The sequence below is a fragment of the Necator americanus genome, chromosome II (assembly GCF_031761385.1).
Source record: "Necator americanus strain Aroian chromosome II, whole genome shotgun sequence".
In the NCBI taxonomy this organism is placed as follows: domain Eukaryota; kingdom Metazoa; phylum Nematoda; class Chromadorea; order Rhabditida; family Ancylostomatidae; genus Necator; species Necator americanus.
Genome location: NC_087372.1, coordinates 8,459,357 through 8,590,814, shown reverse-complemented (window position 1 = coordinate 8,590,814; position 131,458 = coordinate 8,459,357). Strand labels below are relative to the sequence as shown.

The 131,458-nt window shown below is 39.6% G+C and overlaps 15 protein-coding genes across 24 annotated transcripts in view; 7 read left to right on the top strand and 8 right to left on the bottom strand.

The window, feature by feature from the left end:
• Positions 1–5,677, bottom strand: part of RB195_017183 (uncharacterized protein) — a gene marked incomplete at both ends in the record, with an annotated part of 7,482 nt that extends 1,805 nt beyond the window's left edge. Inside the window, 10 exons of one of the 2 annotated variants that reach the window (XM_013440746.2) lie at positions 27–179; positions 275–371; positions 420–523; positions 705–828; positions 2,772–2,925; positions 3,409–3,534; positions 3,607–3,722; positions 4,988–5,177; positions 5,235–5,346; positions 5,408–5,677. In XM_013440746.2, the coding sequence (XP_013296200.2) occupies positions 27–179; positions 275–371; positions 420–523; positions 705–828; positions 2,772–2,925; positions 3,409–3,534; positions 3,607–3,722; positions 4,988–5,177; positions 5,235–5,346; positions 5,408–5,677 (1,446 nt within the window). The remainder of the gene's footprint in view (positions 1–26; positions 180–274; positions 372–419; positions 524–704; positions 829–2,771; positions 2,926–3,408; positions 3,535–3,606; positions 3,723–4,987; positions 5,178–5,234; positions 5,347–5,407) is intronic. The other variant, XM_064184070.1, reaches the window with a different exon arrangement.
• Positions 5,678–6,145: 468 nt separating this feature from the next.
• RB195_017182 (uncharacterized protein) lies at positions 6,146–7,774 on the top strand (the record flags this gene model as incomplete). Its single annotated transcript, XM_064184069.1, has 4 exons — positions 6,146–6,463; positions 6,529–7,080; positions 7,194–7,502; positions 7,550–7,774. 4 exons carry the CDS (start codon positions 6,146–6,148, stop codon positions 7,772–7,774), a joined length of 1,404 nt encoding a protein of 467 aa, XP_064039950.1.
• A 264-nt stretch (positions 7,775–8,038) lies between these two features.
• On the top strand, positions 8,039–8,359 carry RB195_017181 (uncharacterized protein; the record flags this gene model as incomplete). The annotated part of the gene is made up of 1 exon (XM_064184068.1): positions 8,039–8,359. One exon carries the CDS (start codon positions 8,039–8,041, stop codon positions 8,357–8,359), a length of 321 nt encoding a protein of 106 aa, XP_064039949.1.
• Positions 8,360–12,477: 4,118 nt separating this feature from the next.
• On the bottom strand, positions 12,478–22,770 carry RB195_017180 (uncharacterized protein; the record flags this gene model as incomplete). Of its 2 annotated transcripts, none has more annotated exons than XM_064184066.1 (13): positions 12,478–12,542; positions 12,631–12,723; positions 16,220–16,304; positions 16,743–16,895; positions 16,993–17,089; positions 17,142–17,245; positions 17,942–18,065; positions 19,096–19,249; positions 19,903–20,028; positions 20,112–20,227; positions 22,081–22,270; positions 22,328–22,439; positions 22,501–22,770. In XM_064184066.1, 13 exons carry the CDS (start codon positions 22,768–22,770, stop codon positions 12,478–12,480), a joined length of 1,689 nt encoding a protein of 562 aa, XP_064039947.1. The 2 variants fall into 2 exon arrangements, with proteins under 2 accessions (XP_064039947.1, XP_064039948.1); XM_064184067.1 differs by having other exon boundaries at positions 22,501–22,743.
• A 1,813-nt stretch (positions 22,771–24,583) lies between these two features.
• RB195_017179 (uncharacterized protein) lies at positions 24,584–31,628 on the bottom strand (the record flags this gene model as incomplete). Of its 2 annotated transcripts, none has more annotated exons than XM_064184064.1 (13): positions 24,584–24,645; positions 24,735–24,827; positions 27,056–27,140; positions 27,747–27,899; positions 28,020–28,116; positions 28,178–28,281; positions 28,976–29,099; positions 29,196–29,349; positions 29,433–29,558; positions 29,885–30,000; positions 30,533–30,722; positions 31,260–31,371; positions 31,482–31,628. In XM_064184064.1, the coding sequence occupies 13 exons, from the start codon at positions 31,626–31,628 to the stop codon at positions 24,584–24,586; spliced, it is 1,563 nt and encodes a 520-aa protein (XP_064039945.1). The 2 variants fall into 2 exon arrangements, with proteins under 2 accessions (XP_064039945.1, XP_064039946.1); XM_064184065.1 differs by having other exon boundaries at positions 31,482–31,601.
• Positions 31,629–56,312: 24,684 nt separating this feature from the next.
• Positions 56,313–58,625, bottom strand: RB195_017178 (uncharacterized protein; the record flags this gene model as incomplete). The annotated part of the gene is made up of 10 exons (XM_013440742.2): positions 56,313–56,417; positions 56,516–56,601; positions 56,656–56,815; positions 56,872–57,009; positions 57,400–57,489; positions 57,559–57,697; positions 57,763–57,845; positions 58,178–58,281; positions 58,366–58,525; positions 58,617–58,625. 10 exons carry the CDS (start codon positions 58,623–58,625, stop codon positions 56,313–56,315), a joined length of 1,074 nt encoding a protein of 357 aa, XP_013296196.2.
• Positions 58,626–58,708: 83 nt separating this feature from the next.
• RB195_017177 (uncharacterized protein) lies at positions 58,709–65,723 on the top strand (the record flags this gene model as incomplete). 2 transcript variants are annotated; one of them, XM_064184063.1, is made up of 19 exons in its annotated part: positions 58,709–58,715; positions 58,835–58,924; positions 59,005–59,147; positions 59,682–59,832; positions 59,901–60,018; positions 61,061–61,287; positions 61,949–62,089; positions 62,669–62,764; positions 62,835–62,925; positions 62,999–63,155; positions 63,211–63,321; positions 63,586–63,655; positions 63,793–63,901; positions 64,422–64,485; positions 64,617–64,753; positions 64,812–64,904; positions 65,008–65,128; positions 65,300–65,423; positions 65,644–65,723. In XM_064184063.1, 19 exons carry the CDS (start codon positions 58,709–58,711, stop codon positions 65,721–65,723), a joined length of 2,130 nt encoding a protein of 709 aa, XP_064039943.1. The 2 variants fall into 2 exon arrangements, with proteins under 2 accessions (XP_064039943.1, XP_064039944.1); XM_064184062.1 differs by lacking the exons at positions 58,709–58,715; positions 58,835–58,924 and having other exon boundaries at positions 59,007–59,147.
• Positions 65,724–68,353: 2,630 nt separating this feature from the next.
• On the bottom strand, positions 68,354–75,701 carry RB195_017176 (uncharacterized protein; the record flags this gene model as incomplete). Of its 2 annotated transcripts, XM_064184061.1 has the most annotated exons (15): positions 68,354–68,422; positions 68,488–68,620; positions 68,727–68,836; positions 69,409–69,474; positions 69,556–69,699; positions 69,766–69,878; positions 70,224–70,338; positions 70,411–70,553; positions 70,662–70,785; positions 70,891–71,025; positions 71,223–71,339; positions 74,346–74,380; positions 74,432–74,497; positions 75,231–75,280; positions 75,658–75,701. In XM_064184061.1, the coding sequence occupies 15 exons, from the start codon at positions 75,699–75,701 to the stop codon at positions 68,354–68,356; spliced, it is 1,464 nt and encodes a 487-aa protein (XP_064039941.1). The 2 variants fall into 2 exon arrangements, with proteins under 2 accessions (XP_064039941.1, XP_064039942.1); XM_064184060.1 differs by lacking the exons at positions 74,346–74,380; positions 74,432–74,497; positions 75,231–75,280; positions 75,658–75,701 and having other exon boundaries at positions 71,223–71,336.
• Positions 75,702–76,543: 842 nt separating this feature from the next.
• Positions 76,544–85,025, top strand: RB195_017175 (uncharacterized protein; the record flags this gene model as incomplete). Of its 3 annotated transcripts, XM_064184059.1 has the most annotated exons (15): positions 76,544–76,693; positions 77,692–77,781; positions 78,230–78,316; positions 78,712–78,858; positions 78,926–79,076; positions 79,168–79,267; positions 79,428–79,561; positions 79,629–79,759; positions 79,909–80,022; positions 80,106–80,264; positions 80,385–80,582; positions 80,639–80,821; positions 83,735–83,829; positions 84,183–84,354; positions 84,999–85,025. In XM_064184059.1, the coding sequence occupies 15 exons, from the start codon at positions 76,544–76,546 to the stop codon at positions 85,023–85,025; spliced, it is 1,938 nt and encodes a 645-aa protein (XP_064039939.1). The 3 variants fall into 3 exon arrangements, with proteins under 3 accessions (XP_064039939.1, XP_013296192.2, XP_064039940.1); XM_013440738.2 differs by lacking the exons at positions 83,735–83,829; positions 84,183–84,354; positions 84,999–85,025 and adding an exon at positions 82,239–82,334; XM_064184058.1 differs by lacking the exons at positions 76,544–76,693; positions 77,692–77,781; positions 78,230–78,316; ... (7 more) ...; positions 80,385–80,582; positions 80,639–80,821 and adding an exon at positions 83,496–83,516.
• Positions 85,026–86,998: 1,973 nt separating this feature from the next.
• Positions 86,999–94,664, bottom strand: RB195_017174 (uncharacterized protein; the record flags this gene model as incomplete). Its single annotated transcript, XM_064184057.1, has 12 exons — positions 86,999–87,103; positions 87,650–87,806; positions 87,898–88,008; positions 88,953–89,086; positions 89,729–89,807; positions 90,063–90,173; positions 90,473–90,601; positions 90,665–90,818; positions 92,827–92,920; positions 93,066–93,086; positions 94,473–94,508; positions 94,620–94,664. 12 exons carry the CDS (start codon positions 94,662–94,664, stop codon positions 86,999–87,001), a joined length of 1,176 nt encoding a protein of 391 aa, XP_064039938.1.
• Positions 94,665–96,160: 1,496 nt separating this feature from the next.
• RB195_017173 (uncharacterized protein) lies at positions 96,161–98,071 on the top strand (the record flags this gene model as incomplete). Its single annotated transcript, XM_064184056.1, has 1 exon — positions 96,161–98,071. The coding sequence occupies one exon, from the start codon at positions 96,161–96,163 to the stop codon at positions 98,069–98,071; it is 1,911 nt and encodes a 636-aa protein (XP_064039937.1).
• A 67-nt stretch (positions 98,072–98,138) lies between these two features.
• RB195_017172 (uncharacterized protein) lies at positions 98,139–99,002 on the top strand (the record flags this gene model as incomplete). The annotated part of the gene is made up of 1 exon (XM_064184055.1): positions 98,139–99,002. One exon carries the CDS (start codon positions 98,139–98,141, stop codon positions 99,000–99,002), a length of 864 nt encoding a protein of 287 aa, XP_064039936.1.
• Positions 99,003–99,540: 538 nt separating this feature from the next.
• On the bottom strand, positions 99,541–110,272 carry RB195_017171 (uncharacterized protein; the record flags this gene model as incomplete). Of its 3 annotated transcripts, XM_064184053.1 has the most annotated exons (13): positions 99,541–99,721; positions 100,560–100,618; positions 100,756–100,912; positions 102,526–102,701; positions 102,769–102,864; positions 102,942–103,034; positions 104,999–105,112; positions 105,714–105,854; positions 105,932–105,995; positions 106,162–106,206; positions 109,969–110,073; positions 110,153–110,171; positions 110,251–110,272. In XM_064184053.1, 13 exons carry the CDS (start codon positions 110,270–110,272, stop codon positions 99,541–99,543), a joined length of 1,272 nt encoding a protein of 423 aa, XP_064039933.1. The 3 variants fall into 3 exon arrangements, with proteins under 3 accessions (XP_064039933.1, XP_064039934.1, XP_064039935.1); XM_064184054.1 differs by lacking the exon at positions 106,162–106,206; XM_064184052.1 differs by lacking the exon at positions 99,541–99,721 and having other exon boundaries at positions 100,484–100,618.
• A 2,057-nt stretch (positions 110,273–112,329) lies between these two features.
• RB195_017170 (uncharacterized protein) lies at positions 112,330–118,448 on the bottom strand (the record flags this gene model as incomplete). Its single annotated transcript, XM_064184051.1, has 9 exons — positions 112,330–112,475; positions 112,681–112,780; positions 112,857–112,973; positions 113,588–113,721; positions 114,863–114,964; positions 115,121–115,190; positions 116,016–116,094; positions 118,195–118,310; positions 118,377–118,448. The coding sequence occupies 9 exons, from the start codon at positions 118,446–118,448 to the stop codon at positions 112,330–112,332; spliced, it is 936 nt and encodes a 311-aa protein (XP_064039932.1).
• A 9,433-nt stretch (positions 118,449–127,881) lies between these two features.
• Positions 127,882–131,458, top strand: part of RB195_017169 (uncharacterized protein) — a gene marked incomplete at both ends in the record, with an annotated part of 10,033 nt that continues 6,456 nt past the window's right edge. Inside the window, 2 exons of the mRNA XM_064184050.1 lie at positions 127,882–127,927; positions 128,329–128,353. Of these exons, the coding sequence (XP_064039930.1) occupies positions 127,882–127,927; positions 128,329–128,353 (71 nt within the window). The remainder of the gene's footprint in view (positions 127,928–128,328; positions 128,354–131,458) is intronic.

Genomic DNA, 131,458 nt, shown 5'->3' with positions numbered 1-131,458 from the left:
ATGACTAAAAGGCTGCTTTAACTGACCTTAACCGGTCTCGGTGCATCCGGATATTTGCACCGCAATCTCAGCAACGCTATCGCCACCACAGTGATTGCTAACCAAGCTGTTATTTGGCTAGCATTAATTAGTACGTAAAGATTGCTGGACAAGAAAAGATAACCGATAGATACAACACACTAAAACATGAAATATACCAAAATATCTTTTTGTACATTTTTCCTGTCTAAACATCATATATTTTCTAAGATGTTGTCTTAATGAATGTGCCCACCGTAAAAGTCACTGCAGGTATGGGTGTACGCAATCTCCTATTTATCATGGTCAGCAACACCGGCATCTGACCTTCGCGTGCACCACAATAAAACAATCTGGAAAGGAGTTACATTGTGACAGCTGGATGTATTGGATTCGAATACCTTGAGCTTGTCATAATTCCACCGTTTGCTGAACCAACAGTCGAGATTGCCACACATAACGGCATCACGAAGGCAAATTTACCGTACACTTTTTCAGCAAACAACTGGAAGTATTAAGGAAGAATCATTATCTGGTAAAGCTAGATTACTGGAAATTGAAAACAGTAAGCAACGTCAAAGATATAGCGCAAACAAAAACTGTAAATGTGGTTTGCGTTCATTTGCCTAACCAAAACATTGTAGATGGCAGGGGATGGATCCTTTAAGGTTGAATGGATAACTTACTACGGCAACAGCAGGGCTGGCAACCATTTCATCAGGTGAGACGACTACATATAAGGCGACGTTAAACAGTGCATAAATTATAGTAACAATAATACATGAATACATAACCGCAAGAGGTAGATTTCTGAACAAATATACTACTTTTTGCACTCTACATTTTATATGCAGAAGGGTGGCGGTTGTACTTTTTAGCTGAGCACAGTAGTAGCTGCTGCTAACTGATATGTGCATTAGTTTGGCACTGGTTTTTGAAAGAAAGTTACTTGTTCTGTCATTTAAAGGCATCACCCACGAATTTGGGTTGGTACGGGCCTCAGGCGGGTAATTCCTAGAACAGATAGATAGTAGATTGCGAGAAAGAGGGTGATTCCGTTCATCTCTCCCTCTATCAGTGTAAACGGACTCTGAAACGCTGTTTCTTACGACGGTTTCTGTTACGATTCGCAACTACTGCGCCCTCCGCGCCTGCGATTCGTTCGAATAGGTTTTCGACGAACCGCAGGCGGGGACAGGCGCAAGGGTGGCGCGTTGCAATAGAGGACGTAGTAAGGAACGGCATTCCGAGCCCGTCTGTTTACAGTGATGCAGTGAGAGATGAGCAGATTCACCCTCTTTCCCGCAATCTACGACCCCGTATAGGCATTACCCGCCTGAAACCTGTGCTACCCCAGATTCGTGAGGTACCACCAATCTGACGTAGTGAGGGCATCCGCAGAAAAACTTACAGAGTTCACTCAGGTATCGAGAATTTCCGCTAGTTCTGGAGAGAAGTGAAGTCTCGCGAGATACGGATCAGCTATAATACTATTCGAGCTGTTGGCGTAGATCGAGAAGTTTGAACAGAGGCATGTTGAAGGACTCGGTTAAAGGCATCACCCCACGAATCTGAGGTGGTGCAGATTTCAGGTGGAGTATTCGTATACAGGATGGGAGACTACGGAGAGGGAGGTGGTTCCGTCCATTTCTTCCTAATTGCCGTAAAAAACGGCCCGGAAGATACGGCTTCATTCGTTTTGGCGCACCATTTTGCACAAGAGGTTCGATTGGAGCGCGCCAGTCTCGTGCTGCGCTGCATCTTCCGGGCCGTTTTTTTACGGCAATTAGCAAGAAATGAATGGAATCACCTCCCTCTCCGTAGTCTCCCATCCCGTACACGAATACTCCACCTGAAATCTGCACCATCTCAGATTCGTGGGGTGATGCCTTTAAGTAGCGCGCAGCCGAGTCAGGCAACAATATCAGACTGCCAATCAAGTTACGTATAGTTGGGTCAAAACGACATGAAGCACGGACCGTTGCGCAAGCGGCCGCGCTCGGAAGCGGTGCGGTGGAGATAGCGGTTGGAATCGAGATGGGACCATGGCGAACTGCAGAGGTGTGTGGCGGTAGCGTGGATCCGTACACGATCTCAACCGCTACGCTCCACCGCTCCGCTTTGAGCCCAGCCGCTTGCGCAAATGTTCGTGTGTCATGTCGTTTTGACAACACTATAATTCAAAATTGCAAACAGCTCCGCCGTACAGCTCTGTTCGGATCCAGCGTCAGGGCCAAATAAGCCTACTTGCTCTCAGATGTGACAATGCTGTGGTCTCTGTTGATCACCCTCATACCTGTAACCTACAATCCGAACTCTGCATTTTCCCATATAGACACCAACATTTTATTAAATTATAAATTTGAAGCAATTCTGCCACTCATGTGCGCATGCCACAACCTGTCACTGATTATAGAGTACTTGTGTATAGCTCACGTGTCCAGGGTATATATGAAGGACTTATAATTAGTGTTCCTCCGTCTAAGGGGATGTCGTTTAAATAAAATAACGTGACCTAGAACGTTTAAGTGCCACCTTTGACATCGCGAAATTTCGGTTTGGATTTTTCTTAAGCAAATCTTCAAACACGTTCATGATCGCTCTATGATCGTCAAGGGTTTTTTTTAAATCTATTTTCTTTCTTCTCCCTCTATCTATGTCTTCTTTACTTTGAATGTTGCTTACGTAAATGTTTTCTTCTGAGATTTTAAACCTGGCTTTTATATAGTTACCATCATTAGAAATAGGCGAACTTCTTAGGATTAATAAGTTCTTCGGTAATGAAGTTTAAGTAGGTCCATCCCTGATAGGCAAATAGTCCGGAGTAGAATCCAACCGATGCTTGATAGAAATTCCGGAAATTTCCTTCAAAAATATCTTCAAATGAATCTCTGTACTGTGGTCCACCTGAAGTATCACATATTTTCCTTGATGATCCTCATCAGAAATTTTATTTTCTAGGAAGTAATATCTATAATGTTTTTATCTGTATGGAGGATATTTATCTACTGTAAGGGAGCCAGAGCAAGGCAGAAAAATGATGGGCGCGTACCCGTACGATTTTTTCTGTGATTTTCGTTCCGTTTCTTACCGCATCACGGTTATCTGCTTCATTTCATAGAATATCTGATGTATTCGTAGTTTGGTCAAAAAAGTTCATGCCGTTGTTAAGCGATCGGTTGATTCTTGAGGGACAAAAGCGCTACAGTAAGATAATATATAAGTATTCGTTGCAAAAACTCCTCTGACCCCACTGTAGGTTAGATCATGTAGTATCCGCACTCGGTGGTCGTAGAACCGGACGTAGTACTAACGGAGCGAAATCCACATAGGTAAAATATCTCTTACACTTTGGAAGTTAGTTAAAAAGCTCAAAAAAAAGAATGATACCAAAGACTAGGAGATAAGCTCCAGTGATTATAACCATCAGAAGAGCAACTACTTTGGCGTATGTGAACCAGTCCTGTACCAATGTTGCAAGCTTTACAGACCAGCAATTGATAACACCCAAAATAGCTGGAAACGTACTTCTTACTCATAATTAAAAATCATTAAAAATGAATAAATCATAACGCTGCAGTAACAAACTTATTAGTAAGCCTGCAATAATCTCTGTACTCCATTTTGGTGGATCGCATGTGGGATAAATAGGACGAAGAAGGTAAAGAGCGAATGTAAGAGAGATTATGGTAATAGCACAGGGCCTGGAATAATAATAACAATAGTAAATAATAATAATAATAATATGAAATACTAATATGAGAAGGAAACCCTGTAGGTAATTCAATAAAACTGAAAATTGGGACCGTTCAATACTCGTCCAATGTAGTGAAAACGTGAACCATATACATTGAAACTAGTCTATGCAGTGTTCCACCGGAGATGCGGCAGCTGCTAGAACGCATTTTTTGCTGGCCAGTGTACCAACGAATGTGTACTCCTGTATAGGATCACCAGCAACGAAATAAATTTTGATCTACACACGCAGTACCAGACAGTTATGTGTAAAGACCACAGACCAGAGTGGAAAAAGTGGCAAGAACTCATCTGTTATCGACAAGCGTTATTTTACTCCTATTCAAGAATTCAGATCACCTCCAACGTTTTCCTTGCCGATATTTCTGTTTCGTGACCCAGTATAACGGATTTCACATCATAATTTTTCAGAAACTCTTACGGTTACATTACTAATATACCTTTAAGGTCAGGTTTTATTGCACAGCGAGATTATGCCACAGTGGATTACTCTAAAAAGATCAATTTCTGCTTACATTTCATAACCGACGAATGATTTGGCCTTTTTTTTTTGGTTTCGGTTTTGGATGTAGTATCTTATGGAATAATGACTTGTTCTGTATGAGTTTGATAATCGGCAAATAATTGCTTCCGTTGTGGGTCTCATATCTGTGCCTTCCAAGTGCTGTCCAGTTTCACTCCATTTTCTTGCCGTGCGGGGGCCGTATAATGAGTTCCTTCCCAGCAATTCTCGTCAAGCCAGCAACGAGCATTTATATTTGCCTTTTTGGCGATGTGTGGGATTGGCGTCATTTTCTATCTCCACACTTTTCCTAGAATGCAGAATTCATGCGCAGTGAGCTAAACTGACTCGTTAGGTTTTCGACGTCACAAAACGATCTTGTCGAGCAGAACACGTAACAAGTACTCTCTTTTCATAATTATATTCCTTCAATTTCAATTTTGCAAAACTGGAAAAGAGACTTTACGACTTCGGAGATACTGTGCTTCGCAGTGCACAGTGTCGTAAGGAAGCAATGAAAATTCGGTAGAGATCTATCTTCAATCTTGAGGTAATTGAGTATTATCACCAACTCATTCGTTATCATCTTTTAACATATTATGTGTGTAAATCCAAAGGGATGGAAATGGGTGCTCTTCTGCCGGCATCATGGTTGCGACAAGGCATGTTTCTAAGAAAAATAGTCGTTACGATTCTCAAAAAAACCCGTACCTCACTACTATACTCTCGATCCAAAGCCTCAAAAAAGCTAAGAATGGACCGAATGCTGCCATCATATATGCATAATCTCCACCAGACTTTGTAATCATAGTTCCAAGTTCAGCGTAAATATAAGCACCCATTCCACACCACATCCCACATAAGATCCACATAGCCAGCGAAGCACCGACAGAACCAGCAGCTAGAACAGATGTAGTTGTTCCTCAGAGTTCTTCGAGTCGACGAAACCGCAGGGAACCTTCTTGGATTCCTGTTGGACTGACAAATATTCCCGATCCGATAATGCAACCAACGATCATCGTAACGCAGTTGGTCAACGTGAGTGTTCGTTTGAGGCCTTTTCCAGTATCCTAAATGTTTTCGCTTTCTCAACGTACTTAACGACTGAAGAAACGACTTGGAATCATTCACCTTTTCATCGACGTCCCCAAATGGTAGATCTTTCTTCTTCTCCGATGGGACGAGCGGTTTATCTTCGTCGCTTTTTCCCCTGCTTTTATCACTTTTTCCCCTGTCTACGGCATCTTCGCCGCTCCTGTCGCTACTATCTTCTAGCGAAGGGCTACGCTTTTTAACATCTTCCCTGGAGTCTTTGTCCTCATCGTCACTCAGCAGAGACTTAAGCGTTATATGTTCTCCTCCTTTTCGTAACATGTCTCTCTCTTCCCTTGATTCATCCATCTGAAAAGACGATTTCTTACAATTGGCCTACTGGATTTCCAAAGAGTACCCTGGGTTAGTCTAGTTGTGGTTCTGGCTGAGTGCGCTTGAACTGCTTCAGAGGTATGATATTGAAGAAATAAAAATCGCTTCAAGGGAATTTCAAGATAACAAGAAGAGCAACACGTGTCCACACAAGGTATACATGCGTTTATGTGTTGCTAAAGTAACTTATGACACGATATCGCAAAGACCTAAATACCATCAGACCAGTGGTATTTAGGAGCAAATCTCGCTTAATATCTTTTTAAAGAAAAGAACAAGAGCTGTCAAATAGTACAATTCTATAAAGAATATATATGTATAAATGGGGCCGCGTATGCGAGTCTGATTGCTACCTGCACTTGGTGGACCTGTTTTAACTAAACGAAATCAGGCGTTCGAGTATACGCATTGGGAACGTACGAGCTATATAACCCGCACTGTAATATGGCGAAAGATTTACATACATTGCAAAAAGGTGCTGTCGTCGAGCACATTGCCAAAGCCCATAACCTGAAAGGTCAACCGCCTGAAGCGAGCATAGAATCTTTGGCAACAACCATTCGTTTCGTCACGCTGAACTGCCGAACACTATCGAGTGAATTCCAACAAGCCGCTCTAACCAGACTTCTGCGATACTTCTGTGTTTCTTTTGCCGCACTGCAGGAAACACGCATGAAAGATCAGTCCGTCGTCAGCATCGAAAATTACACCACATACTGCGTCGATGCTGATGAGAACAAAATAGGTGGCTGCGCGATAGCTGTGAGGAACGATTACAAGAACCTGGTGGAGAAATTTGGCTCAACGTCGTCTTTCTACGATTGCAGGGTCGCAGAGGACGTAAACTCCTGATCGTAAGTGCTCACGCACCTACGGAAACCGCTGAGGACACCAGTAAGGATGCCTTCTATGATGAACTCAATGCGTTGATGTCCAAAATGTCAAGCCAGCAGGTGGTCATTGTCGGAATCGACGCAAATGCGAAGATGGGACTAGAACAGCAATCCGATGTGCTAGAAAAATGGTATTATCCAGCGGAGCGCACGTCGGACAATGGTGACCGTCTGGTCGACTTTTGCGAACAGACGGGCCTCATCATCGCTTCCACGTTTAAGAGGAATCATCGACGCCATCAGCTCACGTGGCAGGGGTCAACCCTTTTAACGCCTGAAGAGCAGCGCAAGCGGAAGATGAGGACTCTTAAGCTTCAGCTCGACTACGTTCTGACGAGGAACATTTCTCAGTCAGATATCCGAAAATCTAGAGCTGTTTGGGACGTCGCGTTCGACTCTGACCCCCGTCCAGTTCTTCTCAGCTTCAAGATACGGTTCCACAAGAGAAACCGAGGAGTTCCTCTTCAACCAAAAATCGACTGGCAGGTCTGAGAGACGATGAATGCAGAACAAAATTCCGCTAATGTGTGTCTATTCATGTTGGAGTACGGACCAGGAAGAAGTTTAGCGATGCGGATTCCTTCACAAAGTGCATCCAGGACGCTGCAATTGAAACGCTCGCGGTTCTATTGTCGCGGAAGAAGTTTGCCTTTGCATTTGCGGAAACAAAATCCATATACAATTCTGTATTTGTCAAGCACAGCGCTGGTGACTTCAACCAGGAAAAGCGTCTTAGAATTAAGCTGCGTCGTCAACTGCAACAAGACCACGATAACGAGTGGACGTCAAGAGCGATGGAGTTTGAAAAGGCGTGGGAGGACAGGAACCCGCGGAACGCCTATGCTCTACTAAAACAGTATAGCGGCAGAATGAAAAGATGTTCCCCTGTCCTCAACACTGCCAATGAGGTAGCTGTCCTTGAAGCAACGCTTCCAATTTGTAGGATCACTTCAAGACTTTGCTGAATCGGCTAGCACCGTCAGCTCCTGAACTCGAACACGTTCATAGACCGACATATGCGGTTAACGAGGAGCCACCGACCGAGTCGGAATTCGTGGTCTGTATTCAAAAAATGAAAAGTAGAAAATCTGGTGGAGACGACGGGATTAGCGCAGAAATGCTAAAATATCTTCCTCCGTCTGGGATTCGTGAGATGACAAAGATGATCCGTTCAATATGAACAGACAAAAGGATACCTGATTCGTGGAGACACGCTATCATAATTCCCCTCCACAAGAAGTTATCCGTCACGGACCCCAGGAATTATCGAGGAATCTCTTTGCTGCGTGTTATGTACAAGGTATTGGAGCGCATTATCCTGGACCGACTCATCAAACATCGCGAAGAAACAACACGCAACAACCAAGCTGGCATTCGTCTTGACTATCTTCGATTTACCACATGTTCATCGTCAGGAGCGATCGAAATCTGACAACGGAGACAGATGCAACTAGCCTTTCTGGGCTTTGAAGCTGTACCCGACTTTACCCACCGAGGCCGTCTTCTCAGCGCTGTAGGCGTCGATGGAGTACAAGGAAAGTTCGTTCGCATTCGTGATGACATGAATCAACCAACAACTGCTCACGGTGATTCAAACACCATCCGAATGCAGAACACCTTTGATCTCGTAACTGGAGTAGGACAAAGGCAAGGAACTGGAGTGGAGCGATCCTTCCTGTTCAACTTCGCCATCGATAACATTATGAACAGAACAGTATATCAGTGTCCGGCCGATATCATTCTAGCACCAGCAGACGCCTCTTGACCGATCTCAAGAACGCTGACAATGTTGTTATATTCTTGAAAAGCAGTACGAAACTTCAACACGTTGTCAACCTTGTATCTAAGCTGGCTGCTGCCTGTGGACTACTTCTACGCCTTCATAAATGCAAGCAGATGTGGATCTCTTCGAGACCTCGAACGGGAATCAGGGTGAGCGGACAACCGATAGATCTCGTCGATAAGTTCTGTTACCCGGGCTGCACGCTGAAGAACAACGGCAGCTACGAGAAAGACATTCAGCAAAGATGCGCTAAGGTCACTTCTGCATTTAACTCCTTAACGAAATGCCTGTGGTCGACCCCCATCACCAACGAAGTCAACGTCCCATCATGATGTACGGATCGGAGACTTGGGCAGCACCACCTACGGTGATAGAGAGGCTTGATTCCACGAACGAAAGCTGCTTAGACGGCTACTTGGCTACTTTTGGCCTAGGGTTTGCCACAAGGAAGATCTTTACGCAGACATTGGTGTGGTATACTAGCGGATGACACGTGGAAGATATAACAGTATCTTGCACCGCCATCAAAAGTGGCTGAAATAAATCGTCTTCGCTTTTTTGGTCATATATTAAGGGGACCGGCAGATCGCCCTGTTCAACGAGTTCTGAGGAGTTTGTCGGGTTCGAGCTGGAAGAACCCACGTGGCCGAAAATCGAAGTTCTGGACTGAGGTGGTGAAGAGGACCTGAGGACGCTCGGCGTAGGTAGCCAGTTCAGGCGAGACGTAAGGTTTTGCAGAAAAAATGGAATAGCGGCGAATGGATTGATTTTGTGCAAGCTCTCGCAGAAGATCGAGAAAGTTAGGCAGAGCTGTGTTCAAGGATGGCACACCTCGGCGAAAATGCGGGTAATCGCATCAGGCGATGACATCAGCTCGGCGATTAAGTCAAAGTAAGTCATATATATATATATACATATATATATATATATATATATATATATATATATATACATATACATATATATATAATATGTATATATATGTATATATATACATATATATACACATATATACATATATATATATAATATATATATATATATCCTTTCTTGTTATCTGCCACAAATCTAAGGGTCGCTGGCGGTCTGGACACCCCAACATAGACATCTTCTCATGCTATCTTCATTTGCACTCTTTTCCAAGGTAATCATACTTTCTCACCGAATAGTTCCTTAAGTTCTCTATTGGCCTTCCCGGAACAATAATTTATCAGAAAGAATTTTTCAAACTTACTCTCTGTTCTTCGTTAGTAGTTGTCTCAACGGCTATTTTTTTGTCATGGTCATGCTTATAACATGAATGGTCCTGAAATATTCATGCCTGTAATATTAGCTTCTTGGTTCGTCCTTCTTATTCTAAAATACCATCAGTATGAGTATGAGCCTACAACAGAATTCTCAATGGAATTCTTTGATGGAGTAATGTTAGTAACTCTTTTGTCCCACAAATCTAGCTCTGGGCACAGCATTAACACATGCCACAATTGATATTAGGCCATTAAACATGAGACATCTGATATTAAACTGAAAGTTCCGTTCTTTCTCCAGGAAAGAGCGATATATTCAATCAAAATATGCTCCTGAACTAAGCCTTCGTAACGGTAACATGTTAATGCTAGGAGTGGAGAAGTCTCGATAGCAAGTGGCGGTAACATCGCGAAAGGCGTTTTCAACCGCCCGTTGGGAATTGAATATTTTTCTAGCCAAGAAATAGCCCAATAAAGGACGAAGGATAAAGTTTCTGGCGTTAATCAATCCACTTGGGATGCGCCCCCACGTTCACTTCAATTCAGAATCGTTTGAGGTTTTACTAACGTGTATCTGGCCTATACAATGACTTGCTGTAGCTAGCCGATGTGTCAAGTCAGTGTTTTTATTCTCCCAGACAAGTCTGGTACCAATTTATCCACACCGGAAGGATGAAAGGTTTGGTGAGCATTAGGGCGGATTCGAACCTCCGATCGATCGTGACGGAAGCGGAACTTTTAACAGCTACACTACACCCGCCCTAAATAGTCCAACACCTAAAAGAAATGAAAATCACTTGTTACAAGATGTGGAAATGCGGCGGATAACGGAACGTTCTAAGTCCAGATCCTGTAGTTCGGCAAAAGTTATTCGTGCGTCTTGTATCTCTGTTGGTGTTAGTTAAACTTGTGCGAAATCCGAAAAAAATTCATTTACCAAAATTCAATCCAAATAATTCGATACTTTTGGAACAGTAGCCTCAATCTGCTTATCCACGCAGAGATGTAGATGTATCTGCATTCATATCATCAATATTCACCTGAGTCTCAGGTGCTCCACGTTGTTCAATTAAGTCGTCAGTTCGAAATTTCTCAAATTGGCCGTCGTGCTATACTTTAACCACATTCTTGCCAAACACATGAGTGATATTCTGAGTCCTCTTCTCTGCACTATTTTTGCGAAATTCAAAGAAAAAACCAATTCGTGATTTATCCATTGACCTTTCAAAATCTAATATACTTAAAAAACCTTTAAAAAACTTTCCAAAACATGCGTTTGCCATCCTGATTCTAACCAATTTCACTTACTTTCACAGCAACAAGAAACAAGCCAAAAAAACTGTCTTAGTGAAATATTACATAATTAAAAATTAAGATTAATTAATTAAATAATTAATTAAAGAATTAAAAATTATTAAGAAATTAATACAATTACAATTATTACAATTATTAATTATTACATATAAATTAAAACTTGGTACTTGGAGCGATCGGGCATTCCATACCCAATGACCTAATGTTATCCATCCTCGTAGGACGAAAAGCCTCGATATAACTACTCCTATTCCTTCGTGCCGTCCAAGTTTTTTTTTGCATCTAGAGTGAGAGAATGAAGGGGTAGGGAAACGTCTGTAAACAAGCCAGGATAAAGAAAAATGCAAGAACTGTTAAGAGACTTTAAATTGAAGAGTTCAAATATTCTGAAGAGGAAAAAGTGCCTTCTTAGTTATATGGTTTTTTTTTATTTTGAAGGTTAAGGGGTACGTTTGAAATGAGGTGGACTTGAAAGACGTAAGTTAACAAAAGTCTGAATAGATAGATGTTCTGCTTTGCTTTGTTTTTTTTTTTCTGTTCTGGTTGTTTTAGGTAGTTTTGCTAAGAGGATGAAGTCTTTTAAGCGAGTGTGAGAGAAAGGCTAAGAATCAAGATCCTCCTGTTTCGTCTGTCGAGCACACTACTCGTTTTATCTCTTATAGACGATAGCATCTGAGTTGAAATCCACTGAGCGCTGATCATACAAGCTACAGCAGGGGGGAAACGACATGAAGCACCGACAGCAACGACATGCGTAAGCGACGGCGCTCGATTCGGTGCGGTGGAGGAAGCGACTTGAATCGAGATGGCATCTTCACGAACTTCAGCGGAGATAGTCCTAGCAAGGGTCCTACCACGATCCAAAGCGCTTCGGTAACTGCACCGCTTCGAGAGCATCCGCGTACGCAATTGTAACTGATTTCCGTTATTTTGACCCTTTTACTCATATGCTTTTCGCAATAATAAAAAACAAGAGAGGAATTTGAAAACGACACAGAAAATCTTCCGTGCGCTTGACTGTAAGTTTTCTATTTTTTTAATGGCACCTACCATGTGTGTCATATGGAGCCCGCTGATCTGGATCCATGCAGAAAAGAAAATGTTAGTTTTAGGAACGTTTCTACGTTTACACACTCAAATTCAGTTTTGATATGGCAGCATTTTGGGAAGCGTACATTTTTGCTCTACATAGTGACACCAAAGCCAATGAAAATCGGCATCAACAACAAAAAAACACTCAGGAGGAATGAGTACTACCTGAAAAGTGTATTATATATTCAGGAAAATAGAGGCCATAATGAGGTCGTGACGCTATCTCAGAAATAACCCTCGCATTCCCTCTTTACGCTTATTGAATGACAAAAAAAAACATTGAAATTTAACAAAGGATTTATTGGAAACATTGACTGAGAACACGTAACGAAAAAAGGACATTTACAAAATCTAAACAAAAATCGTCCTTAACAACAGCGATTAGCAGTTGAAATGCTTGTTCTCATAAATTTTGATGAATATTTCTTAGAAGAGAAAGAAGAAGAATCATTTGTGGTACTCATTATCGTCCACCACAACAAAAAACTTTTGCCAGAACGCAGTGAATTCAACTGAAAATAGTACTACATCAGTTCGTACGGATGTGGTCTCAGCAGCAGTGAATGCATAGAACTGCAGCATCAAAGGATAAGAACTCACACATCGCCTTCCTGATAACACGAGGCAGCTTACCAATCCCAATAAATATAACATAAATAGGGACAGCCGAGAAGAGAATAGCAAGTCCAATAGCTGAAAATTGTCAATCAGAAATTTCTTTGCTTTGGCAGTGTCTTGGAAGGAAATGGGTGAAGGAACCACGTTAAAATCAGTTCTCTAGAGCTCAGAGCTAGCTTTAAAGAATTGGTTTTAACGTACTTCCTTCACCAAGCTTTATAGCGTTGGAAGTTACACACGTGATCCATTCGCTGCCCTGAGCTCCGTACGTGTGTCCCCTACAGTGCCTGCACCTCACATGAGTTAATTCAAGCGGTGATAGTGAGGAAAACTTTGGTTGTGCTTCAAGGTCCCAGAGAGAACAACTCATTTGGGTTCTCAATCAATTTACCACGTAGTTTCATCATTCATTGAAATCTATTTCTGTCTTTCACAAAAGTTTACGGGACCTATTTAGACTGCTAGAACGAAAAATAACTAGAATTACTCGAATGACAATGTTTACGTGCGACGCTTACATGGAAAAGAATGTTGAAGATCTGATGATCAATCCAAAAAGATCAAGTGTCACATCACATTACTCAACGTTTACGGATAAGAAAGTATGTGTCAACATTGCCTTTAAATATATTATTCACTTACGCTCTAACACCTAGCTATGAAGAAGAAGCCGAAGCTTTCTATACGAATTTAGAAAGCTTTTACAGAGAGTTCACTTCTTCTACAATGCCGCTGACTTTGATTTAAGCGCTGAAATTGGTATGCAGAACCTGCCGTAACGAAATGACGACGTCATCGTCAGTGAAATGTTTTGTCTGAGATACGTTGTTGTTGTACCAAACTTCTTGACGGAGCTTCAGAAGAAACATCTCTTCCAAGGGAGATTCTTCTCCTCATGGAAAGGAGAGAAAGCCGCGAAGTTCATATAACGATGTCTCAGCAACATCATTAACCAAGAATACTTAGCTTTGTGAGCCGACTTATCAGGATATACAAGAATAGACAACATTGATGATAGATAGGATCGGTTGCAAGAACACTTGTATGCAGAAAGCTGAGAGTTCTAAAGCCACCACAAAGCCACCTGTCTCCAGAAATTCTTGAGAGTCAAGGTGCAGCCAGGTGCAGCCACAGCTCACCGTCAGAGTTGGTGAAGATTTACAGAGTGGCGATGCAAGGCTTCTAAGGCGACCTTGATGTCGAAAATGGCAAGGTTATTCACGACTTCTGCTCGAATTTATTCTACAGGGAGGTCTATTTGCCTCTTCACCATGTGAAGGAGCTAGATATGTTATTCCAACAGTCACTTTACAACTCTCAAAGTTCGTGAGCGAAAAATGACTGTATGACTTATAAAATGACTTTACGACTAGAGTTTATAAGAGCAATATAAAAGTACCGAGCATGTTACGAACAAGATCAGCAATACCCAGCTCCGTCTTCACCTTAGTCATGTTATCGCTTTTCCTGATTTGACTTATGCTCCAGGACTCCAATTCACGCAAAAGAGAGAGAAAAAATCCGAAGTTCATGGAATCCTACATAAACGATCAATGACTGTAAACGTCGCTGTGTTTGCTAAGGAAAGTAAAGCGAAATTGGCCGAACATATGTGTTTCAACCGGTACAGAGCGATATGATATCACTTTACATGAAAAACATTGCAGGAAGACAGCCGGCCAGCTGCTCAGACATTATTTCACGAAGTCATACGAAGAAAAATTTGATGTTCTTTAAATTTTTCTTGCGAATTAGAAGGGGTTGAGCAGCTCCATTATGGCAACGAATAGAAATTTTATTGTGACCTACAATTCGAGCGATTCAGAAGAAAACAGGAGCACAGGTGATGTCTCCCCGCACTTCTCATCTTAAGAAAACATCATCATCTTACCTTGCAGCTCCTTACAGAAGAACATGTTTATGAACAGTTCTCATCAAACGTGTTTTGTTTGCCAACGCATTGCTTATTCGGTGGGGCCCAACATTTTAGTCCATTGAACGGTAATTGATATAATGATAGCGCCGTCAATGTGCTTAGATAATTTTTCAAAAGGCGTCATCTCATGAACGTCTCATGTCTCTCTGGTATGGTATGGATTTTCGTTGGAGTATAACTATATCGGGTGGTAGATTATGTATATAACCAGTCTGAATGTCCGGCTAAAGCCAGACTTCAGACTTTCTGCGATTTTAGCTTTGCTCCCCTTCACTGATCAATGGAAGTTCATAGTAGTGACATTTTCTGTAAAATCAGAATTCTCTTTTTCTAGCAACGTTTTCTTCTTTCTTTTTTTACTATAAATAAAGGCAAAAGGCATAGTCTTCTTTCTGACGCGTCAGCTCTACATTCTGAGATATTCGAACTTTAGCTTCAAACACTCCTTTGGTTTCTATATAATATAGACGCAATTCTAAAGCATTACTCGAAGTATCGGTGTACTTCCTGTTTTCCCAAACAGCTATCAAAGAATGATGTTTTAACATAAAATGACGTAAACAGCATCATCGTACTGATAAAGATAAGTTCCACATCAGATCATGTAAACCGTTGGGTACTATTTAAGCAGCCGTTTGTGTGGGTGTTTCCACTTTTTGAAGAAGGCATGGCACCAAGTTGAGGAAAACGTGCAAGGAAATAGATAAGTGGAGGAATCATAGAGGTGCACTGCAACACGTGCAGTGGCCATGAATATGGAACGGTTTCTGGCAGGTATTTGGCGTTAGGTATCTGGCGCCTGTGGACCAATCTGACACCCGTGGACCCGTCACACCCCCTTCTATAGGTATCTGGCACCGGCGCACCAATCTGACGCCGGTGGACCAGTCGCACCCCCTTCTATAGGTATCTGGCGCTTGTGGACCAATCTGACGCCGGTGGACAAGTCGCACCCCCTTCTATAAGTATCTGGCGCCGGTGGACCCGTCTCACCTAATTCTATAGATATCTGGCGCCGGTAGACCCACCCGTCACACCCCATATTATAGCTTTCTGGCTTCGAGGCAACAATTCGACGCCGGTGGACCCGTCGCACCCGCCCCTCCCCCTCCCCATACACACACACGTGACACAATAATTATTATATCATGATAGTGGTTCCGCTCATCTCTCCCTCCATCAAAGTGGACAAAGCGCTAGGGAACGCTGTTATATATGACGTTTTCTGTTGTAACACGACACCCTCGCGCCCCGCCCACGCCTGCGATTCGTCGAAAATCCATTCGGACGCCCTGATGGATAATTCATCCTATTCGACAATTCGCAGGCGGCGCACAAGGGTGGCGCGCTGCAATAGAGGACGTCGTAGCAAACAACGTTTTGGAGCCGTCTGTTTACAGTGATGGAGGGGGAGATGAGCGAGATCCCACCCGTTTTTGCGACCTACCTTCTTCTCGAAATCAAACCAACGAACAACCAAAGCTAATCGTATCGACAACGACATCGCGAAACCCTAACCGAATTATGGAAGGTGCATCTCATGTGGTTTATCCACCATAGGTGCGACGCTTAGTTTATTGCATCGCTTCGGTGAGGATGACGTCGAGATACGCAAGACTCGAGATCGATTATTACCTGTGTCCATAGGTGAGCCGAATATGGGGAGAATAACGATGCAAGATGAACCCATCACAAATACAATTGGGATAATCAGATTTACCTGTAAACAACATTAATAGAGGATTTGAATAAAAATGCTGAATAACTAATGTTTTTAGATGTCAGTTTTTGATGGTATCACCCCACGAATCTGAGGTGGTACGGATTTCAGCTGTATTCGTATACGGGATAGTAGATTATGGAGAGGGTGGTGACTCCGTCCATTTCTTCTTAATTGCCGTAAAAAACGCCCCGGAAGATGCGGCCCATGCACAAGGCTGCCGCGCTCCAATCGAACTTCTTGTAGAAAACAGCGCACCGGAACGCCCGAAGCCGTATCTTCCGGGCCGTTTTTGCGGCAATTAGGAAGAAGTGGACCGAATCACTCCCTCTTCATAATCTACTATTCGGAATACGAATACTCTACCTGAAATCAGTACCACTTCAGATTCGTGGGGTGATGCTTTTAATGATACACTAAAGGGCTGCTTCAACTGACCTTAACCGGTCTTGGTGCGTCAGGATATTTGCACCGAAGTCTTAGCATCGCTATTGCCACCGTAGTGATTGCTAGCCAGGCTGTTATTTGGCTAGCATTAATAAGTACGTAAAGATTGCTGGACATAAAAAGATAACCGATAGATACAACACACTAAAAAAAAGAAATATAGCAAAATATCCTTTGTACATTCCAGTTGCTTAGGTGTCATATATTTTTTCGTGTGCGTTGCCTTTAAGAATGCACCCACCGTGAAAACCACTGCAGGTATGGGTGTTCGTAGTCTCTTGTTTATCATGGTCAGCAACACCGGCATCTGACCTTCGCGAGCACCGCAGTAGAATAGTCTGAGAGAGAAATGAGAACATTGCTGCCACTGCAGATTGCTTGCTCGCAAACCTTGAGCCTGTCATAAGGGTACCATTTGCTGAGCCAATGGTTGAGACTGCCACACATAACGGAATTATAAATGCAAGTCTACCGTACACTCTTTCAGCGAATAACTGTAAGAGGAAATTTTTGCATTACATGGTGTAGCTAGATAGAAATGTACAATGATAAAAGCACAAGTGGAGGGGATTGAGGGGTTTAAGGGGAGGGGGAACTGTCCCATCTTTATTTAGAAAGTGTAAAGAACAGAATAAGCGTTGTTGTCGACGATGTAGTGCAGCTTTTAATTTTAATATTGGTTTGCGTTAATAATGTAATAATGCGTTTTTTTTTTTTCCTAGAGTTATCAGCCAACGAATCTGAGGTGGTACGGATTTCAAGTGGAGTATCCGTATACGGGATTGTAGATTATGGAGGTGGGTGATTCCGTTCATTTCTCCCTGTATCAGTGGAAACAGACAACCCCGGAACGCTGTTTCTTACGACGTCCTCGATTGCAGCGCGTCACCCTTGTGCCGCCCGCCATCTGCGATTCGCTCGAATGGGTTTCCGACGAATCGCAGGCGGGGCGGGGTTGGGCGGAGCGCAAACGTTGCGCATTGCAACATAAGCCGTCATAGGAAATAGTCGTCCGGTTCCACTGGTGCAGGGAGAAACGGACGGAATCACCCCCTATCCATAATTTACGATGTGAAGTATACGAATACTTCACATCAGATTCGTGGGGTGATGCCTTTAACTTTATCCCAACGTTGTAGGTGACGTGTTATGGATTGAAGTTGGAAGTTTACATTCGGTAGATGACTTACCACAGCAACAGCAGGGCTGATAAGCATTTCATCAGGTGACACTACCACATATAAAGCGACGTTGAACAGTGTATAGATTACAGTAACAAGAATACATGAATACATAACCGCAAGTGGCAAATTTCTAAATAAATGCACTATTTTTCATACTACGCTACAAATATGTAGCTTGTAATTTATGGTCGTAATTTTTGACAGAACTGAGCAGATTATTGTAAGCTCGTAAATAGTCTTGGATCAATCTCGTACGTATTTTCGATTTCTATTTTCTTATACTGGATATCTTTACCATCTCTTAAAGCAGAAAAACTTTGAGTATTGTAGGTTCTTTGATTTCGTATTCCCTGGCTCCAAAGCAGTTTTCTGTTATGTTTATTTGGTGAGGCATCTACATTTATCCATATGTCGCAAACATTTTCTGATCATCAACAATGTCCAAGCCTCTACATCACTGCTAGGCGCTTATCTGATAGCAGCCGACCGCTGTATTGTAACATTTCTAGTGATTCCATCAAAAGCCGGCTAACCAGCAAAGACCAAACTTGTTCTGTTTTTATTTTTCGCATTGTAAATTATTGCTTGTGTTATTAGATAAAATTTAAAGGCATCACCCCACGAATCTGGGATGGTTCGTGTTTCAGGTGGGTTATGCCCATACGGAGTCGTAAATTATGGAGATAAAGATGATTCCGTCCATTTCTTCCCAGTTGCCGTAAAAAACAACGCGGAAGATGCGGCTTCGAGCGTTCCGGCGCGCTCTTTTCTACGAGTTCGATTGGAGCGCGCCGGCCCTGTTCATGCGCCGCATCTTCCGGGCCGTCTTTTACGGGAATTAGGAAGAAACGGACGGAATTACCCTCCTCTCCATAATCTACGACCCCGTATAGGAACTCTCCACCTGAAGTCTCTACCACCCCAGATTCGTGAGGTGATGCCTTTAATCACCAAAGTTTGTGTTTAGGAGTACAATGACTCGCATTACACCATTGTTTGGAACTTTTCATAAATGTTCGCTATACACACCTTCTCCTTTGTTCTTATCCTTTGTTCTCTTTATTTCTCTTTACTTTTCAAAGTTGCTATCAGTAATACTCTGTTTGAAAATCAGAAACTTAGCTTCATATGAATATTGTAATAATAATAAATGGACGAACTTCTTAGGATTAATAAGTTCTTCGGTAATGAAGTTCAGGTAGGTCCATCCTTGATAGGCAAACAATCCCGAATAGAATCCAACCGATGCTTGATATAGATTCCGAAAATTTCCTTCAAAAATATGTTCGAACGATTCTCTGTATTTTGGTCCACCTGAAATGTCGTTTCCGGTATATCCTATAAATAATTCAACCGGCAAGAACTAGTGTTTATTTTTGCTAAATAAAGATATCTGCTATACTGAGGTAGGATCGTTGCAAGAAAATTGCATTCGGTTTAAGCGACATATTCGCTAGCACCTATGTAGGTACTAAAATTGTCACTACTGTAATTTTTGTTCGGTTACGGGGTCGCATTATGACCATTCGGGTCATGCCATGGAATCGCTTGAGCATCCGCTTTTGGTTTACGTTACAAATTACGAGGCAACTTGACTATTAACCGTGCAATCCGCAGATTGACCAAAAATCTTAGTTCACGGTTATCTTTCTTACAAATTACAGTTTTACCTTCCTGCTAATGATTACCACCGCAACAATATTATTGTAGCGTACCCCAAGCACAAGGAGGCCGCGGTCCCATCGCGCAAGTGTCTTCATTTCATGCGAAACAAAACCACCACAGCGAGATGTGCCAGGAAGGCCAGTTGAATTTTTGATCCGATTGTAACCCAGATCGAGCGAATATTATCCGGTAGTTGTAATACCAAACCTAATACCAACGGAACAAAACTCACAGCAAAATAAAAAGTTCTTTCGCACCGCACAAATTAGTTGAAAAACAGCTGAAAAACTCAAAATCCTAACCAAAGATTGCGTAATAGGCTCCAGTGACGATAACCATTATGAGAGCAACTACTTTGGCATATGTAGTCCAGTCCTGTACCAAGGTTGCAACTTTTACAGACCAGCAATTGATAGCACCCAAGATAACTGGAAGTTTGCTTTTGATTTGATGAGGATTTGTTTAGAAAACCATTAAAAGCGAGGATATAATCAATGATGCAATCACGAACCTATCAGCAACCCTGCAATAATTTCCGTACTATATTCCGGTGGATTACATGTAGGGTAAATAGGACGTAAGAGGTAGAGAGCAAATGTTAAAGCAACTATAGTGATAGCGCACGGCCTAAAATAAGAACAATTTATAATAATACATGATTTCAGTTGTTTGTAATAGAACTAGTTTCAATAGAAATAATTTAGCATTAAAAAAGCTTCCATAAGTAATTCAATCAAATCGATTAGTCTGCGGTGATAGACTGCGGTGCGTCACATGTTGTAACATGTTCTAACTGGTTTAGTAGATATCAGAAAGTACGTTACAAGTATACATCAGGCTTACCTTTAGGGTAAGAAGCAAGTATGAGCATGTTAGAACATGTAAACTTGCAAGAAAGTCATTTTCTGAGGTTGCGAAACTTCCGCAAGGTGCGAATTTCATACCCTTATCTGCTGTGACCTTTTCAACTTCGACGTCCACTTCCCTTCTCATCATCTGAGAGAAGATCGACATGTCATTGCAGATGTTCTCCCTTCCGAGGTACTACATGCTACCATGTCGGTAAGGAATTGTAAGCATTCGATTCTGACTGTTGTCTTAAGTTCTTTGTAAGAGTGATCCTTAACAGACTCCAGAAAAAACTGTATGATGAAAAACAACCATGCGAGGAAGGAAGGTCTCGAGAAGGATCCAGCATTGTTGCTCTATTCACAGTGTTTCGAAACTCATCGAGGTTTTGCCAGAGCGCAAGACGTCGCTTTGTCTCACTTTCATCGACTTGAAGAAAGCCTTCGATATAGCTGAGATCGAAGCAGTCATGGAGGCCTTGGACAACCAAATCGTTCCTACTCAATTCATAAAGATACTTTATGGTTTGTATAGCAACTTCACTACCAAAATTTCCCCATTCTACAATGATGTCATAGTCGACGACAGAGGATTGGTCCGACAGAGTGACACAATTCCACCTAAAATATTCAACGCCACTCTCGAGAATGCAATACGAAAGCTGAAATGGAAATAGAAGTGAAGGTTGATGGTCGGGAGCTACACCATCGGCGCTTTGCTGATGACATAGTACTGATAACATCTACATAAAAAAAAAAGCGAAACAAAACGAATGCATCTCAGATCCCCATCGACAGAACGAATATATCCGAACGTAACAACTACTTTCATCTGGGTCGGAAAATGAACCTAGGTAACCGTATAAGAGGATCGAGGATGTAACGAAGAAGACCAAGAACCTGCTCCGTGATCACCTCTCTAACACCACCGTATCTCCTACTTTGACCCATGCTTCAGAAACCAATGCACTTTGAAATCAGAAAGAAAGCGCGGCGAGCGTCATTGAATGCGCAATCGAAGGAGTGGTGCTAAGAGCATCCCACTTCACGCAACCGAGAGAAGAAATTCGAAGTTCTCCCCTACGTCCTCCTCGATCGAAGAAGCCCCTGAAAAAACAACTAAGATGAGACGGGTGGTACACAGATGATGACGACAAAGCTTGAGACTAGAAGGACTGAAACTTGAGGGATTCCCATGCGATATTAAACGTACAGAAACAGAAATATCACCAACGACCAAGTAGTCAGAATTCTTCGCAAATTTCTTCCAAAAAATTGATGTTTTTGCCTTCGCTAAGGGAGAGACCAGGGACCAACTCTCGGGACAAATGGAGGAATTACTGGCGCCCGCTCTATAAATTCGAAGAACAGCGGGAGTCAAGGTGATCAAATTTCGAAGCAGTAGTCACATACACCTGCTGGTAGGATATATAGCAACTTTTCAAGGGCTTTCTTAGAGTTCTGCAGCGTTATGAGTCTTGTTAGGAATCAGCTGTCACCAGAAATGCAGCTGCGATAGTATGAGTCAGTTGTGAATATCGAGGCAAATCTAGGTTTGCTTAGTTTTTATTGTATGCGTCACTTTGCCAGCTCTTTTCACGAATCTTTCCAGATTTTCCAGAAAGCAAGTACCTCACTACTATACTCTCGATCCAAAGCCTCAAAAAAGCTAAGAATGGACCGAATGCTGCCATCATATATGCATAATCGCCGCCAGACTTTGTAATCATAGTTCCAAGTTCAGCATAAATATAAGCACCCATTCCACACCATATTCCACATAAAATCCACATAGCCAACGAAGCACCGACAGAACCAGCAGCTAGAACAGATGTAGTTCTTTCTCAGAGTTCTTCTAGCCAGTGAAACTTATTTGAACCTTCTTGGATTCCTGTTGGGCTGACAAATATTCCCGATCCGATAATGCAACCAACGATCATCGTAACGCAGTTGGTCAACGTGAGTGTTCGTTTGAGGCCTTTTCCAGTATCCTAAATGTCTTTGCTTTCTTAATGTATTTAACGACTGAAGAAACTACTTGGAATCATTCACCTTTTCATCGGCGTCCCCAAAGAGTTGATCTCTTTTCTTGTCCGAAGGAGCCAATGATTTATCTTCTCTTTTTTCTCGCCTACTTTTATCACTTTTTTCCTTGTCTGCGTCACTTTCCCCGCTTCTGTCGACACTCTCTTTTAGTGAAGAGCTACGCTTTTTAACATCTTCCCTGGAGTCTTTATCCTCATCGTCACTTAGCAGAGACTTAAGCGTTATATGTTCTCCTCCTTTTCGTAACATGTCTCTCTCTTTCCTTGATTCATCCATCTGGAATCAACCATTGCTTGCAAGTAATTGATCTACGGTTTTTTTTCACAAAGGTTACCTTGGGTCAGTTTAGTTGGGTTGTGATTCCTGCTAAGTGCTGTCGAACTGCTCCAAAGGTGTAGAATTGAGAGAATAAGAATCACTTCTGGGAAATTTTCAGATTACAAGATGATATCAAGGAGAGCAGTCGTGTCCACACAGGATCTACATGTGTTTATGTGTTACAAATGAATGTAATACCAAATGATACCGTATCAAAACACTTTGTTCCCATGCATTGAATTAGCAAAATGCCTGCAAATTTGGTTTTTGAAAAAACCTCTACCACATTTTGTAGCACCAAAAAAACTAATTAAAAATTAAAACAAAAATTTAAAAAAACTGACAAAGTTTTATTCGTATAAAAATTTAGCACAACTGTAATGTTTGTCTTTTAAAACTCTTTGCTATAAATTTTGTTTTTCTTACAATGAAAAAGGGTAGTTTTCCAATATTTCAGAACTATTATTCCTAATTGGAACTGCTTGCAAGTGCTGTTGTCCTTACCATGTGAAGGTGAATCTTCAGTGAACATGAAAGCCTTCGGATATGGTCAAAAATATTACTTGCATTTACATACTGTATTCCCTAAGGGTTGTTCTTGATAGCTCTCTAAAGTTTTGTGGATCCGCGTGAGGTTGATGCTAAGTGCATTGCTTGAGTCCGCGAGAAAAATCCTTATTTCTGTTATGTACAAGGCCATAAACTGGCTATTTTGCCCTATGCTGAGAATTTCTACGATAAAGGATAAAAACGATAAAGTTTCTGGCGTTAATCAATCCGCTTGGGATGCGCTCCCACGTCCACTTCAATTCAGAATCGCTTGAGGTTTACGAACGTGCAACTGGCCTTTACAATGACTTGCGGTGGCTAGCCGATGTGTCAAGTCAGTGCTTTTATCCTCCCAGACAAGTATGGTACCAATTTATCGACACCAGGGGGATGAAAGGCTTGGTGAGCACTAGGGCGGATTCGAACCTCCGATCAATCGTGCAGGAAGCGGAACCTCCAACCGTTACACTACACCCGCCCCTTCTACGATAATCTCAATACATAGTTAGATTCATAAAGTTACACTGAGAATTTCGTTGCTGCTCGTTTTCCATGTATGACGATTAACCGATTGACGACAGCGCTCCTTTTTCCGTTCTTCTGGTACCATTCTACTTTTACTTTTAGTTATATTTGAGCAGAAAATAATAATAATAGATAACAAACTCGTTGAGTACAAAACATTTTTTCAAATGTGGAAGTCATGAAAGTAACCTTTGAAAAGCGTGCGATTCATCGGTGAGCCGCATCATCCCAGGGGATCAAGAAAAAAGCGACGTTCATCGTTGACTCGTGCTGTTGTCAAACGGTTAAGAACGTTTATCGGCACAAATAACTGCAAATATTCCTGAATGGAAAGAGGAAAGGGAAGAGGTAGCAATTCTTGTCCTCGTTTCCTGAGGACGCTAGGCTTAGTAGCAGTATTTTCTTGTGGATGGAAATATTTCTTGTGGAGTTGAGTTCATTGCGTAGTATGCGGTTTGAACGGTCATTAAATCTGCGAACCCATCATGGATAATATTTCAAACACAAGTTTTTTTCCACTAACCGTTGAAAATGGAAAACAGAGCAATAAAAAAAACCTTAGATCGGCTTATAATAAATTAATTTATTAAAGACTCAATGAATGGCATAAGCAAATGCGGGAACAAAAAATAATTGTACAGAAAGTCAAAAATCAGAGAAGAATTTTCGATGATCTGTCGGGACGGACGATGGCTTTTCAATCGTATTTGTTATCATCAACCAGCATGAACAATTTTTGCCAGAATACGGTGAATTTATCTGAAAAGAACATGTGGGAAAAAATGTAGCAGGTGGTGTATATTCGAGAAAAAATTATAATTTAAAAAATTATAATTCTAAAAACTTACACATAAGTCGATTGAAACATTGTGGCATTTTTCCAAACCAAATGAAAACAACGTAGATCGGCACAGCAGAGAAGAGAACAGCAAAGCCAATGGCTGAAAATTTCGTATCCATAGAAATTATTTTAGTTTCTTTAGTAGTAGTCTTCTTATCTACAGTCAGATATAATATTCTACAGTATCAAAAGCCTTTCATGTCGGAATGGTCCCAGTAGAGTACGCGGGTATACGATTTTAAATATTTCACCTATGTGGCCGCACCGAAAACGATAATGAGTCCTTTTAAAAAGGTAAAAGCTCATAAAAACCATGATTCCATGCAAATTTGAGGATTTCTTCCTGACTACGTGGTGAACAGGGAACGATGTGCAGTCGGTAAGAAGTCAGACTGTCATTGAACGAGCGATGGTTCGGAACCGCCTCGGTGCCAACTAAGCCTTTCAGCAACTAGGGGTCGATGAATAGGCACCAAACTTGTCCGGCAGAATAAAAACACTGACAAGAGGGATGAGATGGGAGCTGCAAGTCATTGTGTAGGAAATACACTTCCATAAAACCTAATGATTCCGAATTGCACTTAAACGCGTTGGCGCATCCGAAGCGAATTGGCACGTCAGTGGTGACCTTGTCCTTATGAATATTAGACATTTCAACAAAAGTCTAATATAAGTTCTAATCTCATTTAAGTTTTCATTAATTTATTTTCCAGAGCAGAAAAGTAAATTGAAGAAGAGCAAAGCGAAAAGATCCATTTATCATAAATGTGGATTCTCCGGGAACCATGAAAAATTTCAGCAGATCACAACTTTCCAATCAAATAAAACATTTATAAAATGAGCTCAACTTCTTCTTTGGTTTTTAATGTCTATACTGGTCTAGATGTAGGCACAGTCGAAAATAGACTGAAGACTTAAAAAGGAGTTTAAGTGTGAAAATAAAACCAACAAAAGAAGGGAAAAGAAAAATTTCTAATGGAAAACAAAAGCGACAAGACAGTGAAAAAAAAACAAAAAAAAATCTCCTAGAAATTGGTCATCGGAATGATTGAGGGGCAAATTTTTTAGGATTTTTGCATGTTCAATGTCGTTTTTGAATCTCTGTGTATTGTTGTCTCTTTGCATTTTTGCATGCGTTCAAAGGTGAAAGAAATCTCTTTGTTTTTTCTTTCTTTTTACTTATAAAATATATGTAGTTAATGAAATACTATTCTAGAAAAGATAGGCGAGAATTTTTCCTGAGGAACTCCGAAGGGATATAAAAAGGATAAGGATAAAGTCACTGGCGTATCAATCCACTTGGGATGCGCCAACGCGTTTTTATTGGAATTCGTAATCGTTGAGGTTTTGGAACACGTGTTGGCCTATACAATGACTTCTGGCACCAATTTATCGACCCTGGAGGGATCGATAGGCTTTGTTTGCACTAGGGCGGTTTCAAACCCTCAACCGTGTGGCTACAACGGACCTCAACCGACCACACCCGCCCCGAAGGGATATGCTGCTCATTAAAGTCCCTTCGCACGAAATTTCCCTGCCTTCGACTTTTTCCTGCACGAATTCTCCGGTTTTGCCACCATTCAAATCTGGCGTTTCAATGGTTATTCACGCCCCATCGTGTTCGCACACGGTTATTTCAGAGCTTCAATGTGTTGGCTGATGTGTTAACGACCTGGTTCGGTCTGATTCAGAAGCACACGTCCACCAGACGGGACGGAGCTCCACGTAAGAATATCTGATCTACCTTTGGGTTACTTACTGTTCGTTTACCGTCGCCTTTAATTCGATAGTTGTCGTTGTTGAAAATTCACACTTATTGTTATTAATGGCGTAATAAACAAAAAAAAAAGCAACACACAGGGCATCGAAATTTTTCTTATGCTCATCCCAGAAGTGATAAAGGATAAAGGATAGAGTGTACGGGCGTTGATTAATCCTCGCTTACACGTTCGACTCCAACTCAGACTTCACTTCAGGTTAACGAAATTGCATTAGCCCAGAAATGACTTGTGGAGGCTAGCCGATGTGTCAAGTCAGTGTTTTTATCCTCTCAGACAAGTCTGATGCCAATTTATCGGCCTCGAAGTGATGAAGGACCTTATTGGCAGCGGGACGGATTCGAACCTCCGATCGATTGGGCAGCCACAAAGGAACCTCTTTCTGACTACGCTACACACGTTCCGAGAAGTGATAATTTGCAAAGAAACACTTCTCGTACATATCATTTCCAAACACTTTTTACGGTTTCATACAGAGCCAACTACAGCTAGTTAATAAAATAAATAAATAAATAAATAAATAAAAATAAATAATCCAACAAAAGCTTACCTGTATCGATTGGAGAGCCAAAAATAGGAAGAATAACTAGAGCAGTGCAACCAATCACAAATATAATAGGAAAAATGATATTGACCTGTAAACACTTCGAATTTTTTTGGGACCAAAAATTCGTTGAACCATCATTTTCATTTATTTTTATTTTTAAGCAGATTTTTTATGTTTAAGCAAAAATATATCCTAGTATTAAATTTTTTGGTTTACATTACATTTAAAAAAAACAACCTGAAGGAAAAAATGTGTGGAAAAGGTAGAATCTGACTGAAAGCAATAACAAAGTAATCTGTATTGCACGAAAAAGAGAATCCTAATATCCTTAAATCTGTAAAAAAAAACTCTATTTTGTGGGATTTTTTGGAAATTTGAGAGGAAACGCCTTCCCTTATAATTCCACGACGATTAAAATGTTCAGTTGTGGAGGAGAAACGGAAAAAAAGTAACTGTGGCAGAAAGAGGACAAAAAATCCTAATTTTGGCTCTTTTCAAAACCTCTACACCTCCTTCAGCGTTAACGCTTTATCATTCATCAATTTTAGCTGTCTATCCGAGTCATATTCTAGATCGTACGAGATTTATCGGAGGCGGAATCGAGTCAATCACAACGGGGATTCGCCACGCCCCTTTTTAAGTTAATTCGCAGCGCATAAGAATCCGAAGAGGAAACACATGTACTATGACTAACCTTCACAGGTCGAGGAGCATCAGGATACATACATCGAAGCCGGAATAAAGCTATGGTGACCACGGTAATTGCAAGCCATGCAGTTACTTGACTAGCTGTGATGAGTACGTAGAGATTACTGGATAGGAACAGGTAGCCAATCGAGACCATGCACTAAATGGCTGGAGATTATGAAAAGTAGATTTTAGTGGTGATATTTGCAGCCAAAGAATCAAAAAATCATCATATTTTCCCTGTTTTGCTTAGAAAAATAAAAATAAACGTGAAACGCACCGTAAAAATTACTGCCGGAATTGGTGTCCTTAGTTTTTTGTTGATCATAGTTAACAGAACTGGCATATGCCCTTCACGAGCGCCACAGTAAAACAACCTAAAAAGGGGGCTACCATTTTCTCTCTGAAGGAGGATTTTCCGCAAAAAGTTGCACTTACCTGGAACTCGTCATAATGACACCATTTGCTGAGCCGACAGTTGAGATCGCAACACACAACGGCATTATGAATGCGAATTTACCGTAAACTTTCTCGGCAAATAACTGAAACGAAACTAATCCTAGGAGAGGTCGTAGGAAAAAATCTGCGGCAGCAGGCCGCAATTATTTCCTGCCATTTTCTTTACGTATATATATATATATATATATATATATTTCATTGCTTCTTTTTGTTATGTTTTTTTTATTATTTTTACCATTGATTTTGTATTATTATTATTTTGATGTGTTATTTTTAGAATTCACCTCTAGAATTTTTCTCAGAATAAGAGAGTGACCAAAAAAGAGGTTTCATGAGAAGGAAGAAAGGAAATTAAGGTTGTCTTTTCCATAAAATTAAGAAGTAAATTTAGAAATATATTCGAATAGTAAACAAAACATTGCTAAATATTGATAACTCTGAGACAAATAGGGATGTTTGCATTTTCAGGAATTTTGAATATGGATGTCAATTTTACGGAAATTTCACTATAATTTTGGAGGAAAATTCTGGATTTAGAGAAGAATAACTCACCGACCTACACGTAATATTTTCAAGACGGGACAGCCCCTCTTAAGGGAACGCTAAGATTTTCAGGGATATTGATTGCCTTTAGATCTATCAAGTAATATTAACCTGATCAATATTTGTCATTATTAATATTACTAATATTATTAATAATATTATTTTCTTTCAAAATCCATGCTATGTTGAAGAATTTTAAAGGAGAATAAATCTTTAAAAAACTATAAAACTTACAACTGCAACAGCAGGACTGATGAGCATCTCATCAGGTGAATTAACAACATATAATGCAATGTTGAATAATGTGTAGATCAAAGTTACAATAACACAAGAGTACATAACAGCAAGCGGGAGATTCCTGAAATTTCACTGATTTCAATCAAGTGCTAAGCCATTCATCTGCGACGGAGTGAAAAGCCCAAGAGCATGGGGCCAGGAAAATCCCAAAAAGCACTTCTTCGGATTGATAAGTTCTTCGGTGATAAAGTTGAGATACGTCCATCCTTGATAGGCGAATAGGCCTGAGTAGAAACCAACGGATGCCTGATAGAAATCCCGAAAATTCCCTTCGAAGATATTCTCGAACGAATCTCTGTATTGTGGGCCACCTAGAACGGATGTTTCTTGATTTTCCCGTTTAGAAATAATTTATTATTTATTATTGATTAGTTATTATTTCAGTGAAACTAACCGAATATCAAAAGAAAAGCTCCTGTGAAGATCACTAATAAAAGTGCGACAATTTTTGCATACGTGAACCAGTCTTGTACGATAGTTGCCAGTTTAACTGACCAACAATTTACAGCACCCAGAATCACTGAAAATCGTCTATTCCAGAGAGGATAATAGAAAAAATAGAAAAAATGCAAAAAGGTAGCCATCCGTACTTATGTCCGCCCAGATGACAGTGGTACGTCTTTTATTAAAGCAACGGTGAGTGACGCGAGCGTGTGAAGGAAAAGGAGCGTGTTGCAGCGATCGCGTCGCGGTCCTCCGCGCCAACATAAGTACGAAGACTGCACAGAGATTTTTCGTGATTAAAGCCGAACCTTTACAGTAAAGATACCATGTTTTTACCATTTTATGTCTTCTTTTATTGAAATAATAGGAAACCAAAGAGAAAACTCTAGAAGAAAAACGTACTTATCATTACTGCTGCTAACAATTCTTTACTTCCAGGTGGTGGATCACAATCTGGATAGAATGGTCGAAGCATGTAGAGTGCAAACGTTAGTCCAACAATAGTGAGGGCGCATGGCCTTAAGTATGGAACAGTTGCTGTAATCCCAAGACCTCAATGTAAACATTTGAACGATTGTAACGGTTTTTATTTTTGTTTTTTTTTTCGAGAAAGAACCTTATAATTATCGATTGGACTGTGGCTGCGTACACCTACCATAAAAAGTTCTGCTCTTTTAAAAATAATTTTAATAGAAACAAATATGATAGAAAAACGTAAGAATATGACAAGAACAATGAAAATAGTAGGAATAAACATCATAAAATAATTTTAATAAAAAAATGGGACTAAAAAAATAAAAAATAAATAGAAAAATCATGGTACGGAAACAGCAACTGTGCTGCAAAGGAAAAGCGATATTGGAACTACGTGTCGTCGTAGAACACTAACGAACAGGACAATTTCTGTAATTGCAGAAAAAAACAGTGAAAGTAGACAGTTATTTCCGTACATCAGCACATTTTCATTCGTGCGTTGCGTGCGAATGCGTTTTGTTGTCCTCAGGGAATTAGAAGAAGTGAATGCAATAATAACTAGATGGAAACCCTCACCTGACAACCATACTTTCAATCCATAACCGCAAAAAACCGATAAATGGACCAAAGGCTTCCATAATATACGCATAATCACCACCCGATTTGGTGATTAGCGTTCCAAGTTCTGCGTAAATATATGCGCCAAGACCGCACCATAATCCACACAGGACCCAGATGATGAGTGAAGCACCAACAGAACCAGCCGCTGCAATATTCTATTCTTATAATATATAATATTATTTCTTATATATAATATAATTTTACATCTTATTTTATTTATATCGACTATTTTTTATTCCTATTACATATTATTTTACATTATACATATATTCTTTTTATTATTAATTACTATTATATTATTATTTACTATTAACTAATAATATAATAGTAGTATTAATTACTACTATATTATTGGTTATTATATTATTATTTGTTATATTATTGCTATTAACTCACTACAGACGTAAAAACGCGTTCCATTACCTCAACGGTTGTGATAAATAAAAAAAAAAGACAAAGACAATAAAACACATCCTAAGTGGATTGATAAACCAGAGACCTTATATCATTCTATCAATTTTTTGTTCACTATTTTTTCCATTTTTTTCATTTAACTATCATTGTACTGTTATTTATTAGAATATTTTTTTTAATATTTCTTATTATACTAATTTTCTTATAGTAAGAACCTCTTACTGCTTAAAAATATACAGACAAAATAAAGAAAAAAAACATCATCGACCTTCTTGGACTCCCGTGGGACTTACAAAAATTCCCGATCCAATAATACAACCAACAATCATTGTGACACTGTTCGTCAACGTGAGCGTTCGCGCCAAACCTTTCCCGGAATCCTGAACAATTCACCGCTATAAATTCGGATTAAGAGTACCCAGCTCTAGTAGGATCCAGAGTAGAAGGCGAATTGAATTCCACTAAAGCGCGGCGGAGCCCCTGTGCTCACCTCTTCATCATCATTTAAAAAAACGTTCTTCTTTTTCCCTTCGGATCCACCGGGAACCATCGGTTTCGTTTCGGCGTTCCGTCCTTTGTCCGTGTCATCCTCGTCACCGGCAGAATCCATATTCTGCGCGTTGACTGCGCTACTCATCTGGAAGAAAAAGTATGGTTAGAGGTTGAAAACACTATGGATATATGGGCTCTCGAAGGATTGAAATGGATCAATACTGATAACGAAAACTGATCAATTGCAAAAAAATTTATATTTAGATCCTAACCCTTTCCATTCTTGTTCCACTTATAGCAGAAAGTTTTTTTTTGTTTTTTTTCACGAAAGCAAAAATTTTATTTTACTTTTATGAAAGTGAGCAAGAGGTAGCAAATCAAGGAATTAATTGCAGTAAATCTTCTTAAGCAGTGCATTATTCATATGTCCACATATCCATTCGAATATTACGGTAACGTTTCGAGCAGAAGAAAAAGAAATGGAAAAAATGAAAAGAAAACCATATTATTTGCTGATATTGCTTTTTTTTCGTTTCCTCCTAAGTTATTATGAAATTTTATGGTAGTTTTGCGTTAAATATTAAAAAAAAGTATATATTAAGTAACTATTGAGTATCATACGCTGAGTGTAGGTATTTGATAAAAATAGAATTCACGGGATAACTGTAGGCGTATGTACAGTAACAGGTGGCGTAAGGTTGAAAATAGAACCTAAAATCATTTCCTGCAGTTTTGTTCAAATTTCAAAATTAGTTCTGATTTAATTTTAAGAAATTTCCAGTCTGAAACTTCTTCTCTTTCTCAGGAAAGAAAAATGCCGGATGTTGGGCGATTTGCAGCAGGAACAGCCAGCATAGAGGTCAAAGCTACGTCGACAGAGGAAAACTTTAAAAAATTTCAAAAGAAAACAACTTTTCATTCGCAAATAGAAATATGTATTGGTAGAGAAGAATTCCATGGATTCTATGGATGTGTGCGCAATCTTTAATAACAAATGGATTCTTTTGGATTTTTCTGCATAGACGAATAATAGATGTCTCGCCTCTAATCGATATGAGGAGCAACGCAGATGTATGGCAGTAGAATTTAATTTTAATTCTGAATTAATCCTGTCAAGTGGAATGCAAATTCGAGGTATCGGGAAAAATGTTTTTGCTCTGTATGCACCAGTAATACTTTCGAGTTTTTTTTTTTTGAAATTTTAACTGAGAAATTTTTATACAAGAAAGAAATTGACCTTTACCGGTAATTTGGTGCCCGATTACTACAAGTCACGCCATTATTTTACGACTTGAAGCACTTACATACAAAAAACGGAAGCAAAGAACGATTAACTGCAATTATTTTTGGGAAACTGGTCTTTGGAAGTACAAAAATACGAAAAAATTGGAGTGAAGTAAAAGTTCGGTTAAGCTTCCGCATAATAAAAATCGGTACAAATAGACAGAAACTCGGAATATGAGGTAAATCCCTACAAAAAAAGCAGAAATAGTTTTCTTCCTTAGTTTCAGAGAAAAAGCATTGGTTTCTAATCAATAACGATGAATGTGGAATTCTGTAGGAATCTGAAATTTTGGAGGAAAAAAAATGAAAATGAAAATGATCCAGAAATTGAAGCGGTGTCGAAGGAACTCTTATGCAGAATCAACAGAGGAATGAACAGTGGAAATGACAATACCAGTAGTTACTGGCGAATGAGGTAGTTAGTTCCTGATTTTATTACCGTAATAGAATTCCTGATAGAAGAAAGTAACATTGTGACGCGAATAACGATAGTATTACTTTTCCTGACATTACTACGGTAGTGTTAAAAGACGGAGTAGATGGGGAAAGTATGAAGAATGAGAGAATGATGAAAAAATCTTATGATTCCTGAATCTGATCGGATTAGTCAGAATCATATGACAAAGGTTCTTCGAACGAATCGATTTCAAATATTCGAACGAAGCATGAACGATCGCTGTAGTGAATTATTCATCATACTCATCTTCGAACCTCCGAGCTAACATTTAAATATCGTCGCCGACTTGGAAAAGGCGATAAAATCGCAATGATCGAAGCCGTAAATCATCAGATTCGACCAAAAAGTGCAAAGGAAAACAACATGTGACGTTTCTATGAAGCTGGATTATTTTTTAATTCAAAGATTTCTTTTGAAAATATCCTTTCTTCTTTTAAATTATTCTAAATTATTTATTACTATTATTATTAATTTAAATTATTAAATATTCTTTTAAATTCTTTAAAAAAGTTTTTCTTGAGCACAAAGTTGTTTTCTACGCGAAATCATTTACTTTATGTGCGAGCCATAGAAGAAAGCTGTTTCTTTATCCAATAGTACGTTCATTTATTCTTTTCAAACATTTAAAATAATTTTCTAAATGGCATTTAAATATATTTAAATGAATATTTACGTATTTTAAATGTACATAAATATATACATTTGGAATATTTTGAAAATTCATCTGAAACGCAAAAGTAATACGAATAGTTACAGAACTATAAAATAGTTCTTATTATCGAGGAATAAATGTACTGAGTTAAACGTGTAAGTAAAAAATTGATTAAAGTAACGTTCCCACAGAACAGAGCACCATTTCTTCTATCCTATTTTTTAACCGCATATTTTTATATCATTTATATTTTTATTTGTTGTATATTCTTTAATTTGCAGTAAGAAAATATTGCGAAAGTATTCTACTTCCTATCTTGAACTTCTTTGTATCTACTGGTGAGTAAAGGATTTATTCTGAAGAGTTAAAAATTAAAAAATAATCGGAAGTGTTTTAAAAAATAATAAAAATAATTTTTGGAAACGTTTGCGTTATTAGTGGTATTCACATTGGATAGAGGGTCAAAAATGTCCCAAAAAATTTAGGTCCGATTTGTTCGCCAACAGTTTTCTTTTTGAAAAAAAAAACAAATTCATTTAAATGAGTTGAATGGGTCACAATGGAGTGGTCCGTGCACAAAGCCGCCAATGAATGACAGAATAATGATCGGTTCGAGGTGATGATCGATTGATCAAAGGAGGGAAATGAGCACCGGGAGGTCATCTTAAGAGAGCGTCACACAACTGTGATGCGGCGTTGAAAACGACACGAAACCATCTGTCACCTCTTGACAACGGAAAAGAAATGATTAGATGTATCAGATGTTATGGAACTGGCCGGGTTTTCTCCGTAAATGTATTAGTTTAGTAGAGATTCACTGATAATTACTGGTTTAAAAAAAAAGTTAAAAAGTTCTTAATTAAGTTTTCATAGCTTTGAAGCTGTACATACCTCGATAATATATGATTCTCATGAGACCCTCATTAAAGGTCATTTTCAAATATACTAATTTCCTCTTATTTTCAAATAATAGGGCTTGCTAAGGAATTTTAATGCTGCTCCCATGCTTAAAAAAATCGAAAATCGTTTTCTCTTAATCACAGAGAAAATTTTTCGAAGCAAAAAAATCATAGTTTCTTTGACATTTGTTCATAACTAGGGACACATGCAAGTCACGTGTCCCATCCTGAACAAAACTACAGTAATCTCGTTCCACAGGGAAATTTTAAGAAAAAGCAACAAAATTGGAATGTTTTTCTGTAGTTTTAGTTCCTTCGAAGCGAAGAGAAATGCCGAAAACCGGCAATCAATGGAAGAATTAGTGCGAAGTGTGTCCGGAGAGTTCTCGAAACTTTCAATTTCTAAAAACATTTCGATTAAAAAAAGTAGAAGAAACGAAATTGAAGCTTATCTGTAAAAAATGTCCGGGATTTTAGGTACCGACACAATTTTTTTCTTTGCTTTTTTTTTCTTCACCAAGAAATCACTTGTTTATTACATCGACAGAGCGTGAAGCGCTGAAATGTTGAGGTGTTCAGGGAAGTCAGGGATGAATACCAGTACGAAAGAATCGGTCTAGTTCTTATAGTGAAATAATTTCTCAAAATTATTTTTAGAAAAAAGTTAAAGTATTAAGAATAGTGAAAAATGTTCTACATCTACAGTCATTTTGTTCATTTTGCTTCCAGTTATTTTTTATTGTAAAAATAGAGAAACGAAGAGAAATGAGAATGAAAAAATAGAAACAGGAAAAAGAAATTAGTATTATCAATAAGTAGAGCGTCGAGAGAAATAGAAGAAGATAATGATAATGGATGGAGAAATACAGTAATATGATAGAATGTAGGGCAATAGGATTAAATGGTCCTGCAACGAATCCCCCGCCCGCTAGTGTAGATCCAATGCAACTGAAAAATCCCAGAGAAAGAGTAGACGAATTCGAATGAGTAAGCGTATTGATGTGTGTATGGAAGTTCCATCGGTGTGTTTAGCGTTTTTTTTTTTTGGTGGAACTTGACGGCAGCGCCATTTGCTTGGGAAAAAAATGTCGGAAAAACTCGTCCGCGTGTGTGTGTGTGTGTTTTATGTTTCAAAAATTCCAGCGTTTCATAACATCCACACAGCGACGCGAGTGCTTTAATGTTTTCGTGTAATTCATCCGAAATAGTTGGTAGCGCTAATGGATACGAATAATGTTCTCCTCTAAATATTGTCATGGCCTTCTCGTCTCGTTCCGAAGCATCCAGAAACGCAGATAAAAAGACAGAGGATAGAGGGAGAAAAAGAGAGGGAAAATATCGCTTTCAAAAGATCACACGATCGTAAGATCAGGAAATTATGTAGATTGCTTTTCGCTTCGACATTACCATAAATGTTAAATGTTCGGGAAGAAAATTATCGTATATCGATGGTAATAAAAAATGGGCAAGGATCCACAGATTATTCACAAAAAAAAGCATCTTAAAAAGAAAAATGTTGTGTATAAAGTGTTTAAGTTTGGAAAACTCTCCGAAAATTCCAGAAATATTCAAGAGAACTGGGGATTAGTCACAAATATGTAGTTCTCTGGTGGTTTTTTCCTCGGTTGGGAGAAACATTGATAAAAATCGCCTAATTCGTCTGACGCTAATGTTGTTCCCAGAGAAAAAAATTAAAAAATAGGTGGAACAAAAAAAAAGAAGATGAAGTTAACAGTGAGAGGATGAGGTTTTCAACGGAAGAAATAAGAGACGGAAAATAAAAAAAATAAAAGCTTAAAATATAAAGATAAGTAGAATAAATATATAGGTGTGAAAATATGTATAAGTAATACATAATACAGTGATATACACGCAAATAATACATAATATATATAAATAAATACGACAATGATAAAATAATAGCAAACACGCAAATAACATACAATATATAATTCATAATAATATATAATGCAACAAAATTAAAAAAAAAATAAAAAAGTAAAAAAAATGAAAACTATCAATAATATATAGACAGTAATAAACATGCAACAAAATACATATAAATAATATATAGTACAATAACATATAATAACGTATAAATACTAAAATATAATATACATATAGAAATTTGAGAAAATTTGGAGGTGACAATTTAACTTTTTTTTCTCTAGCACGTTGCTTTCAGAATTATTTATCGACCCAAGGCGGAGCTACGAAGTGAGTATTTAGCTCTGCATAGCGGTGCACCGGCAGCAAACTTTTTTTTTGCAAAATTTCCCAAAACAAGGATCTTTTTTTCCGGTGAACAGATACAAAGATCAGAATTACAGTACGTATGACCTCACTTATGAACGTATGTGTGAACAGTGTGAAAAGATGACAAATTTTGACATGAAATACGGATGACGAGGAAACGACGAAACGCTGTAACGGAACATATGGCATTAGGAAATCGGGCCGTTTTCGTACTTTCGGTGACTCGGACTCCGTTGAGTGGTGTTGACAGAAGATATTATGAGTTAATGATGTTGAACCAGCACCCTCCTTTCAGGGAGGCAACGGAAAATCCTCTGCGATAGTTTTTGTGGATAATATTGGAGTTAGTGTATAACTGTACTGTATAGTCCGCGCTATTTCTCACCGTGACCTCACTAAAACTACCTTGCAGAATCAACGAACTACCGGTTAGGTACAGTACCATGGAATCACGGACTAAATAAATATCTGAGATAGTCCCATCCTCAAATAGGCAGTAGTTCAAGGAAGCGTGTCAAAAACTGTCAGAAACTGATCATGTAGGAAAATCTCTGGGCAAATATGGAGTTTGGGGTGTAGATTACGAATCTAAACGAGGATCCTCTCAACTCCTCTTAATTACCCTAAAAAAAGGCGTAGGAACGGAGTTTTTTCCTACGAGGTACGTTAGAACGCCCCTTCCCTGTGCACGCTACCACCCATGAACACACTCTTCATTGCTTTTCCATGAATATGCCGCTGAAGAGACCTCATTGATCTTCCACCGCTCGCACATTTACGCGAGCGCAAGAGCGGACTCGCGTACCTTGTAGGAAGAAATGCTATTTCCCACGCCGTTTTTTAGGACGATTAGAAGGAATTAAGCGGGATCACGCTCGAATTCGTCATCTACCCGTGGAACTCTATATTTTCCACGAGGTTTCCACACTATGTCAATTTCGTGATACGCTGCCTTTAACGATGATTTCAGCGAATAACATTAAACTCACGTCAGCATTTCCTACTGTGACCTCACTGAAATTGGCCTAGAAAATCAGCGGACTGAATATGGCGGTGAGCTACAGTACCCCGGGATCATGAATTGCCTAAGATCATGATCTAATAAATGTAGCTGGTGCCCATGTTCGACTTCTTTTAATATCTTGCCTATTAATGGAGAAGGATCAGTACGAATCCTGGCTACAGCTCAAAAGCATCACTCCACGAATCTGAGCTGGTACGGACTTCAGGGGGAATATTCGTATACGGGATCGTAGATCAAGGATAGGGGGGGTGACTCCGCCCATTCTTTCTTAATTAAGTAAAAACGGCCGGAAGATACGGCTTCGAGCGTTCCTGCTCGCTATTTTCTACAACGAGTTCGATTGGAGCGCGCCAGCCGTGTGCACATGCGGCATCTTCCGGGCCGTTTTTTTTACGGTGATTAGGAAGAAATGGACGGAATCACCCTTTCTCCATAGTCTACGATCCCGCATACGAATACTCCACCTCGGATTCGTGGGGTGATGCCTTCAAGCAAATCGAAAGAAAAGCCACGCCTCTTAGGAAGATTCAACATATTTGCCGCGAAAACGTTTAACAGTAGACTGGACGAATAATAAAAATGAAATAAAAGAAGAGACAACCTCCAACTGTCCAAAAACTAATAAAAATTGTGAAGATAAGACAATGGAACGAAAAGATGAGCAATAAAAATTAGATGTGCAATAAAAATCAAATGTATCTTCAAAAGAGAAGAAGAAGACGACTGCGATAGCCATGACAGCTGAGCGGGGACGCATTGGATGGCCACCCCGGACATGCATTTCCGAGCACTTATCCACATTAATAAGCGTATTCTCACTCATTCTAGGGATTTTAATAGACTAACAATAATTCAGTATAAAATAATAACTTAATAACTATAATAAAACCCATCGAGTAATTCGCGGTAACGCACATGTTTGTGGTGAAAATCTACACAATCATACGCGTTCGTGAACTTTCCTAACTATCGATTGAGAAGAAAGTGGTGGGGGAGGGTAGTTATCGTCTGACAGTGCATTCATTGCTGTAGTTCCGATTCATTGAGGCTTAGGGTAAAGAAGAGAAACTTAAGCGTAGCACTTCTTGAGTACTAAATTCCGAAATCGCCAACATTTTCGGTTCGGTTAGGAAAGGTTCGATTTGCGGGACCGAAAACCTGTCTGTTCACTAAAAATCCGAATGTTTTTTCTCTTCGAAAAATCACGAGAACGAAGGGAATTTTCAGTTTTTATGGAATTTTTCATGGAATAAATTTCAAATCGAGTGATTCATCCCTGAAAAAGCGTGATGAAAAATCGCACGCTGGCATGAAGACGTATAAATACAGTAGCAGGCCCAAATGTTCTCTCTTTTTTTATTTCTTATTTCTTTTTTACTTTTATTTTTTTTTATTTCTTATGGCTCACTTCCACTTTTTGAAAGTGAAAGTTTTTTAAAAGTGAATCCTTGAAAACAAAAGTCGAACCTTCCGCGGAAATTCGTCAGATTCAGCTCGTGTGGAACGGAAATAAATCGAGAAACACACTTCTTCAAAATATCCTGTGCTTTATTTCGCCCAACCTTTTTTTAAAAGAAGATTTAGTCATAAGGAGAGTTTTTGGTAGGCCTTGATACTCTTTTGAGCAATATGTACCAATTTTCAAAGTTTTATATTTTTCCACTAGGAAAAGTGAGATTTTAAAAAGCAGGATTTTTCGGAGGAAAAAAAAACTATTCCCTCAAGAGGTCTGAAGATTTGTGAAAAAAATGAACTGAAAAAATAACGAGGGATGCTAAACAATGATTTTTTTCCAATTTTTTCCTTTATAATTATTTTCAAGCATTCATTTACGCTTTCTTGAAGTCATACCTCCATTTTATTCCACTTTTACTTCAATGTCCATCGCTGTACTACATGCATACGTCAGGTAAGACTTGGTTTGATTGGCGGACCTATTAATTTTGCATCCGGAATCGTATCGGAACCACTACTGCTTTTTTTCTGCTTTTGCCGCATTCGCCGGCCACTGCCCTTCGAACGAAAATAGCCTTTTTCCCCTTCACTTCGATTACCGTAATATTGTTCATCTATACATGTCGCTTTTTCCTTCTTCGGTAATAAACGTAATAGATGAGTGCAGCGGTAGAGGAACGGCGTAGAAAGTATACGATATATCTTTTCAATCCGTCAGAAGAAAAACATCGCTGTTGTTGGCTGGGATATTCTGGATGTTGCATACCGCCCAGGGGAAGCATTTGTAGTTCGGTGCTAAAAAAATGGTTTCCAATGAAAATCAAGTCAAAATCGATAGCGATTCGCTCGTAGAGAGGTGTTAAACTCAAAACAACTCGCCCTTGGCAAAAACCGATCTCGATAGTAGACGGTAGTAATTTCTATCCAACAAAGAAAGTCCAGAAAAAAAAAGAAAAAAAAGAAAAAAGAAAGAAATTTCAAAATACTTCACTACTCATTTTTGTTTTACTCCTTGATTTCTTATTTTTTAAAATTTAATTCCATTTCTTAGCTGTTTCTTCTTTCTCTACTCGTTTACGGAAATCCCTAACCATCAAATAGTAGTTGAGGAGCGCTCCCAAAAAAAATCTCACTTGAGAGGCTCAATTTCGAAATTTAGTCGAAAGCCCATTTTTTTTCCTTATTTTCGGGCGAAAAAAACTGGCGAAGAGCTGTCAGACAGACTGAGAAAAAGAGAAGGAGAACGATAAAAGTAGGATTTCATCTGGAGTACATTTTTAAGAAAATGTTCTTGAGGAAGAGAAATTTTTAAAACAAGTAAAAACCACAACAATTTCGATAAATAGAGCTCGAAAGTGGTTCAAAAGGGAATGGAGCGAGTTCATTGGTGAGGAAATGGTGAGTTGGTGTACACTGCTATGGCAGGAAAATAAATATAACTTCAATCACCTTCCAGAAAAAAAACACCCAACTACAACTGGTTCCACCTATACAAAACATCGCGTTAAACTTACCTCCTCGATAATCGCACCCACCTATCAATCGCGCGAGTTATTTGTCGTGGCGCAATTATACAGTGTCACGATACGATAGAATCGCATTAGTGTATCCAGAAATTTCGAACATTAGTGAAGAACAGATTGAAAAATAGTGGAGCTAAGATTTAACGTAGTGTAAACTTATTTTATGGCAAAAATTGTCGGAAATTATTAAAGTTATTATTATTATTAAAATATTAAAATTATTATAATTATCAAAATATTTAAGTTATCATTATTAAAATTATTAAAACAAAAATTATTAAGATCCAACGGGGTGATTTGAATGCGACAACTAAAAATTAAAAAGCTCTATCTTTTTATGTTTTCGAGAATTAATTACCTAGTAAAAATTACGTTAATTAAATGAGTGCTCAAAAATGAAAAGTTAAAAGGTAATGATGAAAAAATGAACTGCATCTTTGTGAATTTGACGCTATTGCAACTTTTTCAATTGAAATTTGATTAAAATTACTTGTATTTACAGAAAAACGAAGAATTCGTTTTGAAACTAATGCTTAGATTTCTATTTTTTTATTGAATATGGAATTTTTCGAAGATTTCTATTGAATATGGCAAAAAGTAGTTTTTCTTAAACAATTTGATAGGAAGACTCACAAAGTCAACACAGTTCCAAAGTCATGACACATAAAAATATTTATGACCTTGTATAATTTTTAAAATTTGCAAAACGTTTTTCAATATAAGATAAAATCAATCATAAAGATAGAAGATCAATAGAGATAGAATCAACGAGTAAAGCCAGCGCAAATCGTGCAGTTCTAACCGTTTACAATCGCGGAGCGATTAAATCGTCACACATTGCGAAGGAAAATCGCACGAATCGCGAAGACCAAGCGCTAAGCAGTTAAGTAGCATGCAATAACTTGAAACTTAAAAGAACTGCCATTCGAATTTGAAACGGCGAAAGTTTCAAATATCGCAGCGATTCGCCTCGATGTGAAATTCCGACGACGATTCAAAGCGGGAGATCGCAGCGATTTCATTGACAGATATTAAGAAAACTATGAGACACAACTTTCAGCTACTTACCTGGTCTTATATGAAAAACTTTTTAAGAATATGAATGATATAATATGAATAAATTATAAATAATAATAAATAATATGAGTATTATGCGCAAAATTGTTACGAGGAAAATTGTTGAATTTTTCGTGAAAAAAGAGAGTCAAAAATGAGGTGCAGGAACGAAATTTCACTGTCTTATCGGGAGTAACTCATTTCGAAACACGGTCTGCACAGCACCAACAATGCGCAATGGACGTAAATGCACTAAATGTCAGAAGAATACACAAAGCTGTGTCAATTCACCAGCACAGACAACTCCTATCCGTTCATTACAATATACGCTCAGAATAACGCCCTCATCTTGCGTTATTGATTGGACGCAAACGGCGTGCCGATGCGACGACGGTCACAACGGACGACGGATGCGTAAGATGATGATCACAACATACGCTTCACTGCGTATGCGGAAAGAAAAATCTGCGTAAGGCAAAATTCGCCGAGATGATCGAAGGAAAGGAGGACGTTGGTAGAAAAAGACGATTTTTATGTGGTGGGAATCAGGCGAACATGATCTAAGAACTCCAAGTGTTGGGAAACACCGATTTCAAGGATTTATGGGAAAAGAAATTGAGGAAATTCATTTTCTTCCCAATTGATTCAAATTCTACACCTAGTATTGTGAACTCTGAGTAATTTCTCAAGTCGTAAAACGAGTGAAATCCTGCTACCGTACCGTGAGACTTGTAATACAGAAATTACAGTACCAGTAAGTGTAGTACGGTACAATTAATTCATGTACGTTTATGGATACGTAAAGAATCACAAAAAGAAGTACAAAAGAGTATCGCAAGTGGATTGGCATGTAATTTGGAGCGCAATGAAGAAAATTCAACAAGGAAAATGTCTGGAACTCCAAAAAAAACATTAAAATCCACTTTTCTTGGACATATCAAGACTTATCGAAGACAGTTTTTTTTTCTCCTGAATTTCTCCTAAGTTTTTCGCTGAATTCACTACTGGCTTTTGATTCTTTTAGAATTCATGGAAAATCTATAGTCTGTGGAAAAAAAATTTCAGATTCTTTCCCTTCTATTTCTTGCTTAATCAATTAATTATGAATTTCAATTTCAATTAGAACTCAACCCAATCCTGAACGGATGAACGAGAAAAACACAATGAAGGGGAAAATTCAAATAGAAATGAGCATTTCGGGCGTATTTTCCCCGGGGATTCTCTTTGAATAAAATTAAAAAGACGAAAAAATGGAGAAATTCAATAGTTAATACCGTACCTAACCGGGAACAGCGGCGTACAGTGACTGAATGATAATAGAAAATCAGTCGTAGAATATGTATGTTCGCGGACTACGAAAAAGTGGACGACGACGGCGTCCCGCTGCTCGCTGCGCTGTTCGCTGTCATCGCGAGGGCGGCGGCGGCGGCGTCTGTGCTCTGGGAGGGCAGTCAGCCAGTTTTCCTCCTCTCAAACGATCGATTCTGCGCCTCACTCGTGAATAATTTCCCGGTGCACGAATTACTACAGTAATCTGACCCGCATCTACTACCTAACTATTCAGGATAATCACTTGGATCCGCTACAGCGACTACGTGGCTCTTCGCTTCGCTTCGACGAAAGTCATTGCGGATCCGGCGGGTGCGTCGGACCCGTTAGGTGCGCGCCGTAGTGGCGATGTGGAAGAAAAACTGCTGTAATGTTAGACACCGTGTGTGTGTGTGTGCCTGGGATTAACTTGCCCTTTGGTTGCTTGCTGACAGAAAGCAATTACGGGCAAAGGTTATGGATTGTCCTTGTTTCAACATTTTGCACACATGGATACAACGAGGCAGGAATTTTTTAAAGAGAAGATGAAAGAACCAGAAAAAGTGATTTCCTTCTAGGGAAGCTATTAAACACCAAAATCCTAGGCAACCCTGTTCTTTTTACTCTCAATGACTTGTCTATGTTTCTAGGATTTTATGACGAATATTTATTTATTTATTTATTTATTCATATGCGCCAATGGAAACGAAGTGAGGGGTTTTAACGTCACAATAAATGCAATAAATACATGATACTTATACTTTAATGACTTCCTGAAATTCTCCTTTTTTATAGGAAGGGAAGGTGAAGTTAATAGTACTAAGTACTTATAATTCGGAATCGGAAAAAAGAGAACAAAAAAGAAATGCACTTTCTCTGATTGAAAACATTGAAAAAGAAATCCAATTTCTTGTCAGCAGACCCTCACGGAGTTCTTTTCGTGGCGGATACCACGATTTCGCCGAACATGATGTTCTCCTACTCCAGAAAGTGAAGAATCCTCATATTAAATCCACTCCCTGAATGCGGAATGCTTAACATTGGTCAATTTATCCACATGTCAGGGTTTGGACAACCAACTTAGCCTTAGGCGAAAGGACTACGCTGGGACCCTACGGGAATCTGACGTCGTACCTCAAGTAGAAGGATTCACCAACGTTCACGATCTTCGACCTCGACTAATTACCACAAACTAGACCGAATTAGCTAGAAGCTGGGAAAGTCAATAAGAGGAGGTTATTCAAAAATAATTTGTGAGCGGAGGTAATATGACGGAATTAATTAGACAGGGATATAACCACAGGATATTAGTATCCTTGTTAGTGAATGAGTTTCAGTGAGCGGAATAAGCCTCATGGGTCCAAATTAGGGGATTAATGAAAAAAAAATATCAGGACTTTTTCCCAATCTCCTAAAATTCGAATGGAAGGGACCTGTACATGATTTAAAAGAATAATTTATTGGAAAAAAAGCTGACAGCCTACGCCTTCAGGAGGAACAGAAAAATCCTCCACCATAGGTTATTCTAATCCTAAAATCGTTAACGAGTGACACATGAAAAGCTTCACGGGGATTCATTGGTGCCGACTCGCACCACTCACCCCCAACACTTAGGCAAATCGAACGTTTAGGAGAAGAGACAAAGATTGTTCAGGCGAACTAATAAGCTATTTCTCTCCCCCTCTCTTCCTCTCCCTCTCTCTTCCTCTCTCTCTATATCGAGATTTACATCGAGATCTGTTGAAATGTTGAAATGTATGTGAAGGAGATAAGAAAAAAGAAATCGAATATCCGCGTCCGAAATTGCAAGTTGCTCCGCCCACTTCGGCAATAGGATACTCTGTGGTAAAATTACCGTGAAAAAAATACCATTGAAGAGAATATTCATGTTATTTTTGAAAATATTACGTTGATATGTTTACTATATTACTTGTATATATTTAGATATATTTTTGTTTACATAGGTATATTTGCTAGACACAATTGTCACAGTCTGTAGAAGTAAATCGGCAGATGTTTGTGCCAAGAGCTGCAACACGCACCGCCCACCATCTGAGAACAATGATGTTCACCCTAGCCGAAAAAGTCAATAGTTACAAAGTTATTTTTAAAGGAAAAGTTGAGCTTTTCGGAAAAAAAACGTTAGTTTGACTGACTAACAATTTAATAATTCAGTAAATTAATTTATAAAAAAATCAACACTTAAAAAATAGTTGAGAAATAAATAATAAAAGACAAGTAAAGTACTCAAAAAATTAATACTGTGATGTTCAGGATAATTTTTCTGCTCGCTATTTTGTTCTGTTTTAGGATTCTGTCGTGAGGTGAGTTCGAACACAAACCAAGATCAAGATTAATCACTGCAGGACCACCAAATTCGTAGCAAATCGAAATCGAATGTTCAGGACGACAGCGTTGATTCTTTTTAGTGGAAATATTTGTAAATTTTCAATTTTCTGTCGTTTCTGCTTCTGGAAGATATATTTCATATTTCATCTGTCGCTCGAATGGAATATGCATAGCGCTGTTTCTCAGACAAGTGCAACAGAAATTACCAACGTCGAGAAAAACAGTAGAAAAATTCGATAGAAGCAAAGCAACGGAAAGAGGTTTCCGGGAATTCAATTCCAAGTAGATAGGATCTCTGCTAAGTGAGCGGAATTAACTGTGCAGTTTCACTTGCAAATCATTTTTTTTCCAGAAAAAAAAATTTTTTTTAAGGAAAACTTTAACACTATCATCTTGGTTAAATGATTTTGGATTTTGGCGATTTTCCTTGGGAACGCTAGGAATTTCGGAATGTTTTTGTAGCGAATTGATTGCTTTCTTTGATGAAAGCTTCTATGTGGCATCCGGTTGGGTGGATTGACTTACAGCTGACTTGCCGATCACCTCAACAAAGCCGTTAGCCCGTTAGCAACGTGACTATAGCTGAACAAATACGTTTAGCGTGAGGGCGCACATTCACAGCTCGTGAGGGCAGCGATAATTTCGCCGTGAAGTTGTCTCCGTCCATTCAATTCTTCAAATAAAAAAAAATGCAACGAGAAGAAAAACGAATCGAGATGGGCTGCAACTGAGAATATCTGCATCATAAATATTAAAATTAATTTCTGCTCTAGCTGTCGGGAACCCGAAGGGAAAAATCGCGGAAAATGACACATGGTCATCGTTCAGCGGCAAATAATCCCACTATTAATTCCGGAGTCCGGAGAAAGCGGACTCTGCTCACACACCACTCTGAACTTCCCATCCATTCGAAAAGTCATAAAATCACTAATCAACGAGGAAGGACGTAGGAAGAACGTAGGAACTAACTAGTTTTGAAAAAGTAGCAGGTTCCTTATCTCCATAAGAATTTTTTTAAATCTGCAAACACCTTCTCTGAGATTTTTTCAAAATACGGCACTACTTTGAGGTTTGTAGAAGGGAGAGGAAATAATCCTAAGAACCATTTTTTCCGGACAGAGTTCACCCTGAGGGCACTCTCGAATCTCGCTTATTCTCCTATAATGGGAGATTACTAGTGAACGACGTAGGAAGTGTGTGCAGCTTCTTGCGATCGCACCGCACAGTTTCTGAACTCGGCCAGAGTTATACGAATCCTCAGATTTTTTTTCAAGATTTTCCGGAACTTTTATGAGTTTGTTTTACAACTCGAAAAAATCTCAAATCAATTAAAATAATTTTCGAGATGTGGACTTAGCCTGGACTACTAGACTGCTAGCAGAGAGCTCTCGGCCTGCAGTTGTGCTGCTGCTTCGGTTCATAAAATTTTATGGTGGTATTCTTTGTCATTCACTTTGTGTAGATTGCCCAATAACTGGATTTACAACCGAATACTCGATTTGGTTCTATTCCTATCACGTCACATTTTAACATTTTGAAGAATAAAATAGAGTTAGAAATCAGTTGGAATTTTTGAACGGCTAAATTTTTAAAGAGAATAGATAAGTTATCTTATTAATGGCATTTGTTAACAACTAAAAATATCCGAATATAATATAAATATTCTAATATTTAAATGCTAGTCGATTCCCTATGGATACCAGTGGGTAGTACCGAATTATTGTTAACGGTTGAATTTTTTCTAGAAGGAAGAATTATTTGCATATTTATACTATTATGCGTTTATTTTTATTTTTGCGTCTCTATATTATAATATTTAATTATTTTATTTATTTTATTTATTTATTAATATTTAATAATTATTCTATTTAGAACTATTTGTATGCACTTACCATCTTACGCAGATCATAAAGTCAATGGCGAGGATTTCTTACTCGATGATCTATAGAGACCGTGACGTTTCTGAGCCCATAATATGTTCTTGACCGAGATCATAAAAGAATGTTTTTTTCAAATCTAATTGATCTAAATCTTATTTATCATTTGTTTATTGAACAATTTAATCTTTAATGTCTTTTTTGTTTTTTTTTTTTGTGAGCGAGGAGACAGGAACTCTCGACCCTGTTTTACTACTTAACTGGAAATTTTTTTACTGTGTACTCTACCCCATCGACAGTTATGTTAAAAACATGTTCCATTATTATTATTATTATTATTATTATTATCATTATTATTATTATTATTATTATTATTATTATTATTATTATTATTATTATTATTATTATTATTATTATTATTATTATTATTACTATTATTATTACTATTATTATTACTATTACTATTATTTGTTTATTCAACTCATGTCATCAGATGCTACGTCCGTTTTCGAAAAAAATATCTAAACCACTCAATTATTATAATATATACAAATGTATTATAAATATCGTAAAAATATATGTAAATGTTATAATATTATACATGTATAATCTAGTAATTTGAATTTCTGAGAAGAACTCACATTGAGTTCCTGCTCTGCAGTTGTGTTGCTGATTCTATTCACGTAATTTTATGATGCTATTCTCCGTTATTCACTTCGTGTAGATTACGGTAACCTAGGAATAAAAAGAAAACTGACGCATCACCCCACGAATCTGAGGTGGTACGGATTTCAGGTGGAGTACTCTTATACGGGAGATTCTGGAGAGTGGGGTGATTCCGTCCATTTCTTCTTAATTGCCGTAAAAAACGGTCCGGAAGATGTGGCGCGTGCACAAGGCTAGCGCGCTCCAATCGAACCTCTTGTACAAGATGGTGCGCCAAAACGAATGAAGCCGTATCACCCCTCTCTTCTTAATCTACGACCCCGTATACGAATACTTCACCTGAAATCCGTGCCACCCCAGATTCGTGGGGTGATGCCTTTAATTCACAACCTCAGTACTCTAGGTTACCAGGCACTTCTATCTTCTATTCTATCTTGACATTTTTGTATAGTAACGCTTTAAATTATCAAAATTAAAGCAGAGGTTATGATTAAAATTTGAATTTTAATCATAACCTCGGCTTTAATTTTAATAATTAAATTTTGAAGCGAGGCTTGCCGTAAAATTTCTGAATTAAGTTTCTAATTTCTGATAGCATTTCGAATTCGAATTTAATCATAACGAAATCATAACGATGAGAATGTGAATAATTTATAACAATAATTTTTCACCTTCAAATGCCATAATAAGTCTTTTTTAAATAAAAATTTTAAGCACTCAATAAAGCCATTTGTCTATTAAATATGTTGTATAGATTGATGTAAATAGTTGCATCGATTAACACTAAAAATTTTCCAGTATTCGAGTATTCGAATGTTATTCAATTTTATTGTCGTTTTAGTGGGTCGTAGCTGTAAACAACTATTATTATCTTTGAATTACGTAATAGATCTAAAGGCTTTGGATTGGATACCTTTGGATAACTTTGGATAGCACTGTCCTACGGCTTCTGTGCATACTTTGCATCCAGATCGCGAGTGACGAAACTCAGGATTTTTTACTCTTCATTCCATAGCGGAACTGGAAATTCCTCTCGTCGTTCGCATTGAGCAGTCCAATTGTATCCAAGAATCAGAAAGAATTTCTGGAACTATTTTCTATTTTTATCGATTGGCGTCACTTGATGACTGATAGAATAATTAATAGAATAGATGTACTCTTTTCTCTTTTAAGTGCTTTAGAAAGAATGGGAAAAGGTGTAAAACTAATTAGTAACAGCTAAAAATATTCGAATATTCATATACTAAAATTTTAGTCAATCATGTCTCATTTTAATAAAATAATGGAAGCAATGGAAAAATTCTCGAGAAACTACGGAAAGAGGTCCCAGTGGGATTTTTATCGAAAGCTTTAAGTCAGTCAATGTTCTACCATTCAGTGTATGGAGCTGGAATTCAGAACTTCTTGCTCCTCTGTCCATGGTGATCCGAACCAGTTGTTGATGTCCACGACAAAGGCCCCATAACGAATAAGTATCATAAATACTTCTAATTATTAAAAAAATCGAATAGACTAGTAACATTACTTTAATTTAGTGACGTAATCCCAAATATCATTATTTGGATTTCTTCCGTGGTGTACTTGGAACGATATCGAGGCTTTGCAAGGAGAGGAGGAATTTGATGGGATATTGACGGCATCAAAGACATCGGACCATTTCTTAGGCCCAATAAGGACAAAGTTGTCGAAACGTCAGGCCAGAAATAAAAATTCTCCAAAAAATTTACAAAGATAAAATAAGTGTAGGAAATGTTATATATTTTCCTTCTCCACGGTTATCGTCACAGTAACGTTTTTGCCTTTCTTTCGCATTCACAGTTGTTGTTGTTGTGGACTTATTTATGTGATTGTGTAAAAACTATGTGAGTGGAGTAATTTTTCCTTTTATTTATGACTAGCACAACAAGATAAATAAACAAATAAATATAAAATAAACAAATGTAATATTTATAGCACAACAAGATAAATAAATAAATATAAAATAAACAAGATAGTAAGTATGAAATAAATATATAATAAATAATAATACATCATAAAACGAAATATAAACATGGTAAATAAATAAATGAATAAGTAAATTTAAAAAATCAAGAGGATAAACCAATAATGGCTTTGAATTTTCCAGGCTCTGATGAAGGCGATAACACCGAAACGTTAGCCGTTGTTTAATAAAGACGATCAATAATAATCTTGGCTACAGCTCAAGAAAATCAATTAAAAACTGTATTTTAAAAATTTCCTTTTTTTCTGTTCTAAATGGGTAATCTTTACGTGTTTTAGTAGTTAAACGCACAAGGCGTTTTCTTTTTATCTCGTAGTCTGCGACACTTCCGTTTGCTTTGGCCACATAGTTGAAGAACACAAGCTTCATTATTTGTTCATGCCTCCCGTCTCGTCTTACATTACCAGATGGCATGTGATGGCGGTGGTTTGCGTGACGTTAACAAAGCCGAAAACACAATCGAAGTGGAAAAGTGCTGCGTTGAAAACCGCTTACATGCGAGTTTTTCGAACTCATCAAACTTGTGCGGCGGCGACGACGACAACTGAAGTGAAATGAAAGATGCGAAGCGAGGAATGCAATTGCTTCTGAACAACATATTTTGTTCATTAGGGCCCAGCACTAAAATTATCCATTCGTAGATTTATGCGGCGAACTTCAAGCAGTAACTACAGCCGAAAAAAAAGACGGTTTCGGTTCCATAATGGAATTAAAATTTCCATTCCGAAAACAGACCTTCATGGCTTTTCATGGCTTCAAAGGGGGATGTCTTAGGATGTTATCCGGTAGGCGACAATATTTTTTGTTGTTTTAAAAAAACCGAAGCATGAAACCATGAAAATGAAAGAATTAACATTGAAACCATATTCTAGTCATTTGCTCTGCAACTTAAAGGAAATAAAGGACGAAACACCAAAGGGGCTTTATTGGGTGCTGAAGATTTCTTTCTCAAAAAATTACTGAGGCAGTAAAAGTCCCAACAAAATTATTAGAAGGTGTAGAGAACAACAAAATATTATAATAATATATTTTTCTTTTCTTTTTTATATAATAATATGTAATATAAAAAAATAATGATAAGAAATAGTGTCATTATTTGATAGTGAGATTTACTATTAGGTTGAGAGATAAAAATGGTGGAGAAGGTTTTTCCTTCGAATTGAATAACGTATATGGGATCTTAAATAACAAAAATGTTATATAGCATTCAGAACATTATAAAAAAGAGCGAAAAAGTTTTATATCATTCGAAAGATGATTTTTCACTTTACAAGATTATGTTAAGTTGGTTTTTTTAATTTATATAATCGTTCTCATTTCAAATAATTAAAGTGGAGTATTAACTGAACAAAATGAAGCATTTTCGACACCATTTCCTATTTTTGCATTCAACCCAGACAAAGAAGGCCGCTGAAATGAGAATTCGTGCTGTGCATGGAAAAGAAGCAATAATTAAAAATAACCCTCTCTTCGCACTTCAAAATTGGAAATTTTAACCTAAAGAAAAGTTCATTCATGTTTTTTTGTAAGTCCTTTCACTTCTTTTTTGGATTTTCCACGCCTCATCCGAGAACATCCACGTTGAACACTAATCCTACGAGCACCTTCAGCGACTAATCGCCTCGATTAAATGTCAAAGAAACTGAATTTCACCGTTTTAACCGCGTAGCAAGGCTCAATTTGAAAATTCGAGAACAAAAAAGAGAATAAAATAGAGAACTGCGGTCTAACACAGACTTGTATAGTGAGAATTTTTTTTTTTGATTTGATTGATGTATCTCAATTTGGAAACGGTTCTCATTTCCATATGCATTTCTTACAGGATGAAAAAAAACAACGCTCATGACCTACTCTTCAACTCAATATGAATGATTTTTTTCATGATTTTTCTCATTTATTTTTTTTTCTTCTCGTTTCCTAAAAATAGTTCGCATTTTCTGTTGATTGATTACTTTTTTGGAACAGATAATAATAAGGCTTGATTGTTTTTATCACCGAACCTCTCTCAGCTGTTCCCGGAATGTCCGAAATCAATAAAACGATATATATAACCATGACTATATAACTCGGAAGCTTTGTTTCAGCTGATATTTTCACCTCGTTGAGTAAAATCCAATGAAGCGTAGAGAGTATGATGAAGTAAAACTAGCGATATATACATATTTACAGTGTCATCGTAATAGGAAATACGAGGTGACATTAAAAATTCTCACAAGCACACAGTTAGTACAAATATTAAATACATTATTAATATTGAATACAATATTATATTACTATTATCAAAATATATAGTACAAATAGTTAGAAAAAAAGAGACATAGATGAAAATTTGTCCACCGATTAGAGACAATGAAAGTTTTCAAACACATTTTAGATGTAATGAGAAGGGTTTAGCGAGGCGGAGGTTGTTTTTCGTGGCCACGTCGTTCGTTTATTTGCACTGCAGATTGTAAATCGTCCATTTTTAAATAATCTGACGCAATTTTTATCGAAGATAACATCGTAAGCTTTGTATTGCAGAATACGTTTCTTAGTCAAGTTGTATCGATCGTATGGGGGAAATTGAACGACGCCACAAAAAAAATTTCACTGCTTTTCTCGAAGTGGCAAAATTTTTCCTAGTTATTCTCCTAACTTTCCGTTTAATAAATAGACAAAAAAATGGGTTTTTTAAAACTTTCACTAAATACGTCTTTTCTCTGGCCAGCGCTTAACTGCGGAAGAAAAAAATGTGTAACATGTAACGTGATACGTTTAGTGGTGTAACAAGACGAGGAACTGTGTCGCCTGATTCAATAAACCTAAGAAATGGTTACACTACATTTTCTACATAATAACCAACTGTCACTTGTAACACAATATCCTTTGTTTACTTCCTTGCCTCCTCTGCAGAGAAGATTTAAAATCTCTTCAAGACCGAAAAAAATCTCGAGAAAACGGAAAAAACGGAGATTTTTGAAATGATATGGGTGAAAATTTAACATTACATTTGCGACAGTACGGTAATCCTTTAACGGATAAGAGGATTACGAGAGAACCAAGAGCAGCCACATCCGATTAATGTTCCAATGTCCATAGTCTGTGAACCTAATTACGATTTGAATAGACCCACTACATTCCTCAGCTTGGTTATGAAAAGGCTTAATAAATCCTTCTCCTAGAGTATTTTCTCCGTGAATTTCCTGGAAAATAAGATTTTTATATGTATGCTGTAAATTCCAGTAATTCTGAATGTAGATACAGTAGCATTTACGCTCTACGAATACTTAATGAATGAATTTAAGCAATATTATATTTCTTATTATTTTAAGTATAACAAAACATTGTACATGTTTCCCAACGCAACTTTTACGAACAGAGCACCTTTTAGTGGCTCCTAGCTTTTTCCAAATACTACATCACAAAAAGTACATAAGTTTTCGAGAAAATAAACAAAACCCAAAGCACCTATAGTTGCCATCAAGATTTTTGTCCGCGTGGCCGCGACGCGTCTGCTGCAACGCGTCTGCCGCAACGCGCGCACTTTCTCCTACCTGCCACTCACTTCCTCCTGCATTCCTTTCCAGTCTATTCTTTCCTCCATCGAATTCGATAGATTAAAAACAAATAAAACAACATTAAGAAAAACAACAAAGTAACATTAAACAACAGTCGTTGAATAGATCATATCGCTGCAGCCTGAACAAAGAAATTTAATGTCAACTATAGAACTGCGATTCTTTAACGTGGACCATTTTGTTTTATTTGTGGACCTCAATCGTTGAGTTAAGAGAAAAAAAAAACGTATTACTTGCTGAAGAAAACTCAAAACATGAGAAAGAGCTTACATAAAAAAAAACCCAAAACAACATTTAGTTTCCATAAAAGCTTAGTGCATCGGAGAACATTGGAAAGAACTACGTCAACGCCCTGAAAAATGCCGAAATTTCCCCAAGTGTTTTTTTTTTGTAATCTACGTAGTAGTATCGATCTCAACAAGAGCTCCAAAACGCCAGTACATAGTAGCGTTTAACCGATAAGGGTAGTAAATTACACCTCAGTGTAAAATCAGTCAAAGCAATTCGGATTCCTCATCATTCGTGTTTCGAAACATTCAAAATATCGACCGTTTCAAAAAAAAAAGAAAATGGAAAGAGAATGAGATTTTCTTCGAAGGAAACAGATAGAGTCTAACGTGCGTAGGCCATTTGACAACAGTCGCCTACATTCAATACAGTGGGGTTTTACAGATAGAAGTAGTACTGTATTTCCCAGTGGGTGAAAAGAAGGTGAAATCCTGAGAAATGCAATGTGTACATTGAACTTTAGTGGAGAAAAACTAAAACGAAGAATTCTACGGCTGCCTGGTACATCGGGAACGCGGAACACTTCACGTATACGCGACATATGTTCTGCTGCGCATGCTGTTTACACCCGGATTCATATTACCGTTCGCATCTGAACAGTTTTTGTTCGCTGTAATCTCTTCATTATGCTAGCCGATTTTTCCCCGTTTACGCTCGAAACAGGGTACGCAACAAAAATGTACGAAACGTACATGTTGCGGTTTGAAATCGTCAAAATTATGGCATCTACCTTAAGGTTTTTTTTTCACGATCACATCATAGAGCATATATGATGATAATAGCCACAACATTCTATGTTACAGCTTAATTCCTACCTCTTCTACAACTACAAGTACAGACGCTGGTACTTATGTTTACCCGGACGACCGCAGCGCGTGTTTGGCCGGAGCAGGCAACGGGCGCTCTACGCGTTGCGGTCGTCCGAGCAGTTTGTAAGTATGCTATAAGTACAAAATAAAAACGCAAGACCTGCAACGACATGTCAATTTGTCTTTCATGCGAACTGCGATTCCCGACGCGATCTAGCACTAGGTACTGTAGGAAACGCAAGAAATTGTAGTATTTTTCCCTGTATGCTTTTTTTTTTTTTTTGAAAAGCGGGATATGTGCCGAGAAACCAACTACGATTGACGTGACAAACAGTAACATCACAGTTCATTTTTAGAACATTGTAGCAATTCGTGTGGGATAATCATCAAAATTAATTGCTCTCATGTGAAACACACTGTTTATAACTTTCTCAGCCGATATCCGTAAGCGAACCGAGTACTATAGGAATAAATATATACTATACGAATCGAAGGAATTCGGCGATCCTAGATCCAGTGTAGATATGAGGTTCTGACCAGATTTCATAACAGAGAACAAGACTTCGATAAATCTCCACACCATAATGAGCCAACACTTTCTTTTCAGTAACAGTTTGTAAATTTAACGAGATTTAACAAATAATAATTCCCGCTAATTTGTTCCACTTGCAAGCGTTCTACAGTGACTCCTCCTTTCGCGAATGATAAAAAAAGCATCAAATCAGTCTTTGAAAGACTTCCTGAAGCGATCTACCATCAGATCGGTGGTCTTCCTATAGTGCGTTTGATCTCGAGTGGAATCCAGTCGTCCACAACGCTGGTCTAACGATTGTCTTTGGAACGCATCACATGTCCGGCCCACCTTATTTTACTCTAGCAAATGCAGCGGCGACTCTGATCTTCTATTGCTAACGTGAAGCAGAACTTCGGATCTCCTCTTTCAATTGCGTAAAGCGTGCTACTCCTAGCATCACTCTTTCAATTGAACGTTCTATGACGCTGATCGCATTTTCCTCCTGCTTGCAAACTGCCTAGGTTTCTGAAGCATAGGTCAAAGCAGGAAGTACGACGTTGTTGAATAGATGAGCACGAAAGCGACGGCTTTTCTTCACTACATTATCGATGTTCCTATGAGCTGCTGCTCGCTATATCAGACTCATCTATGAAAATAATGTTTTGCTTCTTTTGTGTTTTACTGCTGCTCGCTATACAAACTCATCTATAAAAATAATGTTTTGCTTCTTTTGTGTTTTACTGTAGACATAGAAGTTCATGTTACCTCAAAAATTGAAGGTGACTAAAGATATGATGAATTGTCGTGATAAGTAATTTATTAAGGTAGAACATATTTGACAAACAAATAAAATCTAATCGAGATCATCGAAGTTCTCGACTGTCTGCTGTTTTTGTCCGCCTGACTGCGGGACGTCTGCAATGTCTGATTCCTCCGCTGTCTCGTAAGCATCTTCTGTCTAAAAACGGCAGCCACTGCATTCTGATGGGCAGACTATATATTCATCAATATCCGAAAACGAAGAGCAACAAAACGTGGGACCAAAATTAAACTAACCTCAGATCGCGTTGTGCGAGCAACTCCTGTTTCGAAATCAGAATCAGAAAAAATCTCATCCTCCTCCTTTTTCTCTCCCAGCACTCCTCAAATACTAAGTACTTTTTGGTTTCGGTGATCAGTACAAATCTTCCGACTACCTTTCAATATGTTCCCGAAAAGGCCACCCAACGAATCTCCCCTTTTCTGTGAGGGATGTCCAAAGAAAATGTGCCCAATCCTATCAATGTAGTTAGAGTAATTTGGATCAGCGTCTAAGTGAGGCTTATAAACTTTGACCAAATGGTCGAACAAATTAACCTAAAAACATACCAGAATGAACTCAAAATAGAGTAAATAAATGGAAGAGCGCTTACATCGTGCAAAGTGAGTGCATTGCAAACCAGCCTAAGGAAGTTAAGCAGTTCTTGGCGAAATCCATTAGGTGTATCATCATTCGCTGTATATGCCGCTAAAAGTCTGGATGCGGTTTGAACACGGTGCATCGCAAGAAGCTGTAAATGGGCACTTTAAGAAGAACATCATGTATTAATGAAGAGTCAGTATTGATTTCAATAAGTATCATGGCGAGAAGTTTCTCGATAAAGATGAAAGTGGCAAAAGTGACAAAATATTTTGTCTGAAATCCCCTTTCTTGTTCGTTCACAACGTTTTTCCTACAAAAAATATGGAAAAGATGGAACAAAAACTTCTCCAACTATATCTATAATAATCAAAAACAGAAAAAAGGAAGCTAAAACTACGGAGAGAATAAACGAAAACGAAGCAATGCGAGAAAAAAAGAAGAGAAATATATTTGTGCTCATTGACTACTTCATCGGTCGATTCAGGACAACTAGAGAAGCAATGATAAACACAAAATAAAAACGAAATTGAAGTGCAACCTGTAGCGCAGGTAGAACGCAGAAAAGTTCCGACTCCAACGATTTACAGCCTCCTTCTTCACAAATCTTACGCAGTAAAGTAGCGAACTCCTAAAGCAGTTCTAGTAGAAGATAATAAATCCGATTTACAGAGAAAAAAATGGAATCCACATCACAAACCTCTGGATGCTCCGCAAAAAGCATGTGATTTCGTGCTGGCACGTACTGACCATGAGCTATGTACGCCTTGGCGATCACATAATGTAATTCACTGAGACCGTGCCTTTTCTCCCTTCTTTTGGTGGCTACCGATTGAGACCTGGATGATTTTAATAGTAATTACTAATTTACTCGCAAGAATTCTTGAAAGTGGGAAAAAATCACCATTTTACGCAACTTGAAATGAATCGATTGTGAGCATCTGGAGTAGGGAGCACGAACGATGGATCGGTGAAGAGTTCAACCATCTGAACGGTTGCAACTGATGTGAAGAAAAACAGAAACGCGTCAAGGCAGAAAAATCGAAGTAAACTATCGAAAAATTAAAGTACTAATCCTTTACTCTTACCATATGAAACATTTTTAAATCAGTTATAATTCTAAACATGCACTGACATTCTAACATACATATGAAAAAGAAAACGTCAAACAGATGCAACCAATTCTCCTTTTTTTCTTTTTAACATATTGATTGATAAAAATGAATGTGAAGAAAGGAAAAGCGGTCCAGAACGAAGAAGAGAATACACAAAGAAGAACTACATGGTGTATTTAAAGCAGTGAATTTTAGGGCACTTACACTAGAAATCTGTTCAAGAATCCCTTCACTAGGCTCTTTCTTCGATTTAACCAGTGTCTCAGCGTACAGTTCAGCAAGATCTATAGATCCAAGTGCTTCCTTAACTAAAGTACCAGCATAAAATGGAGTTGTAAAGGATTTAAAATGTGAAGAAGTGTAAAATAAGGTTGTGACCAATGATTCGATACCTGCCGCCAACTTTTTGCAACCGCAACAAAGCAAATCAAGAAGTTCCTCGAATTTCTCCTGTTGTAGCATTCGAAAATACATAGTTCGATAGACTTGATGGGCTTCATAAAATTCTCCCTTTTCGAGGCAATTTTCAGCTTTTTTCTCAAGTCGAGATGGCTGGAAAGTTGATGTGGATACGTGGTATTCGTTGATGTGACTGAGCTATCACAATGCTACAATACTGATACAAAAGGGAAACGAATCCCACCTGCGACATTCCTGAGAGACTAGTATAATTTACAATGGCAAAATCACACAGAAGACAAATAGAAAATCTCTGGAATAACAAAAATGAGTTATATGCGAGGTCAATAGATCGATGGACGTTAACAATACGATTGCCATAATTCCACATACAAAAACATCACCAACATAGAATATCGGATCGTAACCTGCTTCTAAAGCAATGCCTGATATGAATATCAGACCATCGATGGAAGGAACATTCGAAGAATGTGAATAAGGTACGTAATTATGCGCCACGACAACGTACAAACGTGAAATTGCGTACAGGAGGTAGTTTTTGGAATTTTTCTCGAATTTTTTTTTTAATGCTCATATCTTTGTCTCGCACACAAAAGGAATTTTCCTTACAGATATGGGTGCAGAGGGAGATTTTGTGATTCTGTACGGTTCACATACTGGTCAAGCTGAATCGATTGCCAAACAAATAAAGGAAAGAGCAGAAATTTTGGGACTTCATCCACGTCTCTATACTTTAGATGAAAATGAGAGACAGGTTAGAGTTGTAGCTTTTTCTAGGTCCTCGAGACCTTCTTTACTGGGTTGGTTTTGACCCATGATACGATATTGTTCTTTTAACTAATTAGTTAACTATTTAATTCCCATTCACAACTTTTCTCGAGGGATCTCCAGCTTTGGAAGGATGTTTCTAAAAATTACGAAGCCTTACGAAGAGGTTTTGAATCGCATGTTCATTTTATTTGATTAGTTGTTAGCTTATGTGGTGTGGGTCCAAGAACGATTTTTGACGATTTCATTATTTAGTGCACCTTAAGTTTTGTACTTAGTTTCCTTCTTCTTTATCGTCTTACTTTTTTTTTAGACAAAGTTCCCCGAATATTTTTCATTTAAGTGTTCTTCTTCTTCTTTATCTTCTTACTTTTTTTGGACAAAGTTTTCCGAGTATATTTAATTTATAGTGATCATTTCCGTTTTTCTTTCTTTAATGCCTTCCTAATGCATAATTTTTCTTCCAGAAGTTTACTTCACTGATTTTTACAACTCCGTGGTTTTAACGATTTTCTTCTAGTTTCACATCGAACAAGAACCACTTGCGGTTATTGTCACCTCATCTACAGGTGACGGCGATGCACCGGAGAATGCAGCTCGATTTGTTAGGCGCATAACGAGAAAGAGCCTAGAGACAGATTTTCTGAAGAAATTGGACTATGCCTTACTTGGTAAAGTGGTCACATTCCACTTCTTTTTCGCAGAACATTCAGTCTTCTGTTCGCGCGATTTTTTCCAGGTCTTGGTGATTCAAATTATTCAACCTATCAAGGAGTACCTAACAAGATCGACAAACAGTTAAAATATCTTGGCGCTGTGCCTATCATCGAAACAGGCCACGCTGACGATCAAGTGGGGTTGGTGAGGAAGTACACTCTAAATTTTTGTTTATGAGGGAATTTAATGGTTAATCTTTAGCTATTCCTATTAGGTTTTGGCTACGTAAATATAATCCGAGACGGCTGAGTAGAAGAATAACAAGATTCGGGGAAAATGTAGTTTGGGAGGGGACACTCAGTAGCGCCCTTATTTCTGGACCTTCTATCTTACTTTTCTTTCTTATTAGCTTTACCTAACATTCAAAGATACTCTAAGACTAATGCTTATGTCTTAGGGCCCCGACTCATTTAATCATTTACTTCCAAAAATAAGGGAACGAGTGAGTGTCCTCCTCCCCCACCTACATTTTACCGCAAGATTTTATGTTTTGCATTGCAGATGCCTGTAAGGTATACAGTAACGTATGTAATAGTTCTCATTAATGTAACCGTTACCTACGTTTTTGGGCTTAGATTAACTTATAGCTTTTTTTTGTTTGTTTTCATTGGTATTGTTACTGTTCTTCCTAATACGGGTAGAATCCCTGGAAAAATTGCTATCCTCCTCTTGAAGAGCGCGCAAATTATCATGCTTTAGTATGGGATCTATTTTGGATGCTCTAGAAAAGTCCATTAGTGATCTCAAAAGTATCGTTCATATTTCATCAATGTGTCTGTGAAATGTTTGCGAAAAGTAATCTTCATGTTCTTCTTCTCCCTTATTAGCTACTTCCGAGCATTTTGGAAATTTAACATGTCCAAATTTCTTCTGTTTATTCCTTCTTGTGCATATATTCATATCTTGTTCTTATTTTTCGTTGATTTCGGTTTACTGTGATATGTTTATGAAGATTTGGAACTAAATTACTCTGTAATTTGCTTAAACATAAAGTGTATTTGCGCGAAAAAAACCGCTAAAACAATGAAATTATCAACTCAGGATTGCGGTGCAATCTCATCCATCGTTTTACTCTTGTTCTTTTTGTTCGTGCTTTTTTTAACGAAACATTTACGAAAAGCCGTATCAAGACCGTTATCGTTTCGGCGTTCATGTTTCCCTTTGATTCGTTTCTTTTTACAGGCTCGAACTTGTTGTTGAACCTTGGATAGAAGAACTCTTTGAAGCGCTTGTGAAACGATTCAAATTGGACCCCGGCTTGTTGTCACGTTTGACAATGAAAGTGGCCATTGCTGAGAAGAGAGATGTTGAAGAAGACGTTAGGAGAGAGGAACGCATTAGCTCAGAGCCCGACCAGCAGATTTTGTTGCCTCATCCTTATAATTATCCAGAAATTTCCCTTATTAAAGGTGAGCGCACTTTTCCGCTAAGAAGCATGCACACCATCTTGACGCCCAGATATGGTGTCTGAGGAGAAGTGCAGTGTGCAGGATATCTACGATAATACGAGAGACAACATAACCTAGAGTCAGGTTAAAACGACCTGAAGTTTGGTGCAGTTGCATAAGCCGCCCTCGAAGCGACGCGCTGAAGCTAGCGCTTGGGATCGACGTCGGATACGAACTGCAGCGATTACTGGTGCTAGCAAAGGTCCCATCTCGATCTCAACCGCTATCTCCACTACGACGCTCCGCGCGCGGCCACCTACGCAAATGCAACGAGCTTCATTTCGTTCTTACCAGACTATTCCCTCACAAATGTTCCACATTTGTGAGGCGCAAAAAGAACTGACTTTTCCAGTAACAATTGTGTAGTGACTACGAACTGTTTGTAACCTCATATTCAAAATTAATTTGAGTTTAATTGATCCTCAAACTAATTTCTACTGACTTTTGACGTGACTTTTAAACTTTCACTAGCAGCTTTGGCTAGTGTTTTGATTGGGAGACTTCCGATTCCGCTACTGTGTCCAGCTATGAGCGTTTTCATCCGGGATACCTTAATTTTTGGTTGTCTTTTTATTTTCCTTATCACAGATTTCGTTATGGACCTACACTGGAAATTTTCCAGGTAATGCAAAACTTTCGTGTGATCCAGCTCTTCGAGTACCTGTGGCTCCTCAGGAGTACCTTGTTTCATCAGTTTCTCATGAGAAATTGCAACAAAACCATGGACTTATGTGGCCAAACGGAGCAAAGATGGTTGGAGTAGGTGCGTTCTCTACATGAACTCACGCAAATACATCTTTCTTCTTTATATTATCTATTGTTATTTTTTGTAGCAAAAGCCCAATATCCACAACGTAGCTTTTGTTAGAAATCACATATTTGTTCTTGAGAATTCTGTTACTAATATAGTGATCGATAACAAATCTGAAGCAAATTAAACAGCTGTAGAGACTTGTTCGAGTACTACAGTGAGGTCAAACCAACCTGAGTTGTGGTGCAACTGCATTCGCAGTGGGATTCTCGCTAAATATCATCGGACTGCAGAGCTGAGCAAGGTAGAGGTCATTATTTGTTTAACTCTTCTCAGACAATAAGAATCTACATGAAAACTGTGCTCCCGACACAACAGTTTATCCGTTATATCCCTTTCCTGACACTTCTTTTTGTATACTTTACTTTTGTTTGTATTCTGTTTTGTTTTTATGTTCCTGCAGTCATGTATATCTTGAAGAAAATTATCGCTTATTCGTTGTCAAGGGAAAATGAGTGGGTTTATGTGATGAACAGATAGGTTGTACCATCTTCCTGCATTTTTCCTTTTTCCTGCATCCTGCATTTTCAGCAAGTGCTCCTTATGAAGTTACTGTTGTTGGTACAGCGCTACTGACGGATGCGGATGTAGTGAAACCAAAGTATGAATTTGTTGTAGATTTGGGAGGTCAGTTGCTGATTCTCATTTTCAGAATTTTCCCTTATTCAAGTAATGTGCCGAGTATTTTTCTTTCCAGAATACTTCTCAGTGCTTCCATATGAGCCGGGAGATGCGTTCTACTTCGTAGTTCCGAATCCAACTCCCGAAGTGAATTTTATTCTTGACAGGTAGCTGTACTGTCTTAATTAACCATTTTTATGCCTTCTGATGATATAGATATCACCAGATAACTTTTCACAGGATGGGGATGCTTACTATCGCTGATCAAGTTTGTACGATATCTGTGAATCCATCAACGCAAAAGATAAATCCAATTATACCACCACATGTGCCACCACAAAGCTCTTTGCGGCATCTGTTTACTCACTGTTTGGATATCAGAAGAACACCTGGAAGGGTTAGGCTTCAAGAATATTTAGAAAAAAGTTTTCTACTGGAATACTTGCCTTTAGCCGATTCTACGTTCCCTTGCGGAAAGTGCGACAAATGAGCAAGAAAAGCGACGTCTTTTAGAGCTCACAAGTGCGCAAGGCCTAACCGAGTTCAATGATTTTGTGAGGCAGGTAGGAAACTGACAGATATTTTATTCCATGTTTTATTAAATCCAGTTTTATTACGGACGTCATTTTTGAAGTTACTTTGTAAATATTTTTAAAAAATTATATTTCTCTTTGGGGCATGTAGTCTTTCAGCTTAACCATAGTCCCCGTTTTAGTCAACAAGTTTTTGTTAACAAAATGAAGAAATTGGAAACGTACATACGCTTTTAGTTAAGCCATATTTTTTTAAAACTTAAATGATGGTTTTAATAGAGCGTTTATTTTTAGCCTGGTCTTTCTTTGGCTGATATTCTGTTTGCATTTCCAAGCGTACGTCCTTCTCCGGACAGGCTCACTGGTAAGGTTTAGTTGCGTTAATTTCTATGCAGATAGCTTTTTCCTCTCATTAGTGTTTCGATCATCTATCATTACTAGCGTTTTAACCTCAGGGCCAGTTTTGATTTCTCTACTATGCACTATTTACGATCTCTTTAGAGCTTCTTCCGCGCTTAATCCCAAGATCGTACAGTATATCATCATGCCGAGGTCGCCGTGTTCGATTCATATACTCTGTCATGAATTTTACTGCAGAGGATGGACGAAGGTAGCGCGAAGACTTCTCTAAAATTAATTTCATTTGTTGAGCTGTACAGAAAGTAATCTCCTTCGATTATTCATTGGGGGTGCTTCACAAGTTTGCAGTTTCTGCTTGGTGCTGGAATTTTTTGGAATTCTATTTGGGCCGAACTATATTCCCCGCCTATCACAGAGTTGATTTGACACCGTTTAATCTTCCATCATTTTCGCTGTTTTTATGGTACAAATTAGTCGTGACGAGAAGCCTAGAAATCTGCGCCGTCCTGCAGAAAGCTGGACAGATATGTGACGGGATGAAACTGAGAATATTTTGTCGAGAACATGGGATATTTTGAAATATCTTTGTTCAGTAGAAATACCTCTTTTATTTTCTGGGCAGTTTAATAATGCAAAGAAGCAGATGCATTGCCTGTTTGGTCAATATCTCAGATCTCCAATTTTCTTAACTATATTGAATTTCTAAGGATTTCACGAGGGATTCTCGTTGCACCCCAAGTACCCCGAGATTTTACAAATTATTTTTTCAGATACCCACGGAAAGGATTAGCTACGGACTGGCTGCTTAATCTGCGAGTGGGCGATAAAATACAGGTGATTCAGTCTCAGATTTTCAATTTTAGCCGATGTATGAAAACTTTTACTATCATTGTGTAAAAATTGTGCAATGAGGTAAATTCAACTGCTTAGAAGCTGCTTAGAAGGCAAACAACATTTTCGTTCAGATAATGCACAAAGAGCCAGCTCGCTTTCGACTTCCGCCACCACCTTTGGATTCTTCTGTTGCCGCTCAGATGCCGCTTTTGATGATTGGACCGGGAACTGGGCTAGCGGTGTTTTTAGGATTTTGCCAATATTTGTTGTGAGTATCCGTATTATTTTTTGATTTTTTTTAATATTTGTAAATGGATTTTCTATAGAAAAGTGAAGCTGGCTGATCCGAAAAACTTTCCAAACGTTCCACGATATCTCTACTTCGGTTGCAGGAATTTGGAGAAGGACTCGTTGTACCTGTGGGTTTTACAATCGGTTAAAATCCTTTGGGATTACTGAAGTAGCAAGCATCCGTCCTTCGACAATGGGAAGGGCATGGTCTCTGAATTAAAGTATTTTTAGCGACGAACTGCAGTTATATTTACGTGAAGGAATACTCACAGAATTGATTCTCTGTGAAAGCCAAGTGGATCACGGTCGCCCGAAATATGTTCAAGATGCTTTAAAGCAGAGAATACCGCAAGTTTGTTCAACAGATTTTTCCTTGAACTGGCTAGATAAAATGAATTACCATATTTCCGTATTTAGGATGTTGAAACTTTATTTTTACTTTCAGCAGTAACATAACGTAATATGTATAATTGTTGAAGCTTTCTTTTGAAAATCTTCCAATAACTAGGGTGATAATGTTCAGATCTGCGATTTTATCCTAACCGATATATCTGATGTTCAATCTCGGATATTCATCTGTGGTGACGCTAAAGGAATGTCAAAAGACGTATTACAGTGTTTCTACGACATCGTGAAAGAAGGAATGGGTACGGAGTTTTTGTCATTCGTTTATTTACTTCTACGTCTATTTCTGGTATTTACCACAAAGAAACGGACTCCACAAATTCTTTTTGGAGTGACATTGTAAACAGCGGTGTGCTAGAATAAATTTGACGGCTGCCTAAAACTGCTTGTAATGAATGTTCCATTGAATTATATTTCTTAAGAAACTATTTCTTAATCAATAACTCCATTGTGCATATTTAGGGAAGTCAGATGCGGAAGCAAAAGTGTTCATGACAGAACTCCACAAAGCTGACCGCTATGTTGAAGATGTTTGGTCGTGAAGTGCTCGAATATAAACATTTTTTCTTTTTGTTGGGATTTTGTTCCTGTTTTTTTTTTGTAGTTTTTCTTTATTGGGTAGCTTCTAAGTACGGATTCAAATTTCCCGACCTACGAGTCAATTAAGACCATTTTGAACATTTCTGGCAGAAAAGTTCTCTGGTGCTGTGAACGAATTGTATGTTGGAATTCCTTCCGATATAGGAAGATAGGAATTTTTGTGATATTTAAAGTTTGTTCATGTTTGGAAGTAACCCGTCAGATCTGTGATATTACTAAGATATACTACTTGCATTGATATGGTAATTTATACCCGTATAATTGACTGGTAACTTAAATCCATCCCCGTTGACTGTCCACGTGCCTTCGGTGCCTACTGTATTTTTTTACAGAATTTTTTTTTAAACAGATCATTCATAATTTTTCGAATACAAATAAATACTAATGAAAATATTTTGATTTGTACTAGCACTTAACGAAAAACGACTATCTAATCTTGATAGTGGTTAGGGCATTGTTGATTGAAATGTTTTTTTTTGTAATGATCATTCCAATGAATATAAATAACAGCGGTGCTCAGCAAAATTGTACTAAAAGAAACTAGAGAAGGTAGCTGTGAGATACAGTATGTTGAGGCTATGAAGTACGATCCTTCATTGCCTATAATACGTCGATTTGAGGCAGAAATACATCGAAATATATTTTCTTGCACGCACGATGTTAGCCACATCTGTTGTGCTCTCAACGATTCGTGATGGGAGATTTCCTACAAATGATTTTCATATAATGAAAATAGAATCAAAAACTTCTGTCTAAAAATCTTACTGTAGAGGGAGGAATGGAAAGAAAGAAGGCAAAAACACAAATCGCAAGATTCTATGGCAAGACTAATTTGCTGCAGAAGAACGTGATCGAACAAAAGTGTGAGAATTGCTTGGACGTTTTCTTTTTTGTGGACAAGAAAAATTTGTGATGCACTGAACGTCATTTAAATGAGTTGTCTCAGCCAAGTGTTAAGGCGGGGGTATAGCTCAGGGGTAGAGCGCTCGCTTCGCATGCGAGAAGTCTGGGGTTCAATTCCCCATACCTCCAAATTTCTTTGCAAATCAAAATATCGGGATCTATGCATCATCGGAAGATCTGTGATGCATACTACAGTTCCAGGCACGTTGCATCCATCAAATTTTTAAGTTAAAACACCAAAAATTCCTCGAGTCTCTCCGAGAATTGATGGATTCTTCCGTGTTACGCCTATTCAGTAAGGTATTCATCATAAGCTAGTCATTTTTGTTTCTTTGGTTCGTTCGATTAATACATAGGCTGATAAATACTGGTAGTCATACCCAGTCCTTGGAACATTTTTCAAAAGTGAGTATCTTAGGAGAAGTTTAAAAATTAATAAACAAAAGTAAATATTCAAGTGGTCACACCATTCTCCGCTCCAGTCACTGCCAAGGTACTCTCTATTTCAGATTCCGTATCTTCTCCAGAAGATCTTTGTTGGGCTGCCAGTAATAATATGACCACAAAACAGATAGATCAAAGTTCCGAGGGTCAAATCAGCCAATTGGCTCCGTTCCTTGCAGTATCAATGCATAAAACTACCAGTGTCCCTTGAAAAGTATCATCGCCATCCACATGCAATTCGATGACCGTTGTTTCAGCAGATCAAAGAATACTTCTGACGTCGAGCCTGCGCAACAGATGGAGATGTCACGATAATGACGTCCGTACTAGCAGGTGTCATCAGAAATCAGTGTTCGGCGCGCAACTGTCAAGCCTACCTGCCGATGTTCCATCCTTTTCTTTCTCTCATTATCATAAATAAGAAATATATGTCCTTAAACAAAAGTTTATAAATCTGAAATATATTCGTATTTCCTTCAATCTTCTCTGAACATTCTGGTCGACTTTTAATATATTCATATTTTCTCCAAAATCCTATTAAAGCTTTAATTTATCCATGTAAAAAAAAAACCGCGTTATTTGTAGGATGAGCCAATACTTGTAATTTGCTCTCTTTGAAATCATAGTTACCATGCTTTAGCCTTCTTTTCCCTAAATCTTCCTCAATCATAAATACGAATATTTTAGTAGTCAACTGGCTCCACTTGTGAGTACGGCGCGTAATGAGTGGAACAACGGACTTATTTTCTTCCTTTTATCTAGGCCCCGCGAAACAAACAAAAATTCATTCAAAAATATTTCTGACACATACAGTGGCCGTACTTATTTCCGCACATGTTCGAATCGTCGCACACGTAGTATAGAAGACGAACCGAACTGATCAGGAATAAGTAGGAAACCGGAACAGTTTCATAGAATTTCGGAACACATTTGAAATAATGAACGAAGTTATGCAGTTTCTTGAACTTTCTGCTAAAATATGACATTTCTATTGAATCTAAAGTTCGGTAAAGCTTGGAGCTCTTCGTTTCATTCTTCTGGAACAAATACTCTTTCATCAAACCATCACAGTGCAAATAAGAAGACATTCTGAACAAAGATCTCGTGAAAATACGTGAAAAGACTGTATAATTTTTATAAATTCGGTATATTTCAACAACAAATAGTAACAATGCACCGGCTAACAAGAAAAGAAAATGATAACAATTATGTAGAATTGATGTATCTAGTTTATAATGAATTTATTCTCTTCAAAAGCGGTGAATTTTTGGTCAACCTCATCACGAGTGTAGATCTGGAATTGATTCAACTTCTCCTCGAACTTGCTGTTGTAATATGTTAGTGGAAAAAAAAACTTACCATCACTACCGGTAAGCCCTGAACAATTTGATAACCAGGCAAACTCAATATTGAACCAAACGTTGACCATTCAAAAACTTCCATAACATATTCATCATATTCGTCCGAGACGAACATTCGAATATTATCTATCCTTAAAATAAACCGAACAATTGAATCGCTGTGCAACAATGTTTGATCCAGTAAACACAATTATTGGTTATTTTCCAAAAAAAGACGAATGATCAACGAGGACGCACTTGAACCTGTGATCGGTGTCCCACTCAGCTGGTGACTCTAGCATCGGCCGCAGTACAGAGCCAATTTGTGATGTTTCATTGCAGTCTGTCAAAACATCAACCTGTCCAACCTAGAAAATATTTCTATTCAAAAACTTCAATTCTCAGCTATCCAGCATTGAAAACCACAAGTTATTTGGACTTTCGAATGAACAAAAATAAAAGATCAAGATCGTAGATGACTTATTACACGGATGACAATGTATTATGTGATTTCTTTAAAACATTAGTAAACAAAGACAAGATTAGCGCACATGCTTACATGAACTAACTCAGCTAATAACTGCGTGGATCGTTAGATGTAAAATGAAGTGAACCATAAAAATAGTGTAAAATACTATATGAAACAAAAAAAAACTCCGGAAATTTGCAAATGAGCATGGCAATAAGATGCTCCCAGTGATAAATAACAATGTTTCGTCATGAAATGATTTGAGAAATCAGTCAGAGCAATGTTAAAAGAGTAAGATGCATAAGTAACTTAACAATTTCCCCTTATATAGCTACTTTTACTACCTGATGCAAAAATGATTAGTATATTCGTATTCTCACAGAAGCTACAATACCAGGAACAGAATGGATATAAAATGTTGCGCCGCTAACATCTACAGTTCGAAAAATAAAAATAAGTTATTCGCCTGACCTGTGGATATTGTATCAAGAACGGCCACTGAAGATCTCCATCTTCATTAAAAGAAACACGATAGTGCTGCAAAAGCAAAACACTGTAACAAGCCAACAAATAGGAAAAGTACGAAGTGTGTTCTAACGATTCAGATGAGTTACGAACCTCTGGGGTCTGCGCCAAATTCACTTCTAGCAGAGACCAGTCCATTAGCTCAGGACGTTTAAAAGGAAGTCGGGGGCGGAGGTTGAGTTTGCGTTCGCTCAATGCAGTTAGCAACCGTCGTTTCGCTTCGGTATCCTTTTTCTCCTAAAGAAAAAAAAAAACTAAGAGCAGGTGGTGGCAGGTAAAATGGAAATATTAGCAATTAATTACTTCAGCTCGTGCTTTTCTTTGATTTCGTTCCTCCACAACCACTGCTTGCGTAGCTTTATCCTTAAGATCCACTAAAGAATCGAGCTGTTTATGCTCTGCTTCAGTGACATCCCCTAGAAGTAGGAATCATTGGAATCTGATTTATCCTGTACAATTCTTAAGTGGAACTCTAACGTGTCAGATTGTACGAGATGATGAAAAAAGTTTAAAGCAAGTTATTCGGCAAGCAGTAGAAAAAGACGTCTAAATCTCGGCAATCAAAAACAGAACAACACTTCTGTCCAGTTTTTTTAGTTGGCTCAGAAATGAAATTCTCTTGGATAGAATACTTCTAAAGAAATCTTTCAAATATAGCAGCCATGAAATATAATGGCTATTAATTCCCATTCTACTTACTTCTTACTTTTCAAGTAGTAACACTAAACTTCAAAAGATTGTAACATCTAAAAGAAATCTACCTCCTTCTTCAGTTTCCTTTGTAAAAGCAAAATTCTTCTTTGCTGATTCAATCCATTCAACACATTGTTTTGCGTATTCGAGTTCCAATAGACATTCAGCACCTCGTATAACGGCCTAAACCTTCGTCGCAAAAAATAACGAGCTTGTGACAAAATTTACAAGATTTCAAAAGGCAGTAGATCACACCTTCAGATTTGTCGGGTCAAATTTCCGCGCCATAGCACAATCTTTGATAGCAGAGCGCAAGTTTCCGATACGTTTTTGTGCTGCTGCACGATTACTGTATAATACCGAATTCAATTTGCGGTCCAGACACTGTTGTTTTATTCCTGGAAATGGAAACATCTTATAGAATCTTATATATTTCGACTAGAATTGAACCGTTTCTGAAATATACCACAAAAAAAGGTTTGACTTAGGAATTCCGGGAGAAATACCTTCAGTATAACAATCGGTTGCCCAACGATACTTTTTCAATTCGAAATGCTTATTTCCTTCCTTCTTGTGACGTTCCGCATTGGCTTGCTTGTCTTCGTTATCGTCTTCGTCGTACTTCATGGCCTAAAGGAATTTTTGCAGAACCAGATACTTAGGCGGAAAGTGAATATTCTTTGAGAGTCACATCTCCTAGGAAAAGAAAGCAGCTTCAATCCAGAATCTAATCACCTGAAGCGCGCTGATTGTGTCTGCATATCGACCTTTTAATCCCGTATCAAGATCTTTCATGAAGGCTGGGTGTTGATCGATATCCTTGCACCATTCATCGAAATCGAAAGGTTTTTTCTCAACTTTTTCCGCTGCCTGAACTGAACCATGATCTCTTGCATGCAATTAGTTGAACTGTAATTAAGTGTCAAACTAATGCCGTTAAAACGACACTAAATTGGCAAAAAAAAAGAGAAAAATACTTTGAAACGTGAGGCCAGGGTTACTAAATAGGAGAGTTAAAACGAAAGGAACATAACAAACAACAGATAATTATCAGGAAGTGGTGATACCTTCTTAGCAGCCATTTCTTCTATAAACTGTTCCAAATCATCATCGAGCTTCTTCGCTAGGGCTGCTCTCTCCTCTTCTGTCATAGGTTTCTTCGGACGTTTAGGTTTATCCATGGCCTGGAATTCGAAAGTGTCACTAGAAAAGCTAGAAGTATAAAAAATAGAGATATCTCAAACATGCCGCAAAAAGAAAAAGAGAAAAGAGAGCATCGGAAAGAAATGAATAGAAAACGGATCTAAGAACGTAGGAGCGAAGATTGTCCCCGGAGCGCACCAACTAACAAATAGGATTGAGCGGAGACAAGTGCAGCAAGCGACGCTCGCTCGCACAATCAAAAATTGTTTTTTCCTTCTCAAGTGTTGTATATTAGATATTTTCTCGATTTTTTAATAGTCCATCTAACAACTGAAAAGAACCCTAATGACAGGATTTATTCACTGTCGCATTGAATCTCATTAACAAAGGGCTCGCATTACTCTTTAAAGGCGCTGAATCAGGAAATAGATGTAGCTGTGGAAATCTGATGGAAAGCATACAGTTCGGGGTATAGAATGCGAATATGACTGAGTTTCCGTTCGATTTACTCTAATCGTCCTGAAAAACGGCGTGGGAAACAACGTTGACCCCTAGGAGGTAAGCTGGAATGCGCCACCGCTAAGCGCTCGCCGCATCCACGGACAGGCAGTCGAGAACCTCCTCAGCAGCCTATTCAAGTAAAACCAGTCAGAACGCTGCTGGAGGTTTTCCATACTACTTCAAATTCGTGATACTCTTCCTTTAAATGCAGTAAGGGTTGAAATTTCTCAAAATCAGACTCCAATTCTGCATAGAAGTGTATATAAGATATCATAGCTGGAAATCTGTGAAATTTGTGCACATTTGGGAGTACAGAACAAATTCCATCCCAATTTTATAGTTTCTTTTAATAAAAAAAAATGGTCCTATGTGATTTTTGCTGTAGATATGTTCTAGTGTATGTGTTTTCTTCTGCAATTTCCCCGGCAACTTAACACCAATATTTGCTGCAACGGTACAGCAACAGCAGCATTGCGAAACTTGATAGTTCTTTAGAGCTATAATGATTGGGACCTGCGAATACGGCTAAGTAATTACTCCCCGATTATCACCTGCTCGTTATTCAGAAGAAAAAAACTGAAGAAGAAAAAAACTTTTAAAAAACACGTAGAGAGACGTTGAGGCTCTCGGAACACTCAGCATTTATAGCAATAAATGAGAAACGTGGATAAAACACTAGAAAAAAAAAGAGACAATAAGAAAATGTATTGGCTTTTCCCTTTTCCATAAAAAAAAAACGAGCTAGCAACCGTTTATGAAATGATGTTCGTCACAATTGCTAATTACGCTGCGTAGAAGCATTCATATATGAAAATTGCCATTGTTAGCATGTTACTGTCATGGCGACCAGTTGTTACGCGACATTCCACACCAATGATTTGGATATCTACGTAACTGCGTGTTTGTGGGAAAAAGGGCATGCTGCACGTACCGTATGATCTTTTTTGGCTCCTTCAATCTGCTACCGCCCCCTCCCCCCCCCCCTGGTAACTGGCTGCATTACGCTCATTTCTCCTCCCATTGCTTTTCCCTATATTTTCTCTCAGAAACAAGAAATCCATTCGTTTTAGATAATCTTGGAGAAATAAATGACGTGCAAGGAATACTAAAGTGACCAGTTACCAAGGCGATGCTGATTCTAGCAACACGAAGTCTCCGCTATATTCTGCTATCGTCGGCGGCGGCTGTAGACCCGACGGACCCACCCACTAGCAATGCCTAACCATCAAAACACAATCATCAATGTTGGTTGTGTTCACGGCGGAGGTTAGGGATAGCCCAAGGGCTTCTACCATTATTGTAGTAAAAATTCTACTATTTTTTTAGTAGACGCTGATTTCCCGTGTGATAATAACTTTGACTATGCGCAGAAAATTTGAGGAAAGAATAACGAAACTGTTAAAGGCATCACCCCACGAATCTCGGGCGGTACGGGTTCCAGGTGGGTGATGCCTACACTTTGTCGTAGATTGTGAGGAGGAGGATGATTTCGTTCGTCCCTCTCTGCAACAGTGTAAATGGACAACACCGGAACGCCTGTAGTTTCTTACGGCGGAATCACCCTCCTCCCCACAATCTACGACCCTGTATAGGCATCACCCACCTGGATCCCGTACCACCTCAGATTCGCGGGGTGATGCCTTCAAGCGAGAACCTAGGAGAGCAATGTTACGCTCTAAAAAGGGGTGTGTAGCATTAATGTGCCATTTAACTTCTTCAGCGCCTTCTAGAAGTTCTAAATTCTAAAAATTCTAGAATTGCTTCTCGCATTCCTTAAGCCAGTTGTAGTGTTTCTTCTACTTCTACGCGAAGCATGCAATCGCTTCAGCGATTGCATTCGAAGTGCTGCGAGTAGCAGGCGACTGCGATCGAGATAGGACCTTTACTCATTTCGGCAGTCTGATTGCAGCAAGCGCGGGTCGCATCGCGATCGCAAACAAACCACTATCTTCACCGCACCACTTGGATCCGCCTACATAACTGCATCGGGCTCGAGGTCGTTTCGATCCGATTATGCGTGTGTAGAAAAATGGATCATAGTAATAATGAAGTTAATAGTAATAATATTAATAATAATATTAATATTAACAATAAGAACAATAATAAACGGTACAATAACAATAGTGATAGCAATACTTTCAGTAATAATAACAATGATGTGTTCGTTCAAACCTCCAAAAAATGAAAATGGGGTGGGTGTAGCTGAGTCGGTAAGAACCCACATGATCAATGGGAGGCTTGAATCCGCCCTAGTGCTCACCAAGCCTTTCACCCCTAAGTGGTCGACAAATTGGTATCAAACTTGTCTGGAAGGATAAAAACACTGCCTTCACACATCGGCCAGTACCTGCAAGTCATTGTATAGGCCAGTTACGCGTTCGTAAACCCCAAACGATTCTGAGTTGAAGTGAACGTGGGCGCGGATCCTAAGCGGATTGATTAACGCAAGAAACTTCATTCTTTATCCTTTATCGAGGGAATGTTTGAAATCCATCCGAGAGCGATGGACAACTCCCATTCATATGCTATAAAGTAAGTGAGACTACCTCTTCATCGTGAAGTGAAAGACCGGTTTCTGCCCCTACGGTTGTTGGGCTGCGGTGCCTCGGGTGTCATCACATCACGTATTCACTCGCGAGCATTGACTCGTGTTCGCATCCGTCCAGCATCCAGACAATTGACGAGTTGTCGGCTGATTCTGTAAACATGCATTCTTACGCTGCCAACTTGCCGTTCGATGGGACTGGAACAAAAACAGCTCAAATCGAATTTGAATGACAATTAAATCATATTGTCATTCCCATCATAGTGCGTGTGTGGCGCATTATGATGCTCCTTCGTCTATCGCCTGCTCTAACTGCGATCGTTCGAATAATTATCGATTCGCGCCAAGTTTACAACACAAGCGTTATTGGCGTCGGGCCAGCGCCGATCACCTTGGGTGGTATTCGGTTGTTGTGTTTGTTTTCATCTCAACGCAACCATCTCGATCATTCGTTCGTCGATACGCTCACCTGTGCCCAGAAATACAGTTCATCTTACGTCTCGATTTCCTCACTGTTCATCGAAATTCCCAAATAAACATCAAAATCGATAGTTCTCACTCGAGTAGGTCACGGACTTTTGTTCCTTGGTTTGCAAATTTGCCCTAGGGCAAAGCTAGCGAATACAATAAGTATGCGATCCGGAGTGTAGGATGAAATGTTTTGTTCCGGGACGTCTTATTTTCCTCTGGGCGATGTCGGCGCAGTGTTTATGCCATCAACAATTAAAAGTGCGTTGATTGGGGACATCCTACCGTCCCTACTACTCCTTGCACATCAGAGTCCTTGAAAATACCATGTCAATTCATAAGTTATCTATTTAGTAGTTCTATTCTTAGTTGAACAACAACAGAAATCGTTAGTCTTACAAACAATGAAAGAATTTACCCAAGTAGTATTTTCCTGTACTTCGCTGTGATGTAATTTGGGATTTTGTACTAGAAATAAGCGATTTTACAAGTCAAGTTTGGAAATAATCCGATCGAGAAAGATTAATACGCTAAAAGAGACAAGAAAAACGTAAAATCTCTGCATTAAAAGGATATAAATGTATAAGTTATATATTAGGGTAATTATAATGTACTTCGCCGCTTTACTCATATGAATCACAGTTTTTCTTCACAATCGAAATATGTATGGTGATTTTTTGCTGAACCCCAACATGAAAAATTGGGGAAAAAAGGATGAAGTGAATTCTAATGTATACTTTCGATTCGCCATGTGTATTAAGAATACATATTATAAGGTCGCATATGAAATGTGGCGTTCTCGTAAAACAACAAACTGTAACGATGAATGAGAGAAGAATGCCTACGGTAGAATCCGCACTCCTGGCCAATCTGTTCTAATAATGCCCATAATTACGATTATTGTTGTTTGTTAAAGTGGTATATGGGAAATCAGCGTTCATAAGCATCTTATATTTTTCCACGTGGCGAAAGATGTACTCCCAGAATATTTGTCGCATCGGCTACAAGTCCAGCATATTTTCCTTGATCAAATTATATTTTAAACTGTTGTTTCAAGCAAAGAAAAGCCACCCTGAATTACTAATTAGGAGTCATTTCAAGCTCATTTGACATATGTACAGTGGACTTCTAATTGGTTTTCTCGATCTCTAAGTGAATAGATTTAATTCGAAATAAGCGAAGACTATTCGATACACTAGTCTCGGTTCTAGTGATTCCCTCTATCAAGTGATTTTGTGTTGATGAAATATATTAAAACTAAATACTGTGACTTCCTTTTGTTGAGTTCGAATCTGATTTCATTTATCGGCATTCATATAACTAAGACTTTGCTTTTTTTTTTTCCTAGTGCTTGAACTAGGGAAAAAAATGTAGTTGAAGGGGTGGGGGCACTTACTTCTCGACACAATAACTTACTTTTTTCTCTTAACAACTCTAGCTTACACGTCAGTGACGCTCTGAGACTAATGTTCAGCCCTTAGGGCCTCGATTGATTCGATTATTTACGTCGAGAGATAAGTCGCGCCACTGAGTGCCCCCGCCAACTACATTTTATGCCTTCAACTAATGTCATGCCATGTGCTTATCTATACAGTTAGTCCTTTTTGTAATGGGTATTCACTTAGGATGGAATTGTATTCTCGTATATTTGTAATTGTAGGAAATAGTGAAGAGATTAAAAATTTCAGATGTCTCATATATTGGTGACAGATTTCTAAGAACACGAACGAAATGGTGGCGAATTCCGGCAGTTTCATACAAAGCGGTTCACTGCACGGGAATGTCGTCGAAATACTACCAAAACAGCTCTACTTCGCCTCGTTCAGTGCACCTCCGCTTAAGACTGACCCTCAAGTGCGATACATCGATTTGGACAACCGAGTAAGCACCGTTCATTGGTTTGGTTTTTTCTTTCTGATCCCCCTCAATTTTCTAACATTATTTACATCGTCTTTGTGTTTTTCTTTTTAAACTGTACCACCTCGAATATTCCATATCAATGTGTAGGAGTTCTATTATTTCAGCGTTTAAATTTATGTTGTGTTAAGGCTGATTCCGAAATGTTAGTCACTTTCACGGTATATTATATATAAACCAGACAATTCTCACTTTGACTTCTTGGAATTCCAAGGAACCTACGAGACATTACTTCTCTTTCATCTTCTTAATCTTTCTGGAATTTGACAACTTTTTTCTAGCAGTTTTTTGAATGTAACTTTGCAGTGTTTTGTTAAAATAGCATTAGAAACGACTTAAAACTAGGACGAAATTTGGGTATTTTCTCATCAGGTAGAACTTAGCACGTTTTCTTTTTAATTGCAAAATGAAACAAACCATATAACCGTTTCAAAAGAAAAAAATCTATCTTTGTTTCATTTTTGTGGAACTAGGACACCACTACATAGGGTTTGCTGCTAATGAAAGTGTGCAGAAATACAGGTTATATTTAATCTTAACTTTTGTTCGGACGTCTTTCCCTGTTACTCACTTTTTGATTGTAAGACTGTAAGCTTTTTAGAACAAATTTAAAATCACCTACAGTACCATTATGCTGGAAAGGAAATTTAAAAAGAAAACAGAGTTTTGGTGCAAATATAAAAAGAAAGGTTATAAGGAAAATGAAACTGAGCGATGACATCGACAGAGAGAGGTGATCGTATGAGTGCTTACCTCTTCGAGGATCTGTCGGGTCACTCCGCCCATTATCGATCACTGGATCTGTTTTGCTCGGTTTTTGATCTTCATCAGATGTGCCTAACTCAGTAGATCATTAGTGCGAGTGAAATGTTTCGCTGAACTCACTATGACTGAAAGGTTGGTCTTCCTGCCATCAGCCGTTCCAGCTTCTGCAATATTACCCTCGAAACCTTTTGTTTTAGGTCCACTACGAGCCCTTCTACGGTGACTTCGGTCCACTCAATCTATCCGTATTGTACAGATTTACTCGATACCTCAACGGGTTGATTGAGGTTAGTGTCTTGTTTACATTTTAAAGGATAGTCAAAAATTTCACAAGTTATAAATCTCAATAGGCTATTATTTTCATTGTCTTCAAATAACGGGGATCTATTCTTGAGAGTCCAATGATGTAGACGTAAACGATTTTACACCTTCTTCAATCAGTTGTTCAGTCGAAGGGAGCAATTATTTTTTTATTGTACTGCTGTTCTTCGTTACTGCACCCTGGATGTCATATACACATCCATGATGTGGGGGTCAGCAATATGGATGAACTGGTTTACTCACACCTCCAAATTATTTTGAATGAGCGTGTCTACAAAAGAAACCTGAGATCTAGTTTTCATTTAAAAAATAGCTCGTTTTTATGCTAAATTATTTTTTGTTCTCCTCGAGTGAGGTGACTGTGTGTTAGGAAAACCTCCTTTTTTAAAGCAGTTTTCACATAAGTTTTTGTAGACACAACGCAAAAGAAAGATCGTGGTGTACACAGACAGCGATGAGCGGAATCGTGTAAATGGCGCATACATCATGGCGTCATACTTGGTTTGTTCTTGTTTTCCTCCATCTATTATTTATAATTGATGTAATATCTTCGGAATATCTTATGTTACGAAAAGCTTGTAATGAACTCAGGTTACCACTTCATCTCCGACTAGAAGAATTACTATCAAGAGTCCTTAGTTTTTTTTTTTCTCGCGGACCCCTTTAAAATTAGGGAGGATGAAGTGGAAATCTTTTTTAAATGTTTCCTTCCTTTGTATGTTTTTTTTTGTTATTTCTGCAAGTAGAATAATTGTCTTCATGTAAAGTTCTATTTTCTTTCGTTCATTTATACTATGTGATAATTACTCCAAAAAAGGCACTGTTTTCTCTTCTGTGTCGACTTGTCTTTGAAATGTTACTCTGCTAAATTAGTACCATGAAGGCTCTTTTTTTAGATAATTTATCATGGAGTAACAGCAGATGCTGCCTACCTTCGCTTAGAAGCTGCACAACCTCCGAAGTTCATCGGTTTTCGTGATGCCGCTCTTGGTGAACCAACATATCTGTTGCATTTGCATGATGTGCTCAGGGCTGTAGAGAAGGTAGCTTGATTGAATCATATCTTATTCAGTGATTTTGCTAGCATACTTTATTTGTGGTTACATACAGGGACTGCATCACAAATGGTTCGATATCAATACTTTTGATGCGGAAGAATACGAGTTATATGAACGTGTTGAGAATGGGGACATGAACTGGATCATACCTGGAAAGATCTTGAGCTTTTGCGGACCTCATAATGAATCACGGATTGAAGATGGTAGGCTCATTTCTAATATTAAGGTTTCTACCTTTCTGTTATCTGAAATTCTTGGTAACCCCTAGGGAATTGTAACTTCCCTCGCATTTAGGATATCCATACCATTCACCGGAGACGTATTTCGACTACTTTCGTGCAACAAATATAACGACAATAGTGCGGTTGAATATGCGAATGTATGATGCGAAAAAGTACGTTGTTCAATGTATTCTTCATGTAAAATTAATCGAAATGATATTCTAAAGAGAGAAAGGCTAGTGGAGCAACTGTAGGCGTTCCATAGTATACACCCATTTGATCTTCTTGCAATGCCATTGTTAAGCTGTTATATTCGAGATTTTATCCTTACAGATTCACAGACGCCGGATTCGAACATGTAGATTTATTCTTCATTGACGGAAGCACACCATCTGAAGAGATTGTGGAAAAGTTTATCAGTGTTGTAGATAAAGCCAAAGGAGCTGTTGCAGTACACTGCAAAGCTGGTTAGATATTTATAGCACACTTAACTGCTTGTCATCTTGAATAACGCTATTTGAAAGTTTGATACAGGGCTAGGGAGGACTGGAACGTTGATTGCTTGTTGGATGATGAAAGAATTTGGCTTGAACGCAGCAGAATGTATGGCTTGGCTACGGATATGTAGACCAGGAAGCGTTATTGGACCTCAGCAAGAATACCTCGTTGGTTTTTTAAACATTAAACGTATAATTCTAACTCTATTTATTCTAATATGTGTTTGATGATTGATTAAAACCTATTTTTACTATTAATTTGACATTTTGGTTGTATTTAATTGCATAATTGCGTAGCTTTTTGATTTGCGTTTCAGGTAGCGATGCAGAAATTTTGCTGGTCTATGTCACAAAATAACGTTGTACAAAAAGCACGTAGACATCAAGAAGTCGGTTCAGAAAAGAAATCCGTTAAGAAACTCGTATCAAAGGTAATTAGTTATAAGTCATTTTTGCTGTGTACGAACATTTTTCTTGTTAGCTCTTGGTTCTTATTTCTTTATGCCTCGGTCAGGTTGACGAAATTCGACTTTCTCATCCCGTTCGTAACGTAGTTAACGGAGAAAATATTCTACCTCGTCCGCGTCCAAACATTCTTCCACTTCGTGGAAGGTCGAAGAAGTCAGTAGATGCAAACGGAAATCCATCACAATCACCAGGGATCACTTCTGAGGTAGTCCTTTTTCTGTATGGATCTTGTTAAGTCGTTTTCTCATTTGTTATTTTTTGAGAACTACGTAATATCTTGTTTTGTCCTCGCGATTATACTTGATAAGGTAATGCTGGTTTTCAGACAGCATTGGATTCCTACGGGCGTTCGCAAGGTGATCGCTTGTTAGCTATGAAAGTACGCAGTCAACATGCTCCTCATATGTCCCCATCAGTTCACTCCTCCCATTTGCCGTCAATAAGTGATAGCAACCATCTTTTTCCTGAGACAACTTCTATCTATTTGAATGGTCGGGCCAGTGGTGCAAGCCCGTGTTCTTATGTAAGTTACACACGATTTTCTACGCTATCAAATGATCGTTCTTTCCTTTTTCTCAGTCTCCTGCTTTCTCTACAACGTCGCGATCTTCTGCCGCCACCTCATCTGTCGCTTCGCCACGCTTCTCTTCGCCAACCACACCAATCAAGCCATTAGCGGCGCCAAGCCCCTCGTTATCATCTCCATCGTCGAGGGCGCGTATAGCTGCACGGAATCTGACGGCAGCCATTCCTCCACCACCGGTGAGACTTTCATTCAAGATCTTTGAGTTCCCACTTTCATTTAATAATAGCTTTGGGATCGCGGCTGTCTATGAGCCTAGAACACGCTCTTTTCCTAAGTGTTGCAAAAGGAACTATGCTTTTTTTGAAACTTGCTTTGCAGCTGAATTTTTCACCATCTGCGCGTATTAAAAATTTCTATTCGTTATTTCCGCTTTGCAGCTCAGTTTCTTCCCCAATATTTGATTACTTTTGTTTTTCAGTGCTTTTTAAAAAGTGATGCTTGACAACGAGATCTTTTTTCTGGTTATTGCTTTTCAAATACACTTTTCTTGGTTACTTCGTGTTTGAAAACGTGTTGTTGATGCATATTTTGTGAGAGCTATGTGGTCCGAGTAGGATTTTTTTCCTCTAAAGTTTCTACTCAGTTTAATGTTCATCTTGCTTGTAAGAGGAGAAGTTGTATTTTCCCGAGGCTGTGAACATCACGCTGCAACAAAATTTCGCGTTGACCAACAAACTATCTTGAGCTTGAGAAAGTTACTAGCACTCGGTGGTAGAGCATCAATGCAAATGCATAGTAAGCCCTTTTATTCCCTAATGACATATTGATCGAAAGGCTAACTTTTCCTTTGTGAAATATCATTGTAACTGTATTGCTGTACTAGTTTCTCTTCCAAAACTTCCCATTTGTTTTTGACACTAATGGCTTATTCTTAAACTCCGTAATGTGTTTTATAGTAATTAATATTGCATGTCTTCCATTGCATGCTAGCGGCCGCTGCTATCTTACCCAAAAGCAATATGCACGGAAATGTTCGCTTCCTAGTTGCTTCCAAGTTAAGGTCGTTTCGAAGGCTATTCTCTGTAAATGTGGCAAAAAATTGCAGTTCAATGAGTATTTCAATAAAAATCGCGACGAACTGTTCTCGGAGAGAGGAAAGATCTTCCCAAAAATAATTTAAGTATCATTGCCATCAAGAGGGCCAATTTTTTTGTTCTTGAAGACCAACCAACTTAACGAGGCTATTCAGTTTAGTTCCTAGCGTATCGTATGAAGCAGCTCTTGTAAATCATAAGTGTAGGCTGGTGAAGACGCATAGAAACATAAGCACACATCTTTGACATGACAGGTCATTTCGTAAAGAGAAAGCTTTGGGGCAATCGGTGGATTTAGAGCATGTGAAGGGTTTTACTCGCGCAACGCGGACGAATCCTTCTTGTGAAGAAACGCACAAAAACTCCGCAATGATAGCATTTTCACCACGATGCAGAAACGAAAATTTGCACGTGTAACGCTGCGCTTTTATTGAAGATACCCCGTAAAAGGAGACATTAAACTATTCGGTTTGTACTAATATGCCTGATTGTTCAAGTTCTAGTTACTCGCTTGCGTTATTATCGTTGTGGCGTTGAATCTGGTGTTGGTGTGTTTCAGCGACTGCATGTGAACGATCGTCGTATTCATACACTAGCAGGATTGTTCCAGTTCGCCACCACACCAACCTTCACACCGATCATACGTCGTTTTTAAATCCTTGTTTGGTCTCACAAGCTCTTGTCCTTTTTGCTTTTCTTCGATCCACTTTATTGTGCGTATGGGTCCACATGTGTTTGCAAATTTTATTTCAAGATTCAAGTCGCGATCTTTTCGAAGTAGTACGTGCTGCAGCAAACAAGCAACAAAATTAATTGAGTAGCGTATTTCTGCAATGGGCGTTGGAAAATAAAGGGCTTAAAGTCAAAACTTCCAGCCAAGTATTAGATTCCTGAAATGTCATAAAATTGCTGAAAATATCTTCATGGAGATTCAGATGTGACAACAAATAATATACAACATCAAAAGAATTGCTCGCAGCTTTGATATGACAGAAACTATAAAATGGTACGTGACAAGCACAGAATCGTGCAGAATTTTATCACTTCTGCGCTCTGCGTAGTTTTTTGCTGTACAAATTTCCGAAATAATATCGGTGAAAGCCAGAAGACCCTGTAAAGAACGGAACCAATTGCAAAATGTTTTGTTTTTCCTTGTAAGAGATTTGTGACGAATCTTTTCTGTTTCCACTTTTTTCCCTTTTCGTCCTTATCTAGCTAAAATTTGCACAAAGTTTATATTCTTTCTATTTTCAGTCGAGTACGTTTTAGTGTGATCAACAGCATTTTTGTAGTTGATGCAGTATAGAGTGGTCACCGTGTTGTAACTGTTATTTCCTTTTCTTTTTCTTTCGTCTATCTCTTCATTATTAGTTGTATTTTGGATAGACATTTCCCGCTTTGTTTCATTTCTTCCCGTCGCTTTTCTTCTAGTTTCTATAGGTTGTGACATGCATTTTTCATGTAACCGTAGGAGGTCATAGCTCACTTCCTTGAAACGTTTCATGTATCATGCGCCTGGCACACCCTTTGTACTATTTTTAATGTACATAAGGTTGTGTTTCTGTTTTATGCTGTTGTTGTTTTTGTTCATCAACTGCCTTCTTTTAACCTGTGTTGCTTGTAAAGAATTAGGCTGCAAGCGAATCTTGCCTTTTGATTCAAAGTCAGGTCCAGTATTATTTTTGAGCGTACTAGCCATTCCTGAATGTTATTTTTTATTCTGCAGAAAAAGCAGTTCTTGTTGACGCGTAGATGGTAATATGATAGAAATTTAGTACTGTAATAGTGCATATATTGTTTTTTTTTTCTTTTTGTAATGAGTTGTCAATTAAGTAAAGTTTGGTTGTTTTTTCGGTGTTACACAAAAACTAGAGCATCGAATACTGGACGAAAATTATCGAAATTTTTAAATGAGGCAATGCAGTGTGGATGGTAGTTGGAGATGTGCTTTAGAGAAATGCTTCAATAGAAAATACACATGTGACCATTGTTGGGAAATTATTGGAAGTGTTAAATTTCCATTTTTTGATGGATATCGTATAGAAATAATTTCAGATTTCTCGAGTAATAGTAGCGGCTGGGAAAGGAACTGTGAAAGGAGTAGCACTGCCTAGTAAGAGTTCATCGTCGTTAAGGAGACTTGCAGCTGGGTTAGTCTGTTTCTCTGGTTTACCTTTATGAAGGAAAACTATAAAATTCTATTCGGTGTTGGACTGCTATTTTGCAGTCCATACCCTCATATTTGTATGTGAACGTTTCCTCATCTTTTATGTTTATTTTCTCCTCGTTTTCTCTTCTATTAATGAATATTTTCTTAAAATATAGTTCTCAGTACACCTTTTGGATTCGGTTTGGTTATTTTGAAAATTTGGGGATGTTTAGCTTCGTTTTTATTAAGTTTCCCGTTGTTTGAACGCTGTGGTGCTTTTTTTATTTTTAATGTTTTGTTCCTTTTCCTTCCTTAAAATACTATGCAATGAAATCATCGCTAAATGATTTCTAGGGCCCGTCTTCGGCCGTATCCTACACAGGGAACTCGCGTTGAAATGGCACCGACTCCTGATGCTCCAACATCTGTCTACGATCTTCGATCTCGTTTCGCGCTATACGCTCATAAAAACACACTACCAGAAGCTGCATTACGACTTCCTGCCAACACAGATGCACTTATTGGTGTAAGTTTTATTGGATCTGTTGCAGTATTTTATCAAATGTCTTTTTTCGTCTTCCCCAAGCCATTTTTAGCTTTACTTTTCTTTGAACTTTGTTCCTTGCAAAGGCCAGCATGCAGGAGTGATGCAGAAATTTAGAAAAACTTTATTTCTTGTTACTTTCCGACATGACTTTCGACTCTTTCTCTCTCCTGCTGAAAACACTGCATATATCATTATGCAATGTTTTCAGGAACTCTGTTTAATCCATCATCCGATGAATTATATCTTCGTTTTCTAAGATTGTAGCGTGGGAGACTATTGTTGCGTCAGGTGGCAGTGAGAGAAGAATTCGACAGCTTAGCATTAGATCCGTAGTTTACGGTGAGAGGGGGTCAGAAATGTGATCGTTGTTCTTTGGAATGAAATAAGAGGTTAAATGAGAGAAGATGAAAATATAAGTGTAGTAAGAGATTTTGAGATTTGTTAGTGTAAATTCCACATGTTTACGCACAACATCTGGTTGTTCTATCTTGTTGTGTCAGTTATGTGCTCTCTTTTTAAACGAAAAAAAAAAACATTGTTCTCCGTTCCTTAAGGGGAATTACCTCGTTTGAACATTCTGTATTTATTTTTTTTTACTTCAATGTTACAATCAATTCTTTCAGAGTAGAAAGAAGAAACAACTTTCTTGAGGGTTTGGAGACTTCGAACTGGAACTCAGTGTTTTGCTGAAGAATGTTTGAGATCCGCAGGTGACTCTCGTTTCAAGAAACATTTTAGTCTGGACGGATTGCCTTAAAGGAGCATCCTATCGTATCATTCACCTTAATTTCTGATATGAGTTGCTTGTGCACCCTCTCTTGCTTCTCTATCTTCCCATACCTCATTTATGTTACTAATTTTTGTCATTTCTCTCTGTCTGTTAAAATCTAAGGATGCAGACTAAAGTTCCCATTGTAACTAGTTCTAGAGCAAAAAATCCTTGAAATTCGGATCACCAAGTCGCTGGCGATTTGCTCATTGTGCTTAAAGCATATTTTTATTTCATCCCCGATCTCCTGATCGATACCAATGTCAGTTCTCTCCTTTCTCTCATTCAGATAGTGTTCTTCATGCTTCAGTCAATTGTTTCATGCTTTTATTATATCCTTCGACTTCCGAGCGATGTAACGTGCAAGGTTTTGTTGCCACTGAAGCTCTTGATTGACTAATGATAGCTTTTAGCGAGTACTTTGTGTACACTCACTGCAGTACAGTGTAGAATTCCCTTCCCCCTCCAAAAAAAAAAGGAAATTGAACGAACTTTTTCTTTTTTGTTCCTGGCAGTAAAGCAGTCAGTATAGCTCGGTAGTCCAAGGAATGATATTAGTTGCCATATTAGTCACCTCATTTTTTAAAACTAAACTACACCTTTTTTATACCGGATCAATTGCACAGTGATGTATGTCCTTTCATTTTTTTTGTCATTTTAGTCATAATTATGTCGCTTGATATCAATTTGTATTGGTTTTCTTCTCACATGCACTCGTACTAACTTTTCGTTTCGTGTTTTTTTTGCTCGCTCAGGGACGGTATCACTGTTGTTACCAATGTGCCCTCTTGTTGTACACTTATACATTGCCAATTGCGCCTAAATAAGTCAATACGCTGATCTTATTAATCGACGGTCGATTCAATCTCAGAGCCATGCCGGCTTCTCAGTAATTGGATATTTCCACACAATTACCCGCTACTTTCACAAATGCTTTTAGAAGAAAGAATGTTTTTTTATAGCTCAAAGTACGTTTCTAGTTTGAGTTTTATAACTCTACAGATGTGATAAAAATTTTCTGACTTTATAGTGCCATACTACATAAACGGGGTGTTTACTCCCTGTAAACTCTGTTGACCGTTGAAACAAACAGTAGCAAGCGAAAATAACTCCAAGACTGATCAACAACATAAGCAATAACACAAAGTGCACTCAGCTTCACTAGTTTATGCGAGAAGTTTGGGGAACACAAAAGATTCACTGGGATACGGTGCATTTCATTCATAGTTACGTTGATGGGGAGATGGGACAGTCAGCAAGAGGTTTTCGATCTACACCTCTATAAATCAACTTTCTGCTCGTTGGAATACACAAATATTGTGCAAAGGCACTACGCTATCGGATGTTTTTGTCTTTTGGGGACTCCTTTCATTCCGTTTGTTTAATTGGAACCAGCTACACAGTTGTATCGTGTCCTAACAACGTTGTGATTGATTGGACATTAGTTGTTGTGGCCGATTGATATAGTAGGGTTAAAACGGTCTAACGCCCGGTTCCGTTGCGTAAGCGGCTGCGTTCGATGCGGCCCTGTGGTGCGTAGCGGCTGGGATCGTGTAAGGATCCTCGCTACCGCCACCTAACTCTGCAGCTCGCCATGGTCCCAGGTCGATTCCAACCGTTGTCTCCACCGCACCGCTTCGAGCACAGGCGCTTACGCAACTGCCCGTGCTTCATGTCGTTTTGACCCGACTATATATTTTTCAGATTGTTGCCTTGAGACGAGTTCTAAATCGTGTACTCTATGATTTCTTACATATTTTGCATGGATATTATAAGCAGTATAGATAAAATTGAATTTAAACTTGTGAAACAAACAATAGGGTATTATGAAAGAAACATATCATGAAAATAGTCCTAGAAATGCAGTTTGACACGATGCTCAGACAACCATAATGCGATTCGTCCTGTTAAAGATCTCTCCGATTGCTCATTCCATTCCTCGAATCTGTCCGAGATTGCCTGGAATGAATCGTATTCAGAATTACTCAGAAGAAAGATGTGGAGACAAGGCAGAGAATGGAATGAATGCACCTAAAACAATCGTAGCTGTAGAACTGTAGAACTGTAGAAAATTAGATGATTAGAGGCATCACCCGCGAATCTGGGGTGGTGCGAGTTACAGGTGGGTTATAGCTATAGATTAGTCGTAGATTATGGAGGGAGGGTGATTCCGTCTATTTCTTCCTAATTGCCCCAAAAAAAAAAAAACGGCCTGGAAGACACGACTTCGAGCGTTCCATCGCGCTATTTTCCACGACGAGTTCGACTGGAGCGCGCTAGCCTTGTCCACGCGCCACATCTTCCGGACCGTTTTTTACGGCAATTAAGAAGAAATGGACGGAATCACCCCACTCTCCAGAATCTCCCGTATAAGAGTACTCCACTTGAAATCCGGACCTCCTCATATTCGTGGGGTGGTGCCTTTAAGTATGAGGAACGGCCCTAGACTCTTAGTGCTGTCTTTGCTGTCTTAAAAATTACCCCATAGGCCATCACTCATCCTACCTTTGGCCAAGGTAATGGCCATTCGAGTTTGTTAGGAATTCGTCCTTCCGGTACGTGACGTTCCAATTCGAACATTGTCCAGAAGATAAAGAGCCGTCGAAATGGTCGATTGCGTGGGCGTAGAACATGTGGGACCTCACAAAATCCATGGTAAACACTGAAAAATTATCCATAATTGAACAATTGGCATTTATGCAAATTTGAAACCGATAGATGTTTCTGAAACTTGGGTTAGAACAAAAACTTACCTAAATATGATACTACTGATCCAGTAACCCATAACCACATCCACGGAATAGTGAATACGTGAAACAACCACACAAACCATTGCGATTATGCAAGATGTAATTGCTGCCAATCTTAAGGAACAAATTTTTCTATTAATGGATGATTCCACTGAAGTTTTACAACTGTACTGGGATATAAGTTTTATATCAAATTTTGGGTTTTATCTTTTAAGTTAAGTTAAGTTTTACATCTAATTTACGGTCGGTTTATACATTTTTTTATTCGCTTTCGCTTAGACTTTTTCCTTAGATTTTCCTGACTCACGTTGACTTTAGAGAGAACGGATGGCAAACGATAGGATCTTATAGTGGAGAGCTCACTCAAATATACTCACTCTATACTCATGTACTAGTGATGGGACCTCTCTCGTAGTTCGTTAATGTATTTGCATTAAGTCGCCACGGTTATTACAGTTTTTACAGCGATTTATCTAATTCAAATTCGTTCATTCGACTATTCGACTAGGGCGCTGTTCAACCTTGTCATTCATCCGACCCTCTCGGAAAATGCGATGTTTGAACGACTCGAATATTTTGGAAATTATTGGGGATACTGCCGCGTAAAATGCAGGTATTGGCTTCAGTATTTGCTTTTTTATTTACTATCAAATAATTTAAAGGATTTTTTGTTTCGGGTCTACGAAACCTCTTCTTTCTTTCGTTTCTCAGTTGTTACCTCTTTTTTCTTTCGTTTCTCAGTTGTTACCTCTTTTTTCTTTCGTTTCTCAGTTGTTGCTACTTTACACTGTTCTTTTCTTTTCTCTCTCGCTGTTTCATGTCTTTGTTTTTATTAGACTATTTTTTTTCTCTCTTATTCATGAATACCGACTGTTCCCACACTTTTGTAGTTTTTCACATCAACCACAGATTCTGGAATTTAAATGTCTTTTCTATCTCAATCGTTGGTTTACTATTGAATTGTTCTGCATCTTCTACTTTTTTATTCTCGAATTGTCTGTTGATTTGCAGAAGTTCCAATTATGAATTTACGTTTGAGCTTATTTGAATGAACTCACTTCAACGGCCACAATGAGTGTGGTGTGTAGTAGTTTAGGAAGAAGCAACTGGTGGAAATAACAGTCGTATGACCGGAAAATAACATGTCTCCACAATGTAGCTTGTTGTTTAATGTTTGTACTTGAAGGCCCATCTGAAATCAAGAAAATATTGTCTTTTCGCGTTCCCACTAGGTCAGTCCACAGCTTTATACTTATGTTTTTATTTATGCCCTTCTTTTCTTATTTTATTTTTTTTTAAATTTCGTTTGTGCGTTGATATTGGTTGAAATCAACGCACAAACGAATGTGGCGATATCGTAGTTGTGCGTAGGCGACCTCTTTAGACTGAACGCAATTAAAGGGAGCATACCATGAATCTGAAGTATTATGGATTTTTCAGAGAAAGCTTCCACAAGGAGTCGTAGATTGCGGAAAAACACTTGGTTTCGCTCATCTCTCCGTGATCGTCGTAAGAAATGGCATGGGCATCGCTTTAGTTCCCACGAGGTACGTTGGAACGCTTCTCTATATTCACGTTCCCTCCCCTTCAGAAGTCAGTCAGTTAGTATTAGTTTAGCTTGAATAGGCTGGCAAGGAGACATTATTAATCGGAAAGCGGAACCACGTGGTCTTCCAGAATCTATGACCCTGTGTAGAAGTCTTCCATGGGAAATCCATACCGCGTCAGATTCGCGGTATGGATGTGCCGTGATTTTCGTGCTTTTAATGAATGTGGCTACATATTTCATTGGTTTTATATCGTTTATAGTAGTACTGCATGAAGGTGAACTTACAGTTCCCATAATGTTCAGGAACTTGTCTAGCACACTGCTTACTGAAGGATTCGGATCTGGATTAGGAGGTACGCAAATACTGTAATATTGGATGTTACAGTCTATTTTCCAATTTTATGAACAGGCAAGACCGATTGTGTTCAACCAGTTGAAGGCAATGTCACTTTGTGACAGTCAGGGCCGAGAAAAGAGGTAGTATGTTGTTAACAAAGGTATGTTAATTGCAATAGGCTCGTTGCAGTCATTTGGCTGAACACAGTCGCGCTGTCTGCATAATTTTGAGAAGGTTTTTTTTGGGATAGCTGACCGTAGGAAACAAATGAGCAAATCTCACTCATTCTCAAAATCTTGAAATCCTGAAGGAATATGGGTAAGACAGATACTTATTGCACGCATAATGTAAAGGACAGTTCCAATATAGAAAAGCCGACGAGTGACAATCCACCTAAACAAGTCACGCTTTGGAATGATTGATGAATTGATTTTGAATGAGTATAGTCGGTTCAGAACGACATTAAGCACGGCGTGGTTGCGTAAGCGGCTGCGCTGGAAGCGGTGCGGAGGAGCATAGCGGTTAGGATTGATGAGGGACCCTCGCTAACACCGTTCATCATTGCAGTTCGCCACGGTCGCTCAATCCCAACTGCTGGCTTGACCACGTCGCTTCGACCGCAGCCGACTGCGCAATTGCACCGAACGTCATGTCGTTTCGATCCGTCCATAATACTGTTAGATGGATCCAACCTGTACTTATGAAAGACAACGCATACTAGCACTAACACAGAAGAGGCTACTGAAGCAAACACGTCCGCCATATGTCTTGGGGTGTCATACTGTTTTATTAAAGAATGTGCAAGATCCGGAAGCGGAAGTCTGAAAAAAGAAATCTTTTCCGCCTCATTTCCCTTACGGTTGAGATTTAGTTGTTCAAAGCACCGGCTGATGATGTCCGATATCACTGCAAGTACGAAATGATTGATGCACATCACAATTGCGAAGCACAACACTGTTAGTACAGTCTTGAGACGTTCCGGTTTGTACTCACGTTCATTGTGTGGCTTCAAAGGGACTTCCACAGTATTGGTTTCATCTGGAAGTATGAGATGATCAGTGGAAATCACTTCGCCACGAATATTACGCTAGCTCGTTGCTCCTCTCTGAACCATAAGAAATGGCCTCTGGTTGTCCTGCTTTTGTATTTTACTCGACTAGTGTAACTGACTGTATCCTATCTATCTTACACGCAATTTCATCTCTCTGTAACTGTGCTGCGTATGGAATGCGCATCTCAGCTTCCCGAGGCAACAAAATAAAAGGTTTTTACGGTACTAACTTTATTCGTGGTCCTAACAGGAACGAAGTGAAAAGTTTACTTGAGAGCAGCGTATCACGAAATTGTAGGACTGAATACCCACGAAAACCGGTGAATTGGGGTGCTAGATTACGGAAACATTACGGAAACTTCCCTCAACCATCGAAAGAACAAGCGCGATGCTAACGGCGCTTGTTCTTTCTACGGTTGAGGGAAGTTGAACGGCTTGCCTTTGAGGGCAGCATTTCAGGAATTTGACGATGTTTCGTTCTCACCACTATTAGATAGTAATGAGGATGTAGTACACGAGCTTCAGCGTGAATACGCTCGGTTCTCCGCATAATCCAGAAAAAAACATGTGAAACAATGTTGTGTGATCCCGTCTCCTCACCGACGGAACTCATTACGCGATAGAACTTTGGCAATTCATCGTTCAACGCCCACAATTTAATTATTATATTACAACCAAAATAAGCAGTAGATGCTTCCGCCCTATACACGCGTTGGCGATTGCCGTTCTCCTACCACCCGTAGTGAGCTGCATCGTTGGTCGGACGGGATCACACAAGACTGTTCCACACACCTTTTCTGGATTACTAACACGAATTGAGCGTGATCATGCTCATATTCGTGAACTAGATCATTTATCCTATCTCTTCGTGGAGAAGTTACAACATCCCAGGTTTCGTGGTTACTTACTAAGGTGATTACTCGTTGGATGATTTATTTAATTGGATCTCTGTTCGTTGTTATGGTGACTAACTTATAACTTTACGTAATATCTTGTTGGACATCTTCACGTACACATCAAAGTTTGGAGGTCGTGTAATGCTTGAACGGCGCCTACTTGAAGTTTTTCAACGCGAGCAACGGACACACTTTAGTTACCCGACGGTCAAGTATTCCGGCCCTTAGGGAAGGTGCGGCGTTTTTTTCTTTTTGAAGGCTTCTCTTGATCTTCACTGTCCATCGAAATTCGGTTGCAGAATTTCTTTCTGCGTTCTTCTTCTTTGAGATCTATCGATTCGGTTGAGATTGAACTCGTCGACTTCTCTTCTACAACTTGAGCAGAGAAAAAAAAACTTGAGCAGGCTGCGAGAACGTCGGAATTGAATGCGAATTTCGAGAAAATTGTCTTTGTGCGACTACAAGAGCGAGGAATACAATTCCTGGATCGTCACTTATGGAAATCCGTGAACAATCCTTACTACAAACTCAATGCATCAATACGTAAAATACCAAGCCAACAGACGCTTATTGTCGGAGTAGATGCGAATGCGAAAAGAACTCGACGCACAATCCGATGTGCTCCTGAAACGATACTTTCCTGCAAAGCGTCGTTGCTGTCGCAGGTACGTTCAAGAGGATTCATTCACGCTCTCAGCTTACATAGCAAAGCCCAACCTCGTTAACTTCTAAAAAGTAGCACAACTTGAAGATGACAAGCCTCAAAGTTGAGCGCTATTAAGTTTTGATGAGCAACATTCCTTTAACGCAATAGTTGTAAGCTTTCTTTTCTCAAGAAGTAATTTCAGACTAATAGGAACACAATAAGAGATGCTCGGGAAAATTCTGAAACTTTAAAGTTAGGTCTGTTTCGGATCTTATGCGTTTATTTTTACCAATAACGACTAAAGGATTTCTTGTGGTAGTTCGCCTTGTCATCAGAATCAAAATCAGATTCTTCTTCTGATTGACTATCTATCAAAACCTACTTATCTAAATATTCTTCTTGGGATTGGCTGCCTACCTATCTAAACAATAAGTTTCAGAGATGTTCACACACCTTTGCAGCAACAGTATTGTTCGATAACCACTCTGGATGGGCATCCACATGTTGTAGGCACAGCATTGAAGGCTTTTGTATGATAACAATCACCCTGAAATTTCTTCTGTCATTAACATAGGTCAGCACTTTTTTGTCTGTTGTATAATTGATGCAAATTCGAAGACATTGATTGCTTTTTTTTTGACAAAAAAAAACTGCTCACAGGAGCGCATCAGGTTATTCAAGGATCTGCTTACCTCTAATGTCGTTGACGTTTCCTGAAAAAAATTACAATGAGGTACTCATTCTTTCCTTTTAATGACATTGTCTGTGGATTATGGATATTCCCCTTACAGATGATGGTACCGAATGTGTTCAAGAGAATTGTGGGCGCGATGTGCCTTCTGTGGTATGCAACAAATTGATGAGGAATTGCGTACCAAGCAGAGAAAGTTGGTATGTCGCGACAGATGCAGCGCTCACTCGACTGAACATTTTCAGCGCCAACTATAAGTGTATCGGGCATAGAAGCGCCATATGTTTATGTTATGTTTATTCATGCAGTCACGACAGAATTAAGAAGCAGAATTATAAGATAGAAACTTTCCGCTCTCAGATATTGACTTTCTTGGAGGGTCACATGTTTGTTTTATGTTTATTTCTTAGTTGTTTGGGACCCTTAACGGTGATATCAAGCAGGAACGTAACAAGTATACATCAAACATCCCCTCTATCCATTGGCATTGGTGCGCATGATCATGTACATGCGACAACAAAGGATGACAGAAGGTACAGGAAGCGATGTCAAGAGAATCATACGAACCATTGGATGCTCTGGAGGAGGAGCTTGATGCATATTTGTAACGTTCGTATCTAACATCTCCCTTAAAGGGAGCATACCACGAAATTGAGGTGGTGCGGATTTCAGGTGGAGTATCCGTATACGGGATCGTAGATTATGGAGACGGGGGTGATTCCGTCCATTTCTCTCTGCATCACTGCAAACATTCCCCTCGAGAATCCTGTTTTGCACGACACCATCTATTGCAACGCTCCACCCCTTGCGCCGCCTCCGCCCTGCAATTTGTCGAAAATCAATTCGGACTCCCCCATTAGGCAGTAAGCGACGCTTCGCGTGCAAGGGTGGCGCGCTGCATCGCTGCATCAACAGAAGGCATCGTTCCAAACAGCATTCAGGGGCCGGCTGCTTGCAGTGATGCAGGGAGAGATGAGCGGAACCACTCCGGTCTCCATATGCTACGACACCGTTATACGGATACTCCACCTGAAATAAGTACCACCCCAGATTCGTGGTATGCTGCCTTTAAGACTCCCAAACTACTGATAACTTGCTAGAACGAAGATGTAAGCCTGCAAGCAAGTCATCTAAGGGAGCTTTCGTAAGACTTGTGTTTTATACCCTTGGACCTCAACACGCGCACTGCAGTTATACGTACTTGCATCACACCATTCTGCTTTTTTGGTGTTAGTAGAGCGCTATGCCACGGTACTAGCTACTAGCTCCAAATCTTGTTCGATGTCGCGCAAAAGCGGTTTCTAGACCGTAACAACCAAAATACATAGAATTTTAGTTAATAAATTCACGCAGAGAACAGTAATTTTTCTTTTACTAAGTAGTTGATAGGCTAGATAAAACTACAAACCGGTGTGCCAGTTGGTATAGTCCTCTCGAGTATAACCTGAAATTCATCGCTATTTCACTTCTAGTAAGGGAAGCAACTTCATGTCTTCCACTTTATTTAAATGTCCCTAAAATATCTAGACTTTGTTTGAAGACTTGATAAACTCACTCCGATGTGGTCGTACGTTTGGTACGCAATTCCTTGAGAGTGCATGACTGCCGGTAGGATTACAATGTCGAGTAGTGATGCTGAAGAGGAGTGATGCTCACCTGCCTGTTAAACTTCCTTTTATACTTCGCTACTTCTTGATAATAATTCATTGATAACTGTCCATGAAACTCCTGCATTTGTTAAGATACTAAGTTGGTTTGTTTTAGAAAAATTAGGGAGCTGTAGAATTCTTCAAAGTTATAGTTTATGAATTTCTAAAATTCAACCAACCATAACAGCTCAAATTTAGTAATAGACTCGTGTTCAGCAAGTAGAATTATAACTTCAAGATTCCAAATTTTCCAAATAAAATCCGCATCGTTCACCTCTTGTTTCATCTTCATTACTACCGATCAGATGGTATTGTGTCAGCAAAAATGAGCGATATGTTTACCACTAAACGTTTCCTATTAAAAACCTTTTGAAGACTGATTGTTAGGTTATATGGTGACCGGTCTGAACGTACGGCTAAAGCCAGACTTCAGACTGTTCGCCTCGCTCCCCTTCACTGATCTGTGAAAATTAATGAACAATGTTTATGACATTTCTCGCTTTCTTCCTCTCTTTTAAAATGAGTAAAGGCAAATCATTTTATAGTTTTAGTTCTAGACGTGTGGAGGACTACATGTGGAGAAATTAAAACTTCAAGCGCTCTTTCAATACCAATATAATACAGACACAATCTGGAGGCATTATTCGGAAAATGGGTTTTCCTTCTGATTTCCCCCAACAGTTATCACAGAATGATGTTCTAACATAAAATGAAGTGAACGACGTCATCCTATTGATAAAGATAACGTTCCACGTTACACAATGTAAACTGTTAGCTACTATTTAACCTCCATGCGTGTTTCCGTTTTCTGAGGCTTTCATGTTATCCACCTGAGCCAGAGAGAGAGGAAGGAGATGGACGCGCAGAGTAGTCGTAGAGGTGAAACGCAACACCCGCAGTAGAGCGCACCAATGCCATGCCGTGGGACCCGTAGCACCCAATTTTATAGCTTTGTGGCAACGGCCCACGGATCTCCCTCACTAGAGGGATCACAACCGGTTAGTCGCGAGGCTACGTGGCGCGTCCCCAGGTGGCGGATAGGGGGCTAAACGCGGACCAAAAGCGACCTTGCGCTTGCCCAGAGACGCAGGTGGATTCAGGGGATGGACTCCTTGTTTCTGCTGAGCCAGAACTGACTCATGACATCCTTGTATCCCACGTCGGTCTGGCCAAAAGCCTGCAATCAAGTGACTGGGAGCTGCAAGGGAGGCGGTTTGGAGTCGCCTCCAACAAATAAGCTCCACATGTCCACACCGGGAGAACGAAAGTTCTCCCGGAAACTCATGGGACTAGAGGCTTGCAACCTGCCCATGGGTTTTAAAATTTTTAAGCAAAACACAGTAATAGAAAAGAGTCTCCTGATTCCGGAGGAAAGCCTGGTACGGTAGCGCCAGGTAGGACGGGGTTGCAGGAGTCATGTAGGCTACCAAAACGGAAAAGGACTAGGATGGCGATCTGTACTTATAACGCACGTACGCTTGCATCGGAAGCGGCCATCGAAGATCTGATGATGCAAGCCAAGAAGATCAAGTACGACGTCATCGGACTGACCGAGACGAGACGACGTCACCCTCTCAACGCCGTATATGAAACTGGAGAAGAACTGTTCTTAGGAACATGCGACAGTAGAGGTGTTGGTGGAGTTGGCGTCCTCGTCAACACGAGTATGGCAAAGAACATCGACTCTTTTGAACAACTTACGACCCGAATCGGACGTCTGCGGATGAGAAGATGTGGCCCAATACCAGCTTTGACTATCTTCGTCGTTTACGCTCCAACATCAAGCTACGAAGAAGAAGAAGTCGAAGTTTTCTATATGGACCTGGAGAAGTTCTACCAAGAAGATCATGCCTTCTACAAGGTCATAGTTGGCGATTTCAACGCTAAGATTGGCCCAAGAAGAACGCCGGAGGAACTTCACATCGGGACCCACGGCCTACAATGGAATGACCAAGGAGAGAGGCTCTCCGAGTTCATCATGACGACTAAGACCATCCATGGGAACTCGCAATTTCAGAAGCCCTCTTCTTTACGCTGGACGTGGGAGTCACCCGGTGGAGGGTACCGTAATGAAATAGACCACATCATCGTCAATAAAAGGTTCTGCCTGACGGACGTCGCTGTTGTACCAAAGTTCTATACGGGATCGGACCATCGCCTCCTCCGAGGAAGATTTTCCTTCACAAGGAGAGCAGAGAAAGCCGCCAAGTTCAGAGAGAGAAATCCCAGGACTACCATCAACTGGGATCTCTTCGCTACGCTAGTCGGCTTTTGGGAAGATTCTGCAATGGACAACATCGACGAGGAATACGACCGGCTTGTCGAACACCTTCACGACTGCGCGAAGAAGGCTGAGAGTTTTAAAACCACCAAGAGGCGTCTGTCTCTTGAAACTTTTGAGCTGATACGCCAGCGTGGAGCAGCACGAGCCGCAGGGAACCAAGAACTCACGTCCGAGCTCGCAAGGCTTTGCCGAGAGGCGATAAAGGAAGACCTTAAAGAGAGAAGAGCAGAAGTGCTGGCTGAAGCTGCAGAGGCGGGGAAAAGCATCCGCTATGCCCGTCGAGACTTCGCCAGTCGCAAGACGAGGATGACTGCTCTCCGGAACCCAAAGGGAACAGCCATTGCATCGAGAAGGGGGATGGAGAAAATCATCTACGACTTCTACTCTGATCTCTTCGACAGCCATGTCCACTTGCCTCCTCACCATCTGAGGGAAGATGGACAAGTCATTCCAGAGGTTCTCCCGTCCGAAATACGACATGCTATCATGTCGGTAAGAAATCGTACGGCACCCGGTCCCGACAGAATAAGACCAGAACACCTGAAGAGCCTTCCGCCAGTACTCATCAACACCCTGGCGAGGCTCTTTACACGTTATCTGTCGGAATGCAAGGTTCCTAAACAGTTGAAGACCAGCAAGACCGTGTTGTTGTATAAAAAGGGAGATCCACATGACATCGGCAACTATCGCCCAATCTGCCTACTGTCCGTCATCTACAAGCTCTTTACAAGAGTAATCCTTAATAGGATTGAAAAAGTCTTGGATGAAGGACAGCCATGCGAGCAAGCAGGGTTTCGAAAAGGATTCAGCACGATTGACCACATTCACACTGTTTCGAAACTCATCGAGGTATCACGAGAGTACAAGATGCCGCTCTGTCTCACCTTCATCGACTTAAAGAAGGCTTTCGACTCGGTTGAGACGGAAGCGGTCGTGGAAGCCTTGGACAACCAAGGCGTCCCTACTCAATATATAAAGGTACTTCGAGAGTTGTACAGTAACTTCACGACCGGAATTTCGCCATTCTACAAGAACATCATCATTGACGTGAAGAGGGGGGGTCCGACAGGGTGATACAATTTCACCCAAAATATTCACAGCCACCCTCGAGAACGCAATGCGAAAGTTGGAATAGGACGACATGGGAGTGAAGGTTGATGGTCGGCAGCTACACCATTTGCGCTTTGCTGATGACATCGTACTGGTAACACCTAGCATCAGCCAAGCGGAACGAATGCTGACCGAATTCGACGAAACATGTGGATGCATCGGTCTTCAGCTGAATCTACAAAAGACGATGTTCATGCGGAACGGATGGGTCTCGGATGCCCCATTCACGCTCAACGGAACGAACATATCTGAATGCACCAGCTACGTTTATCTGGGTCGGGAACTGAACATGATGAACGACCTGACCCCCGAGCTGGGCAGGAGGAGACGAGCGGCTTGGGAAGCGTACAAGAGCATCGAGGATGTAGTGAAGAAGACCAGGAACACCCGGCTCCGTGCTCACCTCTTCAACACCACCGTACTTCCTGCTTTGACCTATGCTTCGGAAACCTGGGCATTTCGCAAGCAGGAAGAAAACGCAGTGAGCGTCATTGAACGCGCAATTGAGAGAGTGATGCTAGGAGTATCCCGTTTCACGCAAGTGAGGGACGGGATTCGAAGTTCTCTCCTACGTCAGCGATCGAAGATTAGAGACGCCGCCGCGTTTGCCAAAGAAAGTAAAATAAGGTGGGCCGGACACGTGATGCGCTTTAATGACAATCGTTGGACCAGAGCCGTGAGCGACTGGGTTCCCCGCGATATTAAGCGCACTACAGGAAGACCGCCGACCCGATGGTCAGATTTCTTCACGAAGTCCTTGAAAGAAAAATATGATGCTCTTCGTGTCCCACGCGAAAGGAGGAACCACTGGGCTACTCTGGCACGCGATCGGGACAAATGGAAGAATTACTGGCGCCCGCTCGACCAGTTCGAAGATCAACGGGAGTCAAGGTGATCAAGGTCAAGGTGGCAACGGCGCACTAATCCGACGCCGTGGGACCCGTCGCACCCCCTTTTTGAAATTTCGTGAGATACAGATAAACACACACAAGGACAAGGACTAAGCTTGTTATTATAGGTCATGATATTCAGGATAAATTGACTTTGATCTGTATCACCTGTGCTCCTGTTGTTCATCGATTTGCTCGAGCAGGCACCAGTAATACTTCCATTTGTCCCGATAGCGCGCAATTGTTGCCCAGTGGCATATCTTCTCGCGAGAGACTCGAAGAGCGTCGTTTAATGTCGCGTGTTATCCGGTCGCTTACGGCTCTGCTCAAACGATTGTCGTTGAAACGCATCTCGTGTCCGGTCCACCTAATTTTGCTTCCTTTGGGAAATGCGACTTTTGGGATCTCTGATCTCCGATCAGTGAAGTAGGAGTAAACTTCGAATCCTTTTTTCACTTGCATGAAGCGGGTTACTCCTAGCGACACCCTTTCAATTCCGCGTTCTATGACGCTGATCGCATTTTTCTCCTGCTTGCGAAACGTCTACGTTTCTGAAGCATAGGTCAAAGCAGGAAGAACGGTGGCGTTGAATAGGTGAGCACGAAGCCGGATGTTCTTACTCCTCTTCAGTACATCCTCGATGCTCTTGAATGCTCCCTCCAAGCCGCTCGTTTCCTTCTGCCCAGCTCGGAGGTCAGGTTGTTCATAATGTTGATTTCCCGACCTAGATATGGATTACTGAAGCATTCGGATATATTCGTTCCGTTGAGTGTGGATGGGGCATCAGAAACCCATCCGTTCCTCATAAACATTATGTGGTCTAGGTTCAGCTGTAACCGATCTTTTTACATGTTTCATCACATTCAGACAGCATCCGTTCGGCCTGATTAATGCTTGATGTTATGAGAAGGATTTCTTCAACCGTTCGCTCGTGGATGGGCACAAGTGTGGGGTGTTGCGACTGATTCTAAAGAACGCCGCGTTACGCCGTTATTTGAAAACGGTTGGGGGAAAATAAGCGTTTTTTCCGTAATCTACAACCCGAACTTTATATTTTCCCTATGGTTTTAGTATAATGTTAATTTAATGATATGCTGCTTGAACGACTTTACGCTCTGCGATTGAGCTTTTGTGAACGTCAAGGCGTTAGAATCGATTTAGAAAAAACAGCGGATTAGTGCCTCGTAGCGGGTGAAAAGAGGAACGGTGGGTATCGGATTTTAATTTAATGCTTCGAAGATAGAGCCTTTAAACACTATAGTGCAGTTGATCAACACTAGCGCATAAGTTGTCGGCAATCAGAGTCGAGATAAAAACTTTATTATTCTTTTCAACAGTCATGTAATTAGTCCAAGTATTGAAGACTTATCGATTAATAGCTTTAATAAACGAAAGAAAACATTAAAGCGCTTAAATGTTGCTTGGTTACCATATAAACTAGCTACATTACATTATCGATACATTCACTAGTATGGAGTATCGTTTACTAAAATCCCTTCGTTGCTTTGTAATAATCTTTGGTAAATGATTCGAGATGCTGGGTAACACTGCAATCAAGGTACTTCTCATTCTTCAGATGCAACAGTAGAACTTGATGAATATAAAGATATTGATGTTCGGTCTGAAAAAAAAGATTTTCTTCATAATACTGCAAGTTATGCGCTTTTCAGAGAAGAAATATAATAGTTTGAAGTAACTGTGACTATGAATCTGATAATGGGGTCAATCGCTATAGTTTTCTGCTAGGTGAAAACTCACTTGTATGCTGTTATTCCTTTGCTTACGTAACTCCAGCAAATAATTACAAATTTCTAGCAGTTGCTTATTCGTCTGCAATAGCTCTAAAGCATGCTGAATCAGCACTATAGAACCGGTTCTTCCAATTCCAGCAGAACAGTGAACAATTATAGGAGTACTGAAAAAGGCAATTATTGAGAGAAAATACACTTTTCTTTTGAAATACTCCTTGTACAGAAACTGCGACACTGCTCAGCTACTTAAATCCTTAGCACTTTCCTACCTTACAAACCCAAGCGCAATCACACGGTTACCTTTCACTAAACGAATCACGGTCGGTTAGTCATGTGTCATAGGGCTACATGGTGTGTCTCAGTCAAGTCAAGTTGGCGGTTAGGGCCTAAGTGATCTTGTGCTTGCATTGAGACGCAAGTAAATTCAGGGGCATCCTCTCTTTCTCTGCTTTGCCTCGTATTCGTACTATTCGTGCATCCGACACGTCGATCTGATCAGAAGCCTGCACTAATGCAAGATTGGGGGTGCACGACGGTTGAGAGCGAGTCCTCTCTAGCAAATGAACTTCAACTGCCCATTTTGAGAGTGCTTCGGGTCCTCCCATAAGATTGTGGGATCAGATGTTGGCATCTACAGGTTTCAAATTAGTTGCAAAAACAGCAGTAAGAGTCTGCTGACTCGAAAGGGGCGCCTCGTTTGGCAGCACCAGAAGTGCTTGAACCATTCAGACTGCTGATTTGATTTGCAATAGGGCGGCTTCAAACAATCGACCGTGTGGCTACAGCGGACCTCTAAGCGTCTGCGCCACACACCGTCCTTTGCAACGTTATTTCTGGTAATGTGGATGCTAAAATTGGTCCATACAGAAGAAAGTCAAACTAACTTCATACGGAATAATGACAAATGAGGCTATCCATGGATACTCGAAATTCCAAAACGCTTTCTTTTTAAGCTGGAAGTGGGAGTCGCTCGGTGGAGGGAACCATAGTTACTGTTGTACCAAAGTTCTATGCGGTATCCGGCGATGGCCTCTCTCATGGAAAATTCTCCTTTAGGAAGTTGGAGAAATCGGCTAAGTGTACACAGCTTAGAGTTAGGAATATCATTGACTCGAACGTTCTTTTCGTCCTAAGCCGGCCTATAGGAATACCGGCAATGAACAAAATTGAGGATGGAAATGATCGTAGTATGGGTAGTAGGGAATCCTTACGATCGACCCTAGGACGTCTGTACAAGACAAACTAAATGTTTTAACATTACTAGTAGGTGCTCGTCTCCAAAAACTCGTGCGGATACGTCGGCATACAGCTGCACGACAGCTATGTCCGCTTCTGCAATTCGAATAACAACCGGAGTACAAGGTAGTACAGGTGAACATGTGGTGAAGAGATTATTTGCGCTGTCCCTGCTGACCAAGAATTGGGTCATTGAACTAACACCGTTTTCTACCCAACATTTTTGTTTCTGCGTAAGATGGGTAAGATGGTTTTTCTCCCAAGTATGCAAGCTGTCGATAGTTTTTTTCCCTGGTCCATTAAAACGAGTCCTTGCGACATGATGAGTTACGTGAAAATACGGAAAATACGGATCTATCTTTATTGTAGCCAATAGTTTTGTTATTTTCAATTTCTTATTTTTAGCAGCTAAGAGCGCACCGGTTTCAACGGCGAATGTACGTATTGTCGCAAAGTGTTGTGAATAGAGAGCCACAGATCTGCCGTTTATACAAAAAAAGTACTGTTTACTGTCAGGAAAACGGTGAAAGATCAAACTGACGTGCTTTCTTTAAGTTTCCCCAATAAAGCTATTGGAGCAAGATCTGCCTCCGGAACTCCGCGATCTGGCCAGTCCAACCAGTGATAGTGTGTACAGGTGTGGATTGGTTGTCCAGGAACACTTACGTCCAAATGTGTCACTTGGATACGGATTTTAGTCTCAAAAGGAAATGGGAACTGTAACACAATGATTTCGTAAAAGTTACACGGTCCAAAGCAATTAATTAGTAATTAAAAATAATACCATTTCTTGTTTCCTGAATATAACGTGCACATCTCCATCAAACGAAAGTGGCGCCCCTTCTCGATTTGGGAAATACTCTGCACATTTATTAGCGTTCTGAATATTTGAGTAACTATGAAATTGTGACCTTTGAATTGGACATTCTATTTAGTTTCTGTATCTATTCGCCTAACCTGTTCAATGAAATTACACAACATAAGTATGGCAACACTCTTCTCCTGGACTACCATATGCCAGAAATCAGGGCATGTCTTCGGAAGTGGTGCCTTAATAGTACAAAGTGGTCATATTTACAGTGAACATGCTTCTAAAACGATAGAAGTGTCTTTATGCAAGGAAACCAACAGATGAGGATCAACCTCAGTGCATATGCAGTTTGTTCTTGTGGAAATTATTTACGAAATGGGCAATTATTACGAAATTTCATCTGAGTCCCCATAAGCTCTGACGATAGTAATGGGCAGATGAAACTTTCGCTCAGATATGTCACATCCTTCCGCTTGCGCACAACAGAATCACAAGTCCTATAATATAGGCGACGGTACTACTGTAGAGGATGGAGGTGTCGTGAATTACATGAGGTAGGTAGAAGAAATATTGAGCCATCGTACACATTGTTTTCCACGGTCCCCAACATTTTAGTTCACATCAACCTAAATCTTAGGCCCAAAGATATTACAATCTATCGTATCGATGGACGAAGATTATTGGCTATTCTGCTGACTGTATTGTTGAATGGGATACATTTGTTGAATAAAAATATAAATATCAAAAAAGTATTGGAAAAACTTATGGGACAACCTAATATAAAACTGTTGCTACAAAGTCTAATTGTATTTTGAACCATCACACAGAAAAATTGTATTTCCGGCGATAGCGGAGAGGTTTCAAGTGTTCAACCGGGAGCTATTGTTCTCATCTTTTCGGACGTCCCCTCTTCTACTACTATTACCACAGAAGGTCGAGGTCCTATCCTATTCTGTTCTTTAGGTCGCTGAATTTCCATATCTTGGTGGTCCATTGCCGTTATAAAGTGTTTATTACCTTTGCATTTTTACTCCGATTATATTGTAAAAAAAAAATTAGTTTCTCCTTGACTAAGCGCAATGTGAGAACAATCCAAATAACCTAGTTTTTTAAGATTTGTCATTTCTGACTTTACGCAATCTGGAGCCTACGCTTGTGTGAGTGGACCCCGCGGCTGTGGTTTCATATTTTAATCTGCTACCTCTGATTTTTTTTGGTGAACTAGTATTGTGTGACCGGCAATATATCCTCTACGTGGCGTTCATTTAGGCAGTAGTGTGGTAATTAAGGGGACTTTCATATGGCCAAAGTCTTAACGCCAGAATATCTAGGTCAGAAAGAGGGGTATTGAATTTTGTCTTCACAGAGGAGTCACCTTAGATACCGCCGTTGGGTTAGGTGTGGCCACTAGCCTACCTCATTCCCCAAGCTGTTATTCAGTTTCATGTTCTCGTGGTTCCGGATGCTTACGTGAGGGTGACCGCAAAACGTATGCAACAACTCGTTCATTTTCTTTCTAATGTATACACACTTATTCTCCCCTCTGCCTGCATTCAAACACACCTCTCGGTCGTAGGCTCAAACGTATAAATATAGTCAAGTTAAAACGACATGAAGCTCGGTGCAGATACTTAAAAGCATCACCCTACGAATCTGACCTGGTACGGATTTCAGGTGGAGTATTCGTATACGGGATCGTAGATTATAAAGAGGTGGGTGATTCCATCCATTTCTTGCTAATTGGCGTGAAAAACGGCCCGAAAGATGCGGCGTGTGCACACGACTGGCACGCTCCAATCGAACTCGATGTAAAAAAGTAGCGCGCCGGAACGCTGGAAGCCGTATCTTCCGGACCGTTTTTTACAGCAATTAGGAAGAAATGGACGGAATCATATTTCTCTCCATAATCTACGATCTCGTATACGAATACTCCAGCTGAAATCCCTACCACCTCAGATTCGTGGTGTGTTGCCTTTAAGTGGTCGGCTTCTAACGGCGCTGTAGAGTTGGCGGATGGAATCGAGGTGGGACCATCGCAAACTGCAGCGATAAATAGTGCTAGCAAGGATCCCACTTCGATTCTCACCGCTCTCGGCTGCTTTGTTGAGACGTAGTACTGTAACGTCTTTTCACGTTTTCACTTTTTCGCGCTTAGGGATGTTCGATTGTTACCAACATTGATTTATTGAGTTCACATGCGTACCTGAGTACATATGAACCTCTTTGGACTTATTGGAGTCGACACATAATTTGCATGTATGTATTGCACATTACCAATATTTAAAATAACACGACCATTGTCCAAGCAACCAACATCCTGCAACAAAAAAAAAAGTCAAGTCGAAAACTAAATACTTCTACTGATCTGATATTTTTAGTTAGGATTCTGTCAAAGAAGAAATCCGTCTCCACTATCCTTACAAACGTGTCGTTGACTTTCTTTTCATGATTAGATTGATCCAAAGTTGTGTACCGGCGAAAAGTCTCTTTACACCTTGTATATGCTGTAGATAAAAAATGCATAGGGTTATTGAAAGAAGGGTGATTCCGTCTATTTCTTCCTGATTACCGTAAAAAACAGCCCGGAAGATACGGCTTCGAGCGTTGCGGCGCACTATTTTCTACAACAAGATCGATTGGAGCGCGCCAGCCTTGTGCACGCACCGCATCTTCCGGGACGTTTTTACGGCAATTAGGAACAACTGGACGAATCACCCTCCTCTCCATAATCTGCGACCCCGTGTAGGAGCTCTCCACCCAGATTCATGGGGTGATGCCTTTAATAGGGCAAACTGCTGCCCCCAATCCTTTCTACTTCTGGATTTGTAGGAGATGTTTCCAGTTGTCATACTGATACGTGCAGGCAATAATGCGGATCCTATCTACCACCGGAGATTACCCAAGGTAAAATCACATACTTTGTATCTATTGCGTCCTAGCGGATTCTGTGCAACAAATTCAGTCATCAAAGTGAAGTCATTCATACGTCGCATTCCTTTAAATTCAGCTATCAAACCTTGTACACCTTTTTTTAATGTTTCTTCTACGAATATTTTAACCTGAAAATAATTCTATAATGAGATCTTGTCTGCATGCCTAGAGAATACTGTAAATATTGACTGAATCATCTTAGCACCTGCAATTTTTTAGCGTCTAAAACACCATCCGCGTCTATTGTACGATCCGATAACCGTGGAGTTCTAAAATATAGCACTACAGTACTTCGCCTTTTTTATTCGCCTGTTGTGATGTCGCCCTAGTTCTCTTCTTCCAGGGTTCTAGAGGTGAGTAGTACAATGCACACTCGATTAAATGTTTACTTATCCAAGTTTGGAGTTGTTTTTGTTTCTTTTAAAGAGAACTTACTTAGGCCTACTTCGTGTTGGTGTTGTCATTGGTGTTGGATCTTCCCTGCAAGGTTTACAAAATTGATTGGACTAAGAACCACAATCCAATTAGTCTCGACTTATGGTGTGCAGCTGCGTACAGAGCGAGGTGGTTTTTAAACACTCGAAGCAGATGCCTTGCAGTCGAGAAGGAAGAGTTTAGCGATCCCTGAGTTTATGGAAAGATTGTATTATTGAACAGGTGGAGCAGGGCGGCCTGCTGGTCTCCTCAAATTGAGGGCGAAGAAGCGGAGATTATTTTATGTAGCCACTTTCGAGGACAGTGTAAGATGTAGATGCTTCCCACATATCATTCACCTTTATTCCATATTCACTTCATAGCCAAGTATTCCAAGAATCATATAATATATATAATCATATAATCCATAATATTCCAAAAGTAGCTAAACAATCGCCCATGCGGCTTCTTCTCCGTGCTGCTGAATTTTGTCATCACCGTAGAAAATGCTGCCAAAATCTCCAATCCGTACATCATGATAGGCCAACAGTTGATAGGTAGACACGCAGCTTGAACTCGTGAGCAAGGGGAGTCGACCACAAAGTGCGTTGTTAAGAAGCAGAACAATGCAGAACGAATGCGAATGCAGAACATGTCTTGGCGCATCACTGTTAGATATGCTGTCATACCCACCGCTGTTCTTCAGCATACATCACAGGTAGCAGAACTTACGAATTCAAATGACTACCCGCCTACTTTGATTCCCACTGAAATCAAGGTAGACTTTATTTCTCAAAGAGACCAACATCTGCTTACACTTATAGTCGTAAACTGAGGCTGCAGGTAGTTGCGATACGCGGTCGATGACATTTTGATATTTCGTGCTGCTTTTCACAAATATCATATCGTCGGCGAATTCGAGATCTGTCGAGGGACGTCCCGATGGTGTTAGGATGTTCTCGGAACGACACAGATCTCCTGTCCTTTGCATGATTTCATCGACGGAGAAGGCGAGAAGATAGCCTCGATGAGGAGAGTCGAAAGCTGCTTTGAAGTCCATAAAGGCTAATTGCATGGGCTTCGAGCAACGCTCCCAGATTTCGATCACTCTCCTGACAATGACTAGCTGGGAAGTTGTAGATCTACCAGGACGAAAGAAGGCTTGCTCATCGCACGTTGTTTCCCCACGATGTTTGATTAGCCGGTCAGAATGATTAGTTTCACGACCTTGTAGATAACACACAACAACAAGATTCATAAATACTTTCTCGGATCTGCGATGGATAAGTTTCGTGGAGTGGAACTACGATAACGTCTCTCCACGAGTCAGGTATCCTTCCGTCGATCCATATTGAACGAGTAATCTTTGCAGTTTATGAACCTAGATGGAGAAAGAGTTTTCAGCATTTATGTGCTAATTCCTTCATTTCTACCGGGCTTTACTTCTTACATCTTTTAGATACAGACGAGAACCTCTGATTCTACCGTGGTTCCTCACTGATCGCGTACGTCGGTCGCTGACGTCGTGCTCGAATGACGCCTGCTGGTCCTGCTGGTTTCTCCAAATTGGTAAGACTGCTTCACCGACAGCGACCCTACTAGCGGTGTTGAGGAAAGAAGAACATTTTTTCAATGTGCCACCATACTGTCTAGGTAAAGCATATTCTTTCTTGATGGTGCGATGATGATCTTGATGACGAGCGTGATGATTATCCGTTTAAGAACCGTTAGAGTTGATGAATACGCTTGATTAAGGTCACCAGACAGAATTGTCTGAGGTCTCCAAAGTTTTTAAATGCAACGTCCAATGTCACCTTTTAGTTAAGTTGGCCGTCCAACCTTTAGTACATAGATCAATTAGTACCTGTAGCGTTCTTATTAAGGGGAACAGATTTTATAAAAGAACTTTCCAGCTTCCGTTTGAAGAAAACGGCCGCTTCTCTCTGCCTTTCACGAAAAGGATTTATGCCATTTTCATTGCCGAAAAAATGATTGCGGAATTCTTTCTGTTTTGACACCAAGAAAATATGGTTTCCTTTTTGGTTGACGTGAATTGATTTACGTGAACTAATAGATAAGCAAATAAATAAACGAAGTCTTTGACGTATCAATCCGCTTGAGATGATCCAAAGCGTTTGACTACAATTGGAAACTTTATGAACGCGTGTTGGTCTAAACAGTGACGGAAAGAGGAAGCAGCCGATATATCAAGTCAGCGTTTTATGAAATAAACCAGTCTGAAAGGCTAAAGCCGGACTACAGACTTTCTGTGGTGTTTGCTTCACTCGCCTTTACTGATCAACGAAAATTAATATTGGCGCCTTTTTCTGTGAAACTAAAACTTGCGTATCTCTTACAATCTTGCTTCATCTTTTTTATTATAACTAAAGGCGAAAGATTTCATAGTCTTCTTTCTAAACGCGTCAATTCTACATTTGGAGAACATTCAAACTTCAGCTTCAAACACTCCTTACTAATATCTCATAGACAAAATTTAAAAGCATTACTCGAAATATGGATTTTCCTCCTGTTTTCCCCCAACAGTTATCAAAGAATGATGTTTTGGCATAAAATGATGTGAACATCATCCTAGTGATAAGGATAACGTTCTACGTCAGATCATGTAAACTGTTCGCTACTACTTAAGCAGCCGTTTGCATGCATGTTTCCACTTTCTGAGGAAGGCATGCTACCAACTTGAGGCGGAGGACGAAGAAAGAGATAGACACGCGGAGGATTCATAAAGGTGGAAAGCAATGCGCCCAGTGGCCACGGCTATGGAGCGGCTGCAACCTTTAGCGACAGGCATACGAAGTTATCGTGCACCAGTCCGACACCGCCAGACCCGTCGTAAACCATTTTGTAGCTATCTGACGCTGGCGCACCAATCCGATGCCCTGGGACCCTTCGCAATCCACTTTGTAGCTATCTGATGCAGGGGCACCAATCCAACGCAGTGGGACCCGTCGTAAACCATTTTGTAGCAATCTAACGCTGGCGCACCAATCCGACGCCCTGGGACCCGTCGCAATCCACTTTGTAGCTATCTGATGCAGGGACACCAATCCAACGCAGTGGGACCCGTCGCAAACCATTTTACCGCTCTGCGACGCCTGTCGCACCCTCTTTTTGGAATTTCGTTTCACACATATACACAAACCGACATACACATACACGTGACAGACTAAGCCCGTTATTATAAAGCATGATAAATACCGAAATCATATAGGGTGGTTCACTGGTGCTCCTTGTCAGTAGAAGAGATGAACTTTGGCAGAAGTTTGACCTCTCTATACCATGCATATCAACCACAATATTGGTAACCACGATATTGATATCTTGGTTATCAATATCGTGGTTCCCTTATCAAGCTTTTATAATATGCCGTCACGCATCGGGGAATTCGTTGATGGAGATTTGTGATAATCATTGGATTCAGTCTAGAGGAGTCGCCGTGAATTGGTCGAAAAGCACTGCATTGCGGAATACGGTGGTACTTATCCGTAAGTAGTTGGAAATTGTTACACAGTAGTATCAACCGCGGTTTCTGTTTATACCAGTGGAAATGAAGTGTGATGAATGGCTAGATTTAATTCTTTGGTCACTACAGGATATAAGCAGTGGTTACAACAGCACTTCTAGAACCACTTTGACCAGTGTGGTGTACGGTAACTCTCTTCAACTACAACACTCGTTTCTGAACAACTACAACGTCCGCCTCACGGAATGATCGATACGAGATAGAAATTTCTTCAGCTGCTCAGAAAAAGGTGCTTTAGCAGAGACAATGAAAATGAACGCTAAAGAGAGAAAGAGAGGGGGTCTCACTTATTCTCTCCTTTCTGTCTCGATTTTCTACCATTTTTTAATCCGTCCGGTTCTTCAACTGTTATACCTCTTTTCCTTCTTCCTTTCCGCCTTTTCTTTCTTTTTCTGAAAACTCATTTTTATTCGATCCGATAACCTTATCTGCCCTTTTTGCCAGATTACAATGACTGCTATTGAAACTCACTCTGCATCTTTCTCCTTATCTGAAAATGTTCAATTTGAGCTTTAATGTACAGGAATTGCGCTGCTCAGCTTCAGCATATATGAAGAACTAACAACAACCTTTCCTCCTTAGTGCAAACATTCGGCATGCGTGGTCGAAGAGAGAAGTTTGAATAAACCATTCCAATCGTTTTCCTTTAGTCCTATCAGCTTATTGTTATCCGAATGGATTATGAAAACACCATAGTTCTCTTCTAAAATCTGGTCAACATTTTGCTGGTCTATAGAGGAACTGGTATGAAGGAGTAAGAGATTTAGTGCAGTAGGAGGATCCGCCATGACTGAACCGTCGACCGATGGTCCGTAGATGCCCTAGGGCTACCAAGCCCTTCATCCCTCTTGGGTCCAAACAAATTGGTAGCATACTTTTCTGGGAGGATAAAAACACTGACCTGACATATTGGTACACGCCCGCAAGTCATTTCAACGCTGCGCACGCGTTCATAAGCCTCAAACGATTCCGAACTGAAGCTGAACGCGTAGGTGCATCCCCATAGAGTTTGATCAGTGCCGTGCACGTTATCCTCTATCGTTAATAGAAGAACTGCGGGTACTTTCAGAAATAAGGGCACTATTTTGATCGATGTCATCAACATTCGGAACAATAGCTATGCTAGTTATGAAGCTTTTATTAAAGGTAGTGTTCAGGGAAATTTACAGTGTTGTGGCAGAAGCTTTCTTTTTCAAGAGCAATCTGCTTGGCGGGTTGCTTGACAAGTTCTGGACAACGTTATTTCGTAATGAAGAATTTATTGCAAAAAAAAAAGAAATGGTTTGGAAACGGATGACGTGTGAGAAACTTGAAAACCTCAAAACACTTCCTTCACGTCCTATCGTCTCCTTCCCCAATGTAGCCTCGGAAGGTTTCTTAAGTCTTGGTGTGGGAGATCATTAGATCGCCTAGTCGGAGTTGCTTTCGGAAAAATAACGGAACTATTGCTAGATTATCGTTATGTTTGCTCGATCATCGGATATTTAAACTTAACTTCGGACCATCATCATCCGAAGAGCATTAAAGGCATCACCCCACGAATCTGAGGTGGTGCAGGTTTCAGGTGGGTTATGCCTATGCGTAGTCGTAGCTTATGGAGAGAAGGGTGATTCCGTCTATTTCTTCCTAATTGCTGTAAAAAGCGGGCCGGAAGATATGACTTCGAGCGTTCAGGCGCGCTGCTTTCCACAACGAGTTTGATTGGAGCGCGCCAGCCTTGTGCACGCGCTGCATCTTCCGGACCGTTTTTTACAGCAATTAGGAAGAAATGGACGGAATCGTCCTTCTCTCCATAATCTACGATCCCGTACATGACCACCTGAAATCCGTACCACCTCAGATTCGTGGGATGATGCTTTTAAGGTGATCTACGGGACTCTTACTTTGACCTAATCATACTTCACGATGGGACAAAAGCCCCGCGCAGCCGTCCAGATGATTAGTATCGACGTCGAGGTCTTAGTGACCTCCAGGTAACATGCATGGACTCGGGTGGTCCGAGCACAAGGAATAACGACAAAAATCTTTTCTATCAAATCTTTCTTAAATTCTAAACCATAAATGAGATGTGAACTTTAGAAAAGAAAAGCTTTATTCTAAAACTGTAAGATAAAACTACTCTTATACGTCGATAATCTCCAAATAACATGAACGTAAAATATTGAAGTGGCTCAAAATAATGTGTGAACAAATAATACAAATAGCTGTAGAAAAAATACCACGTGAAAAAAATATAATGAAAATTGAGGGGTAAAGACAACAATGTCAACCGCATCACTGTAGCCATGAGGCAACAGCGATGCGTTTGCAGCGATCGATACGATCAGTTGGGATTGAGATCCGCGCACAGCTAATGACTACCGTAATTGCGCGCGAGTTTTGGTCCTTCAGCGGGGAACATGTATGGGACGGAAATATTTTTATGGATGACACGAATAGAACGTAGCGATAACAATGGTCCTTTGAATAACTTAGAATTCTAGCCGAAATAAAAAAAGCGTCCAAAATATGAACATAGGAAAAATCTGGCTCAACTTTCACCGACCTAGCGACATTCGAAATATTCAAATTGACCAAATAACGTAAGAGTAATACTCCTAAACAACCGTAAATATGAATCCATAAGATGAAAAGATCCTCGAATTATCCTATGTGATAGTGCTCCAGTCAAACTCATCTTCTGACTCTTCTTCCAATTCGTGATTGAAGAGCTGAGTGATCGATTTGTATCGATCGGTTGTACAATTTTCTGAGCGGAATGACATGCACTCGGGGAACATATTACTCAGGTAGTCTGAAAACCACAAATCATCGGAGGAGAGAGAGTCAATTATGCTACTGTTACTTTAATCGTAAAACGAAATGAATACTGTAGGACGAAATGACGGTATGTTTCGGCATCGTACATTGTATTTACAGAAACAGGATGTAGAACGCGATGAGAGGCCCATAGTGATCAAAATGCTTGACTAAGGCAAGAATAGAGACTCTGAACATACCGCTAAATCTCCCAGTATCCATGTTTCTTATATCTTCCTCGCTGGTATAGTCTATTCCAGCAGTTTCCATACCAATTTTTAACCAGTCAATTTGTTCTTCCTGCAATTTAGCCCGCTCAGCAATCTCACTTGATCGATAATCGATTCGCGTGGAGACAAAAGAAGTTCGCTCTTACCGTTTTGTTCCTATCACAACCTCCATCGTTCTGAAATATCTGGTCGTATACGGCCTTAAACGAAGCAGAAAGATCATGTGAAGCGAACAACGCAAGTTCAGACAGATCTTCACTGGTCTAAATCGTGTTGTTTCGTTATTTCGTTATTTTTAGAGCGCGCTACAGTAAGTCAGCTGGTTCCACGTTCCTCATACGATTTGAACGACTACAATATACTAAAGGAAGCATGGAACGGAACTGAGGATGTTGGAATCTCTTCAGTTAAAAATAGGGTTAAGGATGTAGATTACGAGTTTGAGTGTATCCGCGCTCAATTTGCTCAAATTGTTTTCAGAAACTGCGGGTGAAACGACCCTTGTGTACGATTTTCCCTACGATGCACATTATAACTTGTACGTACTCCGCCGCATCGAGCTAGCGAAAGATAACGAATGAAGTTCCCTCAGTTGCCTCTTCACATCAAACCAATGGATATGCTGCTGAGGGGATCAACGTGTATACAAAAGTGGTGTCATAAGGTGCCTAGTAGGAAAAATCGTTAAAAAAAGGCCGTTTCCCACGCCGTTTTCCAGGATAATTATGAGGAATTCAGAGTGGTTACGCTCATATTCGTAATCTAAACCTCTAATCCTATCTTATTCTGAAGAGATCCCAACATCATCAACTCCACGGTATGCCGCCTTTAAATTGTTGGTAGAAAGCTGACCAGATGTATATAGCACATAGCGTACCTCTAATTGAGCGTCCTCAGACGTGGATATCGGCTCCTGCTGAACGTTATCCTCCTGTGTGTCTAGTTGATCGACAACTACTTTGCTTGGTACGGGTTTATTCGACGGGACTACCGCAATATCAGCAAGTCGACCTGAAGAATTCGAGTAAAATACTGCTCAATGAGGCAAATATGAGTGTCTAATTTTGTTGTTATTTGCAGAATACCTTTTTTGTGTTGCTAATAAAATAACTGGAAGATATCCATGTCAGTGTCAAGTCATAGTTTTGAGTTTGTTTATATCGTTAAGTACACCTCCAAAGATAGCGGTGGTGATGTTATCATGGAAATTGTAAACTTAAGTGACCTAACTGTTAAGTAACTTAATGTAACTGTTACCTTGAAGTTCCTGTTCTTAGAAAATCGAAGGCGTTCTGAGCACAGTCAGATGTTCTAGCATGAACCATAAGTAAGGAATGCACCATATGATCCAGCGCTGCATCAACGTCTTTGGCGGAATCGAACACAAATATTCTCTTGAGTTACCCTTAGCGGCGCAGCCCTAACACGGTAGTTAGCTGATATCACGGCTTTACGGACGGGCTGAGCGCTAGTCTTATGCGATGGTGCTTCAGTCTAAACCCGTCTTCTGACTCTTTTTACAGTTCGTGATTGAGGAGCTGAGCAATCGATGCGTATCGATCGGTTGAGAGATTTCCGGAGCGGAATAAGATGGAATGGAATTCTGGGAATGTATTGCTAACGTAGTCTAAAAACCACTAATCATGCTTTCAAACATTGTTTTTAATCTATCCTCGAAGTGCGAAAGTCCGACTTTCCTTGAATCTTGGCATAGAGAATGCCGAGAACTTGTCGAAATTCTAATTTAGCAACAACCAAGATTGTTAACAAATTTTATTACGGCTAGTGTTTCGTTTGATCTGACTTTCAGGGCTCTGACGAAGGCGACGACGCCGAACGTCTTGGCTGTTGCTAAATTGGACTATCGACAAGTTGCAATCTATTCTCTTTAAATCTGATATTGTGGAATGGCAAGACGTTTGCTGGAGTAGATTACACTTGTCTCTAAATTTTCTGGATCTGAAGAAGGCGACAATGCTACTTCAGATCCTAGCGATCCTGAGTCAACCGAAATAAAAGACTGGTAACAATCTCGATCTTTTGCTCAAAACGTACTACACAACAGGCGATGCGATTGCCAGGAAGATTTCCTTTTGGTGGGATTTATGCGAGTGAAATTTCTTGGATGGCATGACTAACGCAAGTGAATTACCTTCCATATACAATCGTTCGATAGCAGGATTCACCCTCGGCGGTGAACCTTCCAATGAGCGTGGACGTTTTTCTGGAGTGTTAACGCAAACCCATAGAGAACCTGCAAAAATGGAAAACTGGTAGGAAAAGAAATAAAATCATCAATTGGAAAAAATCACTTTGCGCATCAAATGTGCGTTGCTTTTTTCCAGGAAAAAAATCAAAAATTAAGGATTTATACTTTCTTCTCTTTCTAAACGTACGTTTGTCGACCTACCTTTTTCTCCTTCTTTTCTATCCAATCGCCGAAATTGTTTGTTTAATGACAGATTGTGTCGCACAGAATTCTAAATTCTTTCTGATTTGGATTTGGGAAAATTATTAGGAACAGTTTCGAATGAAAAATCTGAATTTTTCCGAAATCATGTTGACATCATTGTTTGTTTTTTGCACTCAGCTATTTCACAACTACTAACTCATTGCGAAATGAGGACGCCCACCTCGAGTTACTCGACGTTATAGCGACCGACACAACACACGTGGTGGTCATTTTTAGAATCTCTGTTGACATAGGAACGATGCTATGCGCGTGCGAGAATTTATTCCGCTCATTTCTACATGTTGCAATGTAGTGTGCTGAGGTAGATCCGATGGGCAGTGGGAGTCGACCAGTAAGTCGAGACAGTTAATCTCTTCTCTTTCTCGAACTGATTTTTTTCGTTGTTTTCCAGAATCATTTTCTAGTTCTTACATTGTTAGTTCCACAATACGAAAAATTTAAGACTTCAATAAATTTTTTCAGAAAATTTGAAATTTAAATATTTAGTAGGTGAAATTTACAAAGATTTGTGTGAAATTTTCCGTGTAAATGTGAAGTTTACCAAGAGCACTTTTCTTTTTTTATCAGCCTTTTTGGTTAATATTTGGAGTTTTATCCTGGATAGAACCCTTGTATTTCAGGTTTATCTATAAAAGAACTCATAAATCTATCATTTCCGAAAGCATCAACTTCCACTGTATCAAACATATTTTGCAGACACATGCGAGATCTGGTCTCCGTCTGCATTATTCTCAGTGCGGATGACCTACTGTGCTGGAGATGTTGAGGATCAGTTTTCTGACGAGCGTCAATCTTAACACAGGTATCACCCAATTACAAGTCCAAACCTCACCTTCCAGCTAGGATTCCGATTCTCTCGAAAATATTCGAATTTGTCCGCTAGGTACGTATAGATTCCATTTAGTGAGCATCTGAAAAAAAGTTCTTAGTCCGATTTTTCGCTCTCTAGAAATCCTTATTTTAATTCGGAATTTTAAATCTTCATATACCAAAGACTAAAAACGGGGTAAGATGAAAACGCCCCAGATAGTAGAATTATTTTAGTGGATGCTAATATATATCTATTTGTTTGTTTGTGCATTTTATAACACCTTTAGGGATCCCATAAAACATAATCACGAAAGAAAAAAGTTACCTAGAATACCGTCTATGTTTTATGCAGCAATGTTAGCCCTACTTAGCACATTGTGTGATGGGTTGACAGGGGAGTCTACTGCTATGGAAGGTGAGAAATTGTCACGGGAGATCCTTTTCCCAAATCCAGAACACTACGCTAGATATAAGATACTCAGAGTTTGGGTGACCAACTTAAAGGCATCACCCCACGAATCTGGGGTGGTGCAGGTTTCAGGTGCGTTATGCCTATACGTAGTCGTAGCTTATGGAGAGAAGGGTGATTCCGTTTATTTCTTCCTAATTGCTGTAAAAAACGGGCCGGAAGATATGACTTCGAGCGTTCAGGCGCGCTACTTTCTACAACGAGTTCGGTTGGAGCGCGCCAACCTAGTGCGGCGCCGCATCTTCCGGGCCGTTTTTTGCGGCAATAAGGAAGAAATGGACGGAATCACTCTCATCTCCATAATCTACAACTCCGTATAGGAACTCTTCACCTGAATTCCCCCAGATTCGTGGGGTGATGCCTTTAACCGAGAACGGTCGAGTCCGTCAGTCAGTGGCTCTGGGCGAGCGGCTGAAGGGACCTCAAGCGGAAGGGCTCACTAACCTTACTGTACCTGAACGGCTAACCGCCACTAGGAGAGAATAAAGACCAATTGCAGGGATGAATTTGAAATTTGCAGCTCTCCAAGAAAAAATCGTGAGCTCTAGAGATTACATCTCCGTGGAGATTATATTCACGGAAATTTCACTTTACAAACTTTTAGATACTCCTGTAGTCTCTATGAAAATAATATCCATAGGGCGAGTTTGATCTGAAAAGGTGAAGCTATCTCTCGAAATTGCATACAGGGTGGTGAGGATTCATCGTAGAGGAGAAATACTCCTGTTTCAGGATTTGAATTTTGAAAACTTTTCCTGAAATAAACAAGTCAAAATATTTGTTTTCCTTCGAAGAAACGTACTCCACGTAGTAAATGGTAGAAGAAAAGTGAAGAAGAGTGAAAACGGCTATTATGTAACTTTGTAATCTTGTAGTCACACGATTATTAAGTATGTATTCAAATATTTGGGTATTAAATTTGTGTTATATATGTATTGAGGAACAGGGGGAGGAGCAGGGGGGACAGCCGGTCAGATGTCCGTTTTAGCCCCATGGTCGATGGTTCGAAACTGTCCTGGTGCCAACCTAGCCTTTCATCTCTCCTGGGTCGACAAACTGATACCAGATTTGTCTGAGAGGATAAAAACACTGATTTAATCATCCCCGCAAGTCATTGTAGAGACCAACACGCGTTCCAAAACTTCGAAAGGTTTCGAATTGCAGTGAAACGCATTGTCCATCCCATGTGACTTTATCCTTTTTCCTTTAAATATTTTATCAAATTTTTATTCTTTTTTTAATCATAGCTACTCCACCTTTTGAAGGCATCACCCCATGAATCTGAGTTGGTACGGATTTCAGGTGGAGTATTCTTATACGGGATGGGAGACTATGGAGAAGGGGGTGATTCCGTCCATTTCTTCCTAATTGCCGCAAAAACGGTCCGAAAGATGCGGCGCGTGCACAAGGCTGGCGCGCTCCAGTCGAATTCGTTGTAGAAAATAGTGCGCCAGAACGCCCGAAGCCGTATATTCCCGGCCGTTTTTACGGCAATTAGGAAGAAATGGACGGAATCACACCCCTCTCCATAATCTACTATCCCGTATGCGAATACTTCACCTGAAATCCGTACCACCTCAGGTTCATGGAGTGAACCTTTAATCTTCTGAATGAGTCAAAGAATTCCAAATGAAGTCTTAATTCGAATCTTAATAATTAGGAATATGAAAAGTGTGTATAAGAATCTAAAGAAAGAAAAAGTTGTTGCCGAGTTGAGCACTTCCCCACTCACCTTTGACCCGGTGAATTTTCGATAGCCATTCGAATGAGCTGTGTATAGGAATACGGTGGTTTGTCATCGCTACGTACCCGTGGTGAGCTTTTGGCAGCCGGTTTTGGTGGAGACGACTGAAATCAGGCACCGTCTTCTGTTTTTATCCTTCTCTTTCTCCATCGTACTCGTCCACACCTCACCTCATTAATCGCTTCGCCTCCTTTCGCGATAAGCCAATTCAGTTGTCGTAGGCTCGAGTTCAATTCACCCATGTCTACAATTTAGACAATAGAATGACAAAACTGAATAGAATGACAAAAAGATATGGCAAGGATGAATAGAAATAGATACAGTGAATACACGGTAAAAAGATAGAAAAAAGAATACGACGAATATGGATCAGTCCCGTAGTAAAACTCCGTGATTCAGTACTCAAACGTATCCGCAACTAATTTGTGCATGAAGAGCGTACACGAAGAGCGTGGGTCCCATTGAACAGAGATCACCACCGAGACCATAAAAGATTTAAGCGTTGAGTACATAATCATATAGTTTTTTTTTAGGAATATTTCAGATAACGGAAATGTGAGAAATGAATCTGCAGGTATTATAAGACCACAATAGCTAATAGCTAGAAAACAAAATTGAAACGATTTATTTCACGTAGATTTTAAAATTACAAAATTAGGCGAAGAGCGTACACGAAGAACGTGATTATAGCAACATTACCTAACTGTTGGATTATCCCAGCAATATTCAATTTTAAATTATTATTTATTTTTATTTACAATTTCATTCAATTTTTTAAGGATTTTTTTTTCCATTTCAATCCATTTTCAATGTTCGTTTTTTTATTACCAAAAAATGAGGAGTGAATGGACATCGCTTTCAAGCAAATTTGTTCATTTCTACTGCCTCAGAAGGTTTTCTCCGCTGAATAGCAATAGAAGACCTTTTTTTTCTTTTCTGCATTGTTTGGTACAGTTTGCTTAAAACCTGACGAGTAGCATCGTTGAAGTATACTAAATTTTGTAGAATTTTTCATTACTCCACGAATTGTACACATTACTCCTGGAATATTGGAATTTGTTATAAAATTTAAAACCTATTTCAGTCCTGAATCACATCATTATTTTCTTCAGGACTTCTCTTTGGTTGAATAATCCAAGGCGAGTTTTATTTAGCCGCTCCGTTAGTGATCGAAAGGTAAGCTTAGAGTTTTGTCTACTTGGCTGCGGAGAGATTATTTCGCTTAAATTGTGGATCGAAGCCCATTTTAGGCATTGAAGAAGGGGATTTGCCGAAACATCAGTTAATAAAATCGATTGGCAACCTTACGTGCAGGTCATCAAAAATCAATACAGCCTCCTATCATCCCGAAGTTCATGGAATTCAAGCCTTCTGACCGTGTAAGTATTCATAAGGTTGGCGCCGAACGTGTTCATCCTGGCTAACGCGACGCTTCCGCTGCAATTTTGATCCTGAGCACACTATAAACGCAGCGGAACAGCGTGGAAAATAAAACGAAGTGTGGTTCCGTCAGAAAGCCAAGATACTATCTACCGCTTCCATTCGCTGCTCGAACCTACCTCGTCAAGCCGGTTGAACGGGTCCCGGGTGGACTATGATTAGGATTTCTTTATCCGTAAGGTTTTTTCTTGAGCTCTCTAGTCGAGCGGTCAGAATTGCAGAGTGCGCCAAAAATGTGGTCCCTCGATAAAAGGCGAATTATTTTCGCGAAATTGATTCGAAAACAACAACATTTTGATAATAGTTTATTAATAATACATCTAATAAGAAAAAAATGGTTTTAATTTAATGTGACCTCCCTTGGAACGAACAACAGCCTTCAGACGCTCAAGGTAGAACTCTATCTGGGACCGCAGGATTGTTCATTGTTTTGATCGGTGTTCGGGAAATGAATGGCGTTTGCGTGCAAATTACGGATCTTCATATGTTTCGATGTAAAAGTTGATAAATATTTGATATGCTAAGAAAAACCTCATTGTCAACTTTTTTTTCTACATATACGAACTAAAATCCATTTTCTAGGATACCTTCTACTTGAGAAATATTTTCGTAAACTTAAAAACTGACAACGAAAGTTAGCAGGTCCGAAGATAATTTGATCTGCCGAACTTCCTTCACATGGATGAAATGAAGGAAGACGCGGAAGAGTTGCTTGAAGAAAAAAATGACGCGCGAAAAAAAGTGATCATATTTATGGCGCACCCTATAGAAAACATTTAAAAAAAATGAGATATAGGCGTTTTTGTTCGTCGAAGACTAGGTTTTGGTTATTACCGTATTTATTATTTATTTTGAAGGTTATCATGCAGGTTTCCTTGCTGAAAAAGTAGAGGATAGAATTTATGAAGTGAGCAAGAAAATGAAAAAAAAAACCAGAGGTATTGAGCAGGAAGAAGGATGAGGATGAACTAATTGTGAGTTACAGTATCAACGGAGGTCAACATTCCTTTCCCACTATGTATATAATAAAACAGTTCGATCATTTAGATCTTTTAGATTTTAGGAATAAAAGAAAGGAATACGAGAATACCCTTGCGAGGAACCAAAATTTCAAATAATTTCTACTGGAATCGGAAAAACGCTAGAACGGAGGTGGAATTTGATTTTTGTGACACATTTTCAAATGAGTTTTTCCTAGATGAGATTCGAAGGCGATCAAGCGAAGATTTTCGTCTTATTCCAGTTTGTGATTATTGAAACATTGATAGAAATCTTCAACTAGCGATGATTTGAGAATGATAATAGTACGCATCAAGTTCGCAAGTGTGGCAAACAATTAGCTAAGAAATGAATGAAAAGTTTCTACTCTTTTCATTATTCTTTCCTTTTCATGCGCTTATGATCGGATTTCATTCGTCCCCATCTCCTCTGCATTTTACTTCTTTAGCAATGTGGCAATAAATTAAACATACCGCTCGCATAAAATGTAAATATATGTGTGGTACATTTATCTATTCTCTATAATGTATATATTGCGAAAGCGAATATAAAAAAAAGAAATAATGAAAGACGTTGGAGATTTAAAAAGGCAACCACATTCGCTTAAATTCTTTCAAAAAATACTCGGCTAAGTCTTATTTCCGATAAACCAATCCTATGTGGAAATAGAGCGGCAGATGGACGAGTTCCCCCTTTTTTTCTTCTACTAGCAATAGATAAGGTAATAATAATAATAATAGATAAGATAGTAACAATAATAATAAAAGATAAGGTAATAATAATAGTGAAAGATAAAGTAATAATAATAATAATAGTAATAATAATAATAATAATAATAATAATAATAACATATCTATATTGAACGCATCGAACTCAGATTTTGAAGAAAAGAGAAATCTTGGGATTTGTTCGAAAGAGAAAATTCTGGTTTTTGGCTTCCAGAAGAAATATTACAGTATGCTCAAATGTTGTGCAATCATCCATGAAGCACAACAGAGAGGGCGGATTGCGTGTGGCATGCGCGCACGCAATCGGCTCGAATCTCTCAATGTTATAATTGCTAAAACTATTCGTAAAATTGAAAATATGTAAGATATTGTCTCGTAGGAGTGATTATCATGAAATCAATGAGTGAACAGAGTCAGAAATCAATGAACCAATAAATTAATTGATCGCTAGTAGAATGCATCAGAGCGAAAAAAAAAGTATGGAATGGAATGAGTGGATGAAATTTGTTGGAGTTGGAGTTCTCTTGGGACCACAGTGATTTACACCCTTTTGAGGTGTTGTGTCAGAGATAAGCGGGAGAAGATTTTCAAGGAAGAAACGTGTTTGGCGTAAGCGTAACGTTTAATAAACGACTAACGGAAATTCTGAGAAATGAAACTAAGAAAAAATGGAAAATAAAATAAAAAGTGATACATCGACGTCTGATTGTAATTTCAGCTCATCCTACAAGGGAAAAAATTAATTTGCTATGAGTTATTGAGGAATTTTTGGGATCTCTATAGCTCTTCCAAGAGTTGAGATAACTGTAAAGCGAAAATATTATTAATAAATATAATAGGTTAATAAATAATAAGTAAAATTAATGAAATAATAGATATAATAATGATATAGAAATATTTTTCTGGCAATCCCAGATTTAAAATCTAAGGAAAATATCCAGGCTACAAGAGCGGGTATTAATATTGTTTTCAGGAATAACATGCTAAACATTTCCTTAACTAAAAACTGGACGGAATATCTGCTGCAATAGCGCTCGAACAGCAAAAGGATAAAATTAATGTTTGTTGGTAAGGATAAAAACGGATGGGCGGAGCCGTCCCACGCAGCGTTCTGCTCGGGACATTCGAGAAAACAAAAAACCTCGGAAGAATTTGCTACTATCGTAAAGCTAACAACATATGCCTATGTAGCCGAACCCCTTTCTCCTAGCCAAAACAACCCACGGAATAAGTTTTGCTAGAAGATCATGGATTTACGCTTGGATGGATTTAAGGATAGGCCACCCCCACTCGCGTTGAGTCATATTTCCTGACAATTCACTGTTGTGCATGGTTATTATGCTGAAAACACTTCCGATGTCGTTCTTGCTGTTGTGACCAGCGAACAAAAACGCTAAAGATTGTGGAAAAGTTCGAAAAGAGAGCAAAGACACTTGGAGAAAAATTGCGCCGACAACAAAACCATAATTGCTAAGAGGAAAATAATGGTTCTAGAGAATCGCAATTTGTTGGGTGGAAACGAAAAACGGTTTTGTGTTCGCTTCCTTCTAGGAGTTTTTTTTTCTGTGATTTTTAGAGAGAAGAAAGAGAAATAAAGAGAGGAAATGTGGATCCAGAAGAAGATAGAGCGATAATCTGTTAAAATGCGAAATCCTATAACTACACACGAGGAAAAAAGAGTTTATCAGCTTATGTTAAGAGCTTGTCTGATATTGAAAACTTTTCAAGCAGTTAAGGATCCAGGAAACAAGAGCGAATGTTGAGGATCGCTGTGTGCATTGTAGATAGCGCAGAAGTAAAACGTTCGATTTATCGTTTCCTAAAATCTGTGTGCGAGAACTGGTCTTCAGAACGTTTGGATTTTTCTGCGCACTAAGCTGAACAAAAAGAAAATCCAGTGGAGCTAAAATCTTGACGATAACTCGTAAGCAAAAATAAATCTAAAGTGAGGCAGCACAAAAAGGAAAAAGAACACGAAGCTATAAGCATAAACATTGACGATAGGAACAGGGGACCAGTTCTCGCACAATTTCGTGGGAATTTCAATACAAATCCGAATCGAGCAAAACAAACACGTGAATTGAAAATGCGTATCGCATAGCCATAAAGATTATCTCTTCTTCTTACCGGATATTTCCTACTTCCTACCTCATTGGTTACGTAAACGTAGCTTGCGACAGCGCACCTGAGAAAGCATCAATGAGAAATTCCTTCACAGAAACGTCAAAAAAAACCGAGCAAAGATTAAAGACCCGTAAAACGAACTGCCATACGGCTAAATTATGCCCATACACCTACACCTACGTATCGATTAAGGTGCGCCGCTGAGCCTGAGGCTGGAGGGAACGTGGCGAGCAGCACCATGCTCACTTCCTATGGAAGCCACGGAGGTGAGAGGAGCACTCAGGTGATTCATCGTTGAGCCAGAATTTGTCCGAACTTCCTCTAGGAAGTCTCCTTAAGTATGAACGGTCGAATACTCATGGAGGAGCTAAGGAAAAGCTAGCCAAGCTGTTACTATGATCGAAACGTTCATAACTACCATTGCCCGGGGGCATAAATGTTGCGAAATCCTCGTGGTTACTAGGATTTCTTGGAATTTTTCAGTGTGTTATGCTGCGGATACATCAAGCTGAACGGATTGACAAGGGGAATCCCGAATAACCTGCCAACCCACCACTCCTCAAGCTTTGAAGGGCCATGGCTTTGAAGGTCTTGTTGTGTAAAATTCAGGCGAAATTCTAGTGAGCTCTGTTCCATCTTGTTTTTTTTTTGTTTTATGGCACACCTACAGGTGTTTTCAATAGATAAATAAATAAATAAATAAGCAGTATATTACCACATTAAACATATCTAGTTCACATCGCTTACGATATTCCTCCAGATTCGAATCTTCAACGTCCTCGTGAGTCAAAACAAACAGAGTGCGGCCAGAATTTCCACCGATCTGCTGTGAAATATTGTTGAAGCGTAGAAAAATTGTGTTTTTCTTCCGTCTGTTTCATTTCTTCAAAATTATTTACCATTTGAATCAGTAATTTCATATGACATTTTGAATGGACAGAAAAAATTCAGGACATATGGTCAGGTTAAAACGATAACACGGATGGCTGCGTAAGCCTCTGCGCTCGAAGAGCTGGGACCATGGGGAACTGCAGAGATGGATGGCGATAGTGGAGGATCTTTACACGATCCCAACGCCTACGCCTCACCGCGCCGCTTATGCAACTGTCCTTGCTTCGTGTCGTTTTGACCTAATTAGAGAGGATAAAGGAACAAATTTTCTGGCGTTAATCAATCCGCTTGGGATGCGCCCCCAGGTTCACTTCAATTCAGAATCGTTTGAGGTTTACGAACGTGTAACTGGCCTATAGAATGACTTGCGGTGGCTAGCTGATGTGTCAACTCAGTGTTTTTTTTTCCTCCCAGACAAATCTGGTACCAATTTATCGACCCCGGCGGGGTGAAAGGCTTAGTGAGCCCCGGGGGCGGATTCGAATCTCCGACCGATCGTGCAGGAAACTATTCCGTGATAGGTGTGATTCAAAATAAATCTAAAAAAAAGAAAAAAAAACGAATAGGAATCAAGTAAGAAAATGTTTTTTACGGAATAAAATTTGGAAAATTGGAATTTTTCATGGATTCATAAATCCTACACAATCCTGAGATGAAGTCGAACATATCGGTGCATTCTGAGCGGAATGTGATTGATCCCTCCTTTAACATTTTTCCATTTCACACATCCTTTAATATTTTTCCATTTCCGTGTCTTTCTCGCCTTTGTTCGCTCTTTCGCTTGCCTATATCAATGTTTTCTGTCTGCTTTGTTCTGATTTATTTTTGCACGAAAGAAGAAAACTTCTGATTCGCTACAAATTAAGGTTGACGCTCTTCAGCTACCATATCTAAATGCTCTACACTTGTTGCGAACGAGGTTATCTACGCAAACGATCATGTCCAGATAGCCGTCGACAACGAAGGGGGAATCCTGTAGTGGCGTCGTCGTCCTTTAGGCGTCCAAAACCGGACTAGTCGGTCGTTAGAGCCGGTCGCCTAATGTTCAGTTGTTGCTTCTTAAGGTCATTTCTTGTTGTGTTTTCCGCTAAGACCACTAAATTTTTCTTAAGAAATTTTTAGCAAATAATAATTAGACGAATAATTTCCTGACGACTTTTCAACGTCTTGGAGATTTCTATCATTACCAAGCACTGAACACTTTCATTCTTGGCATAATCACTCGGAAACTGTTTTCGTAAAAAAATTTCATTTTTTTTTCTTCAGAATGTTTTTCCCTTTGTTAACATCGTTACAAGAAAAAAAAATCATTAAATCAGACGAAAAATCGCGAAAGTGCTCCCATCTAATCGCAAATCGCGCTCACGTAATCAGTTACGTATGCAAAGCAGTTCGGATTTTTCGGAGTACAATTTCCGGATTTTCTACGGAATTGACTCTTCGCTGCTATCTTGATAGAGTTGTCGATCCTTGTGAAATCTTCTAAAGTTCTCTTAATATAGATAAATAAATGATAAATAAAGAAATGTCTTAGAAGAATGAAGAAATTAGCACAAAAAGGTCCTCCCATCTAATTTAACCGTTGATATTCTGTAAGAAGATTAGCGCTTCAAAAATAGCGATGTGATCGAGATTGTTCGCAGCAAACTCAGATCCCTATGGTTCAGCTTATTTTACCTCTTTTAGCCAATTAGAAAAAGAAAAAGCTGGGTGAATAGGGGAAATAGGTGGGTCCCACCGTCTTACAAACTACTTAGCGATAGCTTCTCAGTCGCACCACTTGTGACGTCGGCAATGCTCCGCCCGCTATTACGATAACATCTGACGGACCAATCGGACGAAGATAACGAAGCAGGAATGGTGGATCTTCTTCATGTATCCTATAGCAAAAGAGAATTCGTACATTATTTCTTACTCTCATTGATTTCTCACCATTTATTCGGTCGATCTGTTGAGTTTTTGAGTGTTTCACAGATTTATCGCGTTGAAGAATACGATTTTTTTTGGGGAAATGCCGTTCGGAGCTAAAAAAAAGAACACGAGAAAAACGGGCCATCACCTTTATTTTGTCTCATCTGATTTCTTCGACATTTTTAATTTAATTCTGCATTTATTTTCATTGTATTCGTGGTTATTATTTTATTTATCTCAGTTTAATTTCTATAATTTTTCATGAAGTGTTGGATGCGCCAGAACTTGTTTTGGTTCAAGCGAATCCGACGCGAATTCCTTCCTCTCGGAACATGGTCGCTGACGTAGGAAATATGCACGTAGTGTAGACTGTGCAATTACGTACGCGTCACAGTCACGTAACGTTGGTGCCTACGACTTGTTTGACTTATAGACCAGGTTAATGTTATAGAAAGTAATGTTACAGAAAGTACGCTGTGATCCGCATCTTTGCCGATGTGCGTAGTCCTTGAGTATATCCGAGCTCATCCAGTTCGATCTTCAGCTAGAGCTTGCATAGAATCTATCCATCCGTCGCTTTTTCACAATGTGAAACATTAGTTGCAATTCAAGCACCTATCAATGCCAGATGCCTTCTGAGAAAGTTCCCAACCTTCTAAATGGCCTTCCCGGTCGTCGGAGAAAATTCTCCACTGAGATTGTTTTTTCGCTACTTTTTTCTGAGAACTTTCTTCGACGACCACAGGGTTTTAGGCAGTTTGGACCTATGAACTCCTTCAGGGCAACTTGGACAAGGCGATCAGACGATCTCCTTGCAACGTGACCAGGGAGGCGCAGACGGTTTTTTGTGACTGCTTCAGAAGGCCGGGCTAGATGTTAGTGGGTTCCATGTGTTATCCATCGGCACAACATATCCACTTCTGCATAAAGTTCTTCCTTATGGCATACCATTGACCATAATTGTCGCCAAGAACTATATGTAGCCATCTTGGTCTCCAATCTTTTATTATACATGTCCACCTTATTCGATTTCATCTTATATACATCATTTTATTTCAGTTTCCAACTTTTAGGATAATTTCCGAGTAAATTTGTCATATTTGCTGCAGTTAACAAATATTCTTCAATTTTGTTCTAGATGGCAATATTTCTTGAATGCCTGCCAAGAATCCTTATGTACAGTGAAGTTAAAACGGTAAGCGGTTGCGTTCGAAGCGATGCGGTGCAGATAGCGGTTAGAATCGAGGTGGGACCATCAATCGCAGCAATGAAGGGTGGTAGCAGGGGTCCTCACTCGATCCTAGCCGCTACGCTCCACCGCACCGCTTCGAGCGCAACCGCTTACGCAACTGCACCGTGCTTCGTGTCGTTTTGACTCTACTACAGTCGATTAATCATACTAATCTTGATGAGTCGTTTTGGGTTTGTCATATATGTATTGAAGCACCCAATTGTGGTTAAGGATTACAAATTTAGATATTTAGATGGCCCGTCTTCGCTTAATGTACGGGCTCCTGCATTCTTTCCACTTTTCTTTTTGTTCCCTCGCCATCGTCACCGAAGACGTTCTCAACTATTGTGAATGATGCTGACGAGATTCTTCAGACGTATCCAACTGAACTCAGCTGGTTCCTCCGCGTAGCGAACAAATCACCAAATCTTGTTGTCGGCCTCCCTCAAGGGCATTTAGCGTCTCTGGGGATCCACTCTAGCGTCTTTTTTTAATCTATTTATCCTCGATTTCCCTCTTGAGTGACCAGCTAACCTTTGCTTTCCGTTCCATATATATTCCGCTGCATAGTGAAGACGGACGGAACATTGCTCTTAAGGCTGCAAAGGCCGGGTAGTTGCTGCGGTCCTGTATAAACTTTCGAAGAAATTTTTCACATGAAATTGAAATTAAAATTCCGTTGGAACCATTGCCAATACTCACGCAAACCACAACAACCGCGACGCGTCCGCACCACCTTCCGCGCACTTTTCTGAACCATTTACTCATCTCATCGGTTCTACTAAAGTCGCGTTGCAGATTTCGTCCCAGCAAATAAAAACTAGTGGGTTATGTAGCAATATCAGTGTTCTTCTTGAAACCTCGGCACTGGGAATCCTCCTCTCTCCATGCGAAGCTTTGATATCCTTTTAAGTACACTATCCAAAAACTTCAAGGGGAAGAACAAACTGATTAGTCTCGTCGACTAGTGGGGCTGGTGAACCACCGCGTTCTCGCCGATTGTAACCAAAACGAATGATATCTACGCACTGCGCAGCATCCTTAAATAAGCTTCGCATGGAGAGAGGAGGAGTTTCGTGGTTTCATACGATATGCAAAGCATCAAGGACCTCAAACCGTTTTCAGGCCTTTGATAAAGACAAAGTTGTCGAAAAATCAGGCCAATAACGAAGTTTCACCAAAACCTCGTTGGCATGACAAGAAAACAAAAATAACATTACGTAGCGTTTTTTTCTTCATAGCTTTATCAGTTAAATTGACATTACGGTGTGGATCTCTGCAACCACTGCACATTTATCATCGCTGACTTGAATTAAACAAGTTTATCGTGTATGTAATTCTCTAATTCTGGTATAACAAACATGTCATGAATGGTGCGACCCGAAAGGAAATTCGTGCAAAGCGTTTTTAAAGGGTCAGCAGCAAGCAGCCGGTAAACCGAATTGGACGTACACGTCATATAATGGAAATGGACTTGAATTCCAAATATTCTGACTCTTTTCTGGATCGGATCTAAACAATAATTTCTATCTTTGCATTCTTTTTACGTTTGTTGAAACTTAATTCCAGTCGGGACTTGTTTGTTGGAAAAACATTCCGCGTAGCTCACATTAACGTCGTTGCTGCTTTTGCCGCCGCAACACTTACTTTTGCGCCTAAAGGCAGCGTATCACGAAATTGACCTAGTGAGTAAACCTCATGGAAAATATAGAGGAGGGGGAGTAGATTACGAGTATAAGCGTGGCCACGCTCAATCTCATCCAATTTCCTAAAAAGCGGCATCGGAAACGGTGATCATCCTTTCTATGTAGCTTGGGCTCCTGTGCACGCGTCGCATCCACAAGCGAGCGGCCGAAAATCAATGAGGTCTCCTCACCAGTCTATTTGAGTAAAACCAATGAATACGCTGCTGAAGGGACTGGAGCGTGCAGAAAAATGACACTAGCGTACCTCGTGGGAATAAACGCTGTTCCCATGTCGTTTTTCAGGATGATTACGGTAGTTCGGTAATTTACACCCCGAATTCTATGTTTTCCATGAGGTTTCTACACTTCGTCAGTTTTGTGATACGATTATCAGTCTGAATTAACTATAAGCCCGTCCAACAAATTGCTTTGTTCAGACGACATAATTTTCGTCTAAATATGAATATCTTTAAATATGTGTACATTGAGTTAGATTTTGCTTCTACGGCGTATCCATTCGTCGAGACAGTGACCTGGTTGATTTAATTCCATCCTATTATAAACGGATTTGATACTAGCACCCATGTTCGACTGTCGTTGAATCTTGGCAAATTGTCTTGAAATGAGGGTAATATGTTTGGCAAAATCAAGATTTTGAACTCTATCGGAGCTCACCGAAGACATCTTCATGAGGACTCTGGAGGAGAAGACAAAGGACTTTGTGCACGGCCTCGATTAGTCCCTTTGGAATGTTCTTGCGCGCTCAACTTAGCACCGTTTGAGGTTTATAAACTCATGTGCAGCCTATACAATAAATTGCGGGTTTCAGCTGATGTCATCGAGTCAAGTGTCTCCCAGGTGAGTCCGGTATAAATTTGTTCCCGAAACTTACCTACGGGAGCTCAGAAATGGAGTATGAGGGCTCTTGTCGTTTGAGTTCGAGATCATTGGAATAGTAGAATAGTAGAGACATTTCTGGATTAAAGGCATCACCCCTCGAACCTGAGCTGGAGCAGATTTCAGGTGGAGTATTCGAATACGGGATAGTAGATCATGGAGAATGGGGTGATTCCGTCCATCTCTTCCTAATTGCCGTAAAAAATGGGCCGGAAGATGCGGCGCCGCACAAGGCTGGCGCGCTCCAGTCGAACTCCTTGTAGAAAATAGTGTGCCAGCACGCCTGAAGCCATATCTTCCGAGCAGTTTTTTACGGCAATTAGGAAGAAAAGGACGGAATCACCCCCCCCCCCCCCCTCTCCATAGTCTCCCATCCCATATACGAATACTCCATCTGAAATTCGTACCACCTCAGATTCGTGGGGTGATGCCTTTAATGTCCAAGGTCCAAAAATGAACAGAAAGGATGAGCGATTATGATTATGATGATCACGGCGACTAACTACAGAAATAGGTCCATGTCAGCAGGCATCGCAAGTTTTGCTCTACGTCACCAACTTCATCATATCGGTTAACCAATGCCCGATGCTTGCCGTTGCTTGGATATTACTTAAAGGCATCACCCCACGAATCCTGAAAGGTAGACTTTCATGACTCTCTGCAAAACTTCTACAGGAACCGATTTTGACCATCTATGTGAAGAGGAGCTCGCACTCAAGCGCACATCTGATTTTGTTGAGAATCATATTCCAGAGGTTTGTCCGTTGTCTACGGCTTCGAGCGTTCCGACGCGCTATTTTCTACAACAAGTTCGATTGGAGCGCGCCAGCCCTGTGTGGCATCTTCCGGTCCGCTTTTTACGGCAGTTAGGAAGAAATGGACGGAATCACCTTCTCTCCATAATCTACTATACCGCATACGAATACTCCACCTCAAATCCGTACTACCTCAGATTCGTGGGGTGATGCCTTTAACTCGCGTGACAAAGCTGGTAATGTAGTGGATATGATGATTTGGGACCCTCCTGAATATTTCCCGTAGGATGATGGGACGACGGTGCTTTGGAGAGATTAAATCACTTACGGCTTCGACTTTTCCTGGTTCTGACAAAGGCGGCAACGCCGAAACGTTAGTTGCAAATGAAGAAACATCAATTCGAATCATGGCTGCAGCTCAAAGAGACCAGAAAAAAAGGCCACGTATTCTATACATTATCACCGATCCGCATCTATTTTGCATCTGTATCTTAATCTTCTCGTCGTTTCCTTCTTTTCTATCCGGTCTAGATTTCTCTTTTCTCCAGCCACCTCTCACTATTTAAATTGGAATCAGGGAAGCATCTCGGT